The sequence below is a fragment of the Chenopodium quinoa genome, unplaced genomic scaffold, assembly GCF_001683475.1.
Source record: "Chenopodium quinoa cultivar QQ74 unplaced genomic scaffold, ASM168347v1, whole genome shotgun sequence".
Classification (NCBI taxonomy): Eukaryota; Viridiplantae; Streptophyta; class Magnoliopsida; order Caryophyllales; family Amaranthaceae; genus Chenopodium; species Chenopodium quinoa.
In genome coordinates, this window is record NW_018745650.1 from 2,349,751 (window position 1) to 2,493,929 (window position 144,179).

Below are 144,179 nucleotides of genomic sequence, written 5' to 3' on the forward strand. Positions count from 1 at the left end.
CAAACCACCCCGAAAGCTCTCGTACCACCCGCCCAATCAACTCATCATCCGACACATCATCATACAATCCGATCAACGTAGCTGACACCAGCGCCTTATTAGGTGGGCCATACGACCGGGCAACATTAGTAGCGAAAAACATATTGTTCACAATCCCACGACCCGACCCATTAAGGTACAAAACCGGGTCCGAGGTTGGGAGTTTATCCTGATCTGTAGAAAAATACAAACAAACCGTACTCCGACCCGGCTTTTTATTACCCGGTTTATTTACTCCCTCCAACAAATATCCCGCTAAAATCTTTTCAACTTCTGGTTTTTCAACTGCTAAAATCACCCCAATCTCACTTCTCAAACTCTCCCCATTATCTAACCTCACATTAACCCTTTTTTCTTCATCAATGTCAATCGATACGACTCTCGAATTCAACCTAATGCAATCTCGAGGCAATTTTGACACCAATTGATTCGGTATTTCGCCGATTCCTTTTGCAGGAAGCGTATTATCTCCCAATGCGAGGCATCTAAAGATGAAATCGAATAACCTCGACGATGTTTCAAGGTCTCGATCGAAAAAAATCCCACCAAAAAATGGCCTAAAAAATCTATCAATAATCGAATCCGAAAAACCAGAATTTCTCAGCAATTCAATCACAGGAACCTCATCAGCAACAACAATTTGCTCAAATGATTTGGTTAAAACCTTAATTCTAGTTAATCCGATGAGCAATTTATCAAAAATTGTACCAATGGGATTACCTAGGGTTCCAATGGAGTCCCATAAATGGCGAACAGGATCAGCGACAGTATGAAATCCGCCATTGTAGTAAACTCGAGCTCCAGAGTAGAATTTCTGGAGGTCTAAGGAAGAATAATCGAGAAGCTTCTGTGCTTCAGGGTAAGCAGTGATGAAGATCTGGAAGCCTCGATCGAGGAGGAAGCCGTCGACGACGTCTGTACGGACACGACCGCCGACGCCGTTGGAAGCTTCGAGAAGGAGGAAAGGGACGCCGGAGGAGTGGAGGTGAGTGGCGGCGGAGAGGCCGGAGAGGCCGCCGCCGATGATGATGGCGGATTTGGGGTCGTTGACGGTGGATGTGGCGGCGTGCGGTGAGGTGTTGGTGTCGGCGAGGGTGGATTTAAGGGTGAGAGAGGAATTGCGGTGGCAGTGGCGGTGGCGGTGGCGATGTCGGCGGGGAAGGAAAAGGTGGGGATAGGAGGTGGTGATGGTGGTGGAAAGGGAGGTAGAGATGATCATTGAATATGGTAGCTATTGAATTTTGAGGATAAGGTATTATCTTTATTGTATTCTAGCTTTGGATGTTTTTGGGTTTTGTGGATGGATCATAAATGACCAGATGTGTGGCTCATCCATTGCATTACATTGGCTTTGGATTGCAATTTTGCATATGTGTGCAATATTAAGGGTATTGAGGTCTTGTCCGTTTTATCATATTTTCCATTAGTATAATTTTAGTTGAGAATTACTCTAATAAGTTCATATAAGGGTTAATTAGTACTCTCAAATTCAAATTACAACTATGATACCATATAAAATGATCTAAGTTAATCAAATAAATAGATTGTACGCTTAATAGTAAAAATGTGAAAACACATCTCCACTTTTAAGTGTTCTATGTGTACAGTATAAGTAATTTTATGCTCTATGGATACGACTATTAATAATGTCAATTTATTAAGAACTAATCTATCTATAACTTTATACTAAAGGCAAACTTTGAGATAACACGTGTCATCTTCTAATTAAAAATTTTCCGGCCTATATGTTTTTTTTTTGTCAAATATTAACTTCTATATTTGACATCAAATTTCATCCATATGTTCTACCAATATATATTTTCATATCTTTCTTCCCATTTTTATTGGGTATTAAAGTAGTAATATTTCATAAGACTTTAAATTAATTTTTTTTGTCTAATTATATACATATGTTGTACTTTGTTTTTTATTTCAAGAATAAACTCATCAACAATTTTCGGTGAAAATAAAATAAATGAAGTTGTAAAGAATCTATACTTTTATTAACATTGCACCTCATTTATTGTAAATTATATATTTATACATAACTATGTATTTTTTTTTGTTTAATATTATAGAAATATTAGATAAAAATACCCATTGACTATAGTCATAGCTGTACTAATAAAACAAAAAATAAATTCTCCACCATTCACTAAAAATGAAACAACTAATCAAGTAAATTACTCATGTGCCTATCAAAGTGTGGGATTAAAAGTGTATGGCACGGGTATTGACCTTGATTTTATTGTTAATGTATTGTATATGATGAAGTTATTTTATTATGTTTAGTAATGTAATTCACTTTTAAAATTAACTATTGTAGTAATAACTAAATGTTGTAATTCGTAATAAAATTTTATAAAAACTGTGCATTTGCACGGGACTTATACTACTGATAGATCTTAATTAATTTTCTTAATCTGGAACGACTAAAACTAATTCTTATATTTACTATTTTAAAAGTTTAGCCTTTACCTATGAAGAAAAGCTGAAACTTTCATGGTTTTACAAGCTTACATGAAAAAGAAAACCTTACAAGAAGGCACTCACAAATCAATACTTCTGTTATATAGAGTATAATAGATTTAAATGTTTTTGTGCGTTACCTACTGCCTATATGTTTAAAAAACCATGAGGGTTGAGGTTTGTTTAGGATTGTTCTCTATAATCAATTCTCATACTAATGTTGTAAATATTTGATACATTACTAATCCCAAGTCCCTGTGGCATTGCGTATTTTTGAATGAATATAATTTCACTTTGTCTGCATACTTCTCAGTGAGAAGTTACAGTCTAGAGTGGGCTTATGTTTTACCCATGTTTACGAACTTCAGGATGATATCAAATATTTCAGAAATTTTGATAGCTAGATTGTATTATTTGAGGTGCAATACTGGCAGGCATGTATCATCTATTCTTTTCCATTGCCAATATGGGAGGGCTATAGTTTGGGATGCATTTAAATTCATTACAAAGTGACACAAATTTCCTTCAGATAATTTGGTGTGAATGGTGTTCTTGATTTACTTGTATATTACGCTGAAAAAAGAAGAATAGCTTGCGTAATATTTCCATGAAAGTCTAGTGAAGCAGGATGTTGAAATTTGGTTGAAAAGAAAATGCCAGCTTATGGTTATGGTGTTTTACTGTCAATATCCCCTCACCTCTGATGTTGAGATGTAACTTGCTTTTTTTTAAAGAATTTAGATCACTATATCGATTTGAAGCACTCAAATTTATATGTTCATTAATATTTTGAGAGAAAACATTTGGTGTGGATGGATTTTTTTTTTTTTTTTAATAAACTTGGTATTGTAGAATTCGCGATCAAAGATACTAGTTTTGCAGAAAATTTGATTGACATATAACTGTTAGTTATGACAACCAAAGTTGGACTTGGAGCAGAACAACTGGCATGCTTTTAACAACAATTCGATTGGTATCTTCCTGGTGTTGTAGCTTTTGTTATGATCTTATTGGTTGGACATAGTAATCTATAATTTGCTATTCTTCTGTGGCAGTAGCGATTGAGGAAAGAGCATTGAACTGTACTCGATAAACTAAACTGAACATTGTTTCATAAAGAAATCATAGTTGAGCTACTTGCACTCGCTCATTCTTACACTGATTGGCTAGAAATTTAAGTGTTACTGCTAAGCAATGCAGTTATATGTTGGTCTGAATATTAAAATTTGTATTTGGAGATGCATGAGAATGTATAGGAGTGTATTTCAGTATATGTATAGTACTTCATACAAGTACTTCATTAGCAAATTATTCCAACCAAAATAGCAAGATTTGTAATTGGTTTAATAAGAACTGAATTACGTTCCAAATTAGCTGATGAATTTGTGCATTCTGAAAATGTAACTCGTATCATCGTTCAAACACTTATCCTGTGACCCAAAATGGATTGGGAATTATAATTGTATCTTTCCTTCTATTTTTTCTGATTTCCTGCCTCTGTTTAATTGTGAATGTATAATTAATTTCAATTCCATTTTTTTATCAGGTTTTGCATAGTCAGACACAAAGAACAGCTTGTATTGTACAATTTTATGATAGTAGTGTCTCAAATTTACTTCACTCACTTCATTGGAAGTGCTATAGTTGTGAAGGATTACATAGAGTTACTCTGTAGTATTTTGGTTCGATCTGAATGCACTTTCATTGGCAAATATGTTTACAATTTGCATGAAGTAATCAAATTCATATAAAATGCCATCCTTTCTGCCTTGAAAGGATAATACAGTTTGTAATTTTGCGTACTTATAATTGAAAAAGGAAAAGTTGTCAATTATTATCCCGTATTAATGTCATTTTGAAAATTATTATCACGAATTAAAAAACTTGTAAATTACTACCGTAAAAAATTTTATTTTCCTGCCAGTCTCCATTTTAGACCATTTATGACGTCATTTTTTCCCCTTGATCCATATTTTACCGTTAGTTAAGCATTTAAACGACAAAAAAAAGAAAAATAAAATCCCTCTAACCTATGGTTACCCCAGCTAACTAACTTAACGAAAAGCCTCCTTTGCCTTTCTTTCTCTCTCATCAATCTTCCTCCTTCACCATTGGTAAAAACCCTCCAAACTTCTTGCTCCAAATTCACCCTAATTCTTCCCACCTATCCTCAATTGCTCCAAATAAACGTGTAATTTGCTTATCATAAAATAATCTTTATTGTTTTCAAATTCTAGGGTTTTCGAACTTTAGGGATTTTGCATTTTAGGGTTTATGGATGAAAATTTTGGTTGATTAACAAAGGGCTTTTGTATTTTGTTTTGAATTAAGCTATCAAATAAGCATAATATGTGATTTGATTTGGTATTTATTTTAAATGTTACATGAAGATGCCTCTATTTAGGGGGGCAAGTTCAATGGGTTGGAAATGCAAGTGTGGGCTGAAGGCTTCAATTATGAAGTCTTGGACCAAAGAGAATCCACAAAGAAGGTTCATTGCTTGTCTAGATTTCGTTGCACATCAGAGCAGAAGATTCGTGGCTTTAATTTGTAGAGTGTTCTTCAATTCAATGGAGTTTGAAGGTCAGAGGGTCAAAGTGAAGAAGTGAGAGAGAAATGTGGATTGGGTTAGCTAGGGTAACCATGGGTTAGGAAGGGTTTATTTATTTATTTATTTTTATTTTTAGGGTCGTTTAAATGCTTAACTAAGGGTTAAACGTGGGTTAAGAAGAAAAAATGACGTCATAGTCTAAAGTGGAGTCTAGTAGTAAAATTTAAATTTTAAAATATTTTCGGTAGTAATTTACAAGTTTTATAATTCGTAGTAGTAATTTTCAAAATGACATTACTACGCGGTATGATTGATAAAAAAATTTCCATTGAAAAATGAGTACAATCCATAAGTGTGTCAATGATTATACAATGTACTACCCTGGAGTAATGCCTATGACCTCTCGTTTCGTTGATGTGAGAATTTCATTCACATAGAAACTTTCATTTCATGGAAAATTATATACTTAATGAAATTCCTATGAATTTCCTAAACTTGTTTGGTTGGCAATGTGGGAATTTAAAATTCCCATGAATTTTAATTGACTAAAGGGAGTCTAGGTAATCAACTTCCTATGTTTTGTGGGAAGTTGAAATTCCCATGAATTTGCACTTCCTCTATTTTTTCATTTGTATGTCAACCAAACAAGTTTTCAACTCATCAAATCTCATGAATTTTCATTTCCTCCATTTTACATTGTCTAACCAAACAAGTAGCAGTTCAATTTTGATTGAAATGACAGTTTAATTTTAATTTTGCTATTGTATTTATTGATTTAAATAGTAATTGGGGGTTCACTACCACAAAATAGGGAATAGAGATCGCCTAAAACAACCAATATAGATCGCCTCTAAGGTGCTCTTCTAAGGGGGTGTCTTATAAAGTCTATAAAACGTCTCTAGGAGGCGTTCTATATCTAACACAATACACATCGCTTATCCAAGATAGACGCTTCGTATTTTAGGTAAAAGGTAAATAAAAAACAAGGAAAAAAGAGCTGTCATCTTAGTATAGGCGCTCTCTATTCCTCACTTTTTTAATATTATTATTATTATTATTATTTATTATTATTATTATTATTATTATTACTATTATTACTATTATTACTATTATTACAATTATTACTATTATTATTATTATTATTATTATTATTATTACTATTATTACTATTATTATTATTATTATTATTATTATTATTATTATTATTATTATTATTATTATTATTATTATCATATCTCATAAACACACAAAGTCATAAAACCTACAATAAATTAGTGGGAAGCTGAGATACAATCTAGGCCCCCACTCCTCTAGCTATAGCAAAGCCTACCCTAGTGAAGATATGAGCTGCAACACGAGCCCCAATGCCTTCCGTCGTCGAGAACTTCTAAACCCGCTTCAGCAACGCAACAACCTCCTTCTCTAATTTCCCAAGCGAAGAAAAGGAGAAGGGAATGAAACCATATCCAATCGCCCGACAACTAGCTTCATACTTAACCCGCTTCCGATGATCTGCATCAGCCACAACCCGCCCAGGAACAAAGTCAGATAGCCCTGTATGTGTCAAAGGAGAAGACCCTGTTAAGTCAACACATACATCGTGACCACGATCCCACGAATAAAGTAACACATCTATAGGTCTAAGGGCCCCGTCATTCCCTCCGGACAACCCTATGCCAACCTCCTTTCTTGCTGAAATCCTAGATCGGTAGCAAATATCAACAAGGGTATCCCATACAAGATTATGCCGATATTTAATACCCACAATACCAGCACACGACACCGCGTGATCACCAAAAATATCCCTAGTAAAAACCCAAGAACAAGCAGAGCACGACGTTGAGACAAAGAACAATGGAACACCCATCCGGTAGCACAGCACACATCGGTAGGTCATTCATCGTCTCACCCAACCCTAAATTAGGGACTGCCCGAAGCCAAGCAGAGGTGTGATCTCCATGCTGCGATTTCCACAATGCCGATTGTCGAGGAGACAAAGAAAAGGCGGATTCTGTAGAAGCGATAACCTTTGTGAAATATATATATCTGCCAATTTCTTCATGAGTTTAGGGGAAGCGACCTCACTAGGATTACCCAAAATGTCTGACTCCACCGTTCCGTTAAACAGACTCAACGCATCCTCAAAGGCTCAACCAAGACTAACAATGCTAGCATGCCATAGAAGCTTCGTCTGCAACCCAGCAGACTGTAATCGAGAAGCAAGAAAAGCATAATGACGAACATCACTTGCGGAATAAACACCAAGCCCTCCAAATGCAAATGGTAAGATGGCAAGCCGCCACTGCCAATCGCCAAACCCGGGCCTCGAAGTAGTAACAATACGCTCCAATGAAGATCGAAGAGCCTCGTGAAATATGCGTTGAGCCGCCTCAAAAATACTAGGAGGACAAGTACGCAAGGCAAAGTAGAGTTTAGAAACTCCGGTACATGCCCTAAGTAACAACAACTCACACTGAGGATCATCAAGGTTAGCAACCTTATCTATAAGCGCAATGGTCTTGGTCACCCTCTGCATCACAAGCTCGCCACTAAAATCGGAATTGAAACTAGCGGGACCACAAAACAACTTAACACAATGCAAAGGTCGAGAAATAGAAGGGGGAAAGACACCCACAAGCCTGCTTAGAGGGTCTTTTATAGGCCAAAATACTTCAGTTTTTTCCATGTTGAGATGCAACCCAAAACGAGGCCCTTCCTCCATAATCAACTGCAAAACCTTCCTACCACCAAAGTGTCACCAATAATAGTACCGTCATCCAAATACCACGCTTAAAGACATAGCTCAAAATCATCTTTGATTTTACACACAAGGGGTAGTAAAACCAAAGCTAAAAGCAGAGGACTAAGGGGATCACCTTGCTACACCCCTTGAAACGACCATAAGGTGTGGTCCCCATAGTACAATCTGGTTGGATTAGAGTAGCAAAATTCAACCCACCGCGAAATACCCGGACAACGATGACGGTCACGTAACATGACCGCACGATCAACTAGATTCAAGGCATTTTGAAAATCCACCAACAACATTGAAAGACCAACATCAGAACCACGATCCTCAATCAACCGATTCACAGCATGAAGAATTGCCTCACCACCTGAAGAAACCCCAATGCCAAATTGAAGACCATCAAAGTAACTTCCCAAAGATTAGCCAACCATAACAACACCGACCTTCGAAACCAGACGATGCCAAACAGTACCCACAGCTATAGGACGGATACCACCACCGGGCTTGACAAGTGGTGTGAGAGGAGCACTAGCAATATACTCTCCTAGTTCCATAGGACATTTTCCAGCTGTAAAGAGATTAACCACCCTGGAAATAGAGTAAACCAACTCATCTGAGACAACCATAGCAGCACCACTCAAGTAATCCATAAGGTGTTGAGCACGTAAACTGTCCCTACCACATGATGTGCCCCGTGGAAAACTCTTAATTCGATCCAAAACAACAGCAGAAGTAGCAGCGAGATGAAGTTGATCAACAGGTATATCAGCAGGCAAGGATGGAGTTGGAAAAGAAGGGTGTTTTGACTGCAAATCCGCAAGAGTGGCCTCATTATACGGAGCAACACCTGACGAAGAAAGAATCCGGACTGCGGCAGTGTAATGGCCATCACAAATCTTCCTACGACACTTCTTGATATTACGCTATTCCAAATCAAGGTCCTCATCATTAACCACCGACAAAGTAGGAGAATCCTCTGCCAAAGTTTCCCTCATAAGCTGCAAACTTCCATTGGTGCACCCAAGAGCAAATAGCACGGGAAATACTCTCCTCTTGATGCCGACGCTTTACGGAAGACCTAGACTCACGACTACTCCGCGGGCGAAAGATTTTAAGGGTGCAAAGAGGTAACACCAACAACGAGACCTTACTAGAAATGTCATCAGACTTAGAGATCACCTTATCAAGAGCACCTTTCAGAACCCGAGAAAACCCCAAATGACAATTGGGAGGGATAGATTTCACAGTGTGAAACCCCTTTGAGAATAAACAATCAAGGAGAGCCACATCAAAACCACAGTACTGATCTCGCACCAAACCATCTACATGTCCAATACGAGCCGGAGAAGAGGGAGCTTGCGGGGCTTGGAGAAATTATGAAGCACAAAACGAACAATACCATCTCCTTCATCAGGGGGTGACACATCCTCACCCCTATCATGACGACACTAAGAACGAAGCGTATGAGTTTTGTAGCAAACCACACATAACTAAATCCCCATACGTGTAAAAGTAACTTTCGCCTAAGTATAAACAACCAAAATAGAAGTAAGAGAATGACGTGTGACATCCCGTGCACCAATACAACAATGACAATCTTGAAGATGCTTGATTAAAGAACTTCTTGTAAGCCAATTAGCACTCCCATCTTGACACCCACTAAGACCCACAAAGGGGAAATGAAACTTCACAACGGTAGCCGACATAGCTAGGTTGGTATAAGGTGAAGCCCGAGACCCCTCATGATGATTTCTCGGGTTAGAGGATGCTCAAAGTGCAAGGTGGAAGTTCTTACATAGCTCATAAGGTAAGGAGTGGCTAGCTTCAAGATTTGGTGATTGCGCTCGCGTGTTGTGCTCGCATGAAAATATGGTGTTGAACCCACCGTAACTCCATTTTGGGACTTCTATATCTAGTGACAATCAAGAGGAGCGCACCATCTACATCACGAGCGCACAAGGAAAGTCCCCTGCTCTAATGGCGCGGGCGCGCATCCCACCTGCTCGGGCGCGTAGCTTGCTAGCGCGGGTGCGCTTCTCCTCCGCGCAGGCACGCTTCTTCTCCGCGCGGGCGCGCCACCTGGGTTTCCTGCTCCGTACCCTGATTGTCGCGGGCGCGCTTGCTCGTGAAAGTGCGTGCCCGGACGGGTCTATTTTTGGACTTCTTCATTATTCCTCCCTAGTTAGTTATACTATAAATAGTTATTTCCTCCTATTTTGATGAAAAACTAGAATTAGACTTGAATTTCCATTTTTGTATTAGATTTTAGAGAGAGAAATTGGTGATTTCTACTTTTGATCTTCTTCTACTTTGAATGCAAGCACAATTTCTTGAATTTGATCAAAGTTTGTAAGATTTTTCTTCTTCTTAATTCAATCTCTTTGCATTTGATTTTGTTAGTTGTTGCATTTTCAAGTTTGTTGGTTGATTTAATCTTGATCAGCTTGCTTTGCAATTATGATGATGTTAATGATGATTAGCTTAGTTTTTCTTCTTCATTTCACAATGATTAGTGAGTAGAATCTTTGCTAGGTGATGGTGAAGCATGCATGAATGATGGATCATCGCTAATTGAAGGAATTTGATTGATTGAATGTTGTAATTAAATTGGTCGATAGAATTGTGCATGTGTTTGGATTGATAGGAGTAGCTAACCTTGATTTTCATGCTATATTGCATTGTGATTCCTAATGACATGACCACTTGATTTAGGGATTGCATTCCCGGAGCATATAGATTTGAAAGCAGCATAGCACCACCCACCACTCCCGCAAACGATTTTGAAATTCAACCCGCAATGATCACATTGATAGAGAGGCGACAATTTAGCGGAGCTAAGCATGAGAGCCCTCTAAATCACCTCAAAGAATTCGAAAAGTATTGCAACATGATCAAGGTGAATGGAGTTTCTCAAGAGTTCATTCGCCTAAAGCTCTTCCCCTTCTCACTTATAGGGAGAGCTTTGGAATGGCTGGATAAGGAGGTGAAGCCAAATTCATTGAGAACTTGGGATGAGGTCACCAAGGAATTCTTGTCAAGGTTTTACTCCCAAAAGAAAACGACAAAAGCTAGAGCTCTCATTCAAAGGTTCAAGCAAAAGCCTAGTGAAAGTCTCTATAAAGCTTGGGAGAGGTACAAGGAGTACCAAAGAGAGTGGCCTCATCATGGAATTCCCACCTATCAAGTGATTCAAATTTTCTATGGTGGATTGAGCCCTTAAGGTATGTCATGCCATGATGCGGGAGAGGGAGACCCTATTATGAATAGGATGGAGGAAGAGGTAGTAGACATTATTGAGGACGTGGTAAGACACTACATGGATTGGCAAGATAGTGAGAGAGAGTCTACAAGCAAGAGTGGCTCCACGGTTTATTCCGTCGATCATCTAAATGCCATCAACAATTTGTCGTCCCAAATTTCAAACCTAGGGAAGGAGATGACTTCTATCAAAGCCAAATTGGAGAGTGTTTCTTCACAAGCGCCCATTCTTCCCTCCCAAAATAAGGGGAGAGGTACATCTTCTAACCCTACTCCTTCTTCTACTTCCAATAACATGCCAAGTGGATGTTTGTTTTGTTATGTTTGTGGTTCATATGATCATGATGCTTCTAATTGCCCTCATTCTTTTTCGGATGGATGTGATGATTTTGATGGTAATGAGAATGAGCATGTGAATTATGTGTCTAATAACAATGGATCACGGTTTGATAATCAAAGAGGTCGAGGTAATAGGAATTACCACAACCAAGGAAATTTTGACAACTATAACCAAGGTGGTAGTTATAGGATCCAAGGGAACCAAGGTTTCCGAGGTAACTATAACAATCAAGGTTATAGTGGCCAAAATCAAAACCAAGGCTTTGGTAATCATAACCAAAACTTTGGAAATCAAAATCAAGGTTATGGTAACCAAAATCAAGCTAGAGGTAATTAGAGCAACCAAGGTAGGGGAAATTTTCAAAAAAATTCAAAAAGAGGCCCTCCACCCGGTTTTGTTCCAAAGACCTAAGCTCAAGGTGATAATTCCTATGCAAAAAATTCATCATCTAGGTCCAATCTTGAAGAGATTGTTGAGAACCGTACCAAACAAAATTGCTTACCACTTACATGAATGTGAGTGACAAGAAGTTCAATGAGATGATGACTCATAGTAAGATGCTAGAGAACCAAATCACTGAATTGGCCAATACCTTGAAAGAGAGTGCAAGTCCTTCTTCTCTACCTTCACAAGGAATTGACCCTAAGAAACCGATTTATTCTATCACCACTAGGAGTGGAAAGGTTTTAGAGGAGAACGTTCCTAAGAGGAGTCAAAAGAGTGAGAAGGTGAGCGATGCACTTGGTGATGATGAGCATGATGATTCTATCATTGGGAGTGAGGTTTCTAGTGAGAAAGCCATAAAGAAAGAGAGTGTGCAAGATGAGGTTGTCAAACCCAAACTACCTCACCCCCAAAAATTCTTAAGGAGCAAAATTGATGATCAATTTGGGAGATTTCTTGATATGCTTAAGGAGATTCATCTTTCTATTCCATTCACCGATGCCTTGCAATAAATGCCCAACTATTCCAATTTCTTAAGGATATTTTGAGTGGCAAGAGAGAGTGCAATATGGTAGATTCGGTGAATGTTGAGGACAGTTGTAGTGATCTCATCCATAATGATCTTTGTAGGAAATATTTCAAACATTAACTTTGAGCCCCACTGTGATCATGCCTTTAAGCATGGTGGCGTCCAAAGGGAAAGAAGCTAGAGATAAAAGAGGCGTCAACAAGTTTTAGGAACTTGTAAACCGGTCACGGGTGTGAAGGTTACACCCTACTCACGATCACGGAGATCGCTAACTCCATAGTGGTCGGAAACCATGACTGGATATTCGGGGATGATGGTACGAATCCAACCTAAAAGAAATTGAACCCGCCCTAAATCGGCCTCTACTTAATTCTTATGATATTCATGCGCGCTTTTTGATCAACATACATTCATCAAATTAATCCTAAGCATATTTAAACTATGTTGGTTGATTATTAATGCACAATCAAATCTATTATTGGCGATCACTTGAATTAAAATCATATTAAGCCTAAATTAAATTATTAATTATCTTATTATGCGTGATTTCAAGTACAAATTCCCTTTAAAACCTGCAAGAAAGGGCGTGATTAAGCAATAACAATAAATCATAAATAATCAAACAATGTATAATTGACATTACAATCATCATCATAATCAAAGCGTGATTGAAACATGATTAGCAAGATCCTAGGCATGGTACTAAATGAATTAATAACAAACCCTAGCATGTCACTAACAAAAATCAAAACTTTAGCCTAAACATGATACTAGAAAGCATGATTATAAAAATATTAATTAATGCCCTAAACATGATACTAGGAATCAAATTCAACATCCTAAAATGATACTAGGAATTAAATTCAACATCTTAACATGATTTCTAGGAATGAAATTAAGTAATCGAATTACTTACTTTGATGTCTCGTACCTCTTTCTATCAAAACAATACACACGTTAGTAACTTCAAGAAAGATTAAATCAAATAAAGTAAATAAAACAAATAAGAATTGAAATATAGAATTTGGGACCAAACCCTCAAAACTATCAACCTTTCACGTCGAGGTTGAAGGAAACTACGAGATTGTCTTGGAGTATTCAAAGCTCGTGAAGGAGGTATGGTGTATGGTCAGGGAACAGTATCAAGGATGAGTGTTGGGATGTGTTTAGGTTAGGCTAAAAAAGAAAGATAGAGAGAATAAGCTTTTAGCTTAGAGAGAGGATTAGATGATGATTGTTGGTGATTGAAAACGGGGTGAAACGACATCTATTTATAAGAAAAAAGAGGGTCAAAAGGTCAGAAAAAGAGTCAGAATTCAACAGGTTTCATCGCGGCGCGATAGATTTATCGCCACGCGATAGGCTTATCGCAGCGTGATATATCTATCGCTCAGCGATGCTTTTAGAAGATAGAATCCGTACGGAATCTAACTTCCAATCAAATTGGGTTAATCAAATTTCCGTACATATTCTAATTTTATCAGAATTAAAATCATTTAAAAACAAGTTTTTTATCTGAATTAAAATTCTTAAATCTTTATCTTTTCATAAATAGGATAAATTAGAACCTTCTAGAGGATTCCAGAAGCTAATAATAAATCCTAAGGGATTTAGGATTGAAAACAACCTTTTAGAGGTTTCTAGAAGCTCATAATAAATCTTAATTGGTTTAGGAATGATTTTAAGGTTAATGGATCCTCCACATGGTCATTGGGTCGCAGGTAAGACTCGGTTTGGGCTCGGTTTAGTATTTTGGCCATAACTTCTTCGTTAAAACTCGAATTTGGGCTTATAACATATCGTTGGAAAGCTCTTTTCAAGTCCCATCCAACTACACAATAATTGGACCAAAATTATGTACCAAAATAGACTGGTTTGGTCATCTTTATAAAGAGCACACGAAATGAATGATTTTGATTTAAAACATTTTAGAAAAGGTTAGAAATGGTTAAGGCTAAAGGGAAATTCACAAGACTCTTCAAATCTTCACCTAACTCGATAATCAAAGACGTGAAAGGTACTCATCACTGGGTTTGGTTTTTTGGGGAGACACAATCAGGTGTCTACAGAATCCCCCACTTTGACTGAGTTTGGAGAAACGTAAGTTTCGAAAACAAAAGTCAAAGTAGATCGATAGGGACAGAGAATGATTCAGAACGTTCTGCAATCCTAAATCATTCTATTTAACGCTAATACCTGCAGAAAAGCGTTAGTTCTACAAATAAAGGAGTTAGAAACGCGTATCTTGCATCGTCGGGTACACGTTTCTAGGTAACATCAATTTTGCTAAATCAAACTCCAAATTATCAGGGAGTGCTATCGAAGATCTCTGTGCTTCACTATCATCAAATAAAAGTGACAACCTCCAAATTATCAGGAAGACTCGTCGAAGTTTGCAGTGCTTCACCATCTTCAAATCAAAGTGACAACTTCCAAATTATCAGGAAGAGTCATTATTGAAGATCGAAGTGTTTCACCGTCTTCAAATCAAAGGGGACAACCTCCAAATTATTAGGGAGAGTCGTCGAAGATCGAAGTGCTTCGCGATCTTCAAATCAAGGAGGATAACCTCCAAATTATCAGGGAATGTTGTCGAAGATCGCAGTGCTTCGCGATCTGCAAGTTAAGGGGGACAACCTCCAAATTATCAGGGAATGTTGTCAAACACCGCATTGCATCTCCGTCTTCAAATCTTCTCTCCTTTACTCTTGGAAATGGCATCCTCTTCAGCTTTGGAAAATTGGCCGTAAAAACCCCATCTCTTAAGGTTTTACTGAGCTTCAAATTGATTTTTGTAAAAATCTTCCATCTTAGGAATTGTTTATGATCATTACTCAATCAATGTACTCCACCAATGCTTAGGCGGACTCTATCAATGCTTAGGTGTATCGAAATGTGCCCAACCAATGCTTAGGCGGAGTCAACCAATGCTTAGGTGTATCGAAATGTGCCCAACCAATTCTTAGGCGGACTCAACCAATGCTTAGGTGTATTGAAATGTGCTCAACCAATGCTTAGGTGTATTGAATATGCTTAGCCAATGCTTAGGTGTTCTTGAACGTGCTTAGCCAATGTTTAGGCGCTATCAAATGTGTTTAGCCAATGCTTAGGCATTATCAAAGATGCTTAGCCAATGTTATGGCATACTCAATCAATAAAGTGATCGTCATTAGGCCAATCATCAATCAAACACGATCGTCATCGGGCCGATCACTAATCAAATCCATATTTTTGGTAAACTACTCATCACGAGGCTTAAGGAAGAACAATTTGCTCATCACGAGACTTTGGAAAGAATCGATTGGTCATCCTGAGGCTCGAGTAAATAATTGTCATCCAGCAAATCGATCTGCGGGATTTCAAGTCCAACGTGCCATGTCAGGTTTCATTGTGTGGCGACAGTGTTGTCACGCCGCGTGAGGGTGTATTGCGCTGCGTTGTTTTTTTTGTGTTGTGCTGGAATCGAGGTTAAAGTTTTTTTAAACTCATTCTGATTGTTCGGCTTCATTGCTGTTGCTTGCGCCTTTTGCTCATTTATGGTCTTAAGTCTTTTGTAAAGATTACTCGTGCGCCTTAAATCTTTTGTTAAGAGTACTCTTCCACCAGGGACTTGGAGTACCTGCATCTATATTTTGAACTATAGGACTTTGCTCATATTTATAGTTTTCTTGAGGTTGACCCAAGGCTTGGTGTTACTTGACTCCTTGTGGTTGGATGGCTTGAGGTTGACTGAAGGCTTGGTGTACTCAACTCATTGTGTGACTCAATGTGATGTGAGACGTATGTGCAGAATCAACTCGATGTGATGTGATATGACTCAATATGTATGACTCGTGTGAGCATTGTGTGGTGATTGTGCTCGTGTAACTCGAAAATGCAGAAAAAACAAAAAATTTCCGTCATTTTTGTGGATGGTACCGACTTTCTCCTGAAAAGAATGACGTGAAAAGGAAAAGAGGTAGAAGGTAAAAATCAAAGGGGGTGAAGTTTTGAACTTCCTCAAGAGGAAAGAAGAGATGAAAAGAATGAATCGAGTAATTATGCATGTTGAATGAGCTTAATCAAGTGTATGCATTAATTATTGTATCTCATGGTGCAATGTTTAATGATTCAATAATGAAAGTATTTGGGTAACTTAGGCGCGAGGCTAAGTACTTCATACTTTGTGATGCGATGATGAGTGATCTAAGATGACAAGGCATGCTTCAAAGTTGTATCAAGATTTCATGAAAAGGGGTTCCTAAGGGAAGGATTATTTATGTGTGATGTGTGTAAAAGTGACACTAAAGTTAGGTTGCAAAGGCTAAGGGTGTGGAAAAATATTGATGGTGACTCTTAGGCTAGGTAGGCTAATAATGTGAGGATCAAGCCCCCAAGTCTAGCTCCAAATGGATTAGGATAAGCATTGGAGATCCCATGATATGATCATGCATGAATGTGAATGAATGCATTTTTATTACGACCGCACCCCAATGTGAGGTTGCCTACGTATCCGTTAGAAATCAGGCCTAGCGTAGCTCTAGCCGAACCTCACACAAGTGTGTGTATACCTCAAGGAGGTCTTGTAAGGGTTGTAATGGGGTTAGGCTAAAGGTTGAAGAAGAAGCGATAAAGGCTCAAGACCCAAAATAAGCCCCCAAGGTATGCAACCTAGCATTTGAATCTTAGTATTTATATGCTTGAGATTTCTCATTTTTGAACTCTCTTTTATTTGTTTTTGCATTTGAAATTTGTTTTTGAATCTTTTTAGATAAGTGTGGGCAATCCCGATCATATGGTCTATCACTCACTTGGCATTCATGTTTCTCAGGCATGGTGTCGAGCACTCGATAAGAGACGCAATTCGAGACGTGTTCACATCAAAGACATGTTCATATCAAAGACATTGGAACACTTGCCCTTTTACACACTTTTGTTGCTTTTTGAACTTTTGGAATTTTGGTAAAAATCACTCAAGCTAAGCTTTTTTACTTGGCTTTGAAAATTGCATAAGTTCCACATCATCCTATCTCAAGGTTAGGTAGATTTGGGTTGAGGAAAGAAAGGTCAATTGTTAGACGAGGATCAAAGTGGTTTATTAAGAAGGGAACATGTAATGAAAATGGTAAAGGTGATATGGCTACAAAAGGTGCCTCAAATCATTGGTATACCTTGTGCTTAGTTCGGCAAGATACATATATATATATATATATATATATATATATATATATATATATATATATATATATATACATGTATATATATATACATATACATATATATGTATATATACATATATATATATACATGTATATATATACATATATATATATATACATATATATATATACATATATATATATGTATATATACATATATATATATATACATGTATATATATACATATATATATATATATACATGTATACACACACACACACACACACACACATACACATATATATATATATAGAAATAGGATCATGTGAGAACACTTTATATGTGAGAACACTTTATAACCATTGGATCAAACAAGATCCAACGCTCCACATCTATTCCTGTCAAAATAATGGCATTATTGTAAATTCTAGATTGTATATAAGAAAAATTTAAAAAAAATTGTCCAGCTATTTCTCTCTCTAGATGTTGATCTAGGTCTTGCCTTTCTCTCTCTTCTTTCCCAAAAAATTTCTGAACAAACACTGCTTTGATCGTAATGCTGAGATATCTTTGAATTTCGACTTGAATCTACAACTATAGTTAGGTATTTGCTGTTTTAATTATTTTTCCTTTGATATTTGGCTTCAATTGTTCAAGTTTTGGTATTGAATAAGGTTTTTGTGATTTTGTTGAAACCCTAGAAATCGCAAATTCTTCATCAAATGGATTCAACCGAAGCTATTGTTACATATGAACTAATGATGTAAGTATCAATTTATTGATTTTGGGCATTTTACTTTGTTTTTACGTGATTTTTAATATTTTATATCATGTGATGATAGTACGAAGCAATTACATCAAAAGAGAAAGGAAGGATTTTTTTTTTTTTTATTTTTTTTTTTTGTCAATGTTAAACAATGATAATGGTCAAATCGGGAAAGTTGATTATTTTTTGGAATCTGAAATTCTGAAGTGGAAATTTTGCAAAATTTTGAGTTCGGTGGTGCATCCGGTTAATTTTTAGTTGAAAGTGTACCGTATAGTTTTCAATTATTCATTTCTAAAGTAAATCAAATTTGAAGGGGAATGAACAACTGAATCCATTGTATATTGTCGTCTTAGTTTGGTGTGCACCCCACTAAAAATGTAATGAAGCATGTTACTCAGACTCTTGTGTCAGGCATTTAGGCACAATCATGTATCACACACTACTATTATATGAAAATAGCCTACATTTAGCTCAAAGGTGTGATGTTAATAGGAACATTGTAATAGACCTTAAAGTTGTAAGCCTATAATGATACTTTTCTGCTCTTAATAATGGTAGGTTTTTCCGTTTTGGCTGTGGAAGGTAGTGTGGTTGTGGTCCTTGAGGGTTCTTTTCCACATTACAATTATGCGAATCTTCTCATCAGAGAGACTTGTATAGGGGTGCAAAGAAACACAACATTATTAACAAATCATGCTTCTGATTGCTTTTGTGTGGAATCATTTAGGTGGTACATCTGCTTCAGGCACACCTGCTTCAGTTACACAACCATCGTCTACAATGGCTTGTTCATCTACTTTAGGCACACTTGCCCAGGACCCTGTCTCAGAAGAGGAAATTAGAGTTGTATTAAAAAAAGCACCTGTAACCACATTAAATCTTGTGGACACCTTTAAAGCAAGACTAAAGACACAAAAGGTACATATAATTTCCTTTTTACCTGAAACACTTTGGTTACTTGGTTACATGATGTTATGATTGAATTGCTAGGATCTGAATTTTGATTCTGCTAGAAATATATGTCCAGTTGTGGTTATGATTTTTATCTTGAAATAATCATCATAATTCCTCAAAATACACCAAAATTTAAAAAAGTTCATGATTAGACAAAGGCCAAAGAGTAATAAATTGATTGCTCATTTCCCAAATGATCAAAGAAATGTTTGCTTATTATACAAATGAGTAACTAATTATTTGCTCATTTGACAAATGAGCAAACTAATGTTTGCTCATTTCACAAATGAGCAAACTAATGTTTGCTCATTTCACAAATGAGCAAACTTTTCACAAATGAGCAAAGAAATGTTTGCTCATTTCACAAATGAGCAACGAATTGCTTGTTGATTTAATGAATGATTAAAGAAATGTTTGCTCATTTGACAAATGAGCAACTAACTACTTGCTCATTTGACAAATGAACAACTAAGTTTTTGCTCATTTGTTAAATTAACAAATAAGTATTTGCTCATTTGACAAATGAGCAACTAACTATTTGCTCATTTACTAAATGAGCAAAAAACTGATTGCCCATTTCCCAAATTAAATGATCATGGTTGCTTATTTCACAAATGAGCAAGGAAATCAATTGCTTATTTGACAAATGAGCAACTAAGTTTTCGTTCATTTGTTAAATTAGCAACTAAGTATTTGCTCATTTGTCAAATGAGCAGATAATTTTGGCTCATTTTGTCAAAAATTAATATGTATTCTTTACTAATTTTTCAAAAATGAGCAAATAATTTGTCAAAATGAGAAAATAATTTTTTGCTCATTTGTCAAATGAGCAGTATATTTTTGCTCATTTGTCAAATGAGCAAACTATTTAATGATCATTTGTCAAATGAGCAAATGATTCTTGCTCATTTTGTCAAATTAATGCTCATTTGTGAGTGTGTTTGAATGTTTTAAATACGTTAGCCTACTAGCTCAAGGGTAGAGTATTGTGCAAATGCACAAAAGATGTGGGTTCGAATCCCACGTAGGTTCATTTATGTAATGTGGAGACACAAGTTTGTATGAGAGTTTAATTGTAACAAAGTTTATATAGTTATAAATAATTTCAAACCATTTTTTTGCTCATATAATTTAGTACGAATTTGATTTTTTTTTTATAATTAATTTTGTTTATAGAAATAACCTATGTAGGAATTGAACCTACATCCCCTATGAATTTGCGTAGTGCTCTACCATTTGAGCTAATAGGTTTATCATATGTTTAAAATCATTTTCTATGTAACTTGTCACCAACATATACATAATTACAACGTCAGGAAAAACTGAGATGAATAGCAAATATCTTTTGGTAGACACACAAGCTTTCCAAAACACAGTATGTAAGAAATATCAAATTCAAGGTACTAACAAAAGAGGTAATAAACAGACAAAGAGAATATTGAAGGATCTTATTTTGCCATTGTATTATAGACAAACTTACTTAATAGTTTCCTGAAGTGCACTTGGAAGTCTGTGCTCTTCCTTATATGCAGGAATTATCAAAGATATATACTTCTCAGCAGGATCAAATATAGAAGAGGAAATGTATTATAACTTGGTTAAGTTGAAAAAGTAGCAAATCTCAAAAACATACAATTCAGCATTGTTGGAAAAGAAGTGAATTCAAATGTGTTTCCAACAATTCTTTAACGTACATTTAAACATGCCAACTTGTAGCCAATAACTTAAAAAGTTCCTCTTTGCACATAAAGCATACAAGTGCAAGTTTAGCAACAGAAAGTTTGATGCGCCTAAGAATATATGAGTAATATTTTCCAATCAGAATTTTGCTCAATAACAAGTCAATAACACAGTAAAATATAAAACATAATAAGAGAAGAGGGGGAGTTGTAGAAGGGTGGCAGCAGTTAGGGAGAAGTAGCAGGGGGGTAGAATAAGGGGTTGAATAGCAGAAGGTAGACTATGTTCTACACTACAAAGTATGACATGTAAGAACTCCTAATTCAAACCATGTGAAATAATTTTACTACTAATCATAAAAAACACTATATTTGTGCAACAAAAAGTGAACAAATAATCAACTATGCTGACTATAATAGAACATGTATGATATATTTGCTGACTATGATATATTTGACTTTTGCTGTTTCTCACCATCTTCCTTACACCATACCATCACCACCACCACCACCACCACCAAACTCTCTCTCCTTCCTCTGCCCCTACACCCTACCACCACCACCAGCAGCATCACCACAACCTGTCTCACTCTCACTCCCCTGCCACCGTCGCTATCCCCTGCACCCTACCATCACTAGCTTATTTTCCTCATTTGCTCATTTTTTTTTTGTATTTGCTCATTTTAATTATGTTTGCTCATTATATTTTTTCTATATTATTTCACATATTTAGGAAATGAGCAAATAATTGAATGCTCATTTATCAAATGAGCAAATAACTCAGTGCTTATTTGTGAAATGAGCAAATAAGTATTTAGGAAGCACAACCCCAACAAAACAAACTATCCTAGCAACAGCAACAAGATGAAACAATGATACTCAAATTTAAAATAAAAACACAACAATATGGTTAAGAAGTCATAACTTAAATAAAGTGTACATGTACAATTTCACTATAGACCAAATCATTAAAAACTTACCATAGAGTACCAAGTCACAAGATTTCTAACAAGCATTTTCTCAAACACCTTGTATGCACTATCAGGATATTCATAAGTATCATAAAATAAACCAATAACCCATTTTAAACCAAGTTTTAATTGCAACACAATTACAGAATTCATAACAAAAATTAATCAACTCAAAAATTAACAAAAATTGTACAAATTAAGAATAGTCAATAGAAAATTTCACGAAAATTAGCTTTAATTAACGTAAAAGTAACATGCAATAGGAAATTTATAATGAAAATCCTAAATTGAGAGCACTCAACTCAAAAAATCTAGCAAAAATCATAATGTCAAACTCAAATAACCAAAATAAGAGCATTCAAATTCGAAATTTTCCAGAACACCAAACTTTGATAATTAGAACATCCAATTCGTAAATTTTGATGAAAATACTAAATTGAGATAATTCAATTCGAAAATGGCATGATATTCGAAAATTACTTACCAAAATTATGTGTAAGTGAACAAGAGGAGAGAGAGATGATCGATCCTTGAAGCTTCAGACCATTGATGTTTCTCCTTCAACTTTGGAGAGAGAGAAATTAGCTGGGTAATATTTTCTGGAGAGAGAAAGAGGTTATGTGTGATGTTGGCTTTGGGTGGGTTTTGTTATGTTGCAAATTACATTAATCTCAGCTGATGGATTTAATACAATCTAATGGCTGAGATTTGTCCTCACATAAGGGATTGTTCTCACATAGAGGGTGGTTCTCACCGGATCCCGACCCTATATATATATATATATATATATATATATATATATATATATATATATATATATATATATATATATATATATATATATATATATATTTGTGTTTTTTTAAATGCAATGCAATAATCAAATGCAAGGAAATAAAATGCTCATTTTATTGAAATGGAAAGGGTGAAAAAACAAACTCTAAGAAATAAATCTAAGAAATGATGAAAGGTGCCTATGCTAGACTTATTGAGGAAAAAGGGAAATAAAAAATAAGAAAGAAAAATCATGAAAATCCTAAAGATGTAGCGCCTTGTGCCTTGTCACATTATCACTCGGTCTTCTTGCTGGCAGGGGGAACGGGAAGCTTGTTATTATCGATCAAATATTGGATGGCCTCTTTTAGCTTCCAACAACACTCGGTAGTATGACCCCTACCTTGATGATACTTGCAGTGTGGATCTGGGTTGCACTTGGATGTTCTCCTTTCAGATGGAGGATCTTGCATAGGTCCAATGGGAGTGATGAGTCCCTTGGCATGGAGTCGATCAAAGGCAGTATCATAGCTCATCCCAATAGGGGTGAACTCCTTTCTTAGTTGCCTTCTCGGCCCTTGATTATCCATGGCTAAGACATCATTCAGGTTAAAGGTGCTAACATTGTTACTAAAGTAGGTGTTTTCGGAAGAAGAAGGATTGTCGTTCTTCTTTCCTTTCCAACCACCGTTGTTACTATTGTTAGTATCTTTCTATTTCGCAAGGTCATCCTCAATTTCAATGCCTATGTTGTAAACAGCTTTGAAAGTATTTAAATTGCATTGATTTTTCAAATGATTTTGGTACTTCTCTTGGAGGTTCTTAATGAACATCCTTATAGATTCCTTCTCACTTGGATCTTCAATCATTCTAGCGATAGTTTCCTTCCATCTATTGTAAAATGCAGTGAAACCTTCATTCTCTTTTTGTTTAAGAATTTCAAGTTCCCTATGATCGGTTTCTACTTGAATATTACATTTGTATCTATCAATGAAAGCATGTGTAATAGAATCTCAAGTAGCGATCTTCTCAGTGCCTACGGAAAAGAACCATTGTTGGCATACTGGTTTAAGAGAAAGCGGAAAAAGCGAGGGGAAATGTAGACACCTGATTGTGTCTCCCAAAAACCAAACCTAGTGATGAGTACCTTTCACGTCTTTGATTATCGAGTTAGGTGAAAGAGTTGAAAAGTCTCGTGAATTTTCCTTTAGAATTGACCATGTCTCTAATCTTTCCTTAAAATTTTTTAATTCAAAATCATTTATTTCGTGTCCTTAAAGCCAAAATCATTCATTTTGTGTCCCTTAAAATCATTCATTTCGTGTCCTCTTTATAAAATCGTCCAAACCAGTTTGTTTTGGTCCATAATACTGGTACCATTATTGTGCAGTTGGATGGGGTTTGAAAAGAGCTTTCCAATGATATATTATAAGCCCAAATTTGAATTATAACGAAGAAGTTATGGCCAAAATACTAAATCGAGCCCTAACCAAGCCTTACCTGCGACCCAATGACCATGTGGAGGGTCCATTAACCTTAACATCATTCCTAAACCAATTAGGATTTATTTTAAACTTCTAGAATCCTCTATAAGGTTGTTTTCAGTCCTAAATCCCTTAGGATTTATTATTAGCTTCTGGAATCCTTTAGAAGGTCTAATTTATCCTGTTTTTGAAAAGATAAAGATTTAAGAATTTTACTCCAAATAAAACACTTGTTTTTAAAGGATTTTAATTCTGATAAAATTAGAATACGTACGGAAATTCGATTAACCCAATTTGATTGGAAATCAGATTCAGTACGGATTCTATCTTCTAAACCCATTGCTGAGCGATAGAGATATCGCTCTACGATAAGCCTATCGCGCAGCGATAAATCTATCGCGTCGCGATAGAAACTTGTTTTACTTCGAGTCAAATGCTGGCTCTTTTCTGATCTTCGACCCTCTTTTTTCCCTATAAATAGAGGTCGTGTCACCCTGTTTTCAATCATCAACAAGCTTGATCACCAACAATCATCATCTAATTCTCTCTCTAAGCTAAAAGCTTTTCTTTCTTTCTTTCTTAGCATAGCCTAAACAAATCCCTACACCTTCTTGGCATCATACACCATACTTCCTTCACGAGCTTCGAATACTCCAAGCCAATCTCGTAGTTGCCTTCGATCTCGATGTGAAAGGTTGATATTTCTGAGGGTTTGGTCCCAAATAAATATTTCAATTCTTTTTTGATTTAATCTTTCTTGAAGTTACTAACGTGTGTATTGTTTTGATATAAAGATATACGAGGCATCAAAGTAAGTAATTCGATTACTTAATCATTCTTTTGATTCCTAGCATCATGTTAGGATGTTGAATTTGATTCCTAGTATCATGTTTAGGGTGTTAATTAATATCTCTAATATCATGTTTCTAGTATCATGTTTAGATGAATGCTTTGATCTTTATTATTTAGTGACATGATAGGGTTTGTTATTAATCCGTTTCGTATCATGTCTAGGATCTTGCTAATATTGTTTTGATGATATTATTATATTTTGATTATGATTATAATTATTACATTTCTTGATTATTCATGATTATTGTTATTACTTGATCATGCCCTCTTTTGCAGGTTTAAAGGAAATTTGTACTTGAAATCACGCATAATAAGATAATTGATAATATGATTTAGGCTTAATATGATTTTAATTCAAGTGATCTATTACCAATAATAGATTTATTTGTGCATTAATAATCAACCAACGCAAATTAAATATGCTTAGGATTAATTTAATGTGTGTATGTTGATCGGAAAGCGCACATGAATATCATAAGAATTAAGTAGAGGCCGATTTAGGGCGGGTTCAATCTCTTTTAGGTTGGATTCGTACCATCATCCCCGAATATCTAATCATGGTTCCGGACCACTATGGAGTTAGCGATCTCCGTGGTCGTGAATGGGGGTGTAACCTTCACACCCGTGAACAGTTTACAAGTTCCTAAAACTTGTTGGCGACTCTTTTATTTCTAGCTTCCTTCCTTTTGGACGCCACCATACTTAAAAGCATGATCACAATGGGGCTCAAGGTTGATGTTTGAAATATTCCCTACAGTTTTTTGGGGACTCCATTGGGGAGGTTATCTTATTTTGATTCCTAAAATTTATTTTTGCAATTGACTTTAGAATGAATGGTTGAGACGTGAAAGATTCTAAATATTCATGTGCGTAATGTTGATTAACATTGTGGCATAAGCATAAAATGGTCCGCATTGGAAAGACCGTCGGTAATGCGTCAAAAACATAGGATTTTTACACGTAGGAAAAGCCGGAAATATCTTTCAAAACTAGAATCGAAAAGATACTGCGAAAATCGGAAAATCCGAAGAACACAGAAAACTAGTGCGACGCGTAGGAACTTTAGCGAGACGATAGTGTCCATCGCCATGCAACAGCTTTATCGTGACGCAATAGGGTTGTCGCTGCACGATAGACCCTGTTTTCTCGCACGGAGTTCTTTCGACATCGAGCCGGGAATCTGTCTTCTTGTTTTGGCCGATTCTAGTACTGTCTCGCCAATTCTACTTCCTGATTGAGTTTTTCCTACTTTTCTAAACCCATATGTGTTCTACATATGGTCTTAGCCCCTGGGAATTCACGCTCCATCTACCCAATCGAACGCTCCGTGCTACGACGGGTACATCCGAGTTTGTGAATTCACCAAACCATGGAAGCAAGTCTAACTTGTTGGGTCCCATCCATCCGCGCCAACCCTTCCAAAGGTAAGGCTTCCGAGCGATGAATCTGGACTCATAACCATGGACCCTCTTTTGACTAGCATAATCCTTGAACTTTAGAGAACTAAAGCCATGGTTAGGTTTTTTTTTTGCAAACTCATGGCATCATGTTGTGACTACTTGACTACTTGTGCATTCCTTGCTTGCGCATACCTTACTTGTGATGAACTAACCTCTTGTGTTGGCTTGTGTTTGTAAATAAAGTCTAAACAAACTAATCATTGACTTATAGGACTTTGGTTAATTAAATGGTTAATTAATTTGAATTAATAAATTCTAAATATACTTGAATTAGTGAGAGTAAAGGCTTATACCTTCGAAAGAATTATCGAAAACAAATTAAACTGGCGCTGCAGTTTTGGCACGGAAGTTTTGTTTGTACCGCAGAACGTCATCTTTATCGTGACGCGATAGAGCCAACGCGCCGCGACGATTCCATCGCGAAAAACCAAACCCAGTGATGAGTATCATTAACGTCTTTGATTATCGAGTTAGGTGAAAAAGTTGAAAAGTCTCGTGAATTTCCCTTTAGCCTTAACCATGTCTCTAACCTTTCCTTAAAATGTATTAATTAAAAATCATTTATTTCGTGTCTTTAAAGCCAAAATCATTCATTTTGTGTCCCTTAAAATCATTCATTTCTTGTCCTCTTTAAAATCATCCAAACTAGTTTATTTTGGTCCATAATCCTGGTCCAATTATTGTGCAGTTGGATGAGGTTTGAAAAGAGATTTCCAACGATATATATATTATAAGCCCAAATTCGAGTTATAACGAAGAAGTTATGGCCAAAATACTAAATCGAGCCCTAACCGAGCCTTACCTGAGATCCAATGACCATGTGGAGGGTCCATTAACCTTAAAATCATTCCTAAACCAATTAGGAATTATTATAAGCTTCTAGAATCCTATAGAAGGTTATTTTCAGTCCTAAATCCCTTAGGATTTATTATTAGCTTTTGGAATCCTCTAGAAGGTTCTAATTTATCCTGTTTTTGAAAAGATAAAGATTTAAGAATTTTACTTCGGATAAAACACTTGTTTTTCAATGATTTTAATTCTGATAAAATTAGAATACGTACGAAAATTTGATTAACCCAATTTGATTGGAAGTCGGATTCCGTACGGATTCTATCTTCTACACCCATCGCTGAGTGATAAATATATAGCGCTGCGATAAGCCTATCGCGTCACGATAAGCCTATCGAGCGGCAATAAATCTATCACGTCGTGGACTCCTGGTCAAATTATGGCTCTTTTCTGATCTTCGACCCTCTTTTTCCCTATAGATAGAAGTCGTTTCACCCCGTTTTCAATCATCAACAAGCTTGATCACCAACAATTATCATCTAATTCCCTCTCTAAGCTGAAAGCTTTTCTTTCTTTCTTTCTTAGCCTAGCTTAAACACATCCCAACACCTTCTTGGCATCATACACCATACTTCCTTCAAGAGCTTCGAATACTCTAAGCCAATCTCGTAGTTTCCTTTGACCTCGACGTGAAAGGTTGATATTTCTGAGAGTTTGGTCCAGATCTATATTTCAGTTCTTATTTGATTTAATATTTCTTGAAGTTACTAACGTATGTATTGTTTTGATAGAAAGAGATACGAGGCATCAAAGTAAGTAATTCGATTACTTAATTATTCTCTTGATTCCTAGTATCATGTAGGATGTTGAATTTGATTCCTAGCAAGAAGATCAAAGCACTTCGATCGGATCGAGGTGGCGAGTATTTGAGATATGAATTCGACAACCATCTGTAAGAACATGGTATTCTATCAGAACTGACACCTCCAAGAACTTCTCAATGGAACGGAGTGTTCGAGTAGAGAAATAAAACTCTGTTAGACATGGTTCGATCAATGATGGGTCTTAGCGATCTTCCTATCTCTTATTGGGGACAAGCACTTCTAACCGTGCCACTTACACTGAATCGTGCTTCGTCAAAAGCTGTCGAAAAGACTCCTAAAGAATTATGGACGAAGAAACCTCCATGGTTAACTTTTCTTAAGATTTGGGGTTGCGAAGCATATGTCAAAAGACTCATGTCCGACAAGCTTGCACCAAAATCTGACAAATGTTTCTTTGTGGGATATCTAAAAGAAACAAAGGGGTATTACTTCTACAACAAATCCGATAACATAGTGTTTGTTGCTCGAGATGTCGTATTTTTGGAGAAGGAGCATCTTTCTAAAATGACAAGTGGGAGGAAAATCGAACTTGATGAAGCTCGAGAAGATGAGCAACAAAGTCAAACTGACAATAAAAGTGCTTTAGAAGCATCCGTTGACAATGGTCAGAGTCAAACTGATAATGTTCAAAGTCAAAATGACAATGCTAATGCTCAATCTATTACCCTACGTAGGTCGCAAAGGCCAAGATCTCAACCACACAGATACCTCGGTGTTGTCTTAACTGAGAGTCAAGACATCCTAGTTATATACAAACAAGGTATGACGAGCTCCGACTCTGCAAAATGGCAAGAAGCCATGAAATCCGAGATGGACTCCATATTTGAAAATCAAGTATGAAACTTAGTTGAATTGCGCAAAGGTTACATACCTATCGGTTGCAAATGGATTTTCAAGTTGAAAACCGACAAAGATGGAAATGTATATGTATACAAAGCTAGATCGGTGGCAAAAGGTTATAGGCAAATTCACGGTGTTGATTATGATGAAACCTTTTCACTAGTTGCAATGCTTAAGTCCGTCCGGATTATCCTAGCAATTGCCACATATTACGATTATGAAATATGGAAAATGGACGTCAAAACCACCTTCCTCAATGGAATTTTGGAAGAAACTGTTTACATGACACAGCCCAAAAGTTTTGTTAATCCAAACAATGCTGGGAAGGTATGCAGAATTTGGAATCTGCGATTCGATGAAGCCATTAGTGAGTTTGGTTTTATCAAGAATCCAAATGAGTCTTATGTTTACAAGAAGGTCAGTGGGAGTGACATCGCATTCCTTGTCTTATATGTCGACGACATATTGCTCATTGGAAACAGCATTCCGATGTTGGAGTCTATAAAGACTTGGCTTGGAAAGTGTTTTCCAATGAAAGACTTGGCTTGGAAAGTGTTTTCCAATGAAAGACTTGGCTTGGAAAGTGTTTTCCAATGAAAGACTTGGGAGAGGCACAATTACATATTGGGCATCAAGATCTATAGGGATAGATCTAAGAGAAGGATTGGATTGAGCCAAAGTACTTATATTCATAAGGTATTGGCACGATTCAGTATGACGGAGGCCAAGAGAGGCCACCTACCCATGTCTCATGGTGTAACTCTCAGCAAGAATATGTGTCCGAAAACACTTGATGAGCGAGAGAGAATGAATCAGATTCCATATGATTTTCTTATTGGATCGTTCATGTATGCCATGATATGTAATAGGCCGGATGTATCGTATGCCTTGAGTGCTATGAGCCGATACCAATCATACCCAGGAGAGGCGCATTGGACTGCAGGCAAGAATATCCTAAAGTACCTGATAAGGAATAAGGATAAATTTCTGGTCTATGGTGGGAGTAAAGATTTGGTTGTTTAAGGTTACACTAACGCAAGCTTCCAGACTGACAGAGACGACTTCAAGTCGCAATCAGGGTACATATTCTGTCTAAATGGAGAAGCGTTCAGTTGGAAGAGTGCTAAGCAAAGCACAACTGCAGATTCTACAACTGAAGCCGAATACTTGGCAGCTTCAGAAGCAGTTAAAGAGGCAGTTTGGGTTCGTAAGTTCGTTGGTGAACTTGATGTTGTACCCTCAATTAAGGGTCCAATAGATCTCCATTGCGATAACAATGGAGCTGTAGCTCAGGGAGCCAAGGGAACATCAGAAGGTTAAACATGTCAAGAGGTGATTTGACATGATAAGGGAATGGAAGCCCGAAGGTGAAATCAGAATTTGCAAGATTGGAACGGACGACAATGTAGCCGATCCACTCACTAAACCTTTTGCCTCAAGTTACAACAAGCACGTTGAGGCAATGGGAATCAGGCATATTGGAGATTGGATTTGATTTTCCCTATTATAAGTGTTTTAATTAATTTTGGAGATTTTAATGTAAAACACTATGTTGAACCATTCGTTTATGGAGTAATTCAATTTTTCGCAAATTATTATCACTCCGTTTCTATTTAATTGTGGTTTAGAATTAAACAATGAGTCCATTCGATTTGAAGATATTCAAATAGGGTATCAAGACAATGTCTTGGATAAAGAAACACCTGTTAAGTGAACATTGAATATCTTATCGAAATTATCCCTAATCGAGGTCATTTGAAAGTTGGACGACTAATGACCACGAGAGATTAGTGTGTAGTATGATCTATAGCACCGTTTCTTGTGCTACGAGGACAAATATGTCATAAATCATTTGCACATGTATTAGTTTGGAACTATACCGGATCGACCTATGAGAATACTCTTAGAGATATAACAATCGACATAAGTATATTACTCATTATGGCTATCAGAACCTCTTTTCTCAACCATGAGTATTATAAGTTCTCTTGTTTGAGTACTAGTCCATTTTGATGTTGTCAAACGTCTTCTGTACAAGGGGATTATAAATGCAACACTCGGGCGGCTAGGGCCTCTTAGTAAGCGAAGCTGACAATGCAAGATTGGGAATGTCCCCCTATTAACAGTAGGGGAACATGTCTTTATTGTTTACAAGGCCTCTCGAAAAGCGAGACTGTGAAAAATGCATGGTCGTGCTCAGATGGATTTTAGAAATCATCTGCTCATTGACAGTCGAACTCGAAAATCGAGAAACATTTCTGAACGTAATAAGGATGACGAAGAATCTTACCTTATAGTTCATGAAGGGACATCAAGTGACATAGGAAATAAGCTATACACAATCAGCACACTTGTCTGGAAGGACAAGTGGGAGAGTAAAAGGATTAGTTTCCTTCGAACAAGTGTATTATTCCGATAGAGGGTTCAGAATTAATTACGAAGTTAATTATTCAGTAAAGTCAAGTGATCGGAAAGTCGGGCTTAAGGGCATCTCTGATCAGTGAGATTAATTATATTAATCTCACAGCTTTCCTTCTACTGAACCCAACGGGTCACACCCAAGCGTACAAACAAACTAAGGCAACAAATTAAGCCGAAGGCATTAATACGTCAAACTAGAGGATACGTATTTCGACGTCGTATTCCGAGCTTGGAATGTCGAACCCAAAAGTTGAACGCCGAGTTAAATTATAAGAATTAACGAGACGTACAAATAAGTCAAACAACAAATTATAAAGTCAAAGTGTATAGCCCTAACCTCGTATCGGCTAATTTAGTGGGAGCTTCATTAATTTTTTGAGCTAATTTTATTGCGTTTAATCACATAATTGGTTAACAACTTTGACTAGTTTTAATTAGGTGCGTTAATTGGATTAACCTCCTAAGTTAGTGACTAGTTTTGTGCTCATTTTAAATTGTTGCTTGAATTATTTGTAAAATTCACGGGCCATTCACGGTAGTGAATAGATGAATAGAATAGATATTCTAATGCAGGTTTTACAAAATGGCAACTAGTGGGGCCCGACTAGAATAGTAAATACGGATTGCGTTCCGTTTTGTATTTTGTACTTAAATTATTTAGATTAGTCCTAGCTTTTCTAGTAGTTGCATAATTGGTGGTGATGTCTCGAAGACAAAGTTTCTAAGAAGACGAGCCAAGAGGATGCAACGAAGGCCCTTGAAGATTTGAAGACTCAAGTTTAAGGGGTCATGCTAGTTGCCAAATGCATCCTTAATTATGCTTTATATATTTATGCTTATGCTTATATATAATTGCGATGTTAGATACATGTTTAGGATTTTGAATGTTGAATGATTAGTTTAGTTCACTTAAATCAACCAACATAGAATCCCTAAGTCCCAAAGAATATTAAGTTAAATCTACCATTCCAAAATGACACTTACGGAACTAATGAGAATAGTAATGGGCTATGCCAAAGCAACGCATTACTACTTTCCTAGGGAAGTAAGGTATGTGATGTGCTTGCCAAAGCAAGGCATCGCATACACATTAGTTTTGGTTAGACTCAACGATATCAGTAAGGAGTCCTTAGATGTCGTGGCAATGGAGATAAAACGTCAAGAAAGCATTGGATGCGACGTTTTATCAAACCAAGAGTAGCTTAGAGCTATTAGCAATTGGATTGCTTACCTTAAAATATTAAGTGTTAAGACAAGCCAAAGCAGGCTTAATCACTTTTTAATTTTTGGGGTCTTGGAATCGTTTTATTCTCGCCTAAATGGGACAAATTTTAAATATGTGGATAAAACGCTTAATAAGATTGAAAGTTTGCATGTATGCTTTAATTTCAAACTTATTATGTTATTATGTTGATAAATGGTTATACTTTGCACTTATTTTTGTAGTATTCTAAATCAAATTATAATGTTTCCGACGATTGGTAAAAGGAAATCTTTTGAAAATGGTTCTCAAGGAAAGAAAATGCATTTCTAAAATATAACTTCTCATAAATGACTTTTATAGCTTAATCCGAAAGGACAGTTGGACATCATGTATTCAAAATACTAGGTGTATTTGATGAACATGAAGTATTGAGTTGAAAAACTCAAATTGTCAATAGTTGACAACCAACATATCTTTTCGCTTCATAAACTAATGAGTAGAACTCGTTGATGTAGTAATTCAAGTACGAATTGAAGGAAAAGATGGAGCTTTGTTTTAAGGCGCATTAGATGCTTAATTATACCTAACAAAGTATAAAAGTCAAAACACTTAAAGAAATGGCTCTTAAAGTTATGAGATGATGTGTGATAAGAAATATAGGAAACAAGGAACAAAGAAAAGGAATTTGAAATTCCAATTCTACCTAAGAGTTCATGTTATCGTAGTTAAACTTAGCAACTTATCTTCACAAGTATTAGATACTACTTGAGAGTTCCACTTTCGAAGTGACCTTAAAACAAATGAAATTAAGTTAAGTTATTGACTTACAAGCTTGGAATGAAGCAAGTGGTGCTACATTAGTTGTAAGGTCATCTGATTTGTTTAAAGACCTTTTAAAGCTAAGGCTGGAACAAATAATGGTTATTGTGTTCCATAATCAGCAAACGATCCGTTACACACGGAAAGACTCACATTTAAAGTAAAAGAGCAATAGTTGTTGGTTTTATTTGAATGACATGGTTGTTTAAGCCATGAGTAAAGGATGCTTGATTATAAACAAACATTTCTCTAACATGAAAACTCACAAGGTTCAAGTCATGGACATGATTTATGTTCCAAACATCTTTAGCAATGTCACATCGACAAGAACTTACTCAAGGCTCTATTATATAGACTCTTGATAGTTGATCGATTTGGAATCGTTCTAAGGCAAGCAAGTCTTACTTGTTGAAATCGATAAAGAAAGGAGCTATTGTTCTTAGTATAGACAATTGACTCCGAAAGCTAAAGAGAATTCCATTACTTCAACGTTTTCACAAGAATTTGAAAGAATATGACTATATTCATCAAATGGGAACAAACTGGATCTTGAGTAGCTCAAAAGTTCAGTGAAGTATAGAATCGACTTGGCAAGATATCAAAACGTCTAGATTAGATCGAACGATGTTTGCTTGAACCAAGAGTGATCATATCAAAGTTATGAAATTGGAATTTCATATTTAGCTCCACAAAGAATATAGTTAGTCTTGACGGAGACCTCAATGCCATTCGAAAATCACTCGAATGATGATGGATCACATCCCTTCATATAAAGTTCTTAAAGATTTGCACAAATGACTAGGGTTACACTAAATTGTCGAAGCTAAGAAAGGAAACCATATTTAATTGTGAATATAAATAGTTTCTAGCGTCTTTTCAAGTATATGTCTAGGGCCCTTAGCCTCAGTGGGAGCTCATTAGCTCAGTGGGAGCTAAGTGGCTCAATAAGGGCTATGGTAGCTCGAGTGGGAGCTAACTGTTTGTTTCACAAAAAAACTTTTACCCAAAGACAATATACATGTCTCTTTGTAAGCATTCAAGTGAGACTACAGACATTACTTCCACAACCTGATTGAGAACATAATATTTGTTGCTCTAAGTGGTGTCTTTATGGAAAATAACACATTTCCAAAACTACAAGTGGGAGGAAAATGAACTTGATGGTCATCGAGATTAGCAACAAACTAGAAATGAGAATCTCGAAAGACTTTAGAAGGGCTTCATGAGAATGATTTATCAAGAATACTCAAAGGACTTTACAAGTGCCTTATAAGAGAATTCACTACTCACAAAAACTTTAGAAGTGTGGAAGTAAGATCAATATAATCAAAGGGCTTTAAAAACACCTTGAAACTCAGTGTTTGATGCAATTACCCCGTATAGGTATAGAATTCACCAAAGGCTTGGATTGAATCCTATAAATTTCTATTAAGTTAGAAATAAACCTAAAACTTACAAGCATACTATTTACTATTGGATGGTAAGGAAATAGTGTCTTGTAAATTAGCTACGACAAATCCAAATTCCAAATAATGGTTAGAGGCCATAAAAATCCGAAACAGATTCCATGTTTGAAAATCATGTTTAAAACTTGAATAATGTGCATGAAGGGTAAAGACTCATCAATTGCAAATAAGTTTTCAGGGAGAAAACTAACAAATATGGAAATGTATATGCATACGTAGCTAGATTGGTTGAAAAGGTTACAATTAAATTCACGGCGTTGATTTAATAAAACCTATTCACTAATTGGAATGCTTAAATCTTTTCGTGATTATTCTAGCAAAATTGCGCATATGAAATATAGCAAAATAGATATCGAAACCGCCTTCCTAAAAATGGGATATTGGAAGAGACGAAGGATATGGTCTAAGGGTTTTGTAATTTTAAATAATGCTAGATGTGAAAGCAATCTCAAGAAATCCATTGGTGGATTGAGAGAAGCATTGCATGTAGGAATTGGAATGGGTTTTCTCATAAAGTTAATATTAGGTTTGGCTTGTTGAGAAACATGGAAATTATTTAGTGGGAGCAAAAGTCAATTTTGTAAAGTCCAATAAGAAGTTTACGAACTCTATTGTAAAATAACTATCAAATGCTAAATGCTTAGATTTGAAAGAATTTTTCGATGATGGACCAAGCTTAAGGCGATACTTAGTATATAGTGGAAATTAAGATCTATTGGATAGACTTAATAAAATGTTTGAACGAGTAAAGGAATTTACCATGTTAAACAAGAAGGACCTAAAAAGGCTTTCGATCCATATGTATAAAACTAAGCAAATGTTTTGAACTAAGTACAAGCTAGGAAAATACTAAGTCAAACAAGAAATACTCTAGTAGAGACTTTCAACTGTATCATATAGCAAACAGTTTAGCAAGACTCAGTGAAACTGGATGAGCTAAAAGTCACATGAATGGTATGAAATTGGGTATATTTCAGCAATTGAATCCATCATGTATGCTACGATATGGAATCGTCACATGACCTGCATGCTTAGAACATGACAAGTATTAAATACCAATCAACTTAAAATCTAAGAAATGGATCGTTAGATTATGATCAAGAACATCCGAATTACTTGGTTAAGTAAAAGGATGAGTTCTTGATGCATGGAAAGAAATATAATTTGAATATTGATGTTGCGAGCACAACCTTAGCAAGGATCAGATCATTAACAAGGAAGCCATTTATAAGCACGAGGTTAAAACGCGTCGTGACTTGAGAATTGCAACATGAACTTATGTCCATGTATGTTGTGCGGAAATTTAAGGTAAATTTCCATAATCACAAATGATTAGGGTATCCAAATCATTGTGAGCCAGTTGGAGTAAAATCCAAGCAAAGCATCATTAGGAAATCTACTAAAATATATGTCGAGAATATTGTTGCCTTAAAGGCAATAATAAAGAAGGTGTTCATTGGATAGCTCGTTGTTGAACATTAATGATGTTAGGTTGTCAAGTTGAATATCTCAGACCATGGAAATGAGTGAGAGCCATCACTTGGACAATAAATCCTAAATCAAATATAATCCATAACACACTCGAGTTTTATCATCTTATTATGAAAGTGTTCAATATTGAAGACGCTAAGATTTGCAAAGTAATCGCAACTAAACCTATGCAACAAGTGAACCACAACATTCACAATTGCATGATAAAAATCAAGCTTATTAAATATGGGTTTGATTTCTATAAATGTTTTGTGAAGAGTATTACTCTTGAAACATTTGGGAAAACCATTTATCATAAGATGAAACGTTTGAAAGTTTCATAGTGGAATAAAATTTTACTAATTATTCAACAAACTATTTAATTGTGGTTTAGGATTAAATTACGAGTCCATTCAATTTGACGATATTCAAAATAGGGTATCAAGACAAGTCTTGGATAAAGAAAAACCTATTGAGTGAACATTGAATATCACATCGAAATTATCCCTAATTAAGGTCATTTAAAAGTTGGACGACTAATGATCGCACGAGATTAGTGTGTAGTCTGATTAATAGCACCGTTTCTTGTGCTACAAGGACATGATTGTCATAAATCATTTGCAAAGGTATTGGTTTGGAACTATACTGGATCGACCTATGAGAATACTTTAAGAGATTTAACAATCGTCATAAGTATATTACTCATTATGGCTATCAGAACCTCTTTCCTCAACCATGAGTATTGTAAGTTCTCTTGTCTGAGTACTAGTTCGTTTTGATGTTGTCAAACGTCTGTCATACAAGGGGATTATAAAGGCAACACTCGGGCGGCTAGGTTCTCTTAGTAAGGGAAGCTAACAATGCAAGACTGGGAATGTCAACCTATTAACAATAGGGAACATGTCTTTATTGTTTACAAGGCCTCTCGAAGAGCGGAAATGTGAATGTAACACCCCAATAATTCTCTCTTAAGAACCTGTAAATACCTTTAACAATTTGCAAGAGAATTATTGACGTGCTACCGCCACGTGTTCAAACGTTAAGGCTAGTTCATAATTTAGCAGCGGAAAAACTAACTCATTTATAAATAAGTTTCAAAACCAGAAATCAAAACCAAATTTAGTCTTACAAGTTGGAACCATTAAGGCCCTTATTCAAAACCCAATAAAAGTAGTAAATAAATCAAACTAGAGTTAAAATAAATCCAAACTTATGAAATGGAATATACTGTGGAAATATCCAACACTCCACTCAAAATCCCACCACCTTGATGCAAGGTCTGATTATGTATAAACCTGTGATTAATCTGCTCCCCAATATTACAAGTGTAAAAATTGGATCATTACAGGGTCATTGAAAAGGCGAAGGCCATGACCAAGAAAAAGACACACAAAAGCACGCAATCAGCAACGCTGAGTACATACAAGCTACGAATTATAACAAAGAATCTCTAACATGTTACTAAAATCTAATTATTGACTCAAACACACGCCTCAACTGTTAACATTATTAAGATTTCACTTATTAATAAAAATAATTCATTTCATTCCATTTGTTGATTGGATTTAGCAATAGACAAGGTTGTCTCCCCATGCTCCATTTCGTAACATCAATAAAAGAAAAACCCCATGCCTCCTTTCGGAAACATTAATAAACATCTAATGGCAGACGGGCGCGACTCCGTGGCCATAGCTAGTATGAGATCTCATCTAACTCCTTATATTTTAGAAAAACATTTGTAAACAAGAGACTCATAGATCAGACGGCCTTTAGAAAGTACACGTCTAATACCCCGTGAACCCCAACCTCTGATTGTCAATACTCTAGATGTGCATGAATCTAGAGTTTTATTGCTCATCCATCTTGCACTTTACGTGATTTACAACTTTAAACTTGGTGATGACTCAAATGCAAAACAATACACCCAATCATACATCAATCATTCAAACAATTCAAATTTCCAATTCAATTCTTGATTTATTAGTGACAAACAATATTTAGTATTGAATCCTTTAACTACCTCGGTGTATAAACACCCTAAGTGCATAAGGCACCTCAAATCCTCGACCTCGTCTTGTAAGACTTTAATTCTCCCTTTACCCATTCCAATTCATATAAACATGAACGAGTAATAAGATAATTCATTCCACATATTTATGTACCTTAGCCTCTTAGCTCATCTTGCAAGTTATTGCATAAATAACTTACAAGAAAAATCAATACGCATTTCTCATACATGAATCAAACCAATCATCACATTAATCATCAATCAAACTCACTACCAAACAATTTCATCTAATCTACAAGTTTCCTAACATGATTCTAAGTTTTCCCAGTCCTTAAACATGCTCCTAAAGTCAAGGTTTTCGTATCCTTGTACATACCTTGAGTAAACGAGTTGGTTGGCCACGTTAGGAACTAGAAATCGCCTTCTACAAAGTCCTCTCCTAAACCAAACAATAATAATTCAATCAATACTCAAGCAATATAATTTACAACAATACTAACTTACTTTAAAACCTTCAAAATTCAATTAAACAACACTTTAAAACCTTCCTTTTTGCTAGAATTAGAAGCTTATATATTATTCTTAAAATTTCCTACATAAAACCTTAAAATACATACTAATTCATGAAATTACAGCTAGTTTAGAGCTTTATAAAAATCTGAAAATTTATTTTACGCATGAAATTTTGAAATTATAGAAATCTTTATCACAACATACATTATATAGATAGATAGTAGACTTTAAACCCAAAAATTCCTCAATTCATTGTAATTAAAGACTCCAAAAACAATAACCAAAATCTGAAAATTTATTCTTGCAATTAAACTTTAATGTTTCAAAACTTTATAATCTTAAAATAACCACAACCTTTGTTTAATAAAATTAGAGACTTGAAACACATGAAATCAATAAAATTTAAACCCAAGATTAAAACTTTAATAATCTAAAAATTTATTTTAAACATTAAACCTTCGTTAAAAATAAAAAACTGCCCGAAAACCATATTTAGAGGCTGAATTTGGCCACGAGAGGGTGGTGCTCACTACCAAAGGTAGTAAGTTTTAATTAAAACGTCGTTTACACACGTAAAATACTAATTTTTTGTAAAAATCGAACGAGTTAGAATCTAAACGTGATTAAAACGTGATTAAAAAAATTAAGAACGGAGATCATAAGTTGATTACTAAAAACTGAAAATTTGTTTTTATTCTTAATTAATCATTAGAAATTCAATAGGAACAAAAGCCTCAAATTAATTGATCATTAGAACCCTAAAATCCAAATTTAACTAAATTAAACCCTAGGTTTAAAATTACAAAATCTGAAAATTAAAACAACAATTATAATCTGAAATTATTAGTTTAAAACATCAAAAACATGATTTTGATACTAAATAAACTAATTTCAAGCAATAAAAACCAAAACCCAAAAATCAATTCCATAAGCTTTATGAAAATAATAAGAAATAAAGGAGGAAGAAAATAAGACTAACCTTTTTGTGTGGGGGAAAATTTGGGGATTCATGGGGTATTTATAGGAGAGAATTGTAGGGTAGAATTGGGCCTCGTGAAAATAATGGGCCAATTAAATAAACAATTGGGTTAGACTTTGTTTTTATAATAATGGATTGTAGGATATAGGTTCATAAAATAATTTAGCCTAAAATAATTTTTGACCCAAATTAATAATTTGAAAATTAAATTCTGGAAAAATACAAATAAATATTATAAATAAAATTAAATTTCATTTATAAAATATTTAAAAATGTGGGGGATTACAGTGAAAATGCATGGCCGTGCTCAGATGGATTTTAGAAATCTTCTGCTTATTGACAGTTGAACTCGAAAATCGAGAAACACTTCTGGACGTAATAAGGATGATGAATAATCTTACCTTATAGTTCATGAATAGACATTAAGTGACATAGGAAATAGGCTATACACAATTAGCACACTTGTCCGGAAGGACAAGTGGGAGATTGAAAGGAATGGTGTCCTTCGAACAAGTGTATTATTCCGATAGAGGGTTCGGAATTAATTAGAAAGCTAATTATTCAGTGAGGTCAAGTGATCGGAATGCCTAGCTGGAGGCCGGTTCTGATCAGTACTATTAATGTATAATTAATATTACAGCTTAAGCTTGACTGAACCCTTCGGGTCATACCCAATCGAGTAACCGAACCGAATCAACGAATTAGTCCGAAGGATTAAATGAGTCAATAGAGTTTTACGAACAAAGATGTCGGATTACGAGCTTAGAGCGTCGAGCATCGGGTCGATTTTAAGAATCGACGAAGACGAGAAAAATAATCAAATAATATATCGTGTTGAAATTACGAGCATAGCATTCCTTAGCCACGCCTCGGATCGAAGGCAAGTGGCTAGGGGTCGCAAGCAATCGAGCATTAAGCCAGCGCAACCCTTGCAAGGCCCAGCTAGGTTGGCCTCGGATTCTAGGGCTGGTTGGGGCTGTTTCGTGTGCCTGCGTGCCACAGCACCCCAAGTCGGGCTGCCCAGCAAGCAAGATGACCTTGCGAGGGGCGCTGCTGGGCTTGTGCTGCTGCTGCTCGCTTGCGGGCGCTGCTCGTAGGCTTGCAGCATGGTAGCAGGCCCAGCCAAGGAAAAGGCCGCCATTTGGGCGTGCCTTGGAGCCCAAGGGTTGAGGCCGGTCTTCCTTCCGTTGACCAAGTGTGCCATGCACATGGGGTTGGTGGGTTTATGCTTGCCCTCCAAGGATGGGTTTGTGGTCCTTACCTACTCCCTCTTTATGTGATGACACTTGTCATTTGATTATTGTTTCATGACTTTTAATTTAATTTAGAATTAAATTAATTCATGTTTTTCTGACTTTACCAACTCTCCCACATTGATGGGAGATGGGATTTCAAGGGCTCCTTTCCCTACAAATACCAATCATTTGGCATTGGGAAAGAGCACTTGAGTTGGTGAACTTGAAGGGCTCTCCAAAGAGAGATAACCTTTGTTCTAATACTTTAAGTAATTTTTGGTCTAGCCCTGACTAAGCTTCGGGTAGGGGCCGACTAGGTTCGGTAGCGAGGGTGTTAGTCGTTGGAGGTTCGCGCGTTTGCGGGACTCTACGCTTTCAAGTCCGAGCTCTGAGTTAGAGCGAAGCACGCTACAAGGGTAATGATTCTTTCTCTCTCTTATTGTTAATCATGTGACTAAGGTTTTAATACATGCTTAGTTACTTTAATTATTTGTGGGCGGGTTTCCTTCCGCGTGGTGTTGGACATCACGAAACCCAACAAGGGGAATGTATTTTGGTTGATTTCGGGTCATAATTAACCCTAATGACTGACGATAATAACAATTATTAGTCATCAAGGGTATATAGTGTATTTTTGTGAAAACTCGGGCGTATATGATGAATTTTAAAAAGTTCAAGGGTATATGGTGAATAAACAAAAAACTCAGGGGTATATGGTGAAAAAACCGTTGAAAATTCCCATGAATTGTGATTTCCCTAATATTTACCAAACAAGTTAGATTAATTTCCTAGGAATCGCATGAGTGAAATAACTTCCCATAAATTGTAAATTACCATGGGAAGTTATTTCTCGTTGCAACCAAACAAGGCCTAAATCAATGTTTAAATCGTACCATTTACCTTAACCAGGGCCAACGACATGTGTAAGGGTACCACTAAAGTATTAAAGGGTACCATCTGTAAAACTTTAGTGGTACCCTTACACATTTTAGTAGTACCCTTTTTAAGGTAAATGGTACGATTCAAACATTAAATATAATGTTCGGATTCTACATGACATGCTAAATTTTTTATGAATATGATAATGCTTTCTACAATGTTGGGAATTAAATTATCCTACGTAGTTGTGATCGTCAGTCAACTATGTTAATTACTCCGACCGTGATCATGGTACCTTGGTAATTACAATTAGATTAGTTATTTTGTCAATTTCTCTCTTATGGTACTAAATATGATGTGAAAGTAATGGTCCTTTTTTTGTATTTGGTAATATATATGATCAGCAAACTAATATATAAAATTCATAATATAAAAACAAGATGTGTTTTCATTGTGAAAACTAAATTAGTTATGTTTTCATATTGATTACTAAATGGCTAAACTACGAAGTGTGATCCAACTAATTTGTACCCTTGTGTTATCTTAATAAATACTAAATGACTATATATCATTAATAATTGGATACTTTACATAGTCTTCACTAGTGGTACCCTAGATTGCATAAGTATTACCCTATATATAGTGTTATTCAACATATGGTGTTACCCTTTATTGTCTAAATGGTACCTTCTAACGTATCAGTTGAACCCTAAATTTTATTAGTGGTACCCTACATTTAGTGTTACCCTCTATTGATTTAATAGTACCTTTCAGTGTATAAGTGGAACCCTACAATGTTTAAGTGGTACCCTACCACCTTAAATACATGCACCTCACGCTTCACACTTAATGAATGTAATTGGACGTGTGGATTGATCTCAATTCACACTCCATACGGCTAAACAATTGTTAATTCACACTTCCATGAGTGTGGATTACTCTCAATACCATACCTTAAACAACTTAAATAATGTTCTTAGTTGTACAATTTATTGACTATCTTAAAGTTCATTTTCTTTGGTAGTGGCACCCTATAATGCTTGACTTAATAAAAGTTGAGCCATTATGTATTATATTTGAACCCTTATATATACCAGTTGAACCCTACAAACTCCAATTTTCTACATTGGAGGTCACTTTCTTGGTCAGTCGAAAAGTATATTTCTGTAGTGGTAATATTAACATACAAAATGGAACAAAAAATGTTGAGTAGCATTGTCAAATCTAATTGCGAGGAGTCAAAACCTGACATAGTGGTATATTATTTGTTAAGGATGCTCTTATTTCAATTTCTAATTAGAAAAGAAGCCACCATTATTGGGTACGCTGTCAGTGTATATTATTTGTCTTATCGTACTTTGTCTCTTACCATCTCTTTTTTTCCATTTTTTGTCTTGTACCATCCTAGAATGTTAGTGTCAGTATTAGGTCTTATTTGTGCAGTTGAACTACACAGTATGGCAGTTGCATATTCCTGTGAAAAGATTTTTTCAGATTTTCTGGGTTGGTTTGGTTTTTGTTTTTTTTTTTTTTTTTTACCAATGTACTTTCTTAACATTAAGAGGAATATGTAGTTGGAAGGTCGGGCCATAATTTATGTTCATTTTCCCTGCAATCTACCTCTTCATCTTCTGTTAATCTACATCTTCCTAAACAAATCAACAACTTCCTTTCAATCTAACAATGTCAGCTCACGGTGCATTATCTCCACCACCTCAACAACCAAGCCGGCACCTTACTAGTGTGGGGGGATTACCCATGGAACTACACCTAACCGAACCTGTCTTCACTTTTCCCCTTTCATTGCCACCTTAGAACTCGAGTTTGATTTCAATAGCACTCCATACTACGCCAACCATCTGGACTACTACTACATGAATGACCCTATACCAGTGAATGAATTTCGTGACCAGCTAATTGAGTCCCTTGACTACTGCATCACCACGTTCATCCACAAAAGTGTGATGGAGGTGGGTGACAATGATTGTCGCCCGGCTTACTATCCTCTACTCTTTGATTTGGAAGGGTATCAATGCAAAGGGGTGGGTACCTTCGCAAAGTAGCTGTGTGAAAATGAAAGAAGAGACGACGAAACCTTTATCCCACGAGACCTCGTACCAATGTTTGACCGGAAGCCATATGTTGATGCTGACTTGATGCCCCTTTTTACCCTCCCCCAAAAAGAGAGACACCTCATTTTTTCTCACAAAAGTGCAAACATTCATGTCATGGAGGTGCATGATCTGGTGAAAATGGTAAACGTCAATGTATTTTCCTGCAAGACTGAAAAAAGTGAAATAAAGTACCATCGTGTCTCCATATATGGTGACCAAACCAATGTTGTAGCCCAAACTCCATATTTCCCCATCGGATCAACAGTCATAGTTTGGAATGCCCGTAGAGCATCAACCATTTTTTTCAGAAACATTTGAGAAGCTATTCAACCCTTTCTCCCCTGATGTTGTCATAATTATCGAGGCTCGGGTTGACAATTCGATGATAAGTAGAATCATTGAAAAACTAAATGGAGTTTACAATGTCGATGCTTTCGAAACCTACAACGGTTTCAGCGGTGTTCTTCTAATTTGGGCAAAAAACTACGTCTACCCGTGGGTGAATCAAAGGGGGATGCATGGTTACAGTCACCAATTGGGTGTTGTATTGAGGTAAAAATACTTGTTCCTTGCTCTCCAATTCGATGTTATTTAGCATGATATGCCACAATATTAGATGTTTTAATTACAAATTCTATTGGTAATACAGTGGAGCTATATACACGTAAGTAGATGTTGTAATTACAAATTTTTTAAGTAATTGTTGGAACAATATACTCTGTAATTAGATGTTGTAAATTTGTAATTACAAATTTTATAAACAAAATTAAGTACTTTGCTAATATTCCTATTGCTACTATGGTTTATGTACTAATGAACCCGCAGGCTGGAGAAAAATGGCGTACACCTCCACAATACCTTTCTCCTAGCTCGACATGGTACTTCGACCGAGGACTTGACGAGGATGGGTCGAGTCATGACTGGAATGAGGACATCTCTGACGGGGCGTAGGAAATGTTGGCTTGGTCAACAACTTATTTTTTTCAAATGTATGGAGTTGTATTCTGTATGGCGTATTAGTTGTTAATGTCCGGACTATGGATGGTTGTTGTTTGCTAATCCCTTAGGATTTGTGTTGTTATGCTCAACTAGATGCTTTTGTGGTTTTATGAACTTTAGTTATATGTAATTTGGAGTATTTGCACTACTATTTAAGTCATCTATTACGTAATATTTAATGATTATTAAGATTGTGTTGTTATTTGATAATCCTAAACGCAGAAACGCTAATCAATTTAATTACCCAAACATATAGTTAAAATTATATGTAATTAAGGTGTGAAAAATATAACCTATATTGGTTAAACTCAATTATGTAAGTCTACACATTTTTGGCACTGACGAAGTTCACATTGATACTTTTGAAAGACAATTTTACTCAACTAAATTGATATGAAAACCCAAGTAACATACAAAAACCTTTGAGTGGAGGTTTTTTTTAATTTAATAGGTATCCCAAAAAAATTAGACATAACTAATATGAATAATACTTAACATTTCAAATGGTACACCACATAATCAATTTGTCACTAGTGTAACCATACAATATCCTAATGGTACAACACCATATTATGTGTAACTAGCATGTTTTACTATTAATTTCCTATTCGATAAGGCCTTATTATTATTATTATTATTATTATTATTATTATTATTATTATTATTATTATTATTATTATTATTGAATATATGATTATGCTATTTGATAAAGTCATGAAGTTTTAAACCATTACTGCCACACATGAAGTAAAATATAAAATTAAAAGTCCAAATGCAAATAATTAAACAATACAAGACCCAATTACCATTACCATAATTACAATGTAACACCCAAAAATGCAACACAAGCCCAAGTCTTACCACATACCCTGGTACTGGCTTAAAAGTCTTCAGAATTGTGTGTAGCAACACCAAACACTACTATCATAGTTTTGTTCATCAAAAATAAAAACTACTATCACATGGGAAATGTTTAGCTTAACACATCGAACTAGCAAGTAATTTGGGAGTTTATCCTCCGTGCCCCTCTACGATCTTTTGGCAGGATGTCCTCTGATGTATTCATTATATATAATATTTTATCCCCGTCCCGTGATCATAGTTAGGAGTATTTTTGGCTCTTTAGAGCCAATTTTATTACTAATATGCGTTTTCTAGTGTTTTCGTAGTTGTGGAATTATTCTACAGGAAACTGCAGATTTGGAACATTTTCCGGCACTTAGTGCAGCCACCGCGAGCATTGGAGACGAGACGCATTTCTATTATCGTATTCCGAAGCCCAGGACCGTATTTGAGGAATCAATCCGGTGATTAAGGGCTCTATGAAGTGAATAGGAGCTCGGGCAAGTTGGACCTATGAAGAAGTTTAGTTTTGGGAAGAAGTGTGAAGCCCAATTGAAAAGAAGAAGAAAAGGGCATCCCAAGCATCCACCCGACCGGGCAAAGGCTCGCCCGACCGGGCGCAAGCAAGCATTAATGAAGAAAAAGGCACACCCGACCGGACGCGTGTTTTATTTAGGATTTTTTTATTTTCGTTCCTCTTTTTCTTTATTTAGGATTATAGTTTAGTATAAATACGCTTTTGTTAAGCGAGTTTAGGGGCGTCTTTGACACGGACAACTTTTCTTTACTTTCCTCTTTCTCTCTCCCTCTCTCTTACTTTCTCTCTCTACACTTTTTCTCTCTACACACTCTTGATTTATGCAATTCATTATTTCCTTTAATTTTGGTAACGATTTCTTCCCTCCTTACTTTCATTAATTTAATTGCTTTGATTTAATCATGTCTTGTTTAATTATTATGTTTAGCTTAGTTTTATTTATGAGTGAGTCGACTTATTTTTAGGGTTGTGGGGATCCACGAATAATACGATGGGGTAATTTATTATTATTTATTATTGATGATTGGTTAATTTCCTATTGATTGATTTAATACTATGCAATTAGATTAGGCATGATTTAATTGTATGAGTCATGCAATATTGATTCGAGATTTGACAGATGAGAATTGATGTTCAGGCTTAGTTTTAATAGGCATGTTAATCTATTAATGGTTAGGTCGAGATTCGAGAGATGAGATTTAATACCAGTAGATTAATTATGTGATTATAATACGTAGCGACAGTTCTTTATAATCTGGTTAATTTATGCATTGATAATTGATTGTTATGTTTACCCTGGAGTATTATTTATTGGTGAACCTATACCCTAGATCTTTTTAATTTTGATTGTTCCACTATTTCATTTGCTTAGTTCGTTATTAGTTTTATTCCTTCAAACGCAAATTTGGTTACTTAATAATTTAGATTATAATTGTTGATTAGGAATAGAAGAACACTGTTTCCCTGTGGATTCGACCCTACTTCCCTATCTACTTTAGTTAGAGGACTTAGGTAATTACTTTTGATTAGGTGATACGACTAGATCCTGTCAAAATTTGGCGCCGTTGCCGGGGAAACGGTTTTATTTTTATTTCTGATTATTTCTGTAGTCTAAATTATTTTCTTTCGTCTCAGAGAACGCAAGTTCTTTGGGACAGTTTCTCATATCTGTTTGTTTAGTTCTGTGTTTGTGCCTAGGAGTTCTAGATCAGGTTACATTCCGTTTGACCCTGAAATTGAACGTTCTTTTCATAGACAGAAGAATCTTTTTAGATAGGTACGAGCTACTTCCGAGGGTATTACACCTTTGGAAACACCATCTGATTCTAGTGATACAGAAGTTTATTCAGAACTAGAAGCAGAGATGACGCACCAACCACCTCGCAAGCTTAGCGATTATTTGCAGCCGACCCTGACAGATTTCCCACATCTTATTCCTCCACCTGATCTCGAAGGAGTACAGTTTGAAATCAAACCCCAATTTATTACTATGATCGAAAGGAAGCAATTTAGCGGAGCTAAAGGTGAAGATCCAAATCTTCATATTTTAGATTTCTGTCAATATTGCAATACTATTAGGCAAGTTGGGGTCACGCAGGACCAAATCATGGAGATTCTTTTTCCCTTCTCTTTATGTGGCAAAGCTAAATTATGGTATAATGGACTGAATAGAACTGCACTTGGTATTACTGACTGGGAAACTCTTATTTTGAATTTTTATAACAAATATTATCCTGCAGTGAGAACAGCTTTGTTAAGGAGTAAGATCCTAAATTTTTCCCAATAAGCAGATGAATCTTTGTATGAAGCTTGGGAAACATTTAAGGATTTACAGAGAGAATGCCCTCATCATGGGCTAGCACAGTGGCAGATAATCCAAGCCTTCTACAATGGGATTGGATATAATTCAAGAATGATTCTGGACTCTGCAGCTAACGGAAGATTTATGAATTTAGATGTGAATATAGCGAGTAATGTTGTTGAAGAGATGGCTATTCATAATTCCCAATATGGGAATCCCGGAGGATTTGCAAATAAGGGAAAGCACCAAGTTGATTCTATATCCTTTTTGCAAGCACAATTGACTGCTATTAGCCAGAAATTAGACAATATTAATAATTCTAATTCATATTCCGTAGCTAATGTTTCTGCTGTTAATAATAATATTAACGATGATTTTTGTGAAAATTGTGGAATTGTAGGTCATTGGGAACAAGATTGTAGGAGTTCCATGGAGCAAGTTAATGCCTTCCAAGCCTATATGAAAAATAACCCATACTCCAACACTTATAATTCTGGCTTCCGAAACCATCCAAATCTTTCCTACCGGAGTACCAATGTGCTAAACCCTCCACCCCACAACAACCACAGCAACAAGCACCACAACAAACACAGCAAAAATATTATCAACCTCCCAACCAAAGGGGCCAATCACAAAATCCACCTCCACCCACTGATCATGGCTTGTCCGAAATTAGAACTATGTTAGCAAGTATGCAAAAACACATGGAGAGTAGGGATGCACAAATTGATTCACTTTTAGCACATAATAAAATCGTAGACAATAAAATTGCGCAACTTTCCTCTGCTCTACAAACTCGCCAGCAGGGAGCCCTATCATCACAGCCGGTGCAACCTACAGATCACGTGAATGCAATTACGCTGAGAAGTGGTTCACATTACGATGGGCCTCCTATGCCCAAAGATGATGAACCTATAATTACAAAAATTGCTAATCATGATTCTGTTACACCAAATATTGTTGTTACTAGCCCTGCAGGGCTCTAGAGTAAAACTAACATTTTTGATGATACATTGCAGGGTGTAACTCCAAAGAAGGATAAAAATCAAGACAAAAGTGGGGATGTAAAGAAACCAGTTATCAAACTATCATTCACAAATAGACATCTTAAGAGTAAGTTGGATAAACAGTTTGGTAAGTTTCTGGAGGTTGTCAAGAATTTGCAGGTAACAGTTCCTTTTACAGAATTAATTACTCAAGTTCCTGCATACTCTAAATTTATTAAAGAGATCTTAACCAGAAAAAGATCTATTAGTGAGGTAGAGACAGTTGCTTTTATTGAGGAATGTAGTGCTATACTACAGAATAAATCTCCACCTAAGCTAAAAGATCCGGGTAGTTTTCCTATTCCTTGTCACATTGGAAATTTGATGATTGAAAAAGCTTTATGTGATTTGGGTGCTAGTGTAAGTGTTATGCCACTATTTGTGAGCTCTAAATTAAATACGGGTAAATTAAAAGCTACCAATATTACTCTGCAAATGGCCGATCGTTCTCTTAAATATCCTTTAGGTGTTTTAGAGGATGTACCTGTTAGAGTAGGTAAATTTTATATACCTGTTGATTTTGTTGTTCTTGATATGGAGGAAGATTTGCAAATTCCGATTATTTTGGGTAAACCATTCCTTCATACTACAGGGGCAATAATAGATGTAAAAAGTGGTAAACTGACGTTATGTGTAGGGGATGAAAATATTATTTTTAATCTACATAATGCCTCTAAAAGCCCCATGTTGAAAGAAAAGTGCTATCGTATTGATGTAAATAATTTTTCTAATAAGCCCCAAGCTCTCGTTAGAGATCCCTTGGAGGCGGTATTTTGTGTTACATCTTTCACAGGAAAAGCCACTACATGGAAGGATGAAGTGGATGCTATAGAAAGGGCTCTAAATTGTGTAGGGCTTGGGTTTGAAGAGGAACAAGTGGAGAAAAAGGTACAAATTGATAAAAATCGGACTCAAAGTGCTGTAAGGCGCCCGACGGGGCCAGAACCCGCCCGACCGACCGCGAGAAGAAGTCCGTATACGAGTAATCTCGCCCGACCGGGCGAGATGGCGCCCGACCGGGCGCGAGAGAAAAGAGGATTTTCGCCCAAAATTCTCCCAAAGGTCGAAAAAAGTGTTAAACTCGCCCGGAGGCGCCCCCGGCCGGGCAAAGTCTCGCCCGACCGGGCGCGAGAGCGTGACAGCAAAACTGGCCAACTTCAAAACACCATAACTTTTGCGTTTTTTAACGGAATTTTGCGTGTGACATATTGTTGGAAAGATCTTCAAGTCTATTTTCCAATGCAATTGAAATCACTGTATTATCATTTGTATAAAAAAAGTTATGATTGAAATAGTGAAGCTGACTCGTTTTTACCTCTTCTCTTACTAACATTTTGCTTCTTTCTTGTCCAGAATTGTACCAAGGTGATGCATTGCAATGCTTGGGATGGTGGTGGATACGATTTTAATGATGAGGGGTTATCGTCTGGGTTACTTTCTTCCCTTTGATCCAATGAGGGTATTGTCTGGTTTGGCTTGGGGGGAATTTCTTGTATATATAGGTTTTCTTTCTTTCCTTTTTATTTTTTATTTTCTTTGGTGTGCTTAGTTTAGTTTTTATTTTATTGCTTTATAGTTTAGATTTTATTGCTTTGAAAAAAAAAATTAAGAAAAAATTCAAAAAATACGTTCCAATGAACGATAAATCATGCTTCCCTTGTGCCCTAGACATGAAAATTGTTTTGATTCTTGGTATATGATGATGAATATTGTGGATAGGTTACCATGATTTGATGTTTGATTGCTTGGATGCCCTAACATGAGTCAATTTTGTCCAACTACCAGTGAATATAGTGCTTGACTAGTTGATTTGGTTAGGAATATGTGTTAGTTCCTGGTATGTCAATGAATTTGAGTATTGGTTTATAACTCTTAGTAATGTTTATATGACTCATTATTATGCACATTGAGGAGGACGAAGACATTTGTTCTTTTAGGTGACCTTCAGATACATTTTTCCCTTCTTGCTACCCATGTTGTTGCTTGTATCCTTTCATTGTTTATTTAGCCACATTACAAGCCTATTTTGCCCCATTGGTTACTAGTCTCAAGCTTGGCTTGGGGGAGCTTTTAGTGAGTGAGGTGAGGGAGTTTGTAGTGTGCTCATAATTTGCACAATGTGGGTGGATTTGAGAAGTTATTTATTTGTTCTTATTTTAGTGGATTGGAAAAAAAATTGAAAAAATTATTGTTCAAAGTTGAAAAATTCCAAGTGAGATAAAAAGAAAAAAAAGAGCAAAAGAAAAAAAAATTGTTTTGATGTTCAAGTGTTTTAATGAAGGTGGCTTGAAAAGAAAAGAGAAAAAAAAAAGAGAAAAAAATCAAAAGAAAAAAAAAAGAGTTCAAAGTTTGTTGATCACTCAAATTCTATAATATCATATTTGAATGAGTGAAATTGTAAGTGTTGGGAATTTTTATTGTAATTGGTTGTTTGGTGAATTTTTGTTAGAGTTGAGTTGTGTTGGAGATGAGTTGGTCATTATTTAATTTTGACCTTAGTTTTATTTATTAGGATTGGCTCCCTTAAGCATGGCTTTACTCTCACATTTTCCCAAATTTATCCTACCTTTTACCCTAACCTTACGTTATAAGCTTTAAAGACATTCCGACCTTTGTGCATAGAGTTGTATGGATGTGAAATTAGTTGTTTATGAATGCAATGAATGATTTGACATATTCCGAGTCGACTACTAGGTTGAGTGTTTGTTTTCTTAAACACACGAGTGTTCTGAGTTTGGGAGGGCATTGTTCACATTAAAGGAGTTGGATGGAGAGCGACGGATACATTTTATATCTGCCACATAAATGAGAGTTGAGTGAGTGAGTACTAATCTTGAATTCTATATGCTCTTGTGGTTTGCTCTATTTGACAATTGTTAGGAAGGATGAGTGGTTAGATGGATTTGATTGGTTAATTTTGATGCATATTTGTTGGATTTGCCCTGAATCGATTATGCTTGGTTTTGATTGATTTTTGGGGTGAAGAATGTTTTATTTATTCATTGATGAGCTCTTTGCTTTGGGACAAGCAAAGGGTTTGGCTTGGGGGAGTTTGATATATTCATTATATATAATATTTTATCCCCGTCCCGTGATCATAGTTAGGAGTATTTTTGGCTCTTTAGAGCCAATTTTATTACTAATATGCGTTTTCAAGTGTTTTCGTAGTTGTGGAATTATTCTACAGGAAACTGCAGATTTGGAACATTTTTCGGCACTTAGTGGAGCCACCGCGAGCATTGGAGACGAGACGCATTTCTATAATCGTATTCCGAAGCCCAGGACCGTATTTGAGGAATCAATCCGGTGATTAAGGGCTCGATGAAGTGAATAGGAGCTCGGGCAAGTTGGACCTATGAAGAAGTTTAGTTTTGGGCGAAGAAGTGTGAAGCCCAATTGAAAAGAAGAAGAAAAGGGCTGCCCAAGCATCCGCCCGACCGGGCAAAGGCTCGCCCAACTGGGCGCGAGCAAGCATTAATGAAGAAAAAGGCGCGCCCGACCGGGCGCGTGTTTTATTTAGGATTTTTTTATTTTCGTTCCTCTTTTTCTTTATTTAGGATTATAGTTTAGTATAAATACGCTTTTGTTAAGTGAGTTTAGCGGCGTCTTTGACACGGACGACTTTTCTTTACTTTCCTCTTTCTCTCTCCCTCTCTCTCTCTCTCTTACTTTCTCTCTCTACACTTTTTCTCTCTACACACTCTTGATTTATGCAATTCATTATTTCCTTTAATTTTGGTAACGATTTCTTCCCTCCTTACTTTCAGTAATTTAATTGCTTTGATTTAATCATGTCTTGTTTAATTATTATGTTTAGCTTAGTTTTATTTATGAGTGAGTAGACTTATTTTTAGGGTTGTGGGGATCCACGAATAATACGATGGGGTAATTTATTATTATTTATTATTGATGATTGGTTAATTTCCTATTGATTGATTTAATACTATGCAATTAGATTAGGCCTGATTTAATTGTATGAGTCATGCAATATTGATTCGAGATTCGATAGATGAGAATTGATGTTCAGGCTTAGTTTTAATAGGCATGTTAATCTATTAATGGTTAGGTCGAGATTCGAGAGATGAGATTTAATACCAGTAGATTAATTATATGATTATAATACGTAGCGACATCCCTTTATAATCTGGTTAATTTATGCATTGATAATTGATTGTTATGTTTACCCTGGAGTATTATTTATTGGTAAACCTATACCCTAAATCTTTTTAATTTTGATTGTTCCACTATTTCATTTGCTTAGTTCGTTATTAGTTTAATTCCTTCAAACGCAAATTTGGTTACTTAATAATTTAGATTATAATTGTTGACTAGGAATAGAAGAACACTGTTTCCCTGTGGATTCGACCCTATTTCCCTATCTACTTTAGTTAGAGGACTTAGGTAATTACTTTTGATTAGGTGATACGACTAGATCCTGTCATCCTCCCATAGTCCTTTGATGTTATTGAATTCGTTATGTGCGTCGTACAAGAATAGGAGTTGCCTAATGTTAGATATCTTTTCTTGACAACATGTTGTCTGAAATTAGTTTTCCACTCTACAAAAGTCTTGGATATGACATCTACAAAGCATGGAAACATACCAGTGCAAATGGTGTGTCAAACTTATGAGCACAAACTTTGATGCATGCAAGCATGTACACACCGCAGGAGAAGCTAAACAAGTATCATGAAATTCATTAATTTCTTGATAATAACAATGCAAAAACATGATAACCTACTTTACGTCCTAACAACACATTATACTCAAATTATTAAAAATTGCTACGCACTTGTGCAATCAGGTAAACAACACTAACTATCCCTATAGAAAAAGTATGAACAAATAATGGCCATAACTTACTTATCGGGCTGCCTAACCGGATATACTCTCTTAGCCCATTTTTCAATTTGGCCTAATTCTCACAACGGATCACTCAACTGCACCATGACATCAAAATCCTTAACCTGCGTTGTCAGCCAAACCAATATTCAAGTGATTATACCCAACACATTAAAAATGCAACTTCTACAAGAACTATAACATTACGAGCTCACTAACAACCCCAGCATGTGCTTGATAAGGATCAGGGTACAATGAGTCAATCATACACATTTGTTGAGCCTTGACATCAAAGGCTAGACACCACCAATGTTCAGCATTATCAACTGTCCATTCTAGGACTGGGAAGAAAACCTAATAAACACAACAAGTACAGATAAACATTATGGTGTACACCTGAAAGTACCTAATGTATGAAAAACAATTGTGGACACTTACACATCTTATCTGGCTGACAGGGATACCGAGGAAGGCTTTCGCGTACTTCCGCGCCAAATCCTTGTAGTCTTTCTTCCCCAAGTTCAGCATCATATACAAGGAACCGAATAATTAGAGCCATAATTTATAACTTCAAAACAAGCAGAATCTTTATTTGTAACAGTTATCGCATATGTAGGGTCTAACATAATCCTCTTCTCTGTCCCAAAAAGCTCATGCGTACATCACGACTGCCATCCGCACATATTGATCACCAACACGGGCTCTAGGAACAACAACCTGATAGCAATCCCTCTGAGTTGCATCCCTGCCCCCACATTCAATTACCGATGGCCTGGGACTAAATGCACAAAAATTCATAGAATTAATCAAAACAAGAATCAAAATGACAAACTAAGAGTGAATTCAATTATAAAATCAAAGAAAGCTTTAACGAGAAGTTAGTCTTACATGTTTGCATCCTTCAATTCCTTCCACCCTCGAAGGATGGTCAACAGCCGCTTGTCCGTGGGATCATTCTTGTTTTTAATTTTTGCAAAGTTTAAGAAACCAACTCCATCAATTGAGTCTGCAGATAATGAAAAGTCTTTGCCTTGGATTTCTTCAGCTTCGGGATTTTTTTTTTATGTGCTGGACATTTTCAATTGTCGTGCTGGTACGCGGGTTGCTGCCTTTGGCAGTCAATATAGTGTGCACATCTTCCTCAAATTGATCCGGGTTAGTCTTCGTCAACTTTGAATCGTAGCCACTGTTCACAGTACGGGCAACATCTCTCAACCACACTGACCAGCCTTGTGCTCAACTGAGCTAGTACCTGAACCAAACATTTTTCCACAACCAAAACCATAACCACATATTGAACCAATGACATTTGAATATTAACCAAAAGACTGAAATAATAAACATACCCGGTCCACGACATCATCCACAAAAGCATGATCCCCTGATAGTTGGCCCTTCTTATTAACACCAGAACTCTCCCTTGGGACTAGGGGATGCTCCTCCCCATACGCAACATCGACGGCCTACAATTTCAAAATACTGATTTAGATAACCAATCATCAACCCGTAGATTAAATAAAATAAACTATCCTGCGCATTTCTTACCAACAGCTTGCCGTACTCGCTGCTAGCCACTTTATCTTCGATAACAGCTGCCTTCACCTCACCACTGTTCCACACCTTGACCCTCAGGTAAACGCCCCACTACACGGGAACACGGTGCAAGTGATCTAGATAAAAAAATCTACAAGAAAAAAAAACACATAACTAATTAGTTTTAGTTTTTTACAACTAAATTGTAATGATCAAAATAAAGCCACTATTGCTCACCATAACAAACAGAAAACTGCCCCCACAACAAGGACCTATAACCATCTTTCTGGAACTTCCTTTGAAATCTTTTAGCCGTGTCGCATAGCCATTCGAAAGTCAGCAAACACCAGTCATACTTGATAGCCTCAGTAGCCACTGTCAATGCTGGAATGAGTGACTTTGGAAAGTTTGAATTATTAGTGGTGGTACAAACCACTTTTCCAAGGGCTACAAGTAGAAAGGCTGTCATGAAATACTCCTCTTCAACTTCATCTGCAAGGGGAAACGGGTCACCAGAATCATCCAGTGGACATAAAGCATCCAAAGCAGATTTCAAGGATATGGTTTCTTTGTTCGCACCAACCCCGTACAACTCAAAAATCCTACGCAACCTCTGCACCTGCTCCTCATCATTGTCAACAACATCAAAAGGGACTGGTTGAGCACCCATAGGTAACCCAAGTACGGAGCTCACTTGAGCAGGACCTAAAGGTAAAATTTCCCTGTTGTCAAACACCATGGTGCCATCAGGAAGCACTCTTGTCATCAACCAATAGCAAAATTGCCTCGGTATATTTGTCATGTCAAGATCCAGGAGACCTTTAAAACCCATTTCTGTCACTAACTCGCGTCTTCTTGAATCAAATACAAAGACTGATTGGCAGAAGGATTCAACCCTTCAAACAATGTTGGGGTACTGCTACACACAAAAAACAAACTATACATAAGTACCCTACAAGCATACTATACTCATTACCATGCAGACATCACTTATAAATATTAGATTAATTCAAAAAAACAATGTCACTCCACAAATAAGGTGGCAAAAGATATAATGCAGTATATAAGGAAACCAGGCATGATCATCAGTTAGAAAAAAAGGCAAATGAAATTTACAAAAGAAAAGAACAGAAGATTTACCCATTCAAGAACAAAACTACATTACAACCATCAATGTGACTAAATTTAATTACTTCACATAGAAATATGCATATGCATATTCTAGTCTAAACATGCTAGCTTCATCAATTGCAATAGCTTACTGGGCACCACAACAGAATGAAGAAAGTCATTACAATTTAAGAAACACAATCCAAGAGAAAATTTCACCCCAATTGGGTAACCAAAATCCAAAATTCAATCCAACCCATTAAACTAAACCATCAACATCATATCATTCACAAATTTCAATACCAATATAATAATTCTACCTCAAAAGGCAAAATTAGAAAAAATCAAGGTAAAATTTTACCCCAAGTTCGGGAGAAACAGGAGGATTAAAATCCCCAAAGAGATACTTTCCAAACCCTTCAAGATTAAGGCCATGCTTATGAAAAACAACGGACAACAACAGACCTAACACCAAAAAAATTTAACTGCTCATCATACCTTTCCTACATTCTCATAGTGAGTCTTCAACACCACCCCTTCGCTCACTACCCTTTGCCCTTCAGTTATTTCACCCTACACCCATACACATCAAAAAAACAAAGTGATTCAGTATTAGAAAGTAGTTGCGGGTTCTAGCAAAATATAAAATAACATTCACTATACCTTTTGCCTTTTCCTCTTCTTACTCTTACTCTTCATGAACCCCATCATCATCTTCATGAACTCAGCGGGTTTGCACGACTCCTCTTCACTATCTTCATCGGAATGTTGACCATTACTATTGTATTCTTCATCATTCACATCGTCTTGGTCTTGGGTTGCTTTGGCATCCTTTTTGAGTTTTTCTTCACCTTCACTTCAGTCACCCGTTTACCAGGCTTAGAAGTCGATGGATCCTTTGACACTTGGATGGATCCTATTGTCAATATCACAAATCAATTTCAGAATTCAAAAACCACATTCAACTACAGAATATAATTACAAAAACAGTTCATAACACTAGCTCACCACCAAATGTTTCCAGCTCTTTGACCGCACAACTGACTTCGTTCTCATGGTTTTCTATTTTTAACCTTGTGGGGAATACAAACCTGACAATCCAGGAAGAACATCACAGCTGTAATTAGCAATTTAGCATCATGGATAAAAGCTTACCAATCACCAAAAAAAATTACCAATATAACATCCATATAACCAAAATAATAGCAAACATAACCCATAGGTTCCACACATATTTTCTTAAGTAAAACTCTAGTACATCATTTTACATCTTGCCTGATACTTTAAATAGAATTAATCTCAAAGAATTTGTGTTGAAGCCAAACAACTGTGTATGCAGCAAAGAATGGTGATCTTAATGTTTAAAATCAAGATCAAATTTAATTTTGAAATCGCATTTGCTGCTAGAACTAGATATTGGTCATCCAAAAAGAGAAGGCAGGGGTCACAATACATATCCTACCAATAAAAACTGAAAAATAAGCTTCAATTTCTGAAAAGCATCCAACTTTTAAACATGGATAAGGCACTATGTTACTGCAGGTCTGTAGGACTCCACCAAACTACCCAATCCTTAAATAAAATTAGGGAGAATCTAGGACAGAAGTCACTTCATACTCTATACAATTTTGTGCAATTTAAGACCATTTCCTATACTTAAACAAAATAATGTGCTAAAGCTAATATGGATTATGTCCTCAGAAGGATGTAGCATTATAGCAAGAGTTGTACAATGTTGCATATCCTTAAATACATCAAAGTCAAATATCTAATTAGCAATTTAGCATCATAGATAAAAGCTTCAACCAAGACAAGCTACAACCAAGACACAGCTTTTCACAATCATATTGCACACAAGTACAATTTCAAGTCCCTTATCCCTAAAAACAAAACAAGGGAACACATTATTTCTAGTCACGGATACAAAAGGAACACACTATTTCTTGTCACAGATTCAAGGGAACAAATTGTATATAATGCTTGTCTTTTAAGGACAAATCAATATGCTATTAACGCTATTAGGAAAATCAAACCACAGTTGTTGAATATATTTCTAAGGTGACCAATCAATCACATAATAGAGGGCTGATCAATAGCTTTACACCCTGATACAACCATTTATATTAATATCAAGTTAACAAATTCATTATATTTATAATCATACACATTAATTACATCAACCAAACTTAAATCACCTTGCAAATAATTTATTTAATGAATTTTGAAGAAGCTCAATTAAATCAAACACAAAAGAGCTTAAGGTTACCTAACAATGTTTGATTATAAAATATAAAGTTGCAGTAATTTTTTATAATCACAAGCCCCGTAATAGCATTTTAAAAACCATAACTCACAAATTGGGAAAAATTATAAATTGGCTTTACAATCATCAAATTGTACATAATTCTTATACACTAACACTGTTTTCTCATACACCGCTACACCAATTATAGAAACCCTAACAATCAAATTGCACACAGGAACAAATTCAATTATAGATTTCCTAAAAATTTTGGGGGACAATTGTAACTGGCGTTAAAATCATCAAATTGTAAATAATTCTTAAACCCTGATTTCGAATATCAAATACACCACAGCCCCCGCCTTAAACCCTAATACATCCGCATTTTACAAATCCAAACTCAATTTGGATCAAACGATTACATTGAAATTAAGTTTGATAAAGTTCTTATACTAAAATTGTTTGATTAATTTGGGGAAAGATTATAAATTTATGAAAAATTTACTTACTTTCGTCAAAATCTTCACGATAACTCGCCTAGAGTGCTTCAATTCTCCAAGCGGCAAACCCAGAAACAAAGCTTAAATTTCTCCATGAACCAAAACGACGATGGAGATAGAGGGAATATAGAGAAACTACTTCAGAAAGATGGTCAAGGTAGAGGGAATAAAGAGAGAATACTTACTGGAAGAGAGAAAGAGTTTGAATGAATATAGAGGGAAGACAGAGAGTCAAATGGAAGAGAGAGAGTGAGGCCTTACTAATATATTTGCATGTGACCAAATACGAAATACGAAGACAAGGCAAGCTGTACATTTCGCCCAAATACGCAAGCATAACGGGAAATGAGGTGGATTTCCACTACACCGTGCGAATTTATAGAATTGCCTCTTGTTCGATGTTCATGCATATCAAGACTCCCTTTAGACAGCCTCATGTGTCACCTTTCTTAAGCTCTATAAACACGTTAAGCCTTCAATTTATGTCACGTGTCACCTCTTTAAAGACTATAAACATCCCACGTCACCTCCACAACATGAATTAGATTTGACATGTAAAAAATGCTTATAGCAAGACTTGAACTCGAGACCAACAATTATTACGATACAAGTCTTACCACCTTAGCTATTCATATTCCATATATTGCGTCAATTTACCCAACAAAATTATAGTTAACTTAGATAAGATGATTAGTCTTTAATTGTACTATATGTTACATATCCTAGGATAATTTAACAACTTTAATTTTGAAGTTTGAAAAATTGTAATTCTTTTGATTTGATGAAAAATAAGAATTTTTTTGTTAATTAGTCAATAGTTGAATATATTTGAATCATACACAATAACATACAAAATATTGAATATGATTTTCCTAATACAATTTTTTTTTCAAATATTAAATTTTCAAGATGATTATAAACTAGTAATTCGGAACATCGTTCGACCACACACTAGTTTAAAAATTAAAACCACACAGTACCACACATTTACACGTGATACCTCCTTTTTCTAAATGAAGCCCTTTCTCTTAAAACAGGTTTATAAAACAAAATCCAACCCTTCATATTCCTGCTACTCTACTACAACACTCAAATTACTTTCACACACAAAATTACAAATCAAGCTTTTGCGCAACAATGGAGGAAAAAGCAGCAGTTGCAGGAGTAAAAGAGAGAGAAAAAATGGAGGAACAATGGAGATTATATGAAGCATTCAACGAACTTCATGGTTTAGCACAAGAATTCTCAACCCCATTTGAAGCTCCTGCAATTCTTGTTGTGGGTCATCAAACTGATGGAAAGAGTGCTTTGGTTGAAGCTTTAATGGGTTTTCAATTTAATCATGTTGGTGGTGGGACCAAAACTCGAAGACCCATTACTCTTCACATGAAGTATAACCCTGATTGTGAATCCCCTCTTTGTTTTCTTGTCAATCATTCTGATTCTACTGTTGTTGATCAGAAGTCTCTTGAAGCAATTCAGGTTTATTTTGGTTATTCATTGATTTATTATTTTGTTATGTGTTGGAATTTTGAATGGAGGTGTTTTATTGTTTATGTTTAGATGAGGGTTTGTTTGTGATTGGATTTTAGTGGTGGCAATTTGGGTAAGTGGGTCGTGATTGTGTTTGGTTTCGTGTTGATTTTGGGTTGTTTAATGAAATACATCATAATTCTGAGCATGTAATTGGGTGTTAGCATTTTTCAGGAGGGTTTGTGGATGGATGAGTTTAGTGCATGTGTTATTCATTTGGGTTTTTTTTATTGCTTTTTGTAGTGTAGTGAAATTTATGCTGTCATATTTTCAGGTAGTTATAATGTACTTACTAATACATGTTTGAAGCACAATTTCCTAATGATTCTGATTTGTTATTATATGAGTTGCTTTAGTTTGGGGAGCATAATGAGAAGTTACTTTGCCAGAATGCTTGTTGGGTAATGCCAAACTTTTCTGATAGTACGAATCGCTATGCTGCCTGAAAGCTGCATTAACTTTTTTTCATTTGTTTTGTATTTTTTTCAAGAAACAATTTATTTTTTTCTGTCATATTTTCCCCTTTTGAAGAGTTTATGATTGTTTACCATGTTTTCATTTCATATGTAAGCTAGTGAAGAATATGTCTGGCTTTGATACATGTCAATCTTCACTCATGCGAGACACACCATTACCCATTTCAGTTCATACTTGATTATAGATTTAGGGGGGATGGTATCGTGCTAATCTTTACTCATGCGAGACACACCATTACCCATTTCAGTTCATACTTGATGATAGATTTAGGGGGGATGGTATCGTGCTACTTAAAAGTATTGATATTGTTACTATGACGGGGATTAACTACTCTGGATTGCTGTATCCTGCTTGTAGATGATTGGGTTAAATCAACAGGACCCGGTTTAAGTTGTCTGTTTTCCAAAAGAAGCTGTGGGATAGTGCGACTGTGGGAGTCACTGCAAAATTGAATTGCTGTTTCTATTATTTATTTTAGTTGTTACATACTTATATATGGCTGGCGACTGCCGACTAGAGTTGCAATTGTTGCCCAGCATCTCAGACTGTAGGATCCTGGTTTGAGGTTTGACATATTGGTCATATGAGTAGTTCAATTATTTTTACTTTTGCAGGCATTCATTGAAGCAGAGAACATGAGGCTGGAGAGTGAACCATGCCAGTTCTCATCTAAAGAAATAATCATTAAAGTAGAATATAAGTACTGTCCGAACCTCACCATTATAGATACTCCAGGTCTCATTGCTCCAGCTCCAGCTCGAAAGATTCATTCGTTGCAGGTCCATCATCTGGCCAATAAGAGTTAGATCTCTGTATTGTCTTCAAATTAATTGGTGATGGTGATCTTTGACAGGCTCAAGCTGCAGCAGTTGAGTCACTGGTTCGGGCTAAAATGCAGCACAAGGAGTACATAATATTATGCCTCGAAGACTGTAGTGATTGGAGCATTGCGACTACGAGAAGGGTGGTAATGCAAGTATGTATTAGAGGTGTTCTTTTAGATTTTTTGGTTTTTTTTTCCTTGATAACTATTATTCATTTCTTAGCAAAATCTTGTTAATGGATATCTTTCTACATTTGAGTCTTGAAGAATATTAGTGCACTGTTGAACTGCTTGTGCACTGATTAGGGTTTTACATCATCCATGCGAAGTACTTGACCAGAATTATTGATTCTGTACTGAATACTTTTCTTCGGTGATTAAATGCATACAGGTTGATTCAGAGCTATCAAGGACTGTAATTGTATCAACAAAGCTTGATACGAAAATACCACAATTTGCACGTGCTTCTGATGTTGAAGTTTTCCTCTCTCCACCAGCTTGTACCCTAGATGGTTTCATATTGGGTGACTCTCCATTTTTCACATCAGTACCATCTGGGAGAGTGGGTTCATCCCCTGATTCTGTTTACAGATCCAATGACGAGTTTAAAAAGGTTATCATTATTATTATTATTATTATTATTATTATTATTATTATTATTATTATTATTATTATTATTATTATTATTATTATTATTATTATTATTATTATTATTATTATTATTTGTTTATTTTTTTTTTCTAAAAAAAAACTTGTTCAGAATCAGTATGCAGATGGTTTAATTTTTCTATCATTGCCTGTTGTGATATATACGACTGAAAACTTGAAAATGATTTTTCCCCATCCAATGATCCTGTCCTGGCACTTCTAAAGTTCTCACCTGCTAACATATAATGTTATTTCTTCACATCAATGATCACTTCTCAAAATCTCAAGCTGGTTCTGATTTGGAGTTTCATAATTAGTAGTGTGCTGTTTAAGCAGGTCCAAAAAATTGTTTCATGTATATTAAATATTTTTGTTTATTAAATCTATTTACATATAAATTTGGTTGTTAGTAGTTGAAAATTGATTCTATACTTGTAAGTGTTTTGCATGAGCTATCCTTTATTAAGTTCCTGATTTGCCATTCATATTTTGGATGGTCTATGTGCTTTGGCCATGTTCTTGAACCAGCCAGGGTGCTTAACATATTTCTTAGATTGTTCCACTGATTATGGAGTGCCGGAGTGGGGATTCATTCTTTTTTATAGCTCTGTTCACCTAATTTCAATGATTTCCTTACTAAACTGCACAGGCTATTAGCTTGAGAGAGGTGGAAGATATTTCGTGTTTGGAGGAGAAATTAGGAAGGACACTGTCAAAGCAAGAAAGGAGCAGAATAGGCATAAGCAGCTTGAGACTGTTTTTAGAAGAGTTGCTACAGAAGAGGTTAGTGATTTTTTTAATTAAACTCTAATCATATTATAACTTTTAATCTTCTCATCTGGTATCTGACATCAATCTGTATACAGGTACATAAATAGTGTTCCGTTGATTATTCCACTTCTTGAGAAAGAGCATCGAAATGCAACACGACATTTGAATGAAATTGATGAAGAATTCAGGTTAGCAATCAATACACGTCTTGTCATTTCTTGTGCCTTGAACAGTGATCTTAGGAAATTCATTTACTGGAAATCAGGAGTTGTTGTGCCTTCTATTGGTGTTTAACCATCTTTTCAAGTGGTATAAAACTTCTGCTATTATTAAATTTTAAATTCCATTACGGCTCCCTTAACTAATTTGATATTTCTGAAGTTGCAACAAATTGTGTATCTGATTGGATGGATGTTTGTTTGTTATGTAATAGTGTTTTATTTTTCCAATCTAATACATGTACAAAGCTGTAATACTACCACACGTCAAATATAGAAGACCCCCTTTGGCATAATAGCTACACCTTTCTCCTTTTCCATAAAGTGAAGGGAGGAGTGCAGTATGATGATTTCCTAAGCATGGCCCTTTAGCAATTCCCTAGTGCCTCAATTTTCATATGATGCTCCTGTGGAGGACAAGGTGAGAAGTATGTCTACAAAAGCATTGCTGTGTTATTGTTATCCAACCACATTTAAACTTAGAGTTTGGATGAGACCATTGCTGGTGGAATTGTTGTCTTTTCCTTGCAGGAAAGATCCACCAGAGTCTTAGATTCTCAGAGTGTCAGCTATTTGTCATGAACCTAATACATGATGCAGAGTACTGCTCTTTTGTGTTGTTTTGATGAACTACTATATGGGATATAGGTGGGAAGACTGACAAACTAGTAGGTAATTGATGGCTACATGATGCACCCTTCCTCTTAATTCTGAGCTTGGAGGACTCAATAAATCGGACAATTCTCTGCATAGGTGTAGCTAGACTTGAGCACACCTACAAAGCCTTTAAAATTTGAACTAGAATGCGAGAAAACATAGAGCTTGAGGGTGATGCAGTCTTATTATGCTTCAGTGTTCCTCTACAGCACCCTAAATGATATCCCTTTGCTCATCCTAGGAGGCCGGGACCTTCCGTTTTACTGTTCCTGTCATATTTCAATATAAATTTGTGATTCTGTGCTATTTATATTTGTTTTATGTACTCTAGCTGATCCAACATCTCATATTGGTTAAATCCTAATTTGATTTTTTTTTTTTTTTTTTTTTTTTTGGCAATTTGCTTGTATGCAGTATGTTGAATGAATTAAATTTAAAGGAGAAAGGAAGGCGCTTTCATGATCAGTTCCTTACTAAGGTTTTATGCTTATGCCTTCACTTAAACCTTCCCTAACTGGTTCATTATATGTATGAATACATTAACTATTCTGGTGTGGACTTCTTGATTTGCAGGAGAAATTTGTAATTATGATAATTGTGTGATTAACTGTTAGGGGGAGTTTGGTATGAAAATTGGAAATGGAGTGGAAAGGAAATAAATAAGAAGGAAAGGAATCATTTAACCGTTACCTTTTCATTTGTTTGGCTTAACATGGAAAGAAATCACTTAAAACTAACTCTTTATTTTTGTTTGAGGAGGGTAACAATATTTGTTACCTTAACTTTTAGAGAGGTAACAAATGGGTGGAAACCATTACCCTTAGGTAATGGTAATTGTTACCCAAGCCTTCTAACCAAGCACTTGGTAATGGTCATGGTTTAATTGAATCCGTTTCCAACCCTAAAATTACTCTTACCAAACATGCTCTTAGTGTTATCATCATCAGTTTAAGACACAAATATTTTGGAAATAATAATGAGCAGTAAATTTCATTTCCTTCGGAGTTATCAGCCTTTACCATCCTTACCTTTAGTATACTTAGTAATTGCTTTATTCAGGCGTTTTAGAGGCAGAATTTTTAATAAGAAATATGGAAGAGGAAAAGAAGAAAGCTCATGAATGGTGGAGGAAGGTAATGCTGAATAGTTTGTTGTTTTAAACATCTCTCTCTACTGATAGTGAATAACCCCTTTATTGCTTGCTGGGGTATTAGATGTGGGTTCATACTTGCTGCATGTGTCATATTTAACCTTATGGATTTTAGATACAATAAGCTTCTACAGTTCTACCCTTCTCGAGTCATGTTCTTTCCATCATTTTTAATTTGAGGCATAGTTGTTGAACTTGAAATTAACTTGCAATTTCGATGCTATACTTTTTCATGATCTTGTTGCCTAATCTATTTTCACTCTTGATACCAAGAAAGTAATTCAATCCAACAGGGATTTTAAAGTGATTTATCCTATTTCTCTTGAACGTTGTGATTATATTTGGTATCTTTTAGGAATATTAAGGTCAGCCACATAAGGGGATGAATAATAAACTTAAGTCCTTGACATATGACATAGATTCACTAAGACTCCTCCTAAACCATTGCTGCCAATATTATGTTGGGTTTTAGGTATTCTAAGCGAAATTTTATGAATCATATTTATAGGCACCTAAATAGGATCACATGCACATACAATTACAGGATCACATAATAGTTTAGAATTAACCTTTGATGTGTGAATTCCTCTATGCAATCTTCTTTTCTACGGGAGATAAAGAGCCTCAAACGTGACTCCTCTATCCAGTCCATCGGCTTGAATCAATGCTCCACCAATGGTAGTTGCATGGGAAAACCTTTCACCTTTCTTAGAGTCGAGAAAAACTGAATGTTGTGTATATTATTTTCTAAAAGCCCCAATTAATATAATCCCATTAGATTAATTAGGTTAGGTTTTCCTCTCCCCTTTTCCCCTCTTGGCCGGTCACCCTAAGTCCTAATTTGGGCTTCGGGTTTCTTTATTGATCCAAACCTAATGTGTGACCTTAGTAGGATCCGTATAGGTGGGCTTCGGGTTTATTTCATTGTAACCCGAAGGTCTATAGCATTCTCTAGCAATACGTAAAGACGACCCAAATAAACGAATTATCATCTCCATAATATACTTAGTAATTGAGGACACATTTTCTTCAATCTCCCACTTGTCCGAGAAAAGTGTGCAATCTTCAAATTCCTTAAGTCTCTTAGTGTCTAATTTGATAGTATGATTACATCTCTATGTTATCCATACTAACCTTCAAATTATTTCTTGAAATCCGAGTTCGAATTGTTAAACAAACGATCATCTTAAAATGCATTTGAGCATGGCCATGCATTTTCTATTCTTACTCTTCACGAGGCCATGACACCAATCCTATCGCATATAGAAGGACCTATTCAATCTCGTGGCAACCAAAACTCCCACTCAACTTTTAGCATAACCTGATTGCTGTCTTTATAGTCCCTTTTTACGGCATGATGTTTGACAACATTAAAGATATACCAATCAACTCTTGTCTTAAGAATCCACTGATATAATTGCGAAGTTTCTTAAACTTCTAAGTAGGTCTGTTCGATCATGTATCAACTATACATATCCATATGATTGACTAAACATCTCCATGTTCCCATAGCCCATGATACGACGCTATCAATCAATCTTATATGCTAATCCTTTAATTAAGTCTTTTATGTCCAATTTAATGACTTAGATTAGGAACTTAAATGTTCTATGAATTCAGTTCACTTGTAGGGTTTCATACAAACCCATTGAATTCAATAAAATATATTGGACATTTTATTTAATACTAAACCAAAATTAAATAAGAGAGAATTTCATTTCATATAAACATAAATTAGCAAAATCATGTCTTTACATCGTAACAAGTTTCTCTAAACATAAAACAATCTAAAGCCATTCTAACACTTGCTTTAACCCTATAGCCCTAGTGTGACTTTCATGCTTGGGTTGAGGTAGAGGTTTAGTGAGTGGATCAGTAACATTAGCAACATTCTCATCCGTGTGAACTTTGCAGATCTTGACATCCTTCCTTCCTTCCTGTCTACTATCCCGCGAATGAGGTAATATTTCATCATTACATGCTTGGATTTGTCGTGCGATCTTGGTTCTTTTGTTTGTGCAATAGGCCATTGTTATCACAGAACAACTCAATCCCTTCTAGAGCACTAGGTACGATGCATAGCTCTGCAGGAACTTTTTTATCCAAACAACTTCCTTAGCTGCTTTAACCGCCGCTAAAAATTCTGATTCTGTCGTAAAGTCTCTTAAAGTGCCTTGCTTCGAACTCTTCCAGCTCACTGCTCCTCCATTCAGACAAAAAAGATGTACCCTAGTACTTCAGGATGCTCTTAGCCGCAGTCTACTGTGCTTCACATGGATTTGCTTGAAACCTACTACATAAGCTTAGTGCATCATCTCGTCGAGTGAATATCATGACATACATGATAGAACCTATAGCCGAGGCGTAAGGTATGCTATTCATCCACTTCAACTCATCAGGCTTCAATGGGCACTAACTCTTGCTAAATGAAATGCCATGTGATATGGGAATGAATCCTCTCTTAGAATTTTCTATGCTGAACCTCGCAAGAATCTTATCAATATAAGTTGCTTGGCTCAATCATTCTTCGAGACCCATCTTTATGGATTTTGATTCCCAATATGTACTCAGCTTCTCCAGGGTCTTTCACGGAAAAACAACTTCTATTGGTATGTCATTTCCCATGAGCAGTATGTCATCTACATACAAAACCAAGAAAACTGAACTACTCCCACTAAATTTCTTGTAGACACAAGATTCTTCTTTCCGGAGAAAACCAAATTGTTTGATACACTTTTAGGATTTTCTGGATCCTCAAAACCCTCAGCTTGTGTCATGTACACATCCTCCGTCAAGAACCCATTTAAGAAGGCGGTTTTGAAATCCATTTGCCAAATTTCATAATCGTAATATGCAACAATCGCCAAAAGTATCCGAATCGATTTAAGCATTGCCACTGGAGAAAAGGTTTCATCATAGTCCATACCATGAATTTGCTTGAATACTTTTGCAACTAGTCTTACTTTATAGATATAGATGTTTCCATCTTTGTTTGTTTTTATTTTATTTTGAACGCCCACTTGTATCCAATAGGTGTGACCCCATCAGGCAAGTCGACTAGGGTCCAAACTTTATTCACAGACATGGAGTCCATTTCGGATTTCATAGCCACAAGCCATTTCTAGGCTCGTCAAAGCTTGTCCGTAGGTAGTAGGTTCTGAATTCTCCAAAATCAATATTTAAGAGTCTTCGGTTAACAGGAAATCAACCAACTTCTTGTTTGGAATCCTCATCCTACTCGACCTACGCGGGCTTGAGCATCAATAGAAATATTATCTTCAACACCTTGAAGATTTTCGCATGAATTAGATTTAAGTGGGATGATATGAGTTTTGCTTAGTGAATTAGTTTGCTCCAACACTTGTCTTTTGTCATAGGGACAGAGTCATGCGCCTTTGCCTTGACGCGGTTTGATCCACATCCATTTGTTGCTCATCTCGAATTTCTTCAAGAACTATTTTACTCCCACTTGTCTTTCTGGAAATAAACTCCTTTTCGAGAAAGACACCATCACGAGTGACAAACACTTTGTTCTCTTGACGATTATAGAAGTAGTAACCCCTTGTTTCCTTTAGGTATCCCACAGAGACACATTTATCTGATTTGGGTGCAAGTTTGTCCAACAATAAACGTTTTACATAGACCTCACAACCTCAGATTTTAAGAAAAGATAAGTTTGGAACTTTTCCATTCCACATCTCATATGGAGTCTTTTTTACAGCCTTTGACGGGCTTCTATTTAGTGTGTGTGCAGCTGTTTCTAGAGCATATCCACGAAAAGAAATTGGAAGATCAGCAAGACTCATCATTGATTGAACTATATCTAGTAAAATTCGATTCTTCCTTTCAGAGACACACTGTTTAATTGCGGCGTCCTTGTGGAGTCAAGTGTGAAACTATTCCACAACTCTTTAGATGATCATCGAATTCTTGGCTCAAATATTCGCCACCACGATCGGATCGTAATGCTTTTATTGTCTTACCAAGTTGATTTTGTACCTCATTTTGAAACTCTTTGAACTTTTCAATTGATTCCGACTTATGCTTCTTAAAGTAGATATAGCCATATCGACTTAAATCATTAGTGAAAGTAATGAAGTAACTAAACCCACCTCTTGCCTATAAAGTAATAAGCCCACAAACATCCGTATGTATGAGTGCCAAGAAGTCATTGGCTCTTTCACCCTTTCTAGTAGAAGGTGATTTTGTCATTTTCCCTATTAAGCATGATTCACATACATCAAAAGATTCATAATCGAATGATGTAAGGATTCCATCCTTTTGTAACTTTTGGATGCGCTTTTGGTTTAAATTACCTATTCGACAATGCCATAGATATGTTGGGTTTAAATCATTTGACTTTTGTTTCTTGCTATCTATGTTATAGACCTGTATTGTCCTATCAAGCATATATAAACCATTAATCAATGTCGCACTAGCATAGAACATGTTATTGTAAGAAATGGAACAACATTTTGCAAGGGATCAGCCCAAGCCTAGTATCTGTTTCACTTATGCAAGAAGGCCTAAGAATACTAACAATTGATGAGAGGGAAGTTGTTAAGAAATCAGTTTTGGGGAGAGGGTAAGTAGTGATTCATGATTAAGTTAGTTACTGAGTTGGTTATTTTGATTCCTTTTGCTAGCTGCTTCTAGAGTTTGTTAGCTTGCTTCATTTTTGGGTATTAATAGGAGTTTGGGGTCAAGGGGAAGGCATGAAGAAAAGAATATTGTTAAGCATTTGCTTAGTGGGAGAGCTCCTTTCCTCTCGAAAGAAAGATGTATTGAGTGATTGCCTTGATCAATTCAATACGAACTATCCTCAACCTTACTCGAATTGCTACCATTACAGATTTCCTTGCCTGAGTTCATGCTAATTCCTAGCAAATTGGTATCAGAGCACTTCTGGTAGATTAAGCCACTGAAATTCTGTTTTCTCAAAAAAAAAATACAAAAAAAATAATAAACAAAGGAGGTCGCCGGAAGTGAAGGAGATATCAAAGAAATTCTCCGAAAGGATGGAGGAGGCCACAAAGATAATTGTTTATAACCTTCAAAGAGATCTGGAATGTTTTCTCCAATTTTCTCTTCCATGAAATTAGAGTTAAAGGAAATTAAAGAGGAGCTTGAGGAAGAAGAAAACCAAGCAGAAATGCTGAGGAAGTGCCAGAGCACAACCAAGCCATCGAAGAGTTGCAGATGGCCACCATTCCCATGGATGAGGGAGGCATATTCAACCTTCGCATGGTGGCTACCTCAATTAGGCCGGAGACAACGGAGGAGGCGGAGTTGAAAGATCTTAAGAGTACAAGTTGCAGTTACACACTTAGTAATTTTGGAGGAGGCGGCTCACACGGTAGTCCTAATCGTGGCTTTCATTTTTTTGTAGCCATGGCGTGGCTTGGTAGGCACTGGTGGCAGGAATGACTTCCCACTACCATGGATAGGAGTAAGATGTGGCGATTTAGCAGGTGAATTTACCAGTGGAGGTCGAGGAGATCGCATCGGCGAAACTGGTGGTGTGCCTTTTGCGGGCGGTGTTATCAATAATTTTGAAAGTAGTGGGTCGAGAAATAAATCAGGTGGTTTTGTAGGTGGTCTGCCTGGTGGAATATTAGAGAAAGGTGGCACCGGATGCAGTGGTTGGGGTGGTGGTCCAGGAGGTTGTGTCAGAAATTGTAGTGGTGGTGGGATATTTGGCTTCCGGTCGAAGAAGAGCTATAGCATTCTCTAGAAAAACGTAAAGACGACCCAAATAAACAAATTATCATATCCATAATAAGATCCAAATTATACTTAGTAATGGACACATTTCCTTCATATTATTCATCAATTTGACTATACCATTCTTTAGAGCCTGATCATGTTCATTTAAAGCTATTTTATTTTTACGACTATATCTTCTTTTTCTTTGACCTAACTTCTAGGGTTTTTGACATGAATGTCTTCTTTACGATTTTTATCGAGGAAAGAAAATTTTACATCAAGTTTTTAAATTTTCCACTCTGCAACAATAGTGAGTATGCAGTATCTTGGCTCAATGCACGAGCAATTTTTTTTTTTTATTAACTACTAGTATTTTAAACTCCCTTAATTTTTTTTAAATTCTCTTTCGTTTTCTCACTTTACTCACCTTATTTCAAACTCTTTTAAATGATGGTTTTGTTATGTCTGATTCTTTATATCGTACGATTCCTTATGACATATTTATGTTAGCCGACCCCATATCATTTTGGGGACTAAGGCTTTGTTGTTGTTGTATTAACTACTTATATTTGTGAATATTCTCTAGCTGCTGTCTGTTTTTGTGCTTTTGAAACTATTTGGGTTGAGCTTTGTCTTAAATCTTCACTTTAAGCCATTGTCATTCTTTTTGCTTGTCTTGTAGAACCCAGATGGTCCTTTCAATTATGCATATTTCTTTCTTCATGCTATCTCTCTATTATTCTTCATGCTGGGAGGCTTTTTTGCAGCAACTTGTTTCATAAGTAGCATGATAGCAAATCGTCATTGCTCAAGATTGATATAAGGAATTCTTGAAGTAGTGCTATATATTTCTGGCAACCTTGAGCCTTTCAAGGTGGTGAATATGAACAGTTGTACACATGAGAGTATAATCATTGAAGATGCTGTCAGTACAATCTTAAAAATGTAGACCAGAATGATCAACTGGAGTTGGTGAAAATGATTCTTGTTGAAATGATTTAGTTGTCACATATCATCCAGTCACACAAAGCATTCTCTTAAAAACTGCGGCATCCTTGCTAATTTGAATTTCATTTGTAGGGTGATTATATACTCTATCCATTGGACCTTGAGCTATAACCAAGGAAAATTTTATTTTCCAGCTTTATCATCAAGTTTGTGCCCTTATATTAAATTCAGATTATCAATGACCATATCATGCTTTAAGAAGAATGGTTGTTGTATTGACTTTTAGAATGATGTCCAAATTTATTATGCCAAAAACATTCAAGAAGGCCTATATTTTTAGCATTGATCTTGCCATGTTGGATACCCCATTTTGTTGAGGTGTATATGATGATTTATACAATATCCAAATGTTCTGTTTGTTCAATTGGTTTGTTTAATTGCTTTAGATGTATGTTTTGCAGTTATCATTGCTATTGAAAGGATCCATTGTAGCTCCACCAGATAAGTTTGGTAAGTGATGTCAAAATATTATTCTTAAAAGGAATCTTATAAACCCAACAGCGACCTATGCAAGGCATCATCTGAAGCTGCTGATTTTGTCATATTGTGCTGCTTTTAGGGGAGACACTCCAAGATGAAAGAGTGAATGGAGGTGCATTCACTGGTCCCGATGGTCTTCAATTTCCGCCAAAGTTAATACCTGTAAGTTAAAAGAACTGGCATGCCTGTGATTTGGATTTGACTTTTTCATAGCTTTGCACGTTCCATGGAATTTCGAATAGTGTCACAGTTTCCATAGATATGGTAGTTATCTTCAGTCAGAAGGCTGGAGAAAATAATAGAACTTAAAATTATTCTTGTTGGATTCTTTTAGCTTCTAGCCTTCTATTTGCAGCTCAAGCAGCGTACTGGTTTGTTATTAGGTCCATTGGCAACCTTTTGCTGAGAACGAGCTTAGGATCTATGCACTTCATTTTAGCTTCTTCTATTGTGTTGATTGCCTTCATCCAGCTAATAAATAATCGAAGGTTTATATAGAATGCAGGAATGCGTCTCTATGGAGGTGCACAATATCACCGTGCAATGGCTGAATTCCGATTTGTGGTAGGAGGAACTAAATGTCCCCAAATCACACGTGAAGAAATTGTTAATGCCTGTGGGGTCGAAGATATTCATGATGGAACAAACTATTCAAGGTAATTATATTTTTCTTAAATTGCAAAACTGTATAATTTAAATACAATCTAATCTAATCTAATCTAATATATATATGTAAAGGGGAGTTTTTTCCTGAGTTTTTAGAGAGCCACATAGGATTTTGATTTTTAAAAAATTCTTAGAGCGTCATGTAGGATTAGTATTTTTAGAGCGTTACGTGTAGGATTATGCCACGTAGGATTATTATTTTAAAGCGCCACGTAGGATTAGAATTAAAGGTTTAAATTAATTATAATATAAAATATTATCTTTTTATATTAGAAATTTTATCTAAATATAAGAAAAGAAACAATTTATTTAATTTCGTATAAACAAAAAAAAATATATCCTTTCTCTTTTTCCAGCAAAAAAAATAAAAAATATTCATCATTTATCATTTATTCGGCTAAAAGGTTAAGTACGTTAATAAAATTTATCATATCTAATAATAAAATTTATCACTACTTTAAATTCAATATTTTTAAATTTGCAAGGATATTCATTTTGTAAGGGGACGGATTTAATCACGCAACTTATCGAGTGACACGATCAGCGATTGATTTACAAAGGATGATGGAAGCCTAGAAGATCAGATGTTTCACCATGTACACAATTTGAAAAAAAGTTGGTCAATCAAATACATATAGTTTTACATTTTATTTTCTGTATATTTTTCTTCAAGAATTGGTTTGTTTTGTTGTTTAAACAAAAAATTTACAAAAAAGTACTGTGTTTGAACCTTAATTATATAAGATTAAAAAAAATAGTTTTGTTATTACGATTGAATATTAAATGTTAAATTTAACTATTAATAGAGTCCCGTTCATCGCACGGGCATAAATCTAGTGTTAACTTTAATTTTAACCACTTACCTTTATAGTCACAAACTATTCAAGGTATTCCAGATCCATAACGCCTACGGAACTCTTTCTGTTCCTGCTGCTTGAGGGGAGAGGGGGGGGTTACTAGGACTAGGGGTGGTGGTTCAAGGGGGAAGGGGGAGGGGTGACGGGACGGGAGGAGGGGTGTGGGTTTTCCGGTGCGGGAGGGGATTAGGGTGGCTGGGGTTTGGTTTTCTGGTGGGGAAGGGGCAGGGGCTGGCCGGGGGTTTAGTTTTTTTTTTTCTGATTTTTTTTTCAATTTTTTGGAGCATTAAAACTCGGCACTTGTTACATAACCTATGAAAACAGGTCATTGACTTTTGTTGACCGATTTGGGATTGAAGAAAGTAAACAACCCCCAAAGTTGGGATTATTCCAGAATAATCCAAAGTTGGAGCAAAGTATCAAAAGAAAATGGAGCAAAGTTGGGATTACTAATATCAATTTTTCCTTCGAAAAATGAAGTCATGAACGACCAATTGCGCATTATGTTATCGAATTGTTTAGACATTATTATTGAAATATGAAATGTTAAAGATTTTTGTTTCCTAATACTGCAAAGCAAGACAATTCGGACGATATTTATAAGCCTAAAAGGTTCAAAAATAGCGAAAGTTGGTGCAGAATTAAGGCAAGATGTACCGTGACATGGTACTACGTACTGCGCCACGGTACAAGTATCGTGACACGATACAAGTACCGCACCACGGTACAAAGTACCGTACAACGATACAATACACCGTGGCACAACAAAGTTCCCCAAAACTCACTCAATCTGCCCTTGTTTTTTGGATTTCTTGTTCTAAAATTTTTTTGTTTCTTTTGTTTATTCCTTTTTTCATTTCTGGGGAAGTTTTTAAACTTTCCTCCTTTTATTTATGGGGAATTTTCAAATTTCCTTCGTTTAATTTCTTTTTGGGGAACTTTCAATTTCACACTTTCCTCATTTTTATTTCTTTTTGGGGAAATTTCAAAACTTGCTCCATTTTTTCTTTTTCTTATGGGGGAAATTTCAAAACTGTCTATACAATTTTAATCCATTTTTGATTTTTTCTTTTTCGTGAGAAAAAGTCGGTACTCCACTTATGATAAAAAAAAATTACGGATTTTTTTTTTTTATTTGACTGTACACAATCACACTTGCACACACTAATGCATACGAAAAATGAGCAATAAATGAATGAACGTACATAATGTTTGTTCATCATTTTGACATCCGGGTGCACCTAGCCCTCACTTAGACATCACTTGGGGCTTTTATCCCCTAACACTTCAAATTGTGTGAATAATCATCAAGCATGATAAACAACATGCCAATAAGGTTTAAATGCCAAAGAAAAGCGTGAATATATTACAAGGGATAGATGAAAGTCCCACACATAAAATAGATACTACCAAGTAGCCAACATAATCATGTCCAAAAACATCGTAAGATAAATAGGGAAAAAAATCAAATGTCTAGGACTACTCTGATGGGGCATCAATGCATCATCCTCAACAGTCTACAGGGCCAACTGATCATCCTCATCACAAATCTCATCACATTTCTCCTTCACCGCGAACCACGAATCCTCCAAGCCTTCAGACATCTCGATAATGCTACCCTTAAGTATGTTAAGACGCTAACTACAAGTGTCCCCGAAATACCCTTACACTCTTTAGAGGATTTTTGTCCAGAAACATGTGTGTTTGATTGCGAGCGATAGATTGAGAACATTTGCCTAGCTTTGTGTATTACCTGTTGTTTCTTAGAAATGGAATTCTTTACCGTTTTCATCTCCTTTATGATGCCTTGGGTGATAGAGATTTTTAGTTATGTTTTTCTCTTACTTCACACAAGTGTGTTTCTTGAAGATGGTATCTTATCTTTGAAAACTGAACCGTTTACAAGTATATCATGGTTAAGGATTACATTTATATTGAGGTTTTTTTTTTTTTTTTTTCCTCTCTTTCTTTCTTTTTGGAGTGAGCCACATTTAGGCCCTTTTCTCTTCACCTTAGTTTTGCAGAATTAAAATTATTTTTATAGATTAAAATTATTTTGACTAAAGTTAAATTATTTTTTTTGCTAAACTTAAATTATATTTACTGAACTTAAAATATTTTTAATGATCAAAAGTTCAAAACTTAAGCTATTGATTTTTATTGATTAAAACTTATTTTACCTAACTTAAATCATTTTTTATTGAACTGAAATGATTTTTTATTGAATATTATACGAATAAGGTGAAGAGATTAGGGCCTAAAAGCTGGTATTGGGTGGTCTATATTTGCATCTGGAATCTTAACAAGTGTATGCTCTGCTTCTTTGATAATTACTATGAGTATGCATAAAAATAGCACATATGTAGGGTAACTATTAACAGCTGCACATGGTGTTGCATGTAAAAGAATGAGTTTGTGTGTTCATCACTGTTTGTTTATGCTTATCTCTACAGGACAGCTTGCGTGATAGCTGTTTCCAAGGCTCGTGACACTTTTGAACCTTTTCTTCATCAGGTAAATGCTAATTTTAACTTAGAATGTTTCCAGTGCTGTCTCATGGTAAAAGTTCATTTTGCCTCAAGGGAGGAGATAACTGGCAAAGCATCTGGTAGGGCCTTCTTTATTAAAAAAAAAAAGGGGGTTGGGGGGGGGGGGGGGCTGCTTTGCATTTAAGATCGTCCTTTTGTCCTGTGAATATTATAAAATATTCTTATGTTAGCTAACAAATTGCTAACAAACGATTAGTGAACTAGAGGATTAGAAAATTAAAATCTACCTGATCTATAATTCCTCAATCCAAGTAAATCTATTTCTATAATAATATTTAATCCAGATAAGAGCGGAAAAATTTCGAAGGAATGATCTATGATTAATAGGGGCCCCTTTATTTTTGTTTCTAGTAATACAGTACATTAAATTTGGGGGACTAATGAGCGAGTGAAAAGTGGAGTTAGAAAATATGTAAATGAGACTAAAAGTTGCATAAGAAACTGTTCAATATATACTCTAGTTCAATAGCAGGTAATGTGCCATCAAAAAAAAAATAACAGGTAATGTGTAATGGATTGATGTGTATTGTGGTGGCACCTAGACATATATCAGAGTCCCCAGCATGATTTGCTGGCTTTTTTTTTATTTCTCTTCTTTTCCTTTTTATTCATGTGTATCTTTTACTTATTTTTTTAAAAATTTTGATTTTTTTTATTCCTCGTTCTATCTATTGTATACGTGTAAAACTGATATGGTTTTGAGGAAAAGAGGTGACTTGATTGTTTTATGAAGAAAACAATTTTCATTGAATACCAAAAAAAAAAAAAAGGAAACCAAGTACACAAACTTGAGTAGTAGAACTTAACCACAAATAGAAGCAAAATAAAAACTGAACTTAGCTCACAAAACAACAGAATGGAACACTCCTACCCATGGTACACTCCTTACCATGGAATATCATTTTATTCACGTCAATTTTAAAGTACCACCATAATGACGAAATTAAAAATAAAAAATTGGCCACAAATATGTATGCCCTTTTGCATTATTAACTCCATAGTCCATATAATGTTTATAGGATTAATCCAGTGTATCCCAACCAAATCAAATAGCCTATTTATTGCAAACAATGTAAATAATATTAGTTCCCTATCCGTGGTCTTGGTGCCCAACACATTCTGTACCCAAATAAATCTATCACCTACTTTGGGATCTTAGCTATGGAAGAATTGAGAATATTGAGTTTCTTGATGGTGGTGGTGAAATGAAAGACAAGTAGAAGATCCTGTAAATCAGCCATCCATAGTCTCATATCTTATCTATATGTATCTGTTAAAGAAATAGATTAAAAATTCATAACAAGATATTAAGCTTCCCCTACACCAAATTATGGATATTCTAGGAAACTTCATCACTCTTTCTTACCCAAAAGAAAGATTTAGGTTTATGATGTCTAGTGGACAATCTTCAAAGGGAATGCAAAAGGATATGAATCTCCGTCCTTGCAAATAATGCTCCTAATGAACAATGAGCTACATCACCCATCTTAATTATTTAGATGTCCACTTGGGATTTTAAGTTCGACTCCTTGTGATTATAGGGCAACTATCTATTACAAGCTAACGACTCCAATCTCAAGTTCCTTAATGTGAGAACCCCAACTGTACTTAACCTACTACGCTTCCACTTATCTCTTTCAATACAAAGCTTCGCTCGCCTATTAAGAGTTCACTCAAAACTCACAACACCAAAATACAACTTTTTAGAAAGATACTTTATGTATGATTAAAAACAAATAAGATTAAGACTTATGTGGAACTGACACATAAATACTTAGAGTTAAAAAATTTTATAGGAGTAAAACAAGGCATAACCAACATTGTAGGTTGAAGAGAATTCTAGATTTTGTTTTACACACACAAAATGTCTTTAGCCGATTCTAAATGGCCTAAGATTAATATGATGCACCGCATATTTATAATGTAGAAGATTCCCATCTCACCGATCCTAAAATAATGGAACGACCTAACATAGGAAGTATATCTTAAGTATATAACTAGCCGGTCTATTATTAAGAACTTTTGAATTACCTTGCAGTTTTAATTGACACGTCACCCCAAAATTTTTCCTTACTAATAGATGTTTGGGTTCCAAAAGGTCGATGCAATGAGTGTTGGATGATTAAACGTGTGCTAGCTTTGGATTTGTATCCTCGCAGCTGACAAAGGAAAACCTTCATGCCTTCATTGAATTCCCTTATGAACACCATGATTAAAAAGCTGAAAAAAAGACGCTTGCTTTACATGTAAGGATCTCAAGCATATATTAAATATGTCTTTGTTTCTCATATTGGAATTTTGACTAGACCAACAATAAAGATGTTAGGTTCAAAAGAAATAACCTAACATCTTTTATGGGTTCGTAACGGCTAACCATCCTGATCCATCACAATTGTCGTCCTCGTCGCTTTAAACCCATCTTAACATATTAGGTTCAAAATGATTAGCATCCGGACAAACTCTTTAATGGTTTCAAAACGACAAGGATGCTGAGTTCTTGACCCGTCGCGACGTTTGTCTTTAAACCTTATAAGAACCAGTTTTAAGATGTTAAGCTCATAATGAATAGCATCAAAAATCTTTGATGGGTTCATAATGAATAGCATCTTGACCCATCATGACATGATCGCCGACACTTGACAACCATGTAAGATATTGTTATATGCACTACATTAGAAAGAACTTGCACACACACACACCCACCCAAAAAAAAAAAAAAAAAAAAAAAAGAAATAAGATAGGGAGAGAGACAACTTAAGTGTAATAATGAAAAAAAAAAAAAAGCAAAATAGCTCGCAAATTTGTAACTTTTAATGTCTCAACTAATAAGATTGCAAGATCAATTTGCTGTAAATTGGAACATTGTCTTGTAGGCACGAGTCGTTAAGTGGTATCAATACATACAGATTCATAGGAGCATAAATTGGCTATTGTAACAAATTATATAAGACAAAAATTGGTGATCGAGCGTAAGAGTATTGATATCACAATCATATCATGTTTTATTATCAAATGATCATGGCTGATTCGCTATAGCTAATATTATAAAGAGTATGGATTACATTATGAGCCTTTTCGACGACAATATTAAAAGGTCAAACTATATTCCTAGACTCCTAAAGGGGTGATGCTAGTTAATTCGTTGCAAAATTTTCCCCTTAGTTGATACTTCCAATGTAACTAATTTAAGTAAACACATTGATTGTGATTTCAATCAATCAATTAATTAAAGCCTTAATCCCATAAGTTGGGTTGGCTACATGAATCAAAAGTGATTATTTCGTATAGTCATCCACAAAAACTTCCTCCTCCATCCCTTACAATCAAATACATCAATCTCATGCGAACCCATATGCTTCATATCTTTCCTTACTCCTTCCAACCAAATCATTTTCGGTTTTCCTCTACCTCGTTTAACCTCTCCACCATGGGGTCTCCATAATTCGCTTTTGGGATTGACAACAAGACAAAGCAATCAAACATCATCATTAATGGAGGGATGACTAAGCATACATATGTGAAGGGGGCAATTTGTAGGCGCAAAAAATTTATGTGTACTACATTATATTAAATACTTCCTACGTTTTTTATTAGATACATCACTTTCTATAAATGGAAGTTTCAATTTAGATACATCACTTTCCTTTTTAGTTAATAAATTCTCTTTATCTCTTATCACATGGGCCTTCTTTATTTTTCTTTCTATCTCTCTGTACTCTAGGAGTCCGCAATAATAAAAGCGATGCATCTAATAAAAAGTGGAGGAAGTAATTTATTATGGGTTAAAATAGTGTTATCTGCCCATTTTAATTTATTTGCCATTACAATGTGGGTCATTAATATTTGAGTGGGTCTAGTACTAGCCTAATAAAATAAACTAACTGAACCATATTAAAGACTTCCAAGTCGTAAAATGGGCCTAGCTAAACTTCTTAGTCCTCTACGGGGTCTCCATATCCTATAGATACACCTCTTCTCATCCGGGATCTAGAAATCATTATTTCTAAGAACTCATAAAATTATCTTTGAATTCTCCCGGGATACTCTCATTACATTTATGTCGACTCTTCAAATAGGCTCATACACATTGTAACGGGATTTAAACTTCATAAGCCCTTATTAAGGTTTTCTCAAACAAAACCTTCAAATTCAATTTGACATCTTATATGTCACCCTGCATTCAAACTTAGGTTGATATTAGCAAACGTCATCTTACACGTGTCGTCATCAAGTTGATTAACAAATTAAGAGTACTTAGTTTATTTATTAATTTCCATACATTGTACCCTTTAAATATTTATTAAATTCATTTATCACAGTATTTCCTATCTTTATTTATTTAGAATTTAAATTTGTGTGAACACCATCACAAATTCTATTTTGACTAGCTCTTTTGGTATTGATTACAAAAATAGTCATTTGGGATCTTATTAGTTTTTTCTCAATTTGCATTATAAAAATATCAACTTTTTATGATTTTTGTAATGATGATTAAAAATACTTCCTTCGTTTTTTTTTTATTGCACCATGAACGGTTTCACGCTTGCCAATGCATTACTTTGACTATTAATATCTTTAATTACACTTTTGTAAAAATTATAAAAAAAAGTTCGATATTTGAAAAGTACATTTGGAGATGAATCTAATTAGATCTCATATGACCATATTTTTCATTACAGATAAATCACAAAAGATGGTCAAAGAAGGTTATGTGAATAGTGTTAAAATCTTTATAATGCAATAAAAGAAAAACGGAGGAAGTATTTACAATTAAATTTTTCATTAACAAGTGTTAGAAGAAACATAACTATTATAAAAGAACGGAATATTTTAAATGTACTTAGCACTTATTTGAGTTTCAATGCTATAAACAATTCTCTCTTTAAAATTTACCGAAAGAAGAAAAATGGATGATGTGTTGTTCATCCTTTATATTGCTGGATTAATTGTTTCTTTGTTGTTGATACTTTTGTGGAGATTGTCTCGTTTTTTTTATCAGTCATCTATATATTCTGTTGTATCCTACTCCCTCCGTATTTTATTACTCGCTCCACTTTCCTTTTGATGCCGTATTTTATTACTTGCTCCATTTCCTTTTTTTGAACACCTTTCACAATATTTTACTGATTTATTCTTTCCTAACGGACCCCCCCAACTATCATACTTTAATATTTCCATATTCTCTCTCCTCCAAACTATCATACTTTACTCTTCCACCAAACCCCATTTCCTTTATATTTTATTACTTTCTACTATTTCTTCTAAAACTCCGCGCATTGAGAAATGGAGCAAGTAATAAAATACGAAGGGAGTATTACACTAGCATTGCTAATCTTTGCTTTTAACTAAGATTAGTTTTTGATCTCTTAGATCTGAAGTAAATATATTTTTTCTTGCAGTTGGGCCATAGGCTCTTACACATTCTCAAGAGATTGCTTCCTATTTGTATCTACCTTCTACAGGTATCGTCTCTCTTACGTAATGGTTTATGATGCTTTAGCAATTTTGTCTTGATGAGTCGTGGGTTTTTTTTTTTTTTTTTTTTTTTTTTTTTTTTTTTTTTTTTTTGTTCATTTGTAACACCAATAGGATTAATTGAACTTCACTTTGCAGAAAGATGGTGAGTATTTAAGCCGCAATGATGTATTTTTGGGTCGTGTTGATTCAGCCTTCAACAATTTTGCAGAATCAACTGAAAGATCATGCCGAGAAAAGTAAGCATTTAGTTGTGTCTTAAACCCAATAATTCAATATTAATGGCTAATTCTTTTTCTCTCATCTTGTCCTCTGTTTCTTCTTCCTACTTATGCATGTCCCCTAGTTGGTAGGGCCACACTCGTTTTTGTTTTTGTTTTTTTTTTTTGTTTAAAAAATTGAATTATAAAGGCAATAGATTAGCGGAAGTATATCAAGGCTGAGAACTGTGAATTATGCGTCAATGGATATGTTTTTCTTATGTCACCTTTAGTCCTGGGAAAGTGTTGACACTTGATTAGGAGATTGCAAATTCGTTGCTGTTGTTCTGAGCAAAAATTAAAGAGTATCTCTGTCATTGTAGTTAGAAGAAATATAATTTCATTGTGATGTCATCGTAGTTGCATGCCTATTCAACTATAGAGGCGTTATATTATGTTTTTCTCCCTGAATCTAGCCTCTAGTTTGGACTACATAATTTTTATGTTAAAGATATTGTGTGTGTTGGCCTTGACTTTGCAATACCTGCGAGGCTCCAAAATAATGATTACCCCCTTTTTTTTTTCCTAAGTGCCCCACTTTCCCAAAAGTGGCCATTTTTTTAAGTGCCCCATTTCCAAATTTAGAAACCCTACTCACATTATATATAATTCTCTCTCTTCCTTTTGACCCCACTATCATTTTATAATATTTTTCTCTCTCACATTATCCGGTGGTCCCCCAATCATATTTCTTCTCTTACTTTTCAATATGTTTTATTCCTAAACATACCTTAATTATATACTTCCTCCGTTTTTTATTTATTTTTTATTTTTTATTTTATTATTGCACCATATAAGTTGGGCACAATAATATTGGTAATGGGAAAAAGGAAGAGAGAGAAAGGTAAAAACACTAAAATGCCCATGTGATGTAAACATAAATTAGAGAATAAGTGTGAAAAGGTAAGAGCATGTTGGGTATTTGCAGTGTGAACAAAGATATTTTTTGTCTTTAAATGGAAATGGTGCAAATTTGTGAAACTTCCTTAAAAGGCAAGTGGTGCAATATTAAAATAACGGAGGAAGTATTACTTTATTCTTTTGTCTAAAACTCCGCGCACACCACAATGGGGCATTTAAAAAACGGGGGGAGTAATATTATCAATGATTTAAAATTTGGATTTTTGGTGGGCAATTCTTGGGTTTTTGAAGATCTTATGCCTAGTAATTTCTTTAACTTTCATTAGTTGAGAAACCAATTTTAATGTTCTTGTGTGTCTTTTCATTTGATTGATGACATAATTCCTCTGTTTTTTCATACATGCATTGTTTTGATTTTTACGCTTGCCAACGCGCAAATTTGACCCTTGGTAACTAAATTGAGATTAATCAAACAGTAACTAAATTGAAATTGTGGTCAAATTTAGCATATGAATAGCTTAAAAAGTCAAAAGGATGCATGAACGAGTAAGTATGCATTAACATTCAAGGCAACAGACTTAGTTTCTCAATCTGCTATAGTAATTAGCATGATGAAGTTTGTGTTGCGTCAACCAAGAAGATTGACTTGACAGTTATGCTGAGTTTTCACCAATATACCTCCTTTTTTTGGACATCTATTTAAATTAAAATTGTTTTTGAGGGTCAGTGTACTAGCATCTGTGCTTCTGAGCAGTTAAGTTGATTGGAGAAATGTGAAATTTATGGTTATCTCCTGTCAAATTTGATGATGATATAACTCTCCTGAGAATAACATGTGTACTCATGTGCATGTTTGTTGTTTAATGCTAGTGCATAGAAAACCAATGTCACTTAAGTCTTATTCTTTCTTAATTTACTGTTGTCAATAGGTGTATGGAAGATCTGGTGAGCACAACCCGCTATGTTTCTTGGTCTCTTCATAACAAGGTAATATTATCATGAACATGTATTTTTGTGTCGTGCAGAAACAGACTCAAATTTTAATAGTTGTTGAATTAAATTAATCTAAATGCTTCATATGGAGTAGACATCTTCTCAGCTAAGAAAATACAATGAAAGAACAAGTCTTGAGGTTTGTAGTGTAAATGAGGTAGAATAATAAATGAAAGGGTGCTTTATATTGACAAGCTTCTTATACCTTAATGAGCAAAGAGCTGAACACATAGTCAAATTGTTGAAATTTTTTGCATCACAGAGTTGATTGTTACAAAGAACTTTTGATAAACATGCCCTTTTAACGTGTAGTATGTGGTTATAGATTATTACAAAGTTCAGATAGAAACTGTTGTTTCAATGAATACTACAAGAGGGAGGGGTGAATTGTAGTATGACGAATTAGCCAAACTTTTTGCGGAATAAAAACAAATAAGCTTAAGGAACCGAAAAGTGCAAGAGGGATTTACGTGGAAAACCTCTTGGCCCTAAACAAGAAGAAAAACCACGATCACAAGGGATATTAGGAAAAGACTCTTTACTAGAATAGGGCAAAGACCTATTACAAACTAAAGACTCTTACTTCAAGTTCCTCAACGAACTCAAAGCCCCAAGCAACTACTCCCTAAACCAGTTGCTCTTCTCTTCTCTTCTCTTTCTCTTTCTCTCGTCTCTTCTCCTAGCTTCACTTAAAGCTAAAACAGAGTTCACTCAAACTCCCCAATTCCCAAATTACAACTCGGAAAGATTAACTCTAGTATTAGAACATAAGAACACTCTTTTCACTAGGGTGGAATAAGACTTTTAACTCGTTTCAAGGGTGAGTTTTCCAACTGAAATAACTTGCTATTTATAGACTCACTTAGCTTAGAAAACGCTATATGCTGCTTCAACTTGATGCCACTACTCTATACCCACTAAGCAAGTCATGTCCTAAAAGCCAGGACATGATCCTCCTTAATGCGCAAGAATATGGGATGGACTAAGTCATGGAGAGTAGTCCGCAAGAATAGGCAAGCATAAAACAGATTTTATTTTTGTAACAAACAATACGTTTTTCAGAAAAATAAAATCCTTTTGCTTTGAAAAAGATAAGAGTTAAACTCAACTGTTTTCCTAAAAATAAGCAACTCATAAAAATAACTTTTAGACTTATTCCACAAAGCTGTTTGAATATGCACTTCTTATACTTACACAAGTCTTAAAACATAAATATTTTAGTCTTCATGTTTCTCTAATAAAGCATCTACTCCGACACTTCTATTCCTGTTAGTGAACTTCTCTTCTCTGGTGAAGCTTCTACTCCAAAGCTTTTGTTCCTTCAAAGGAACTTCTCTTCTCTAGGCTCCAACTCTGAAGCACCAGTTCCTATAAGGGAACTCTTCTCTTTTGGATTACTTTGTCCTTTGCTTTCTTGTTCCTCATGGTATCTTCGCAAGACATCTCAATTCTCCTAGCCAAAGCTTCTGATCACACACTTAAACAATCAAACACTTATTAGTACGTAAATAAGTTAGGCTGAGTCATTATCAAAATCATAAGGCAACAGAAACTTTTGGACTGACTTTTGTTTTAGCGTTGAAGAAATTAATTTATTCTGTATAATGTGGTGTTTATATTGCTAGATTAGGCTCATAGTTTCATATATATGATGCCATACTCATTAGCATTGTCTCTTTACTTCTGCCATCCCATTACTTGAGAGAACTTATCCAATGTGATGAAAGGAGTAGATTAAGTACAGTACAAAATCTTCCTATGAATTTATCAACTGCAGAGTTCTTCAATTTACAGTGATTAGTGTTGAAGGATTTTTTTTTTTTTTTAACAAGCTGCTCCTAGGTTTTATTGTCAATTCATGAGATTTTTAAATCTTGGCATAATCTGCAGAATCGGGCTGGTTTGCGTCATTTTCTGGATTCTTTTGGGGCAAGTGCGACAGATGCTTCTGTTCTTGGTGGTAATTAGTGTAATCCTGGTTTTAAGTTTCCAGGAATTCTGTCTCTCCAGTAGGTGATTCATTTTAGGTCCAACTCCCTTTTTAAAGACCTATTCTCTTAATTTTTCTCTAGATTCAACACCAAAAGAAAAGCCAGAGAACTCGCCCAAAATGGCAGCAAAATCAAGTCACTTGGCCTCAGGTATGGACTTCAATGGGTCTGCCCAGCTTACAGAAACAAGATTGGCTGACCTGCTGGATAACACCCTTTGGAACCGGAGACTTGCTCCTTCATCTGAGAGAATTGTCTATGCTCTAGTACAGCAAATATTTCATGGAATAAAAGAGTACTTTTTGGCATCTGCAGAGTTAAAGGTATGTGTCGTTTTTCAACATTCACATATTGTCTGATTGCACCTTTTTAATTTTACCTCTTTTTTCCAATAGAAGGTGGGATATTGACCCTTTTCTATCAGCAGATAAGAGTCTCATGACTATTATGGTTATATATTATTTAGCATTTAACCAATACCGTACCCTGTAATTATTAATTATATGAAGATCTATTTTATAACTAATGCTGATTAATTAATTTTCATTGGAAACAAATTTCTCATGAAAATGGTAAACTGTTATATTTGGGCCCTACTTTCATTTGGTTTTTACTTGATGAAGTTTATTTTTACTGTTTATAGATAAAAACTGATTTTTGCCATTTTTGTAATGTTTTTATTAAATAACGTGACTTAAAACTATGTTTGCTGATTAGAAAACCTTTTACTGAAAACTAGTATTGCAAGACAGAAAAACATTGGCTTACAATCTTTAAATTGCCCATAACATGTTTGGCTTACAATCTCTAAATTGCCCATAACATGTGTAATAATAATTTCTGAACTTTGGACTCAAAGTTAGGTTGACAAAAATTTGATTTTTATACTTCATATTTGAGATGATATAAAAAGAGGGGATATGTTATATGTGTTTGAAATGATTCTATGACTCTTATAACAATTTTATACTGATAGGTGTTCATGGTGCAGTATAAGTGTATAACCTTAACAAAACTGCAAATTTGTGGCTCTGGATTTTCCCAAACCAACCTCACTGTAATTTAAACCAAACCGCACCAATCTGAATATACTGACAAGCTGCTCTGCATTTGTAGTTCAACTGTTTTTTGTTAATGCCAATAGTAGACAAGCTACCTGAACGTTTGCGAGAAGACCTGTCTAAATTTGAAGATAATGTTGATAGCATGTTTGACGTTGCTAGTTTGAGAAGCTCTTTGGACCAGCGCAAACAAGACATGGAGATTGAACTGAAACGAGTAACACCTGAATCTTTTTTGTGATTCTTCTGGTCTTGCCGTTTGGCTTTTTGGATAAGCTGATGAAGTTGTTCTGTTTTGTGATGCAGATTCAGAAGCTTAAAGATAAATTTAAACAACTTCACACGCAGCTGTACCGCGAAACATAGTTTTGTGATGCAATTATTATTTGGTGCTCAAATGCGGATGCAGAGTCTTAAAATTCTACTGAAATGCCATGGTAGTGACCATAGTGTTCTGACTTCTTGCTCAATTGAAAAGACTGACTAAATGATAATTGTTGTATAAATAAATGCATACAAAATCTTCTTAACTGGAGTGATGCATCCTCTTTTTTGGTAATGAAATTTTATGTTAAAGTCAAAATTCAAAGTGTAGTAGAATACAACAGCGAGATCAAAGAAAAAGCTTAGTATGACCTGAAATAATCAAATTCTATAACATATGATCCTAACTTGACCTCATTTGACCCATTGATTAGACATTTTTTTTCTTCAAGGCTACAAAATAATAGCAATCAACAAAGCCTTATTTCAGTTATTTGCTCCTCCTTTGCATCTTTTACTTGGGTTTTTTACACATTACCCATGAGGTATTGGCTTTTCTTTCCCTTTGAATTTGGACTTCCACATGGTGCCCTCCAAGTCCAATTAGTAGTAACCACATAGTATTCTCGGCCTTACTTAATAACAAACGGACATTTGGTTTACCATTTCTCTCTCCTCTCCCACTATGACCAACACCCTCAGAACACCATAACCTCCTCCTTACCCTTGCTCCACCTTTAAAACCAACCCCACCGACTCAACAATCGGCCCACCATACAACCACCCTTGAAAACCATCCACTACCATAAAAAAAAAAATCCCATTGCCCTAAAAAAAAAACCAACCCAACGTGGCCGTTTTGGAGGTAGCTGTCTTAATTAAGGCTAGTTTTAGAGGTGGTGGTCATGATTTAGAAATGGTGGATGTGATGGTTTAGGAATAGTGGTTGTGGTTTCGTCATTTAGTAGTGGTTTTATGGTGGATTTAGGAGGTGATAATGATGGTTTTGTCAGGTGAACAGGAGATGATAGTGATGGTTTTATTGTTCAGAGGTGGTTTAAGGAGGTGATAGTGGTGGTTCATATCTGGTGGTTATGGTGGTTAGTCGGTAGGGTTGCTTTACACGAATACTACATGTTAACGTCTAGATAACAACAGGGGTATTACATTGTTCCTAATTGTATATGAGGGATACCACGTGGAATTCCGAGTTTGAAGGGGTGCAACATAGAAAAGTCAATAACCCAGGGATATTGTATAGAAAAAAACTAATTTTTCTTTAATATAGAAATGATCCTCGTTATATTAAGAGTCGTAGTTTAGAGAGCATGATAATCACAGTTCAAATATTAATGCTTCTATGAAATAATTTGTGATATTATCTCGTTAATAAATATGTCATTAATAATTAATAGATTTTTAGTGTTTATTACTACAACAAACAAATACAATTTTTTAACCTAGGCAACTCTTCCTCAAGACCTGAATTCCATTCCTCATGGTCAATAAGGTTTTTGCATTGTAATATCATAATGAACATTTTTAATGTGTATGGCTAATATTTTATTTTTATAATTTTGTTCTAAAAATTTATAAGTGTGGATTTATGTTTAGATTAAAGTATTTGTGTTTGGGAGTTTATTATCTTGTTTGGTCAATGTAATGTATTGGTAATAGAGAGAAAGTACTAACTAATTTTTAAAGGTAATACGAATTTTTCAGCGAGTTAGGATTTTCTTTAAAGTACACGTGGTAGGTATTGAACTCAATCTCAAGACTAGAAGGTATATTCTCATTGAGCAAGTTTAGCCTCGTAAAGCGAGGCTTCTAATTGGTTTGATTACCAATTTGACCTTCTTGATCTATTTACAAACATGATACAAGCATTCCATTTGTTATGAGTAAAAGAAAGAACATTATTAGTCATTTCATGTTAAGATGTATAAAAAAAAACCTAGAATCCAGCTTAGGAGAACTTTGATTGGAGAATTTTAGAAGTTGAAAGCCAAATGAAATAATTGGAAACCAAAAAACAACATGGACGCTTCCTTTAGATATGAACTCTTAAATAGACCTGGTTCACACTAATTTATTGTGAACCACTAATATTAGAGAGATTATGGTTATTTAATTATTAATAAAAAAAGGTCACTATATTAAAATAAAGGTTGTTATCAAAAATAAAAGTCATTGTGAGTTTGTGACATTATAACGATTATAAGAAGTTGAATTTTTTTTTTTAATGAATTTTTTTATATAGTGGTCGATATGAATAATAAAGGTCATTATGTTGAAATTAGGGTCACTACGTTCAACATAACTAAACCTCACGTCGACAATAATATTATTGTGAACCAGGTTCACGCAATTTTTTTTTTCTTTTTTTTTCCCTTTAGGAATTAAGTAGTAACGCAACATGAAAGCTTAATTGTTGTATTGCTTCATGATTTTGGCATTTTCCTTGTACGAAACATGAAATATTCAATTAATTTAAGGTAACAAGAAGATTGAGATCTAAATAAACTTAAGTACGCTTTATGATTCCATCTTATAAATTGTTTGTTCAATGGAAAGTTATGAGAATGATTGTTAAAGAAGTGTGATAATCGTGATTTGATGTACTTGTTTATATAGAGGTTTGGAATTTTAGAATATTGTTTAAGGGACACTATCATATTGTTTAACAACGAAGGGATTTCTCAATTGGTTAAGTAGTCATTAAATAAAAACAACTTTTTTTATTACAAAAAAAAAAAAAAAAAAAAAAAAAAAAAAAAAAAAACTTGATTAGAGCTGGCATAAAGTTGCATAGTGTCGTGTTCGTGTTTGATCTCGGTCCATTTCGTATTATTTACAAAATCGATCAAAAAATATGTAAAGATGTAGAATAACGGTATAATTTGATTAATTTATCATAGTTGGTAATGTTCAAGTTAGTTTCGTGTTGCGTCGTGCAAACTTCGTGTTTTATTTCAGTAATTTCGTGTTTATGTCATGCTAATTTTGATCGTATAGTCGTGTCCTGTTAGAGATTGCCAACTTTATTTTTGACATATGCAACCCTTACAATCCTCTCACATAAATGGATTACCCTTCTAATTCAAGAATTCCTCCATCGCTGATGTCAAAAAAAAAAAAAAAAAAAAAAAAAAAAAAAAATTCCTACACTCAAGAGTAATCACTCTCAAATCTCAAAGTCACAAGTCCACAAAGTCACAAGCCAATACTAACCATAAAAAACCCTCATAAATTTTATGTTTATCTCCCCCCTAATTAGATTTCTATTCTATGCCCCTCATTAAAACATTCCCCCCCTTTTTTTGGTTTTTCCTTCATCATGCCGTGACCTTATTTATGAACTATGATTGTCTAATTTGCACATATTTCTTGTCGTCACCAATAACATTATGCGAGTCATTGCGGCAATAAGGATTCGCCGCCGCTCAAGATTTCCCAAGCATTAGCCAACCAGCATGTTCAAATTTCGCTTCTTCATGATTAAGCTACCACATGATTGGTTCTCAGTATATATTAAACACAATTTAAATGTGTCTTCCAACCATCGTCCTCTTGCCTTTCTTTGAACACAATATTACTTGGAATTCAAGATAAATCATGTGCAAGTGTGCATCCGGACACGTTTATATTTTCTTGACATGATCAGTTGACATTAAAAGTGACTTATTATTTTAGTGAGAAGTAACTTGTTACGCATTTTACAATAATAATATAATATTTATTTTTTACGCCAATGTTTTATATTATGTTAGGATGAGTTTTTACTTTATATATAAATAGCAGTTGCATCTGATATCAATGTTTTTAGAATATACCCTAAAATATCGTACGAGTAAAATAATATAAGCCCTCTATAACTAAAGACATCTTATCTGAAAATAAATTACATGCCTATCCCTGATATTTAATAATTTTAATCGTGACGAGTGAAAATATCCCAAACAAAAACACCCCTTTAACCCACCATTATTATATGAGAACTTTCCATACCATATGACCTAAAGACCGTCAAAATTGGGGATTTTGGCATTGACAAATTGGATGAGTTTGAACTTTCATTTTCACAAAGATGGTGATATTTATTATTAACTTTGGATAAGATCTAAATGGCTTAACTTTAAACTATTGGGTAGATAGATTTGGCAAACCATCTTCTTGTGTTCATGTGGCTGCTATGATGTAGGGTCAACACCAATTACATGGATTTTTTGTGGTGAAAAATTTTCATGGATGTTATCATAAGTATAAAAACGGCGCTTCTTCTAAAAGGTTGGTTATAAGTTTACTCAAAAACACATGCCTTGTAAAGGCGCATTTATCACAATGTTGTCGTCATTTTTAACTATTTTGTTTGCCGGCTCTTATTCATAATTATCTTACTGCTTAGGGAATTAATCATTAATTACAAATTTTTGGATTAACATCAACTTGTTTGATGCGTATAATTAACACTTCTTGATGTTTTGGCGCTATCTCATCTCAATAGTAAGGAATAATGTCAATTAGGATGTGACTTGTGACTATGTGGTTTATATAGATCAAGTTTTTAATTGGAACTCTTTGGTATCTTTTGAAATGGACTAGCATTAGACCATTTGGAGTCTCTTTAAGTCACTTGACGTTTCTAATTATGAGTGGTGCAGTGGTTGAGATTATGGCTCCTCGACTCCTTGTTCGTTTAAGTAGACAGTCAATGTGATACTCCTGCCGCTATGCGGATTTAATGAACTACTCATACCAATAAGGTGTATCTTTCTTTTGAAAAACTCATATACTAAGATACTGTACAACTAAATGTATTTAACTTGAAATAGTCTTGAAATGGGTATACTATGTGGCTAGTTGTCAATGCGCAATTGGTATCTATCCATAGTGATCATAACAGTCAAACTTAGGGCTAAAAAATCACTAAGTTAGTCCAATTTATACCACTAGATCAAACTAAAGATCACTTAATAATTGATAAACATTGTAGTTAGTACTCTTTTAATTGCATCCAACCCCTTAAACACCTATCCTTTTTTCACCTTATATGGGTTGATATTAAAAACCACGATTTCAAGAATATTGTAGAATTAATATACTTCGTATAAGACCTGAGTCAAGTTTTATATATATGACACATGACAAATAATAACAAAGATATTATAGGGGTTAGGCCCTACAATATATGTACCTTGCATTATTTCCATAAATTGACAAAGATAGTTACAATTGCACAACTCTCATCACTTCTAGCTAATACTTCGTACATATTTTGACCTCAAACTCAATTTATCTTCGTCCACAATTTAACGTAAATTTTATCAATGAAAATATTAGAAAATTTGAATGGCAAAAGCTCACAATATGTCTTCTCAATCTGATTCCTTTATTGGGGTTTGTGGTGCCTCAGTCACACATACCCTAAATTTATAGGACAAAACACTCAATCTAACTATATATTTGACCCTTGTCAAAACACATACATTCCATAAACATCTTACAGTCATCACATCAACATCAATATGAAACTCGTAATGCAACGATCAATATCTTAACAAATCAGTGGCCACGATAAAAACTTCGATCCTCTAAATATACAGCTAAAATGAATTAATCATCAAATATTTGTACACCTTTAAACCTTAACTATTCTTACACAAAATGGTTTTGAGAAATTAGTGGATTTCATTCCACAATTTCAAATTTGGCCACATTGCTTAACTTTTTATTTTATTTTTATTTTTTATTTTTTTGTCCTCATTGTTACGGACTTTATTATCATTATTAGATATTTAACCATTCACATCTTCTTCCAAAAAAAAGACCTTGGGCTCTGATACCAATCTTGAAGGAATAATCTCTAAATCTAATCACATAGATCAAGCGATTGAGTGGTTAGAAGTGACGAACAAGTCATTTAGATCGTATTTAATTTGAGTTTTCTTCTCCTCTTCTCTTCTTTCCTCCTCTCTTTTAGGGTTTCTCCAAATTTTCGGCCTAATAGTGTAATTTCTTTGGAAATTAGACTATTTCCGACTCTTTTCCCTTAATTTTTGTTTGGTTTTGCAATTTAGTTTTCAATAAATCTACACGAGTAGTGTAGATATTCGTCCGTCTCCCTATGGTGGAGTCGTTAGTTTTTGTTAATTATGTTGTTCATTTTTGTTTAGGGTTTTTTTTGTGTGTTAGGGTTTATTAAAAAGGTAATCATCTTTAGCCCTATTATCAGTTTGTTGGTAAAGAGTTGTCCGGGATCGCAACAGTTGTCAAATCTTCAAAGGCGTTCAAGTGAATCAGATGAAAATCATCCTTACGGCTACAACAAATCGTTAGACCGTCTCTCCGAAAAGGTTGTATATTTCAGCGATGTACCACAGTGCAAGATCTATTCAACGATCGTAGCTTTGATGAAAGAAACCCTTATTTAATTCAACTGTATGTATTTGTCGATTTAGATTTCATTGGTAGATGCCGAATGGCTTTTGATTAATGAATTGATTTGTATAAAAAAAATTAAAAAAAAAAATTTAATTTGAGTTATTTTGTTTTACATGTGGTTGTATTTGGTCAATAAGTCTTTAGTTTCTATAAAGTTTGAGTCAAGTTAGATTTGCATAGTCCAACAAGGTAAAGGGGGTAATTTCTCGAAGTGAATGCAGTTTTTACACTTACAAATTGATAATATTTAGAGTTAAGGAATTCACATATAAACTTATCTGATGATATAATACACTGATGTAGAAAGCAATTTTGTTGATTGGTATCATATTTTACATGTCGCCGAAACTTTAAATTACAATTAACTGATATACATTATCATTTTATTTCAAACATTAAAAATCTAAAAAGCATGTTAATCTAGTAGAAAAATTAGTGATCTACTAATAAGTAATAACAAATGCAATTGTTTGTGTATGAAGATGTCAGGTGGGGGACAAATCAATTGAACATGAAAAAAAAATGAATACCTTTTCGTGAACTCCATAAATAAATGATCCAAACAGTGGCCATCCTTTTCACTACCATATAGTTTGTTGGGTTTATTTTTGTATTTTTGTGGTATAACATATAGTGTGACATCAAAGAAACTGCATGCTTATTACACCAAGTGGGGTGAAAAATAAAGAATAGTATAAAATAAGTAGCTTAATATAAACAACAATATTATGAAATTTTTTTTGATTGCTATACACGTACCCTATTATATTATAGCTAGGATGCTTGTATCTTATTTAAAATAGCAAAACAAAAAAAAATAAAATAAAAAATAAAATAAAAAATAAAAAATAAATAAATAGTAGTGATTACATTTGAATAATTCTTGGTGAGATCTAAAGAATAATAATCCATCCCTAAAGATTAAAGGTAGAGTTACACTGAACAAGCGAACTCTTTGGTAATAATTAGGGGAGCAATGCCCTTTTGTAGGGTAGGCATAAGCCTAACTCTTAATTTGATCGATTGATCTCTACTACATGGACCGTGACCAAACCCATTTCCTTGTTGGCCACGTGGATGACAGCCACTTTTGATGATATAAGCATGAAGTAGGATGATGACTTCCCTTTTGTTCTATCTTACCCCTTCGTCTCTAAGTAAAAGTCTAATTTTCATGATCAAGTTTAGAGTATGGTGTTCAGTCTTATTGTAAAATTGAAATTGAATAAATAAATGTGATGCGTATTAATTGTATTTTAGAGGATGTTGAAACCCATTATATCCTACTTGTAAGTATCCCAAATAACAACAATTAAAATGCAAAGATAGGACAACAATTGGCGCCACCAATCAACACATGTTCTTCTAGCTAGCATATTATGGTCACTCTTAATTACCTTATATGAAAGAGAGACCACTCGATTTAAGAGAACTACTCTACAAACTGTTATTTTTCCTTTAAATTTCATTTCTGTCGAACATTCCAATTTTAATTTTATAACAAATCTTTGACTTAACGAATTGGCCTAGATCCAGCGATTTTGATCTAGCAATTCTACTAACAATTTTTAGTGGTTGTATTAGATGCATGGTACAATTAAGGTATTTTTCTCAATGTATAAAAAAAAATATATTTTTCTGATGCTCGTGTACTTTTTGAGTATTTAAACAATAATAAAAACTGGATATATTTTATAATATGCAATCAGATTAGTTGGATGGAGAAAATCCTTAACATTACCGTCTATTAATTTTAATTTCATCTAAACATTGAATAATATGGAATCTGATTAGGGTAGGATTTTGAGTCATGTCAATTTTGGACAGTCAATTGGTTGTAACTTAGTTCTAACTTATAACTCAGCAATAGCAAATCAAAGCTGACCAATATTAATTTTTTCCTGTTACTTTATAATTGAACATAAAATCTGACGAATCCTTAATTCAGACAAGAAAATTCTGCCAAACTGATAAAACTATGTTGATTACTAGAAAATAATTACTTAACAATTACGTTAGTTACTTAGTTGTACTAATGTACTATTATAATATGTCAATCTCAGAAATTCCAAAATAAATCCCAATCTCACCTTTACAGGTAAACATAGGAAGTCTACTGTCTAATGCCTACTCTAAGACTAAATAATTAAATATCTTTTTTGTGAAAACCATATTGAATAAAATGGATTTGGTCCACAATATCGCTCATCCATTCGATCATAACTTTCATAAGTTATTTTTTAACATCCTTTTAACATGTTTAAGTAACCATTTTAATAAAGTGTAACTCAAGGTATTTAAATAACAACTTTTAAAACAACAAGTAGCTTCTTCAAAGATAAGTCCAACTTTATGACTAGATTGATGCAAAATTTATGCTATCTACGTTTTATAATGTTTAATTATATTTTACTTACAAATACCGCTTTAATTATCATTTGTAATTAAAACATAAGGAAAAAAATGGTCAAAGTGTTGTTAAACTCACACAACATAAATAAATGTATTTTTGATATATCAAATTCAATAATTTTTACATGTACACATGTTCAGATACGAACTTTCACATTAACAAACATGAAAAAGTGAAAGTTTAAGAGTATTATGAGACGCAGTAAGGTAGTATGACAGTATATGAATAGTGTCAAAAACTAACCCGACTCAAAACCGCCTCGAACAAAACTTGAGAATTTAGCATGACTTAAATGTAAAATAGATCCGACCCAAGCCGTTCTCACTAAATCCGACTTAGATACCCGAATTGACACCTCTAAGTATATACTTCAATTTTAAATAAATAATTAATTAGCACCCTAGCTTGGATTGGTGTGGCCTCCAAATTTAAAAATCACGTACCGTTAATTGAAAGTATAGTCCAACGTTTAATTGGTTACCCGCCGCCTAGGCAGCACTCAAAAAATAAAAACAAATAAAAAAAACCTTGCAGAAAAAGCCAAGTTATGCCTACCTCTTTTGCCTAATCTAAACATTTTTCATTAACATTTAACATTAACATTCCTCAACCTCTCGTGATCACACCATCTTATTGCTGCTTCTGTTTCACGTCACTCTTCTTTCTCTCCCTTTAAATATCATCCACAACTACCTAGTGGAGTCAAAACACCCTTCAATATAAATATATACGTTTATTTTCCTTATCATTTCTATCTACTATTAAACGTACACTACTCATTTTATATTATCTTCTTCTTCTTTGTCTTTCGTCGATTTCTAATTAGTGTTGTTCTGTTGTTATGGCGGATGATAATCATGGCGATAGCTTGCCTCCGGGGTTTCGATTTTGTCCTACGGATGAGGAGCTTGTTGTTCATTTTCTTCGTCGTAGAGATGCCCTCTTACCTTACCATCCTGATGTTATCCCTGATCTTGATGTTTATCCTTACAATCCTTGGGAGTTGGAAGGTAACATAAATTTTCTTATGAAAATAATATATAAGGAGTTTCATGAAGCTTATTATTAATATTTTACTTGTACAACATATTTTTATTTCCATTGGTTGTTTATCTAGTAGTGGATTAATATTATGGTAGTACCACAAGATCTGATCCATTTGTACAAGAAATGTTAATCCCTCTCTTTTTCTTTTTGTGCAAAATATACATGAGCAAAGTGTGGTGATATAAAGTTAGGATTAGCGTAAAAGTACACAAGTAGTCTATAGGCATGTCTAAATATAACTCTTATGTGTTATTCATGTCAAGCATTCCTAGCTTTTAGACACTAGCTAGCAACAATATTGTCGTATCCTTCTCAACGTATGTAGTCTGATTCTCAAACATAAAACTAACTTAACTCATCTTTACGAACTACTATGTATATAGTAAAGATTATGTCATTTGAATTATTATATTCATCAAAGAATGGGATAAGAAGCTTATTTATGTAATATTTTCCCTCGATAATTATTATTTGTTTTATATATGTAATAGTATATTTTTATTAGACATTGATTGAATACCATAGTAGTACGTTACACGTCGCGGATATAGAATAATGAGACGTACATGCTAGTTTTCTAAGACTATATAAACGAAGTAACATACGCAGCATGCAAACTGTAATACCGTACAACTTGCTTGTTTTTGTGCATTTCTTAAATTTGAAACTAAAGAGAGTAATCATATTATTCTGTACCAGATTGATCATTTTTTGCACCAACAAAAACCACCACTTTATTATTTTCATCATCAATTAGAAGCAACTTAAAAAGTTGGAAGGTCCCATTTTCCATATACAATAACAAGATGTGGGATCATGTGTTTTTTTTTTATTCCGATTCATATACGAAGTATTAGCTAACGATGATGTAACTCGTCACTTTATTTAGGTCATTACATACTCCCATGCATGCATCCTAATTAATTTCATTACTCAGTTCATTGAATCTATATATATCCCGGACACTTAATAGTTTCCCCTCTTCTAAGTGATCGATCATTCAAGTAGTCACTACGAATCAAATAAAAAGAAACATAGAAACTAGTCACGTACATGTTGTGACTATGTCATCGTGTCATATACACACAAAACATATCATTATACTTACATATTCAACCATTTGAAGTCTAGATAATTTATGCATTGATTATTTTTTAAGAAACCCTAATAAATTATGAAATTTGAACAATATGATTGAAATATTTCACAGGAAAAGCATTTTCGGAAGGAAGTAAATGGTACTATTATAGTAGAAAAATGCAAAACAGGGTGACTGAAAGTGGATATTGGAAACCAATGGGAATGGACGAGCCAATAATGTCGTCAAGTAGTAGTAGAAAAATAGTTGGTATGAAGAAATATTACGTGTTCCATATTGGCGAGCCGCCTGCCGATGTTTGGACCAGTTGGATAATGCATGAGTATAGACTTCCTGACTCTGGGTCCACCAGTAAATCTGGCTCAAGAAAGAGAGGCCAATCTAAGCTAGTAAGTCGCCTTTTACTTTACATGTACATTAAACAGACTCACGATGCAGTCGATATTTAGACTTAGCTTGAAATAGTTGTGTCGTTTCTATAATTCTCTTCTTATACAATTGTACATGTGACTGTCAATATCCATTGTACATGCATTAAGTTTAGAGTAACTTTCACTTGTAGTTTTTCACAATCAATGCATAAAAGGTTGAACATGCATTGATGTGCTAGTCGTATTTATCCTAATCTGTTAACTGAATGATTGCAGGATTATAGTAAATGTGTCATCTGTAAGGTGTATGAGCGAAGGAATGATGATGATGATGGTGATAATGATACTGAGCTTTCGTGTTTGGACGAAGTATTCTTATCTATGGACGACCTCGATGAAATTAGCTTGCCAAATTAAGTGTAATTAATTAAAACTTTGTATTTCTAGGTCACTCATCACTAGATATGATGATGAAAAATCTAAGTTTAATAGTCATAGTTGACAAAAATGTAGAAGCAAATGCGATGACAACCACCAACATATGTAGTTGTTCATCTAATGATCATATAGCATATGGGAAGTCTTCAAGAAAACCCAACATTTTCCTCTTTTGTGGAATTTGAAGTTACAATTTTTATATCCTTTTTGTAACTTCATGGATCTTCATCATTATCTTTTCAAAGGTTTTTAAATTTCAACTTAGCCAAGGAAGAAAAAAAAAAGTAGAGAGAGTGCAAATCAAGTGACATGTAGCCTCTAATAAAAGGACACGTGGCACATGCTTATTCTTCCAAAATCAAATTACAAACGGCTATTAGTTGTAATTCCGAAATTTTGTGTGCATGTCGGACATGTTGACTCTAATTTGCACCATATAATCCAAAAGCGGCTTAAAAATATTCCCTATCAATGAACTATGAAACCTCATAATTATTTGTAGAATGCCTAAAGTAAAGTGTAGCTAATTATACATAAATGAGGCATATACTCATGCATGCTTACATGTATATAGTGCATAGTATATATATTATATGTATATTTTTGGATACTTATTTAATCATTTGGTATTTCTAATCCGTAGTTTACAAGACTACAAGATTAAGACCTCAATCCGTACAAGTTATCTTTAATACTTCGCACTTCCTCCGTTTTCTTTTAAATGCAACACACCTTTTGATATGCATTTTTAGAAGTTGATTAGAGTAGTTATACAATCTCGAGCTACTTTATCAAAATAATTCAACATCAGAGAAGAGTTAACTACTATGTGTATGAATTATTTTAATTAATTTTTCCATTTACATAATCTAATCTATTCCTCAAAGTGTGTCTCAAGAATGTGTGTTGCATTTAAAAGAAGAGGAAGTATTAGTTTAGACTAGCTAGTTCTATAATAATAAAAACAAGTTTATTTATACATACTTCACAAATAAATAAGTTTCTATAAAAATAAGTTCTAAATAGTTCAAATAATAACATTTTCGATAATATAAGCTCAAATAAGTTTGGAACAGAGAAATTCAGACAAAATTAAAAATTAAAAAAAATAAATAAAAAATTGAATAGAACAAACCCTAAAACTCGAAGTTATACATATGTTGATTCTATCCTAGAGTTATGGTGATCTAATTCGATATTGTTACTGTAAGTTATATTAGAACAACTTTCTTAACCTTAAACCTAAGTATGTCTTTGGTATATTATATTCTAAAGTCTATTATATTAGTAAAATATATGTAGACGTGGGTTTATCAAGTTGGGTTGATGATCGAGGAGATAGTCACGTGCTGGTAGTGAGGGAAGGAAGTCGGGAAAGTGTGGAGCCCAAAGAGCACTGTAGGTAAAAAAATAAACTTGTGCATATTGGAGTTTGTCTTTCCTTCATTGTTGTGGCGCTTTTTAGCCCTTTTCTATCAACCTTTTTAATGGGAGTTTTAGTGGTTAGTTGTCTTTTACCACAATTGTTGGATATTTAATACATGCCTGCTGAGGATAGCATGAGATCATTTGTGATGCAACTATACAACCATGTTTGTCAAGAGATTTGAGATCATGAGCAAGGTAAACATGACCCCTTATATATAGGTTGCATTATTGTTTACGTTGTATTCTATTCAACTTATTTAAGCAGCAAGCGTAAACGATTAGGTCATATTATATCGTTCTACTTACATATACTCGAGGAGTGGGTCTGTGGGTGTAGGGAAGATGATTTCACTTCGGACTAACGAGAATGAGCAATGACAAAATGAAATTGCTAAACCTAAATACGAATTTAACATCGATCTCAATGATTTTATTAAGGATTCTTATTTAATTTATTTTAATATATACTTGTTTTTTTAATCAAAGTTATTGTTTTTATTAACTTTTTACTTTATTAATCATGTCATTTACATCCACCAACCTACCTTTTATTTAAATTTGATTACTTAATTAATTCATTTTATTACATCTACTAATTAACCTTTTTTCCAAAAATTTCTAAAAACAAAAAGTCTACATTCAATGAGTTAAACTTTCAAAAACAAGGTAGTATATATCCTCCCTCTATTTCATTTTGATAGTCTCATCTTAACTTTGAACGGTCCATTAGATGCTCCTTTGATCATCAATATCTTTAATTATATACTAAAAAAATTATTAAAATTTAATATTATAAACTACACATTGAGACAAATCTAACAATATATCACAAGACTATATTTTTTATACTTGTAATATATTAATTTGAGTTTTTGGTCAAAATGATACTATTAAATGAAATGGAGGGAGAAGTACCTTTTTTAATGTTTCATTGAGCTGCATTGACTAGTTGGGTAAACTAATAATTTTACATAGGTCTATATTGCTGACAAACTTTTTATTTGACTCGGATAGTATTATACATAACGATTGAGGTTTGACTCGTGTAGTAATGTTCTCAAGTTTTTAATTCTATACGGCTAAATGAGTCAAACTTCCTTTTAATCTTTTCTCCTATACATTTTACTCATGCATCCCACTAATTTTAAAAGGTGAAATATTTTACATTGAATTACAACAATTAAAGAAGACCATAATTAAATGGTAATTCCTTTCGGTTCACGCCTCTTCCCTCCTTTTCCCTTCTCATCTAATCATCATAAACACAACCAAAATTTTATGAATTACTATGGGGAATTCAAAAAATTTAAAATCAACTTTGCATATTAAATTACCAAATAAAATTCAATAAAATTACATAAGTATTTGCTAAACTTCAATCACTAATAAACAAAACGGGAAGTTCTTAGGCTCTTAGCCTCAACTAACATGGGTCTTAAAAAACACTAACAAATCTTGTTTGTATCTAAATTTTTATTAGTTGATATCTATAGAGTCTTAGGTATATATTGTAAGCGGAATTTCATGAATCACATTCATACGCACCCAAACAGAATCTCATGCATATACAGATAAAGGATCACAAAATAGTCTAGAATTAACCTTTGATGCTTGGATTTCCAAGCTTTCTTCAACCTTCTTGCGGAGATTAGAGCCCCAACTGTTGCTCCTCTATGACTGGTCAACGAGTGTAGATTGAATCTCCACCAATACTAGTTGGACAGGAGATATTAATCTCCTCTTCTATGGAGAATTAGTAACCAGTTGTAGAGAGAGAGAAGGGAAAAATATTACAATATTTCTTTGTGAAAGATGATCGTCTGTTTTATTTTTCCCCCAATCCTTAATTATATAATCCTATTATCTAATTAGGGCTAGACTCATTTCCCTTTTCTTCTTTATGGTTGGTCATTCGCTAAGCCCAACTTTTGGACCCGGTTTCCTTGTTGACCCAACACTATAACGTATGACCTCATAAGATCGATTTAGTCGGCGTTCGTTGGTTTAACCTAATGATTAATAATGGTTTCTAGCAAGACGTAAAGACGACCCAACTAAACGAACTTATTATCTCCATAATACGATCCATATTGTATCTAGTAATTGCACAAGAGTTGAGGACACATATCCTTCAATATCTGTATAGGATAGCCGCTCTTGCAAAGGTATCTCGTTCATTGCTAGTCTTGCATTTCTTGTCGCTAATGAACTACCATTGAATCTGAAGTGGCCTTAAAGTACCTTAATAATTCCTTTGGTTAAATAAAATAGGGAAATTATCACTGGTACACTCCAGGTTTTAACTTTTATCTTTGATACACCTCATTAAGTTTTCATTATCAGCGGTACACTCATAATTATCACTAAATTACTATAGTAACCAAGCCGTTAATCAAACGTTAAGTTAGGGTTAATGACAGGGATTTTGCTTAGACTTGACTTGACTAAAATGCCCCCCCACTCATTAACTCTCCCTCCAAGCCCAACTGTCAACATTAACTTCAATTTTTTTTGATTTTTTATCTCCTTCACTTTCTCCCCTGTTCTTATTCTTCCTTAAACCCTAATTGTCGCGCTTCTGAAGCAAAATTCGTGGAGATTCAAGCCTACTTTGTGGATTGTAAAAGGTTAGTGCTTATTTGTTGTTGTAATTTCTGATTTTTTCGCTTTAAATTGCTAGGTTTTAGATGAAGTATGCAATTTCTTGTGAGTGGTTGAATTATGTTGACTGGTTGAATTATGTTCTAATGTTGTTTGATTTTGCCTTGATTTATGTTCGATTTGCCTTTGATTATGTATGCTTGCTAAATTTCTTACTTTCTAACATATATACATAATTCAAAATTGCCGAGTTTGAGTTTGCATGCTGTAGTGTTAATGGTTGTATGCTTAATCTAGGTTTAAATATGTGTTGTTCTTGTAATACCCCGTATTTTTATACGTATTTTAACTTAAATAAGTATTTCTTAAAGTATTTAAATAATTCAAAATGAATTATTTATGGTGTTTCATTAATTTAAAAAGAATTATTTTAATTAAAAGTTTCTTTTTAATTATTTAACAATCTTGAAAATATTTTATTTCATGATTTGGAAAGTTTGGGGCATATTATTTTATAAAAGGAAATTTTTAAGCCAATGGTATTTAAGGAAAGTCAAAATACTAGTTTGAATAGAAGAATGGATCATTAAGGGTAGAAAGGGAATTTTAAGTAGGAGGGTTATTGAGAGAGGGTATAAATACCCATCATATGAGCAAAATCAAACTTTGCCCAAGGTGGAGAATACCCAAAGGTAAACTCTCTCTCTCCTCTTATTTTCTTTCCCCTTAATTTTCCCCTTCCCCTTTATTTTAATTTTAATTTATTTTTCACACACCACCACCACCACCACACACACAACGGTGGCGGCCGCCACCACCACTGGAGCTGGCCATCGCCGCGGGAGGTGGCGCCAGCCATCCTCCCTTTTCCCCCTTGTGCGTGCGTGTGTTTTGTATAAAAAAAAATTTGTTCTTTTGATTTTTAATTAAATCCACCCTTGATCTAATTATTGTTTTTGAGTTTTTTGATGATTTTTATGATGTTTGATTTTAAGTATGATGTATATAAATTTTCAGATTTGGATTTGAATAAAAAAGCCTCAAATTATAAACCCTAGGTTTCTAAGTTTATGTATATTGATGGAAATTGTTTATGGCTGATTTTTGAAATAAGTGTTTTAAAACACAATTACAGCAATTTTAGATGATTTAATAAAGCTGGAATTTTTATATATAAGCTAAATTATGTTTCTGGAAAGGATTTTTAATTATCTATTAATTAGGAATAAAAGTAAGGGTTTTAAATTAAATTTTAGCTTGTTTTAAAGGATTTATGAGTGATTTAAAGAGTGTATATATTGCTAGAAATTTGTGTGGAATATGTATTAATGCCTCTTTGTAATTTTGGTTTGTAGGAGGAGTTCAAGTGAGTGATTTTATTTAGTCGTGGCGATTTTGAGATCACATTCAAGGTATGTTCGCGTACTTGGCAATTATTTGAATGTGTAGAAGCATCTTAGGCTTTGATAAATTAATTCCAAGTAGTATCATGATAGGTGTTGGTTGGAATTTGTTGATTGGATTGATGTTGGTAAATGATTTGTGAGGTATGAATTATATATGATGAACTGGTGATTGGAATAAAATATGTTGGCATGTTGGATATGAACCACACTTTTATTATTATCATGATGGAAGGCATGTTTAATTAAACTAAATGTTTAATTTGGTTTGGAATATGAGAAGGAAATTTTATTATGGCTCATATAATTTTTATTGATGCTATAAGCATGAGGAAGGAGCTATTTAAGTGTCTATGTACACGAGGATTAAATTATATTTTGGTGCCTAAGTGCACTTAAGGTGTTCTAAACACCGAGGGATAGGATTTGTGGTGCTTTATGCGCTTAAAGTGTTATTTAACACCGAGGTAGTTTAAATAGGATTCAACATTAAATTTATGTGGTCACTAATTATTCAAGAATTAAATTGGTATGTTTGATTGCTTGAATGAATTATAATGTTTGACGGTGTTATGGTTTGAGAGTCATCACCAAGTATAATAATATGTAAACAACGTAATGTGAATGAGATTACGCACCAAAACTCTTGGAACGTATATACCTTGAGTATGAACATATGGGGGGAGTTATGCGACTTTATATTTGACTATAACTTCTACTGGGAGTACAGGACGCTGTATATTCTTTTTAATTATGCGCAGGAATTCCGTCACTTACGAGTGGTTCTTTTATACTGGCACGGTTAGCTCCCGTGTTAGTACCCCTTTATTGGGGCAGGTTACGGGGAAACTCGTTTGATGTGTAATCAAATTAAATGGACATTGGTATTTGTCTAGTTAAGTGTTGAATGTCTTGTATGCTTATTTACAGGTGCAAAAAGGTAAGTTGTGTGATGATAGGATGAAAGCATGATAGTGTGTTTTATTCCGCTTATGTACTCAGCATTGCTGATTGTGTGTTGCATGTTAGTTTGGCCTTGTCTTTACCTTGGCCCTACGACGACCCATTTCTAATGGCGAGTAGTAGGGACAAGTAGAGAGAAGCTTTTCAGGTGATGGAGCATTTTCATGATGGGCATGAATATAGAGCGAATCATGCTTAGTTTCCATAGGGATATGATGTGTTTTATTTGCTTTGAATATTATTTATTTTATTATGCTCATGAGACTAACGTAAAGGTTTCCAGTATTGTTTGGTTTTAAGGGCCTACAATGGTTCCAAGCTGTAGGTTGACTTTGTTTGACTTTACTGTCGTTTGGTTTGACTTTTAAGTTAACTTGTTTTGAATGGTTTTAAAGAAAGTCTTCCGCTGTGTGTCTTTGATATTTGCCTTAGCCGTTTTCACGGTGGCGGTAATGTCTTAGATTTTCCTGTTTCGTATTTCAAAAAAGGCAAAACAGGTATTTTAAAGGAAAGGAATTTCGTGAGTGTTACAGTTGTTGAGTTTTTAATTTATTGTTGTGCATAAATCGTGGTAGTTTAATTTACTTTGCAGAATGGATGACAAGGCTACACGAAGATTTAAACATAAGTTGCATAATGTTGATATTGATGTGGACTCTGATACTTGCAACTTAATAGACTTAATGATAGAATTTGAAGATATTTTACAAAAAAAGGGAGTAGTTATTTTGAACCCTATATTTGCTTTTAAATATAGCGGCAAACATTGGCTTGACGATGGTGGTATGATTAGGATTTTTAGGACATCCCCTAATGCTAAGATGATTGAGATTTTTGTTAGGACTGCTGTGAACTCAACCTTCATGAATGACTTAGTATCTGAGTTTAGGGGGGAAACATTAGCTGCTGAACAAGCTAACCAGGGTATACATGAACCCCCACAACCCCCTCCTCTACATGAACCACCACAACCACCTTTTGTACATGAACCACCACAATCACCACCTCTAAACCAACCACCATTACCACCTCCTGTGAGTGAACATTCCCAGCCTTCTGTAGAAATCGTCCCTCCTTTTGAGACAGGGAATGAGAACACCAAACTAAAGCCTAGGAGGAGATTGAAATTGATATGAGGATGTTGATACCCCTAGCAGTGTGGTTATTCCTAGTAGCCCTGCATTACATGAGATATTTGGGACTGAATTTAATCATGACCCAGAAGCAACCTTTGCTGATATGCAGGAGGAGTATGAAGAGTGTCATGGTAAGCACTCTAGCAAAGAATACAGTAAGGGTAGGAAGGAGTTTGAGAAATACTGTGAAAAGGCTCAGGGTAAGGGAAAGGGCAAGGGAAAGGCTAGTTCTGAGGGTGGGAATGGTAAGGTTAAGGGCAAACAATCAAAAGAGGTAGATACTGGGAGTGAGAAAGGGTAAGGGAAAGGGCAAACTACTAGTGTCAGTTGGGTCTGAGAGTGAGAAGTTACTCCCTTCTCCAAGTTCACCACACACTGCCTTCAAAACACTTGCTGTGAGAAGAAGTCCTAGGTTTTCACCAGCCCAAGTCACAGCTAAGCACACCACTCCCCTTCCTAGATCAAGTCCAAACAGCCAACCATCAAATATTATCACTGACCCTAACCTATTTGATAGAAAAATTCCTAAGAGTACTCAAATTAGGAAGGGTATATGGAGTGGTCAGAAAGGGAGAGTGCCTAAACAGGGTACATAACTCATAAAGCTAGGGGAGAGTAGTGCACCTAGTGCTAAAAAAAAGGTTACTTATGGTCTGGTTGCTGCTGGTGGTGATCCTGATGATGGGGGTGATGATTCTGGTGATGAATCTGGTGATAATTCTTCTGATGGGGATTATGAGGGTGGTGTTAATGATGATGAACCTGTAGACTCAAATGGAGAAGTATTTCCTGAAGGTGATGTTCCTAAAGATGAGTTGATTGATTTAAGGAATATTCCCCACATAGAAGACAAATAGAAACCTATCTTTTAGCCAGCTTTCATTGATGATTCAGATGATAATAATTACATGGACAAGCTTTATAAGCATGTTGAGATGTATGAAGAAGTCAAATTTGGGAAGATAGTGCTTAGACCCTGGATGATATTCATTGACAAGGCTCATTTAAGAGAGACCTTGAAAGTTTACGCAGTTCAAGAAGGCTTTCCAATTGCTGTGGTGGCTGCAGACAACAAGAGGTACACTGTCACCTGCTTGGCACAATGCTATGAATGGAGGATGCATGCTAGTAGGCTGCTAGATGGCAAGACTTGGGCTATTAAGAAGATTTGGCCAGATATGCATAACTACAGGGTGTTAGAAATGTATAACCCAATTTGTACAGTTAAATGGGCTGCTCCTAAGGTGATGGAAGACATAAGGGCAAATCCAGACATTCCAGGAAAGGCCCTTAATGAGCTCCTATTTCAGAGGTTTGGCATTTACTTGAAGCAAGCCTGTAATCCCCCATATTATTAAATATTTTAAAAATAAAATTTTATTTTATTTATAATATTTATTTGTATTTTTCCCGAATTTTATTTTAAAGTTTCAAATTATTAATTTGGGTCAAAAATTATTTTAAGCTAAATTATTTAATGAACCTATATCCTACAATCCATGATCATAAAAACAAAGCCTAAACCATTTGTTTATTTAATTGGCCCATTATTTTCATAAGGCCCAATTCTACCCTACAATTCTCTCCTATAAATACCCCATGAATCCCCTAATTTTTCCCCACACAAAAAGGTTAGTCTTTATTTCTTTTCTCTTAATTTTTTTTCTTTTTCTTTTTCCTTTTTTTTTTGTTTTTTTTTCTTTCTTTCCTTTTCCTTTCCTACGTGAGTTGCTGCTCACTGCTATGCCTCACGTGAGCCACCTGCCGGCGCCACCCCTGACCGGTCGGCGTCCCCTACTTGCCGGTGAACACCACCAGCCACCCACCATGGCTCCCTCTCCTTCCTCCTCCTTTCTTTTCCTCCTTTTTTTTTATTTTTTTATTTTTTTTATTTTGCTTAAAATTGTTAATTTGTTTTGGGTTTTGGTTTTAATTGTTTGAAATTGATTAAATTAGTATCAAAACTATAATTTTTATGGTTTAAACTATAAATTTCAGATTTTTAATGTTGTTTTAATTTTCAGATTTTGTTAAATTAAAACTTAGGGTTTTAATTTAGTTAAATTTGGATTTTAGGGTTCTAATGATCAATTAATTTGGGGCTTTTGTTCCTATTGAATTTCTAATGATTAATTAAGCATAAAAATATGTATTTAAGGAAGTTTTAATGAGTTTTAAATCAAGTTATATTGCTGGAAATTTGTTTGGGTATTAATTTATGATTGTTGGTTGTTTTCTAGGAAGTGATTATTCCCTAGGAGACTTTTAATTGATTAAAAGTGGCATAAAGGATTGTTTATACGAGGTACGTACATGTCTACTTCATTGTAAGTAGTATCATGTTTAGATACCAAAAGGAAAGAACTTAGTTTCATGTCTAGAGAACTCTTGGATGGAAATTGTTTGGTTAATATAATGCATGTGCTTATGTTTATGAGACATGTTTTGGTGAATTGATTATGTTTGTATGGAATTATGGATGCAAGCATGTTGAATTATATTGGATTAATTGTTTGTATGGAATGTTGATACAAGCATATTTTTATTGGATTGGTTTGTTAACCATATTTGGATTATTGAAGGATTGGAATTGAATGGTTTAAGTGGAATGAATTTATTAATTATTCCATGAGGTTATTATTACTTTATTTATTACTCAAGCATGACTTGTTAGTATGTTGAGTAAAGGTGGATTAAGGCAAAATGGCTAGGTGGGTTAACTATGTTCAACAATTTTGGATATCTTGGAAGTTTAATGGAATTAAAGATCAATTTGTGATGTGATCATCATTGTCCTAAATAAGATTAAAAGTGAATTATATGTATGATTATTATGTATGGTTTACTTGAATGAGTCAGCTATTAATTAAACTTGTAATCACGTAAAGTGAAACATAAATGAGCAATAAAACTCTGGAAAGCGTGCACTTATGGAGTATTGACAATTATGGGTTGGGGTACACGGTGGTAGCCCGTGGCTTTCCGAGGCTTGTTTGATCAACATGTCCTCTTTTCTTTTGGTATTTACATTTTTATTTTATAATGAAAGTTAGATGGGATCCTAGACTAACTTTGTGAGAATGGAGTCGCGCCCATTCTTGCATTGCGCTATATGTTTATTTTAAATGGTCATTTGGGACCAAAATGATTTGGTGGATTGGACAACCTCGTCTATTGCTTACTCCAAATTAAATTAATTAAATTAAATATAAAGAGTCAAGTGACTGGAATTGGTTAGTGAGTATGTAGAGTTGATTGAACTATTTTAGTGTGGAGACTGGTTAACGAATTTATGTTGAATGTTTATATACTTTAATTTGTTGAGCATGCTAGGTTTTGTGCGTTGTAGCTTGTATGTACTCAGCTTTGCTGATTACGTGCCTTTGTGTGTTTTCTTTTGGTCATGGCCTTCGCCTTTCAATGAATCTGTGATGATCCAATTATTACACTTGTATTATTGGGGAGCAGTATTGCACAGGTTAGGTTGATGATGTCAAGTTCAGGGATTTGGCAAATGCATTGTCAAGGGATTAGTGTGATTAAGAGTATTCGTTCTTTGTGTTGAACTTATTTATACTTACTATTCTGTTTATGTTTAGGGATTTTGAATATTGGTTTGGTTTTAAATAACAGCCTTTTATGTTCCAGTTTGTAAGTTTTGACTTATTGGTTTTATTTACTATATTATTTTAAGATTTAAGTTTTGACTTATTAGTTTGATAAAGCCTTAATGTTTTAACATGTGGCGGTAACATGTCAATAGTTCTCCTCTATTTCATTTAAAGTAATTGGTTTGGAAAAGGGAGGATTAGTGTTACAAAGCCACCTTGTATAGGTTGAAGAGATATGTTGTTCATGATCTATTTGGAGGACATGATGAGTCATACAGCCATTTACCTAGATATGCTGAAGTTATAATGAGCACCAATCCAAGATCTAAGGCTTTTGTGGCATGGCATGAGAGTGAAAGCATTCCAAAAGTTAACTTATTCAGCAGCATATTTATCTCATTTACTGGACAGTGGCAAGGCTTTCTAGCAGGTTGCAGGCCATTGATTGGAGTTGATGGTGCTCATTTGAAGGGAAAATTATGGGGGAGTTTTGCTACTCTGCTGTTGCCTTGGATGGTAACAATGAGATATACCCAGTTACATATGCAATTGTGAGAAGTGAAGACAAAGAAAGCTGGAGTTACTTTTTTTGGCACATCAATAACATAGTCAAAGATTCAGGGAGGAAAGATTAGACAATCATTTCAGACAGACAAAAGGTTTGTATATCTCTCCTGTTTTGCTTTTACTGATTGCATTTCTTTGGCATACATTAATAATCTTGATTGTTGTAGGGTGTTGATGTTGCATTGAAAACAGTTTGGCCTGAAGCTAAGAGAAGGTACTGCTTTAGAAACCTAAGTAGAAATTACAAGAAAGCATTCCCAGGTCCACTTATGTACATCCTTTTCTGGAGGCATGCAATGCAACTAGCATATACACCTTTAGAGTGGCAATGGTTTGCAGATTTAGGCCATCAGTCTAAGTGGAGTAAACACAAATTTGATCCAAATGTGTGCAATGACTCCAACACTTCAAACTTTGTTAAGAGTTTTAACTCAACACTTGGAGCTGACAGATGCAGGCCGGTATTGACTTTACTGGAAGGTAATGTTTCAAGTTACTTGCATTTCACACTATTTTTGAATGATTAATGGTCTGATTTTTTGTTTTGTTATTATAGGTATAAGGAGAGTTTTCATGGTCAAGATAGCTTCAAGGCATGGGAATGCAATGGCCTTGAGTGATGATGAACTATGCCCCAAGATAGCAAGGTTGGTAAGAGACATCAGCAAAGCCATTATAAACTGCAGAGCTTACCAGTCCAACCCAGGGGAGTATGAGATTCATAAGGGTAAATCAAGGTTCCCTCTTAGCTTAAACAATTAGCTTTGCTCATGTGGAGCTTGGCAATTGTCTGGCATACCTTGTAGACATGCTATCAGGGCAATGACTCATGCTAAAGTTGACCCTCACAAGTATATTAGTTCTTGGTATTCTGCACAGACCTATAAAAAAGTGTACAGCCATTGCATAACTCCTATCCCAGATCTTAGTCAATGGCCTGCATCTGATGCTGAGAACCCTCATCATGTTCACCCACCAAAGATGAAAAGGGGGGTTGGTAGACCTAGCAGAAACAAGAAAAGGGAAGAAAGAGAGGACCAGCCAGGCAAAAGATCCAAAACTGTGAGATGCTCTAGTTGTGGATGTTTTGGACACAATAAAAAAAAAATTGCAAAGGAGGGCTGACTGGAAAAGAGTTAAGGGCTGAAGAAGCACTTGTGATACAAAACCCAAGAGTGATAGATCAAACAAATGTTGCAAAGGAAGCAAGAGCACATTCAAAGGGTAAAAGGCCTGGTGCAACAGAGCTTACAAGCTCACAGTTGTCAAGTCAGCCACAGGACTTGTCACAATCCCAAAACTGACATTTGAATGCACTTCTGAGAAAATCTAGATGTTTTAGCCACTTTTGAATTGTATTAAACTAAGTTCTATGAAACATTGGCTATAAGGTTTAATCACTTTTGATGTAACACTTGCAAACAGTTTGCTTGGGCTGCTTATTTTTTGGTGTAACAGTTGCTATTATGCAGTTTATATATGGCACTGACTTTTGGATGCATTTTAATATGTGATATTGATATTGCACTTTTAATTACTCATACTTACATAAACAAGAAACAGTAACATATTCATAAAGCAAACCATTTTATTTAGATCAATTGATATTACATCTCACAACTTAGTGCTCATTATATCTCACAAACTCATTCATTTATGCATCTATTTCAAAACAACAACCAATAAGAGAAAATACATAACAACAGCTATTTTAACAACCATATGAACAAAATCAGCAAATTCATCTATCTTCTTCATGAACTCAGTGAATTCTGCCCTTAAAAGTTGACATATGCTGCTTCTGACATGTCACCAAGTCTTCCACCAACATCCCTTACACTATGTTCATCAGTCACCCACAAGAAGAAGTCACAGAGCTTGCATTTGTCATAGGGCCTTCCAGGATTTGCTGCTGAGTTTGAGAACCTGATGTCTGCAAATCTTGGAGGATTACAGTTGTAGGTAATGCTTTTAAACCACACACCTCTTACATTTCTGTTGCTTGAAATAGATCTTGTACTAGAGGAAGCCATTGCAGATTTGAAAGCAAAAGTGAGAAAGCACAAAAAAAAAAAAAAAAAAAAAAAACGAAAGAGAAAGAAATTAGAAAAGAAAGTATGGAGAAGAGCATGTATTTATAAAAGTGTAAATGTGGTGGAAATTGAATTTTTATTCAAAAATAAGGAGCGAAATGTTAAAGGGAGATTAAATGGGAGGGCATTGAGGTCTTTTCCTTTTTCTCAATTAAAACGTTTTTTATTAACTAACTAAACGTTTGATTAATGTTTTGGTTACTGTAGTAATTTAGTGATAATTATGAGTGTACCGCTGATAATGAAAACTTAATGAGGTGTATTAAAGATAAAAGTCAAAACTTGGAGTGTATCAGTGATAATTCCCCAATAAAATAACCATTTTCAATAAAATAATTAAAGAAATTACTAAACTATTACCGCCATCATAATTACATCTAAGAAATTTATCAGGGTCTTGTTATTTTCACCATATTCAAAGAATATTCAATAAAAATAATCATTTAAGTTTATTAAAAAAAATTAAGTTAGGTTTAGTTCATTTCTAGTAAAAATAAGTTTTAATCAATAAAAGACAGTGACATTAAAGAACAAATATAATAGGGAATCAGTAAAAATAAGTTTTAATCAGTAAATAAAATTTAAGAGTTCGAACTCGTAATTTAATTTCAATAAATTTTTTTTCAATTCAACAAAAATGATTTAATTGCAACAAAATAATTTCTATCAAACAAAAATAACGTGAAAAAAAAGGCATAGTAGCAGAAAAATAGCTAAATCCATCTAACTTTAAAACATCAAATAAATTTTTTAAAATGCATTAGGGATTCCAATGCACACGATGCATGCGTTACGACTAGCCCTTTGAGAAGAATTATTACCAGCGGCCTTTATGTTCAATGATTGTTTGCATGCATGATATTTTATTATAGCTATATACATATAGGTGATAAATGTGTTGGATATTGTGTAGATATGCAATGTTTGAAACTTTAGTATATCTATTTTAAATTAGTGAGGGAATAATAAAAAATATCGAGTTATTGAAATATAAATGTCTAATATATTTTAAGTAATTATTGAGATGAATTGAATAAATTATACAAGACATCACACAATTATATATACTCCGTATTTATTAGGAAAAATTAGTTTTATTAATCCCAAATTTGGCCCATTTACTTTTAACAATGCCAACTATCGATTATTCCAGAATAATCCCAACTTTGGAGGCCATTTTCTTTCAACAGGCAAAATGTCTGGTGACCTAATTGAGAGGTTAAATTTTTTTTAAAAACGAAAAACTTTTGCCACGTGTCAAATGCTAATTGGTACAAAAAAAAAATGCAGCCACCTCCATCCCACCGCAGTCCCACCCCCTCCCTCCCCCAACCCCACCGAAAACCACTCCTTCCTCCGAAACCACCCTTAGCCCTACCCCTTTCCCTTGTAACCACCCGCAACCCCACCCTTTTTCTTGAAACCACCCGCATCCCCACCCTCTTCCCATAAAGCCACCATTTTCACCCCTCCCTAGCTTCCCCCGAAACCACGCAACCTCACTCCCCTACCGCCTAAAATACCACAGCCCCATGCCCCTTCCCTCGAAACCACTACACCCGAACCTAGGTTCCTTTTCAAGGTGGTTTTGAGTGCCGATCGAATTGAAACCACCACATCCAAACCTAGGTTTTTAAGGGGTTTTAGCTTTCGGCGAGTAGCTGGGGTTCGATTCTTGGCGGGGCTAGGGGAAGGGGTCGGTTTCTGGTGGGGAAAGGTTAAGGGTGGTTTTGGGTGAGGCCTTGGGGAATGGTGGCGGTGGGGAAGGGGTAGGGGTAGGGTGGTTTTAATTTTATTTTTTTTAATTTTTTTTTAGTTTTGGACCAATCACATGTTGACACTTGTCTAGATTGCCTGATATAATAGGTCATTGACTTTTGTTGACCGGTTTGGGTCTGTTAGAAGAAAACGCCCCCTAAAGTTGGGATTATTGAGGAATAATCAATTATTAGGACTATTTAAAGTAAATGGCCCAAAGTTCGGATTAATAAAACCATTTTTTCTTATTTATTAAAACTAGGATGGTTAACGTGCGCGATGCGCGCCATAGCTAGCCATGTCTGAGGAGCTCTTTTGGTTTAAATTTAGTTATTGACCACATTAATGAGAGAAAATGTGTAAATATATATTTTTAGGGATATATATATCCTCACACTATTCATATGAGTTTAAAAAAAGAGGTCATTAACATTAATGAGGGCAAATAATTAAATAAATATTTTAAAGGATATAATTGTCTAAACACTACTCATAAGAGTAACTCATACTTTTTAAAAGGTAGGGATTAATTTAGAATACTTTGTATTAAATAGTGGTAAAATTCCATGGTGAGAGAATAAAAGATAGCTTAGGTTTAAATATTGAAATAAACAACTTTTTATGTATAAATAATTAATCAATTTAGGGGACAATTTTAAGGTTTTTGAAATCAAATGAGGGAAAAATGTAAAAGATATAACATTTTTAGGAATATAATTGTTCAATTCATGCACTCATTAGAGTTTGTTAAACTTTTATAAGGTAGGGATAAATCCAACTACCGTACATTAAAGAGGTTTTAATGAAATTTATCTCACCACGTGGCTCTCGCTCTCTAACACCTCCTCTCATCTAAGTGTTGATTTTCTACCATTCATTACACATATTTGAAATATAAACGTGGTTGATGTAAAGATTTATCCCAAAAATTCACATTTAATAACAAAAGACTTATCCACTAATTTACGCTGATTTATTGAATTCAAAACATAATCTACTAAACGACAATCGTGAGTTTAAAAAATAAAAACATAATTTAGTATATCAGAGAACTCAAACTTTCTCTCTCTAGCCGAGAGTTTCTCCCACTAAAACGTGGGTTCTTTGTTATTCAATTCAACTTTGAATACTACTTTGAATGCTACTATTGCATGCAACTGTTGAGTGACATTTATGTCTCTCTTAGGGTAGTGTTTATGCTTTGTTTTAGCTTGTCTTAGGTCGTTATATAGTTGTTTTGTTCAAATAATGCGTGCATTCATGTCTCTATGTGTTTTGGATAAAATCGTGTTTATGCTTGAATGCTTGCCTTGATCGCGTGTTCATACCGTTACTCCTATCTTATTGCTTCCCCTGGTGTTTGTGCTTAGGTCTTCGTAGTCGAGAATTGCAAAGAAAAATCCAAGGAAGCACAAGAGAGGATTTGAAGAAAGCAAGGTGTGCGAGCGCGCACAAGAACAAAAATTGAAGAATCGAGGCAGGAACTTTGCGCGAGGGCATTGTGGGATGTGCGCAGGCGCGCAGCCCAGCCGCACGGGCATGCATCCAGTACACTAGTGAGCGCAACTCAAATTTGCGCGGGCACGCTCATGCCCCTGTTCGACTTTATTTTTGCGGTTTTATAAATACGCTTTGAGGTTTATGTACAGGACAATTATTAGATCTTAGAACCTAGTTTTTAGCTTAGATATTAGGGCTTAATTGAGAGCTTCTCTCTTTATTTTTAGGATAGCTTTGGAGAGAGAAAGTGAAAGGTCTTCAATGGTAGATCTTTATTGTTGAAGATTCAAGGACTCAACTTGTATTGAAGATTTCCAACATCAATCAATGAGCAATTTCTTACCTTCTCTTCTCTATTTTATTTATTTGTTTTGATTACTTCTTTGGTATTACTTGTTAATCATGTTAATGCTTGTTAATCTGTTTATTAATCTTATTATTAGCATGATTAGTGAGTAGTTCCCCAACTAAGGGGTGGTGGTGGTGTAGTTAGATCTTGAGCATGTTTTAGGGCTTGGAATTGATTTACTTGTGATTACAATGCTTTGTTTTCCATGTTCAACCAAATACTTCTCTTGAGTGGCCAATCAATTGTTGTATTTGGGTGGATTGAACTAGAGTATGACGGCAGTGTAGTCTAGGAATTTCCATTGAATGATTTTCTTGATTTGTACCTCGATTCGTGTGGCTTATCATGAATGTGTAAGTTGCGCTTGAGTTGAGAAACCAATTAGCCCCGACAGGTGGCTAGATTATGCTTTAAATCATTGAATATGAGATGCTTAGTTCACGCTTTAATTTGATTGCCATGCCTTGATCATGCTTGAATGAATGCTATACCTAAACCATTTCCCTTAGTGCTTTAGTTATCTTGATTCTAGCTTGTTTCATTTCTTCCTTTAGTGACTTTAGTTTACTTAACTTTTATCCTAGACTACCTTGATTGTTGATAATACTTGGTGGTGTTTAGTTGTTCCCTGTGTTCAACCCCTATGCTTGCCCAATACTCGTGTTAGGTTTGCTTAGGTTTATACATTGTATTTGATTTAGGGGTTTGCATATAACAACGTGTAAATTCCCTTATCAACAACCAATAGCTTGCCTTGTTCTTCCTTCCTGTCAGACTCGAACTCCCTTAAACTTCTCTTCTGCAAATTCAAGTAACCAATAGCATTTGATCTGAGTTTATACTCTTCTATTCTCAAACATTAGTCACCAAAATCTTTCAAATCATTGCAAGTACTCTTACAAGTTAACCATTCAACCTCTAAAATTGCCACTTGTCTTGCATGCAATTATTCTACCATATGCAAAGCCAATTATAAATAGGGCTCTTTAGTTCTTGGTTTTCTTCATTCACAACTCTCTGCCTTTTCCGATTCCCTTATTTTCATTCTCTAATGGCAAATATTCCACCTTATAGATACCCTAATTACCTGGGTGACTCGGATTCGGACGATTGTCTACGAATTGGTGGTCTTGCTACTCCTCCTCAAAATTTCAGCTTTATTGGGAAAATTAAATAAAAATAGAGTGTTGTCGGGATGTTCATCGGGCCGAGCCCTCCTCCAGTTGAATACATCAAAAATATTGTTAACTCAAAGTGGAGGAGGAGGGGCGTTATAAGGGTGCATAAGGCCGGTGCATACTACATCTTTGGGTGCTACAATACATCTGATCTCCTGGCATAATCCGTCTACAATCTGCTATTTTCAATGGGCGAATTATCAACCTTCGAAGGTATCATCGCTCTTTTATTCCTTACTATATTAATTTTGATTCTACTTTTCTATAGGTAAGAATTCATGGCTTACCTTTTCTTTATCTTACTCGTGAATAGGCTACTCAAATTCTTTCTCATATTAGCTATATTGAAGAATTTGAATTTAAAGATCAGGGCTTACCCTCTTCCGCTGATATGCGTGTTAAAATGATGGTTGATCTCACTTAATCAGTAGTTCCTGGTTGTTTTGTGCCTCTAGAGGGTGACCGAATTATCTAGGTACACTTTAGATATGAGGGAATATTTCGTTTTTGCAAAAATTGTAATTTTACAGGACACTCGAGGAAGAAATGCGGTGTTAAAAAGACAGTTGCTAAACGAAGGCTGAAAAGCTGGGTTGTTGCACTTGAACGCCAAGGCATGAGTGTCTTATATAGCCCTCGTGAGTACAACTATTACTCTAATTTAATTAGAGGACTTCCCAACAAAGACAGGTACAAGAACCCAGAAGCTAATCTGGTTCGGCCTGAAGAACCAGAGGATATGCGAATGGAAGACCGTAATCTTAGTGGAGATGGCGATTCTGACTTTGAGGATTCTAGTGATAATTCAGAGAGTGGAGATTCTGATAGTTACTTCACTAGCTCCGGTAACTTCTCTGATTCATCTGAGCAAGGAGGCGAGATTATTTCTAGAGTCGTTAGTCCACCAAGAACGAGGCTGGGCTTAAGCAGAGATCTATATGCTCAATTCTTTTTCTGCTCAAATTTGCGAGAGGTGTTCTCCTCGTATCTCAAATGAACTCTCACGAGTGGTAAACTCTAACCCTAACCATATTTCTTTTATGAATTGTTTATCTGTTGTTGTGAATGTTGCAACAGGTGTGGTCCTTGTCTTGAGGGCCAAATACAAGAAGCTTCTCTGGATCTTATTGAGAATAGACCCAGGAGCCCACCACCAACTTTTAATTCAATTGGATTTGTGCAAAAGTCCAGTTTTCGTCCTTCAAAGTCTTCGACTTTTGAAGTTGGAGAATCTTCTTCAAAGCCCACGCTCTTTTACGGGAGGCATGTATGTACAAGAGGAGACTCTCTGCCTGGTCTTTCTATTATAGCGCATCCCCCTGCTAGTTTTCCACAACCTTCACTAAAACTTCTGAATCTAATGCCGGAGCCAACATTCACTATTATTTCTCCTGCTAATTATAAAATTACAGACACGACAAATTGTTTTATTCAGGCGGGTAGGCAACTAGCTCGCTCTCTCAAACTTTCAGGCACGCGACTTCACCCCTATCCAAGGGTTTCGTGACCTCCCTTTCTTCCATACCCCCCCCCCTCGACTTTTGGGGGCGGGCTTCTAAATTCACCCCTGACTGAGTTCAATCCCTCGAACTCTCACATGTTCCTCCGGTGGCCACCATTAATTTGGATGATCTTTTTAACTCCCCTGCTCCTAATTCATGGCAAATTCATAACATTAGTTGAAAAGAAAATTGAAAAAGAGAACTATTTTCAATCAAATGGTGGCCTGAATATCAAAAGAAGCTTCACTGATATTAATTGGGGCGAAAAAAAAACGACTTGTCACTCTGCAAAGGTGGTTGAATAAAGGGCGTTTTTCTCTCTAGAAACGTGGTGCTACTGGGAACCGAATCTTTATTTCAATAGCTATCTGCAAAGAAGATTGGCTCGCCATTAGGGTTTACAAGTGAATGATGATATTTTAGACCGTGCTAAGAAGCGCAGGTCTCCTTCTCCTTCGTCTTCTCTGGATTCGACGGGTTCAAGTTCTATGAAAAACTTGAGACTTGGCTCTTTGCTAACAAGATGAACGCTGCTTTGGGAATGGATTGGGAAGCAAATCAACAACTAGATTGCCCGGACTTGGTTTTGCAAGATGAGGTTGCTTCATCGGTTCAGCACCCAATGGTTAAATGAAGTGTATTTCTTGGAATTGTAGGGGACTCAATGATCCACATGTCCTTACACGTCCATATCTTGTGTGGCTCGTGACTTCAAAAAAACCTATGTTTTTATTTTTATCAGAAACTAAAGTAGTTGATGTAGCTAGGCCTTTACTTGATGTTTTTACCCCTGCGACCTCTTTTGGAGTTGATGCTATAGGTTCTAGGGGGGTCTTATGGTTTTTGCTTGGACTAGCTTTTTGGTGACTTGTATTTTCTCTTCTACAAATGTCATCCTTTGTAAAATAGTTGAACCTAATGATGAAATTGAATATGTAGCTTTTTTTTACGGTGCCCCGTCTCTTGAAGATAGGATTTTAGTATGGCATGAACTTTCTTCTATCATTTAAAATTATCCAAAATGTCTTTTGTTGGGAGATTTTAATCAACTAGAATTTTTAGAGGATAAGTTGGGTTGGAATGTAAACATAAGAGGGGTAGATGATTTTATCGACTGGCGCTTGAGTAATGAGGTCTTTGATGTCCCCTTCTCGGGGCCAAGATTTACTTGGACAAATAAGACTTAATCTTAGAAAGATTGGATTGAGATTATGTTACTTCCTAATGGTTTGAGTCTTTTTCGAATGGAAGAATTACACATGAGCCGATCACTATCTTGGATGATGTCGCAATAATGTATGACTCGGATCCGACAATGTTACTCTTTACTCAGCCACTTGAACTTTGGTGTTTGGGTTTTCCGGAGGTTAAGACTATTATAGATAATGAATGGAGGGTGAGCATACAAGTCTCATCTCCCTTTTGTCTTGTCCGAAAGCTAAGGAAATTTCGAAGCTCGTTACAAAAATTGTGTTTACACAACAAATGTATGTAGGGGATTAATTGTAGGGAAATTTCGAAGGAACTTGGTACTCTTAGAAACAATATTTCTTTTATACATGATGCACAAATTTACATTGCTTGAGTGAATTTTTTCATTCCAAAATGTTATTTGAACTTCCAATATTGGCGTCAACGGATTAAATGTGAATGGATAAAGGATGGAGATGCACCTACAAAGATACTTTTCAATAAGGTCAAGGCTAGAAAGGTGAGGAATGAGATTATCATTTTGCCCTTGGACAATAACTCTTGGGTAGAGAAGGTCACTCTGGTGTTTCTAACCTTATCGTCAACTCCCGTAATGATGTTTTTGCCCCACTGATTATTCATGATCAAAGGGAACATTATGATCTTTTATTATGACAATTACACTTTCCTTCCCTCTATACTTTACAGTGTAAACAATTATGTCAACCTTTTGACAATGAAGAGAATAGAGCAGCCATTTTCGATATGAAGGGTTCTAAGTCCCCGGGACCTGATGGTTTCGTTGCAGAATTTTTTCAGAGAAATTGGGCTACAGTAGGACATACAGTCACCAAAAGTGTTCAACATTTTTTTTAACACTGGTTATATTCTCAAGGAATTGAACTCAACTCTTCTAGTTATGATCCCTAAAACTGATATGCCAGAACTCGCTGCTCAATTCCAGCCTAGTAGCCTCTACAATACAGTCTACAAAAGTATTGCAAAATGCCTTGTTGCTCGGCTAAAGTTGGTTCAACCACCCTTAATTTTGGATTTTCAGCATGTTTTCATCCCGTGAAGGCAAATGGAAGATAATGTATTGAGCTGATGCATTTTATAAATTCTAAGAAGCGCACGTCTCATTTTGCATCAATCAAATAAAATGGATATGTCAAAAGCTTATGACACGGTAAACTGGCTTTTTCTACTTAAACTCTTCAAGCTTATTGTTTTCCATAGCAATGGATTCAATGGATTTCCTAGTGCATATCTATCGATTCTTTCAAAGCTCTTATAAATGGAAGAACTTCGGATTCCTTTAAACCCTCATGTGGTTTAAGCCTTTAAGGCAAGGTGACCCTTTCTCCTCGTATCTATTTCTGTTTTATATGGATGTTTTATCTCGTATGCTAGTTTTAGCTGAAGATATTAATTGTCTCAAAGTAGTCAAAATCACGAAAAGAGCACCTTCTATCTCTCACCTCCTTTTTTACGAATGATGCCATGCTCTTTTTTAAATGTACGGAGGATTCATACGCAACTGTGGCAAATATTATTGCTAGATTTGGGAAAGCTCCTGGTCAACAGATAAATTTTAACAAATCTTTTGTCAAGTTTAGTCTTTCTATGTCTAGGGAGCTCACGGACACCCTTAAGAGTATCCTACGAGTTCCTACCATAGATATATAATATCGAGAAACATTTGGGAGTTCCGGGGGATCTTATGGGGAGAAAATCACACTTCTTTGTCAACTTGGTGGAACGAGTAAAAAAGAAAATGATTTCTTGGGCACACGGTAGACTATCAGAAAGTACTAAACTTATTCTTGTTAACTTTGTTCTATTATTGGGATGTTGTCCCATGTAATGAAAACATGCAAAATTCCATTATCAATTTGCAACAAATAAGACTCTCTAATAATTGGGCGAAGAATGGGGAGAAAGGTATACATTGGGTAAATAGATAGACAGTGCAGATACCAAAAGGCATGGGAGGTTTGGGGACAAGGTCCATTGGTACTTACAATGAAGCTTTACTTTTCAAACATGTCTACAGAATGCACACAAATCCTCAACTACTTGCGGCAAAGGTATATAATGTGTAGGGAATTTTTATCTCGCCCTACGGTGGGTCAAGTTTTTAGGCATGCTGGCGATCCTAGGAAAGAAGCTAGAGAAAGAGAGTTGCCAACAAGTTTTAGGAACTTGTAAACCGTTCATGATTGTGAAGGTTACACCCCATTCACAATCACAGAGATTGCTAACTCCATAGTGGTCTGGAACCATGACTGGATTTTCGGGGATGATAGTACGAACTTGACTTTCAAATAGGTCAAACCCACCCTAAAATAGGCCTCTACTTAATCATTATTGACGTTCATGCGCCCTTTTCGATTAACATACATACATCAAATTAATCTTAAACCTGTTTAATCTATGTTGGTTGATTATTAATGCACACTTAAATCTAGTACTCGTGATCACTTGAATTAAAATCATGTTAAACCTAAATCCAATTATTAATTATCTTATTAGGCATGATTTCAATTACAAATCCCCTTTAAACCTGCAAAAAAGGGGCGTGATCAAGTAACAAATCATTGATAATCAAGCAACATATAATTATCATAATAATCATTACATCATCATAAAAAATATCACCAGTAGTAAAATCCTAGGCATGATATTAAACAGATTAATAACAATCCTAACATGTTACTAATAACGAAATCAACGCGTTATCCTAAACATGATACTAGTAATCAAAGCAATAAAAATAATTAGAGTAAATAAAACAAAGAATCAAATACTCACTCAAAATGTTCAACTTTGAATACTACATCATGAATAAATTGTTAGTAACTTCAATAAAAATAATAATTCACAAGAATTAAATTAAAGAGTTAGAGAAATTAATATCACCCTAGGGATTATACCTTCAAGCCTTGGTAAAAAAAGTAAAACCTTTGGATCTTGTTTTGGACTTTAAATTACTTGAATAATATTAGAAATAAAGCTAAGAACAATAGAAATTTTACGTCGAAGCTTTAAGTCTAAGCCTTTTGGGATGATTGGAATTGATAAAATATTTATATGGTTGTCAAATTCTTCTCTAAAAATCATAATAAATGGTGGTATTTACAGGCTTAAAATCAGGTGAAGATAGATATTTGAAAGAAGATAGATTTTCGGAAACGCGTAGCGAGGGACAACAGTTTTGCGGTTTTTTTATTATAACTTTTGATCTAGAAATTGGAACAAGATAAATAATATATCATTGGAAAGATCTATATGTATAATTTCCATCCCAATTGGAATTAGATTGATATTTTTTGTATAGTTTGAGATATGATCGAAATAGTGGAACGATGTCAGTTTTGGATAGAGTTTGGTATTTTAATCATATCTTTTTCGTTTTTAATCGGAATTGGGCTTATGATATATAATTAAAAATCTTATTTCAAGGGCTATCCAAAAAATCAAGATTTGGATAAAAATTATTTGGCACGAAATTCAGTTTTGACCCGTTTTGGGGCTGGAGTTGTGAAAAGGGAAAATGAGCTATGTTTAGGCTAATGAAATGGATAAAATGGCTTTAAAATAATTTTGGGCTAGAACAAAAGGACTATTCAAGTAATTCTTAGACCAATTACGCAAATAGGACCAAATTATGCAATGAAAGGTTGTTTCGTCATCGGGCTTTGGTCGGGGATACATTTTAGGTATCTACATTATGCAAATTTCAATTGTCTCTTTTGCCCTACAAGTGAGCTTCATAAACCATGTCCAGCTTCCTTCTCATGGGTAAGGAAATCAATGGATTCCCTTGCAGTTAAATTTAGGAAGGTTTTAAGTGGAAAATTGGGTCTGGAAAGATGTTTTGGCTTCAAGCTCAACATGGGTTAATAAACAAAGTTTCAATGGTGAACTCGGATAAAAAATCTACGACAGAGTGCTATATGGAGGGTTAACGATCTTATCAACCAACAGTCTTGGTATTGGAATGTTGAAATCATCAGACAGCGTTTTGAATGGGATAGTGCTCAAAAAATTCTTGCACTGGATCTACCACGAGAAGAGGAGGTTGATTTTCTTTAATGGCCCTTGCATAAATTAAGGGAATACACTGTGAAATCATCATATGCCTTCTTATAAAAAACCAATGTTGGGCAAGAATTGCCACACAAAAAGGAATCTTATTATTTTTTTAAAAAATATATGGCATCTAGATATTCCCCTAAAATGGTGTATTTTCCTTCGGAAGTTAGCTGTTATTGGTATGCCTGTAAAATTGAATCTTAGGGCAAGGGGTCTACAGATCCAGACACTGTGTGATTACTGTGAAGCGGAAGGGGAGGATATGCTCTACCTTTTCTTAGATTGCTCTATTGCTCGGATCGGTATGCGTGGGCGATATGCCACATACCAAATTGTAAAAGACCAAGTGGTTCTACCTCTTTTAGGGAGTGGATCCAAAGCTATATCCTACTATTTTATAGTCAGGATGGAAACGGAAGTACTCGAATTCAAGCCTTTGTTGCAAACCTTTGGGCGATATGGAGTACGAGGAACAAAAGATTTTTTTCAAGGAGACAATGGCTATATGAGATGTTTCTTTGTAAATCTTAACAAGGCTTTCTTGTACCTAAAAGATTTTAAGAAGCCTGACCTTAGACTTAATAACTCTTTAAGTAGAAAGGATATGGTCTATGTTCCTCCTCCGAGATTTTTTCAAACCTCCCTGGGACATGAAAATCACTCTTTACATTATACAGACAACGTATTTTAGGGATGTAGGCCCTTTTCTGGACTTTGAAGGAGATTCGCAATATAAGTAGTACTTTTCAACATTGCAGACTCCTGAAAGTTGATAGAGAGGAGGTTAATCGTCCCCATCAAATTGCTAATCAGTGCCGACTAGCTATTTCCTCCTTCTTTTTCCCTATTGCTTTAAATGTATTTTAGGTTTCCTTGTTTTTATTTTGTTATCTGTTGTTGTCAAAAAAAAATATAAATTAAAATAAAAATAAAAATTGTGTGTTAAAAATTAATTTTATGTACTAACCCAAGGCGTTGCTCGGGCCAAAACTAGTCACCCCTGTGTCCTAGATTTTTTCACTTTTCTTTTTCATTTGTCCCAAATTAATTTTTACACTCCTATTCAGGAAAGAAACTACTATTGTTTTACACAAATTATGGGCGTGATGACCACTTTACAAATAAGGTAATATAATTATATATGTAATAAGGGTTGTGTCATTACAGTGATGATCAACTAGGGTTGTCCTAATGGATAAGGTTTACTTCAATGAAAATATGGGTTACTCTTATAAATAAACAATTGATGTTTATTGTACATTAAGTTGGAGTTACTAATATACACAAAATAAGGTTACTCTAAAACAAAACAAGATGGGTAACTCAAATAATGAAAAAAATACAATGTTTTTTTAATCAATTGATGTTTATTGTACATTAAATTGGAGTTACTCATATACACAAAAAAAGATTACTCCAATGAATAAATGAGATTACTAATCTATACTTAGTATTTAAAATCTCAAACCGGGAAAGACACATGTTCCCATCCTATTACACTTTCCCATCTTCTCTTTTCCAAATCAATGTGCCACGTGTCTTCTTATATTTTTAATTTTTATAGAACCCACAATAATCCAAATCAAGTGTACTTCATTTTCAACGCACGCTTCATCTTCATCTCCCCTCTCCAATTCAACATTTCCTTCACTCTCTTTAATTTTAGTCCCTCCGTCTTTTTTTTTAAGCCTCATTTTGAATTTAATTTTCAAAATTTTAATTTCTTTAATCATTTTTTGTTACACAGTACACCTATAGGCTATAACGACCAATAATCACCCATGTGTCCATGTAATTATTTAATAACTGAATACTTTACATACAGCAAAGTGTCTTACATCATTTATTTTTTCCAAATACATATAACACTTAATATTCAAAATCATACAAACAAAAAAAAAATACCAATAATAAGCCCGTACATTATACAGGCCAAAAGCCTAGTATGAATTAAAAAAAATTACCTTATAAGCACGTACCATATGACTGACCACACACAAGACAACTAGGGTAACATTTGTTTAAGAGAAATTACCATGATAGCCCTTATGCATGATGTGACCACATTTGTTTAACACAAAATTGAGTCACCAATTAAACATGAGAATGTTTATTCCATGCATAAAATAATATAGTACTCCCTCCGTTTCATAATAATCGCAACACTTTGACCGGCACACATGCCAAATTTGAGCATTAATAATTGTAATTATATAATATTAAGAAGTTTAAGAGGTCAATATAATGAAAATATACTTAAAGACTAATCCAAAAATATTTTACATGGCAACATACGTGGTTAAAAAATATAGCTAAAGTAAGCAAATAAATAGTGCAAAAGTCAAAGTGTTGCGATTATCACGAAACCGAGAGAGTAGTTATTAGTTGAGGAAGATTTTTAAACTTCCTTCTCTCCTTTAATATCTTCTCGAATCATACATATCTATCTACCTATATATATACTAAAACAGAGGACACTCAACTTACAACTAGACACATGTCACTTTGTGATTAAAAAAAAATTCCAATTATTTTTCTACCCTACAAATATCAACTAAATCTTATTATGATATGATATTTAAATTCACTACTCCTTAGAGTTTGAGCTTTAGGCCCTTTTTGGTTGGGAGGAAATGGGAGGAAACTAAATATTAGTACAATTTCAATTATTGATTGCACAAAATCTTTTATAAATTAAATTATGATATAATATTCCTATAATAGTGATTAGGCCGGTTAAAAAATTGATCTTATTACATATTTAAATACACATAATGACATAATACTATCACCCTAAGATACAATAATCGAAATTTGCAATTTTATTATTTATTTTAAAATAGCATATAACATGATTAACAATTTCACCCCTCTCAAAGAAAATTGGAAGATCAAAGTTAGAATTGTTAGAATGTGGTACGCTAATCCCACCCATTTCCACTAATTTAAATAAATTCAAGAGTTTAATTTTCGATACCAAATTTTTTTGTATACCTTTTATCATCTATAAATCTTACGCATGGACACTTTTATAAATTGTCAAAATATTGACTTCATGTGAAATTTTTGCCAAAAAAAATACTTCGAATAACTTATGCTATTCTACAATTGTCAAATTTCACGCAAAATTATAAATAAGAATATGCATATGCCTAAAATAATATCCAAAATAAGTTTGATTAAATGATGGACATAAACCTGTCAATCGAGTCGATCGGGTTGGGTCACGGGTTGAAAATGCTCAACCCTAACCCAAAGTTTTGGGTTTGGGTCAACCCAACACTTTAGAACAAATTTTTTATTTAATTTATTTTTGGTTAATTTTTAGAAATTTATGATTTTTCAAGGTTATTTTGCTATTTTATTTTCAAATTTGCAATTGAATATTCTCACTGATATTATTTTGAGTCATTACATGCAAACTACATAATTTAAATCGTCACCAAAGCATATCAATTCCTAAGCTATATATAACTAATAAAAAATGATAATAATAATAAAAAAAAACTTTTAAACATTACAAACCTAAGAGGAAGAGGTTAGGCCAACATACCATGACGATGATATGAGTTATGTGAATGCAATTGGTATGGGTTGATAGTTGGTGTAGGAGATTGTTGGTTTGGATCTTCTCTTAGACATGGTCTATATTAAATAGATATTCGTAACTTTTATTTATATTGGTGTAACTTTTGATCATTTTAGAATAAAGATTTATAATATAGATGGCTGTGACTCAATTTTTTTTTAAAATGTGACAACATTATATTATGAGACAGAGAGAGTATGTTTTATTAGCATGATTAAGACAAAATACACATGAATATAAATGGGTACACATACATCATTGAGTATTGTGATAAATGGGTACACATTATTGTGATAGTAATTGTTATGAAATAATGAAATACATAGGCTTTTACTATTGTGGATTAAATTAACTATAGTTTATTTTATAAGATATAGTATATGAACTCTTAAAATCGTGCACGGGTTCTATACTAGTTTTATACTATCTTCCACGAACATAATAGATTACATAAAGTCTTAAACAGTTAGATTTATAGTTATATACACCATAAGGTACTAAACTTTGACATTTGTATCACTTAGGGTACTGAACTTTAAAATGTATCAAAGAGAGTACTCTGACGACCGGAGGTAAACTTTCCGGTTCTTACCTATTTTAGCCGGTTTACGATTTTTTTTTTTTAAAAAAAAAATATGATGTGTCAGCAAAAGTTCTCGTAAAACGAAATGTCATCATTACTTGAGTTTGGCAGGAGTAGCGAAAAGTCAATTGCCTTTCCACCACTCATTTCTTTCTATTTAAGGCTTCCCAAAAAAGCTAAAACCTCACTTTTCTCCCTTTTTCAGAAAAAACAAAACAAAAATAGAGCATCTCTCTTACAGTCGTTTGGTAGCCATTAATATGGCCAATTGAATCTTCCTCCCCTAAAGTCGCTAAGCTGTACACAGAAGAAGGTAAATTCTTGATCTTTGTCGTTTTTAGTTTAATTTTGATAGTGGTGTTTGCTTGCTAAGTATGGTAGTGTTTGTGTTTAAAAAAATTGAATTATGGATTTTTTTTTTCACGAATTTTTTGAGGAATTGCTTTAGTTTATGAGTAAGGAGCATGAAAAACTTAGTTGATCATATTAATTTTTTTTTATTGCTTCTGAATCTGCAATTTAGGTTAGGGTTTTGGGTGAAAGGGTTTGTGGGTAAAACAGGGGTTAACACTTGAATTACCCAGAAACTGATATGTACATGTATGTGGACTTAGGTATGGACGCATTGGCCCATACTCACCCTATCTTCAGCCAACAGGACCTCCTTGTGACCCACATTATCCCCAAAGTTGACTGGGAGGACCAAATGTCCTGCGAGTTGGTGGGCAAGAAGTGGAGGATTCGGTGGCACCTCCGTCACTTGGCTTTCCGTCTCCCTTTCCTAGGTCCACAAGCCTTTGTGGCGAAGTGGATTCTGCAGGATATCGTCTTCCACAATGGCAGGGACTTCCATGCCTGGATGACCAAGGACATGATGGTGTACTTTGATGGATTCCCTCTGCTCTTCAAGGAGCAGGAGAATTAGGAAGGGGGTAGGGCAGCTAGGGGGTCTTTTTTTGGAGCAGCTTATTAGTAATGGATGTATAATCATGATACTGCTTTGTTAAGCCTTTTTAGGAATGTTTAAGTCAATTTCAATGTCATAGGAGGTAGTTTTTGGAGTGACAAAGTGTAGGGCCTTTGTAATTTTGTCACTATCATGTAGACATCTAAAAATGTCTCCCCAAAACCAAACCCGATGATGAACAACCTTTCACCGCCATTGTTGGTCGGGTCGAGTATTTAATCTTGGGAGTGCTTAAAGTCCATATTCATTCAAACACATTTAAACACATTCAACAAATTAGTCAATGGATCAGTTCAAGTATTTAGTCAAAGCATAGTCCAACCCTCATTTCAGCCCAAGCCATTTTAATTCATTCGTTTTATTTATTAATTGAGCCCGATTAATAAATATTAAAACCCTAAACCTAAAATGAGGCCGGAACACTGAAACGGCGCCTAATTATCCCGTACTTAATGTTAAATAAAAAGATAAAAATGAAATTAGACGGAGTTCCAGAAAAGGCATCTGCTGCGTTAAGGAAAAAATGTCGCGCCACGGCAAGCTCTGCCTCGTCACGGCAATCTGTGTCGTTTCACGGCAATTTGCGCCACAACGCGGCAATTTCTAGGGTTTATTTCTCCGCGGAATTTTATTTCTAGGGTTCCAAACCTCACCCCTCTCATTTCCTCTATAAATACAAGGCTGATTTCTCAGTTTCGGGGCACCAAATAATTCTCTCTTTCTCTCTTATGCTCTAGCCTAAATACTTGCCTTCCCTATTCTTATAATTCATCCCCTAAGAACTTCCGGGAGTCCGTACTTCACCCGAATTTAAACCAAGGTGTGAAAGGTAGAACTGTTTGAGGGTTTGGCCCCAAATCAACTTTACTTTCATTTGATTTAATTTTCATTTTATTATTGATTTTCCTTGAAGTTACCAACGTGTTTATTGTTTTATAGTTGCAAGAAAAAGAAACCAAACTAAGGAATCGTGTTCCTTTTGTTCCTATTATATTTCTAACGATTTTTGTTATGTTTTTCATATACTAATCGTTATTAATTATGGTTAAACTGCTTCCAATGTTAATGATAATTTTATTATTGTATTGATCACCATATTGCATGTTTAAAAGGAATATGTAATTGAAAATCATGACTAATAAGATAATTTGGACAACCGGTTTAGGTTCCTTTTAATCTTGTTATTTAATCAAGTGGTCACTAATATTTAGAATTATATGTTGCATTAATATTCAACCAATTTAGTTTAATTTAGTTTGGAGTAAATTGAATCTTTGTTTGTATGCCTTTGAGATCGCATGAATCACTTTTCACAATAAGAATCAAGTAGAGGTCAATACGGGCAAATGTGACACCATGACTCATTTCGTACCATCATCCCCGATCCTCCTTTCGTGGTTCCGGACCATATGGAGTTAGTAATCTCATGGATTATGAATGGGGTGTAACCTTCACGGGTCAATCAATGTTGCCTTTCGTTTTCCCTTATCGTGGTTGCCTTATAATGATCCATGAACGGTTTACAAGTTTCTTAAAAACTTGTTGGCGGATCCCTACTTTGCTTTGTCCCTAATCGTATATGTCAATTCCCACCTCCTATGAGTGCCAAGCATATTCACACCATGCTTAAGTAGGCGCGCTTCAATCGACGCCTACACCATGGCATTATGTAGTTTAAGTTATTTTCATCTGATGATGTAAACAATTAACAATTGTGCTGGTTTTTGTTTATATATGATGATGGTTTATGTTTATATATATGTTTGATGATCACGGTTTATGTTTATAAATATATGTTTGATGATCATGGTTTGTGTGTATTGTTTTATTAATTGTTATTAATGTAATATGTGTATAATGTTCACAACTGGATTGTGACTTTTATTTGATCATAAATGGATTGTAACACCCCCGATTTAAAAACTAAAGAAAAATAAACAACCTTTACATAAAATTGCGGAAGCATACACCTAAATAGGAGGTATTACCACCACACTCAACAACCTGTTAAGTGCTAAGTCTTATAAAATTCCAATACAATTATTTAAATCTAAGTGAACAATTTATACAATTTTACAACTCATTATAAAATACTAATCGAAACACTTGAGCTCCTTTAGCTATGATCACTTGCTCAACCTGTTTAGACAAACTTGACTACTCACCATTAAGGACAAATTTCAAAATAGATCGTCGTAGGACCACCATAAGAAAAAGACATGGCCGCAAACACAAGTAGCACAACAAGCAAACAAACACACATGTCAGCAAAAAGCTGAGTAATCACCACATATCGAATACAAAAAATAATTGAATAATTAACATTACTATCTCACTTAAACAATGTAGTTCAAAACTACACTATACATTGTATACCTCAAGGTAAAATAACTCCGTACTCTGAAAATAAATTTTGTCAAACCCAACCTCGAATAATAATATGAACCTTTACTCGATTAACACATCTAACCCGTAAGTATGCCATGCTCTTTGTTTTATACCTAGCCTTGGACATGGGTAATTCGAATAACAAACCAACAAGTATAAAAACTTGAATACTCTCAATAACCAGAAAACACCTCTAACCATGACCAATATGGGTCAAATCCCACTGTAGGGACCATAGAAAAATATAAATAAAGATTGTACCTCATTCTTAACTCATTATTATCATCTCTTTACCAACATGCCAAGTACTAAGGTATATAACGCAGAGCCTCAAACCAAGAACAAAATAATAATTCTCAACCTTTTTGATCTCATACATCAATCAAATAATCATTCATGAGCTAATAATAATATCTCAACAATGGCACAGGTTCCCAAATAACATATCAATTCGATTCATAAACATCTCAACTCTTAGGGAAATAATTCTAATACCCAAATATAATCAAATCTCAACCCAAAAATAATACTCTGCGTTAGTAACCTTAAACCTCAAAAACAATACTCTCTAGAGAGACAACATTAAAAACCCTAGCATTTTATACGATCAATCATATACAATAATAATAAGACAATTAAATCTGATTAAATCATATAATTATATACATTAATCATACATATAAACTCAAGCATATGAATAGCAATCATACAATAATAATATAAAACAATTATACAAACAACTCCAAAGTAGATCCGTGTGATTACCTTTCGACTAAAAGAAAATCAATGTGAGTTGTAGATATTCATGCATAATACTCCGTATCACTTGGAAAAGATCAAAATTTGATCACCGTATAATGTGATAATAAATAATTGATAGCAAAGGATTTAAGTGGTGGAAGTCTTGATATTCACGCACGACCAAAGTGAAAAATAAAACTCATTAAGAACACCCATGAAAGCAACAAACCCACGGTCATACTTAATATTATAGAATAACGAAAAAAATATTAGGGTTAATAGATATATATAACTGATATTAAAAGAGATATTAAAATAAATAAATTTTTTTAACATAATTTTATCAAATAAGAAGATAAAATTTAAAGTATACGAAATCTTTAATTTGTATTTTATACTTTATAATCACAAAATATACGGGTATTACAATCTACCCTCCTTAAAAGAAGTTCCGTCCCCGCTTAATGTAGAAAAATAACTTTTAAATTTGAGAGAAAGTAAAAATTAAACCAAACTTTTCATTATAAAATATATAGATAAAGTACTAAAATATTAGGGGTATTACATGGATTGTGACTGTGATTTGTGCAAATGATTATTGACAAAAAATATGGCTTTAAACCATTACATTGTGGTCCATCATGGTGGGGAATGGCTTGTTAGGGGTGACATGTTTTACAATGAGGGTAGGGTTAATGTGTTTGATGATATACCTGAGTGTGTAGATTCAACTTATGTGAAGAACATAATTGAGTTTCTTGGACATAATGACATTGTTAAAATGCATTATTTAGATCCTAGGAAAACAATGTAAGATGATATTAGGTACTTGGGTTTTGATAGTAAGACATTTTATCCTTTTTCATCACTTTTGTTGGAGTTCAAAGTGATTTATGTATACACTGAACATGAGTTAGGGCCTACAATACAAACTACTGGTATGGGATTGGGTCATAGATCTTTCATAGAGTTGCTGACTGGTGTAGTAGTAGGGTGTTCAGCACCAAGGGTTAATGAACAATTTGGTTTTAATGTGGACTATGATAGTGAAGGGACAGATGAGGATGATGTTGAATTCCTTAGTGCTAGGACTAAGGTAAGCTAACAGAAATTGGAGGATAAGACATATGAAGAAGAGATGAATATGTTAAAAAAGGTTGCAGAATCAAAGGGTAGGGAAGCTAATTTTTTTGGCAATGATTGGGAGGGAGAAAATGACGTTGACAGTCCTAGTGAGAATAAGAATGATGATGATTTTGGTTAGCTTATGCCACCCCATGGTGAGAAAAGGAAAAGAGTAGTTAGGGGTAACAGTACAAAGTCAAACTTTTTTGTAGGCCAACCATTTGATAATGCAGTTACATTTAGAAAAGCTTTGTCAGAGTACACAATACAATCAAGAAGGAATTTACATTTTTACAGGAATGATCCAAACAGGGTAGGGGCTAAGTGCAAGCAATTTGCAAAGGGTTATCCTTGGAAGATTTGGGCATCTATGGAGCAGGGTAAAAGGAATTTTCAGAAGAAATTACACAATGGTGAGCACACTTGTGGGAGAGCTATGAAGATTAACACAATGGATTCAGGTTGGATTGTAGATTATTTTGCTAAAAGATACAAAGTGAACCCTTATATGAAGGTCCATGACATATTTCAGACCATTTGGTTAGATAAAGGCTTGAAAGTGAGAAGACAGATGGCATATAGAGCAGGGAAAAAGGGGCAAGCTCATATTGTAGGGGAATATGAAGAGTAATACTCTCTCCTGCCTAGGTATACTTCAGAAATAAGAAGAAGTAACATGGAAAATACAGTGAAATCATAATTGAGTGCAAATGTGTTTGAGAGAATGTACATTTGTTTTGAAGTGCTAAAGAAGGGTTTCCTTGCAGGTTGTGTTGGGTTTCGTAGTGTACGAAACTACGCGAAATGAAACCCTCCCAAAATACGCACACAAATTAAAGTAACTAATCATGCATATTAATTAATTAACAAAGAGAGATAAACAAGAAAAGACGATCATACCCTTGATGCGTGCTTCGCTCTTTCTAAGAGCTCGTACTTAAAAGTGCATAGCTTCGCGAATGCGAAACCTCCAACGACTCTCACCCTCGAGACCCGACCCAAACGGCCCCTACCCCGAAGCTTAGTCAGGGCTAGAACAAAAGTACTTAGAGTATTAGAACGGATGTGTTCTCGCTTGTGGAGATCCTTTCAAGTTAACAACTCAAGTGCCCTTTCCCAATTCCAAGTGATTGGTATTTATAGGGAAAGGAGCCCTTGAATTTCAATCTCCCATCAATGTAGAAGAGTTGGTAAAAATGCATTTATTCAATTAAATTTAATTCAAAAATTAAATTAAAATGCAAATGAATCAACAAACAACAAGTGTCAAGTGGAGAGCAAGGGGTTAGGTGAGGACCACAAGGGGGGACCACCCTCCCCTAGCTCCCCAAGCAACCCACACAAACCGCCCCTCACACACAAGCCAACCACCGCACGCCAGTTAGCGCAAGCCTTGCGCACCAAGGCACACCCAGCTGGTGGCCTTGTGCTTGGCTGTGCTGCAAGCATGGCTGCGTGTGCGAGTAGCCTAGCAAGAACGCCACGCATGCATGCGGGCGCACATACCGAAGTCACAGCTTGCGAGCTGCTACTGCTGTGCTGCTACCGCTAGCATTCCCTAGCTAGCTGCTGCTTCAATGCTTGTGCTAGGCGCAGCACAACCCGCAACACACGCACGCATAGCGTGCGGCTGCTGCTGATGCGATGCTCGTGCTAGGCGCAGCCCAGCAAGCTAATACCTCGCGCGCAAGGCTCAGCTAGCATATGCTGCTGGCCTTGCTTGCGATGGTGCGGGCTGGCTGCTGCCATGCCTGACATGTGCGGCTGGCCCTTTACAGGACTTGCCTTGCACGCATGGCTGGCTCGGTCAGCATGCTCGGCCATGCTAGGCATGCTGAGCTTGCGACCGAGCCTTGCCTTGCAGCAATGGCTCTGGCTAGCTATGCTAGCCATCCTAGCCCTCGATTAGCTAGGCCACTTTGAGGCTAGGATTTTCTCGTGCGATGACTTATTGTTTGCTTGATTTCTCGTCATCGATTCCTAAATTCGACTCGACTTACGACGCTCGGTTTCCGATGCTCTAAGCTCGGAATCCGACATCTATGTTCGTAATACTCTAATGACTCATTTAATCCTTCGGATTAATTCGTCGTTTTAGTTCGTTTAATCGATTGGGTGTGACCCGAAGGATTCAGATAAGATTAAGCTGAAATATTAATTATGCATTAATATTACTTATCGGAAGTGGCCTCCAGCTAGGCATTCCGATCACTTGACCTCACTGAATAATTAGCTTTCTAATAATTCTGAACCCTTTATCGAAATAATACACTTGATCGAAGGACACCATTCCTTTCAATCTCCCACTTCTCCTTCCGGACAAGTGCGCTATTAGTGTATAGTCTATTTCCTATGTCACTTAATGTCTCTTCATGAACTATAAGGTAAGATTCTTCGTCATCCTTATTACGTCCATAAGTATTTCTCGATTTCCGAGTTCAACTATCAATAAGCAGGTGATTTCTAAAATCCATCTGAGCACGGCCATGCATTTTCACAGTCTCGCTCTTCAAGAGGCCTTTTAGACAACAAAGTCATGTTCCGTATTGTTAATAAGGGGACATTCCCAATCTTGCATTGTTAGCTTCCCTTACTAAGAGGACCTAGTCGCCCGAGTGTTGCCGTTATAATCCCCTTTTACGGCATACGTTCGACAACATCAAAACGGGCTAGTACTCAAACAAGAGAACTTACAATACTCATGGTCGAGGAAAGAGGTTCCGATAGCTATAATGAGAAATATACTTATGACGATTTTAAATCTCTTAAAGTATTCTCATAGGTCGATCCGGTATAGTTCCAAACAAATACATGTACAAATGATTTATGACAATCATGTCCTTGTAGCACAAGAAACGTTGCTATAAATCATACGACACACTGATCTCATGTGGTCATTAATCGTCCATCATTTAAATGACCTTGATTAGGGATAATTTTCGATTAAAATATTCAATGTTCACTTAACATGTGTTACTTTATCCAAGACATTGTCTTGATACCCTGTTTTTAATATTCTCAAAAATTGAATGGACTCATTATTTAATTCTAAACCACAATTAAATAGAAATAGAGTGATAATAATTTGCAGAAAATTAATTTATTCCAAAACCGAATGGTTCAACATAGTGTTTTACATTAAAATCCTCAAAATTTAATTAAAACACATGAATAGGAAAATCAAATCCAATCTCCAACGTGCCTGATTCCCATTTCCTCTACGTGTTTGTTGTGTTTCACTTGAGGTAAAGGTTTAGTAAGTGGATCGGCTACATTGTCGTCCATTCCAATCTCACAAATTCTGATTTCACCCTCGGACTTCCATTCCCTTATCATGTGAAATCGCCTCTTGACATGTTTGACCTTCTGATGTTCCCTTGGCTCCCTGGCCTGAGAAATAGCTCCATTGTTATCACAATAGAGATCTATCGGACCCTTGATTGAGGGTACTACATCAAGTTCACCAACGAACTTACGAATTTAAACTGCCTCCTTAGCTGCTTCTGAAGCTGCCAAGTATTCGGCTTTAGTTGTAGAATTTGCAGTTGTACTTTTCTTAGCACTCTTCTAACTAAACGCTCCTCCATTCAGACAAAATATGTACCCTGATTGCGACTTGAAGTCGTCTCTGTCAGTCTGGAAGCTTGCGTCGGTGTAACCTTTAACAATAAAATCATTACTCCCACCATAGACCATAAATTTATCCTTGTTCCTTTTCAGGTACTTTAGGATATTCTTGGCCGCAGTCCAATGCGCCTCTCCTGGGTCTGATTGGTATCGGCTCGTAGTACTCAAGACATAGGATACATCTGGCCTAACACATATCATGGCATACATGATCGATCCAATAAGCGAAGCATATGGAATCTGATTCATCCACTCTCGCTCATCAGGTGTCTGTAGACACTGCTTCTTGCTGAGAGTTATGCCATGTGACATGGGTAGGTGCCCTCTCTTGGCCTCTTGCATGTTGAATCGTGCCAGTACCCTATCGATGTAAGTACTTTGGCTCAATCCCATCATCTTTTTAGATCTATCCCTATAGATCTTGATGCCCAATATTTACTGTGCCTCTCCCAAGTCCTTCATTGAAAAACACTTTCCAAGCCAAGCCTTTACAGACTCTAACATTGGAATGTTGTTTCCAATGAGCAATATGTCGTTGACATATAAGATGAGGAATGTAATGTCACTCCCACTGACCTTCTTGTAAACACAAGACTCATCTAGATTCTTGATAAAACCAAACTTACTAATGGCTCCATCGAATCGCAGATTCCAATTTCTGCTTGCCTGCTTTAGTCCATAAATGGACTTCTTAAGCTTACATACCTTCCTAGCATTGCTTGGATCAAAAAAAACCTTTTTGTTGTGTAATGTACACAGTTTCTTCCAAAATCCCATTAAGGAAGGCAGTTTTGAAATCCATTTTCCATATATCATAATCATAATATGCATCAATTGTTAAGATAATCCGGACCGACTTAAGCATGGCGACTGGCGAAAATATTTCATCATAATCAACGCCGTGGATTTGCTTGTAACCTTTTTCCACCAATCTAGCTTTGTACACATATACATTTCCATCTTTGTCGGTTTTAAACTTGAAAACCCATTTGCAACCGATAGGTTTGTAACCTTTGGGCAAATCAACCAAGTCCCGGACTTGATTGTCAAACATGGATTCAATCTTGGATTTCATGGCCTCTTACCATTTTGCAGAGTCGGGGCTCATCATAGCTTGCTTGTACGTCGCTGGCTCATCTCCATCCACAACTAGGATGTCTTGATCTTCGGTTAAGATAACACCGAGGTATCTGTCTGGTTGAGATCTTGGCCTTTGTGACCTATGCAGGGTAATAGGTTGAGTCTTTGCATTGTCATTTTGACTTTGCACATTATCGGTTTGACTCTAACAAATGTCAATGGCTACTTCTAAAGCACTTTGATTGTCAGTTTTGTTAGTTTGACTTTGTTGCTCGTCCTCTGGAACTTCATCGAGTTCGATTTTCCTCCCACTTATCATTTTGGAAAGCTCCTTCTCCAAAAAGATACCATCACGAGCAACAAACACTTTGTTCTTGGATTTGTTGTAGAAGTAATACCCCATAATTTCTTTTGGGTATCCCATAAAGAAACACTTGTCTGATTTTGGGTGAAGTTTGTCAGAAATTAATTCTTGACATATGCTTTGCAACCCCAAATCTTAAGAAAGGACAACCTTGGAGGTTTCTTCTTCCATAATTCATGCAGAGTCTTTTCGACAGCTTTTGAAGGAGCTCGGTTCAGTGTTAGTGTCGTGGATAGAAGTGCGTGTCCCCATAAAGAGATAGGAAGATCGCTAAGACCCATCATTGATCGGACCATGTCTAACAAGTTTAGATTCCTCCTCTCGAACACTCCGTTCCATTGTGGAGTTCCTGGAGGTGTCAACTCTGAGAGAATACCATTTTCTTGTAGATGATCGTCGAATTCATGGCTCAAATACTCGTCACCTCAATCCGATCGAAGCGTTTTGATTTTCTTGCCTAGCTGATTTTCCACTTCACTCTGAAGCTCTTTGAATTTCTCAAAAGATTCAGATTTGTGCAACATAAGGTAGACATATCCATATCTACTATAGTCGTCTGTGAAAGTGATAAAATAGCGATAACCATTTCTTGTGACTGTGCTCATCCACATACATTCGAGTGTATAAGACCCAATAAGTCACTAACTCTTTCTCCCAACTTGGAGAATGGTTGCTTTATCATCTTGCCTAATAAACATCCTTCGCAATTTTCAAACGATTCTAAGTCGAATGAGTCAAGAATCCCTTCATGAAGAAGTTTCTTGATGCGTTTGATGTTAATGTGGCCAAGACGGCAATGCCACAAGTAGGTTTGATTCGACTCAATGGTCTTAGCTCTTTTGGTGGTATCAATAACATTATAAACTTGTCTGTCTAGAGAAAGCACATAAAGACCATTTTCTGAATGTGCTATACCATATAAAACATTATCGAGATAAAATGAACAACTATTGTCTTTTATCCGAAATTCAAATCCCTTAGCGTCCAATGTCGAAATTGAAATAATGTTTTTGGTAACTCTTGGAACATGATAACAATTTTCAAGTTCTAAAACAAGCCCAGAGGGCAAAGACAAACTGAGAGTTCCAACGGATACGGCTAACATCTTGGCTCCATTTCCGACCCGGAGTTCAACCTCTCCCTTCTATAGCCTTCTACTTATCCTTAGTCCTTGAGCATTGGAACAAAGGTGTGAGCCACATCCGGTATTTAATACCCATGATGTTTTGCTAGCGAAGTTTAAGTCTATCACAAAAATACCTAATACAGAAGCAACGGTGTCATTCTTCTTATCTTCCTTGAATTTGAGGCAATCCCGCTTCCAATGTTCTTTCTTCTTGCAATAAAAACATTCGGAATCGGATTTAGAAGAGGCTACCTTCTTGACCTTATTGCCCTTGCTAGATTTTGACTTAGGCGGAAAAGTCATCTTACTCTTCCCCTTAAATCCTTTCTTCTTGCCCAAGCGCTTAAATGGCTTGCCTTTTTTGACCATAAGCATGTCATGCTTCCCCTCATCCTTGAGCGTTTGCTCGGCTTGCTTCAATATCCCATGAAGCTCGGTGAGGGTTTTCTCCATGCTGTGCAAATTATAGTTCATCTTGAACTGATCATAGCCTTTGAGCAGCGAATGGAGAAAAATGTCAATTGCCATCTCGGTCGAATACCCAGCGTCAAGCCTTTCCATGTTCTCAAATAATTCGATCATTTTAAGCATATGTGGACTGATTGGCTCTCCTTTCTTGAGCTTGCTCTTAAGGATCTGCCTGTGGGTTTCGAACCTCTCAGTTCGGACCTGCTCTTGGAACATGTTCTGAAGTTCAGAAATGATCTCAAAAGTCGTCTCCTTCTAGAAGAAAGTCTTTTGGAGGTCTGGAGACATCGTGGCCAACATGATGCACTTGACATCCCGATAGGCAGTTTGCCATCGGTTTAGGGCAGCCTGAGTGACCTCCTCATTGGGAGCGTTGGGCATCTCCTCATCAAGGACGTATTCATTTTGTTCTTGCATGAGAACTATACGCAAGTTCCTTTGCCAATCAAGAAAATTTGGCCCACTCAATTTCTCCTTGTCGAGAATCGAGCGTAACGAAAATTGGTTGTTTGAGTTATTTGCAGACATGTTTCTACAATTGAAAGAATTTGAAATGAAAAACCATTCATAAAACCAATAAGTTTGAAATTTAAAGCATGCATGAAAATTTTCAATCTTATTGAGCGTTTTATCCACGCATTAAATTTGTCCCTTTTAGGCGGGAATAAAACGATTCCAAGATCCCAAAAATCAAAAAGTGATTAAGCATGCTTTGGCTTGTCTTAACACTTAATATTTTAAGGTAAGCAATCCAATTGCTAATAGCTCTAAGCTACTCTTGGTTCAGTAAAACGTCACATCTAATGCTTTCTTGACGCTTTATCTCCATTGCCACGACAACTAAGGACTCCTTACTGATATCATTGAGTTTAACCAAAATCAACTTTATACCTAGTATACCTTACGTTCCTAGGGAGAAAGTGATGTCTTGCTTTGGCATAGCCCATCACTATTCACATTAGTTTGGTAAGTGTTATCTTGGAATGGCAAATTTGACTCGATTTTATAGGGACCTAGGGTTTCTATGTTGGTTAATTTAAGTGAACTTAATTAATATTCAAAATCCTAAACATGCATCTAACATATCATTCATATATAAGCATAATTATATATAGAAAACATAAGTAAAAGATGCATTTGGCAACTAGCATGACCCCTTGAAACTTGAATCTTCAAATCTTCAAGGGCCTTCATTGCAACTTCATGGCTTCGTCTTCTTAGAAACGCCATCTTCGTGACATCACCATAAATTATGGAACTACTCGTAATTATGACTAGGACTAATCTAAATATTAAGGTACAAAAATACGCAACGGTACGCAGACCGTATCTAGATTTACAAAAATACATAACGGATCGCAGTCCGTATTTACTGTCCTAATCAGGCCCCACTAGTTGCTATTTTCATAAAATCTGTGATAGAATATTCATTTCATTCATCCATTCACTATATGTGAATGGCCCATGCATTTCACAACGTAAAACAAGTAACAATGCAAAACACGTGCAAACTAGCAACTAACTTAAGTGGTTAATCCAATTAACGTGCCTAATTAAAACTAGTCAAAATTGTTAATCGATTATGTGATTAAATGCAATAAAATTAGCTCAAGTAATTAACGAAGCTCCCACTAAATTTCGCATACAACTTAATTAAATTAATCCAATTAATTTAATTAAGTCGATTTACCCAAATTTTGCCAAAATTATTTCGCAAGTGCCAGAAAAATCGAGGCCTAGCCTCATTTTAATAATTAAATAAAATAATTAAAATGGCAAAAAACGCAAAATCGCACAGCCCTTCGATGCCCGAGTGCCTAGAACCAAGCAACGAAGCTTGGTTTGTTAGGCACCGAGCCACGGCTGCCTTGCGTGGGTGCTGCCCCGCACAACCACTGCTGCGCCAAGCAACCTGTTTGTGGCTGACAACATCGCACCATGTACGTTATGCTTGCCACAGCAGTGCGCTTGCAACGCTATCCAGTGTAGGCTTCAAAGGCCCTTGCTGCTGTGCGGGCTAACGCTGCCTAGCAGCCGCACAGCACACCTCGCATAAGCACCTCCCCGCACCAAGCAGCGTACCCAGCTCACGCGTACACCCGCACCAGTAGCATCACATTAACTCACCACCCCGCACTCCTCGGTAGCCACATGCGGGTTGGGCAAGCAGCCCGGCTGGCCGAGTGTTGTGCTTGGGGCTCGTGCCTCGATTTGCGTGCTTGTGCCTCGGAATTTTATCCCGATTTTGTGTGACATAAATAATTAATTCTAAATTAATTTTAATTTAGAACCAATATTGAGTAAAAATGAAAATAAAATAAGTACAACTTAAATAATTCAATTTTTAGTGCACAAACCAAAATTAAGTCAAGAACCATTCTTTCAATTATTTTTGGCTCAACTTGATGCTACAAAAATTAAGGCTATTCTCACAGTTAATATTACCAAACATAAATTAATAATGAGATTTGACAAAGTAAAAGGAGTTGGAAAAATAAACACAATCATCCAATGAAAATTTTCCAACACTAACTTGTGTAAACTTGAAAAATTAAATCTTACAATATGAAGATTAATTAAATTTCTATCACAAGTTTTGAACTTTTAAGACTTTAATCAACTCAAAAATGATTAAATCAAAAATTAGTTCAACATGGAATCTAGAAAGTAAAGCTCTAACCAAATAAACAATTAAAAATTGGATCTTTAACACTTTAGGGGCTTCAAAATTACAAATTCACCATAATTAAACATACACACTTGAAGCAATTAATTTGCAAAAATGTGAAATTGCAAGTTTATGTGAAAAATGAACTCGCCAATTAAGCAACAAATATGACTTCATAAACATGCTTAATAAGGGTCATTATTGCAGTAGATTCATGATGTAACCATACACATAGTCTAACATTAACATGCCATAATTAATCAAGGTTTAAAGATTTAAAAA

The 144,179-nt window shown here is 35.2% G+C and overlaps 3 protein-coding genes and 1 long non-coding RNA gene across 5 annotated transcripts in view; 2 read left to right on the forward strand and 2 right to left on the reverse strand.

Annotated features, from left to right (window-relative positions):
* The window catches only part of LOC110716841 (15-cis-phytoene desaturase, chloroplastic/chromoplastic-like), a 2,135-nt gene extending 425 nt beyond the window's left edge, over positions 1-1,710 (reverse strand). The window contains exon 1 of the mRNA XM_021895487.1: positions 1-1,710. This exon is cut by the window's left edge and continues 425 nt beyond it. Within this exon, the coding sequence (XP_021751179.1) occupies positions 1-1,258 (1,258 nt within the window). The 5' untranslated portion in view covers positions 1,259-1,710.
* A 52,271-nt stretch (positions 1,711-53,981) lies between these two features.
* LOC110716866 lies at positions 53,982-59,857 on the reverse strand. Of its 2 annotated transcripts, none has more exons than XR_002510616.1 (10): positions 59,546-59,857; positions 57,803-57,885; positions 57,458-57,710; positions 57,293-57,367; positions 55,922-56,603; positions 55,697-55,835; positions 55,498-55,614; positions 55,040-55,403; positions 54,590-54,929; positions 53,982-54,505 (listed from the first exon to the last, which is right to left on the reverse strand). It is a non-coding gene; the product is annotated as an uncharacterized LOC110716866 (long non-coding RNA). The 2 variants fall into 2 exon arrangements; XR_002510615.1 differs by having other exon boundaries at positions 55,922-56,600; positions 59,546-59,854.
* A 688-nt stretch (positions 59,858-60,545) lies between these two features.
* LOC110716999 (dynamin-like protein ARC5) lies at positions 60,546-88,303 on the forward strand. Its single transcript, XM_021895644.1, has 18 exons — positions 60,546-61,018; positions 62,161-62,325; positions 62,400-62,522; positions 62,761-62,982; positions 63,667-63,800; positions 63,884-63,976; positions 65,078-65,141; positions 72,929-72,977; positions 73,087-73,169; positions 73,506-73,663; positions 76,984-77,044; positions 82,479-82,541; positions 82,693-82,793; positions 84,605-84,662; positions 86,559-86,628; positions 86,741-86,982; positions 87,776-87,937; positions 88,027-88,303. The coding sequence occupies exons 1-18, from the start codon at positions 60,674-60,676 to the stop codon at positions 88,084-88,086; spliced, it is 2,253 nt and encodes a 750-aa protein (XP_021751336.1). The 5' UTR covers positions 60,546-60,673; the 3' UTR covers positions 88,087-88,303.
* Positions 88,304-97,228: 8,925 nt separating this feature from the next.
* On the forward strand, positions 97,229-100,006 carry LOC110716934 (NAC domain-containing protein 104-like). Its single transcript, XM_021895585.1, has 3 exons — positions 97,229-97,848; positions 99,096-99,373; positions 99,632-100,006. The coding sequence occupies exons 1-3, from the start codon at positions 97,680-97,682 to the stop codon at positions 99,770-99,772; spliced, it is 588 nt and encodes a 195-aa protein (XP_021751277.1). The 5' UTR covers positions 97,229-97,679; the 3' UTR covers positions 99,773-100,006.
* Positions 100,007-144,179: the final 44,173 nt, after the last annotated feature.

Excerpts from the sequence above, each read along its gene's own strand:
- LOC110716934 (XM_021895585.1), top strand. The coding sequence starts at position 97,680 with ATGGCGGATGATAATCATGGCGATAGCTTGCCTCCGGGGTTTCGATTT. Across the intron at positions 97,849-99,095 it reads CAATCCTTGGGAGTTGGAAG|GAAAAGCATTTTCGGAAGGA; the intron begins GTAACATAAATT and ends AATATTTCACAG. Across the intron at positions 99,374-99,631 it reads AGAGAGGCCAATCTAAGCTA|GATTATAGTAAATGTGTCAT; the intron begins GTAAGTCGCCTT and ends GAATGATTGCAG.
- LOC110716999 (XM_021895644.1), top strand. The coding sequence starts at position 60,674 with ATGGAGGAAAAAGCAGCAGTTGCAGGAGTAAAAGAGAGAGAAAAAATG. Across the intron at positions 72,978-73,086 it reads AGCTCCACCAGATAAGTTTG|GGGAGACACTCCAAGATGAA; the intron begins GTAAGTGATGTC and ends TGCTGCTTTTAG. Across the intron at positions 82,542-82,692 it reads TTTGTATCTACCTTCTACAG|AAAGATGGTGAGTATTTAAG; the intron begins GTATCGTCTCTC and ends TTCACTTTGCAG.